The following is a 135736-nucleotide window of genomic DNA, read 5'->3' as shown; positions in this document are numbered from 1 at the left end:
ACTAAAGGCAGGGGGGGTGGTCCAGACTTATTAAAAACATGGCTAATGAGTCATGATTAAACAACAGCTTTAATGAGGAGGAGGAATCAACTGTGAAAAGCTGTTCTGCATTACACACACGCAGCCTTTCCCAGGACAGCAGGCAGCCATCCACAGGCCAGGGAACTGAAGAAAACAATGCAATTATTTGACTGCTCAGAGCCTGCACAGCAAGGACAAGGTCCTTGCACCTAAAGGAAGCTGTACTGCTTCACAACAGGAATGCTACAAATTTGCAGAGGATACACATCATCCTCTCCAGACAGACCTTAGGAGTCACTTACTTGTTTAGGATCCACAGTGGCTGCTGGGGACTCCAGTTCTATTGTTACAGGACCATCATTCTGGATGTGGACCTGCATGTAGGCACCAAACTTGCCATCTGAAAAGGGAAGAGACAACAAGTGCTCAGAGCCCTTGGGAGGATAACACACATTGAAGTTCTTACCAACTGTGGTACCAAAAAGAAATAAAAATACATAAAAGGGCAGACTATTGAACTGCAGAAAGCTACTAAGAAAAAAACAGTGTATGTGCACCCAGGTATGTAGCTTGACATTCAGAGAGGATAAATACACAGCTAAGTAGAGAAACATGCACAAAACAAACCAAGTCTACAGGTTTGCCCACAGTTCAGGATAGGCAGGATGGCTCTCACTGCAGGAGATGACACTTTAAAAGCTGTAACAGCTCAGCCTAGGGATCCAGGCCAGCTGACCACTTGATGCTTTGAAGAAACTTTATATTTAGGCAAAAGGCAGGAAGACCTGGAGCCTACTCTGAAGCATTTGACAATTGAACCCTGTAGAGCAGGGGACACTGGGGTGCAACTCAGTCCCAATCTGCTGCAGCCATTTCTACATTCCTGCTTGTAACCTAGGCTGGTCTTTGAGAGTTACACAGATGTAACCTACACCCTGTGACCACAAAACCCAGCCAAGACTAAGGCACCTTCCTTTAACAAAACAATAAACAAAGAATAGTATCTTAAACTTTATTAGTGAGAGCACAACTTTTCAAATTGCTCTCTACTCTACTCTGCTCTCCCATCGTCCCATCCCTCTGCTGTACTTCACTTACAAAAAGGGTTGGTCTTTTCCATTTCCCATTCATGTGTATGGACCCAAGAAAAAGTAAACTCCACAAGCCCTTTCTTTCCAGAGGCTGATAAAGTGGTCAAACACCCCCACCTTTACCAGAACACTCCAAGTACTCCCATGTCACAAGTACTTTCTATCTTGTTTTGGCACCAGAACTACTGCCAAGGAACATCCTTCTGTAACAGCTCCCTCCTGTTCTCCTCACACATTTATATTTCTAGTTACTGCTTTTCATCTTTCCCCACTTTAAGACTTCTGGACTGATCAATTCATCTTCTGCAACATCTTCTGCAATAAAATAGGATCCTAGAAGTATTATTGAAGTGACAAGTTCATTCTGCTGGACACCCATCTCTCCAAATTCCTTGTCTCTAAAAGCCCAGCACACATGCCTTCCTCAGATGGAATATCTGCACCTGACATGAGTCAGAGAAGCCACATCTGAGCCATTAAGACTTGGAAAAGAGGCATAATTTACTTCCAGAATATTTTTGTACATATTTCAAGCCTTATGACCTAGAAATTTCACACTGGTTTTATACTTCTAAGCTTGTCTACTTGGAAAGTTATTCTTAATTAACCTCATGTGAATACTGTTGCTCCAGATAAGAGCACTTATTCTGAAGTGACAACACTCACAAAGGGAATTAATCAGGGAGAATAATTGTGCTTTCTACTTGTACCAAACCTTAATCTGAGTTAAACTGTTCCTTGTGGAACAAACCTCTCATATTTACTTAGATATTACTACTAAGAGAGTAGGACATTTCACACTCCTTGCCATGTTAATCTTTACTACCTCAGAAGAATAAATCCACATCCAAGACAGACAGCAAAGGCCCTGAAACGTAAGGAGGAGCCTTGACATTTGGATATCAGCTTGCACAGCCAGAGTGCTCAGGCCTGCAGACACCAGCTCTGCTCCCCAGAGGGGAGTGGGGTGTTTCAGAGCACAAGAAAGCAACTGAAGCACAGCAGGCAAGGACTTCTGCTGCAGCCTTTCCCTTCCTACACGTGGGTGCCCATGTGTGAAACTGTGCTGACCTAGGAACCACGGCTCTGAACCCTCTCCAGGGTTTCATTTGTCAAGTGTCCCACAGCTCTTGGTGTGAAAGAATGGTTTGTGCCTCTGCTTGGGGAACACTTCCCACTCTGAGCTCCTGGCTGGCAAGCTCCAGGCAGACCAGAGAGCAGGGAGGAGCAGCCTGCCCAGCACCTACAACTTCCAACAGCCAGATTCTCTACTGGAACCAGGAACCAGAGAACACAAGGCTCTTAGGAGACAGGACAAAACTTTTATTGATCTGTCTTTGCCTCAACTACACAAATTGCACTTTCAGTGATTAAATTATTCCTCTAAAATGCATTAAGCAATTTGTAGGATCAAAAGGGAAGGGCACCTACAGCAATCCAGAGAATCAAACTCTAATCTCCCAATAACTGCAACTGTTGTGTGTGTGCCTGTGTGTATGAAGGGGCAATGTGAGTACAGATTTTCCAGACAGCAAAGAAGTAAAAAAAAACACTGGCAAAGCAATTGGCACAGCAGAAACTTCAACCTGAGAGAAACTTAACAGACTTGGGTGCAACACACCATAACTAGCACAGCTTAATAAGAAAGCAAAAACATAAACTGACAGGTAGTTCCAGTGCTGCCAGCATATTTAAATTCCTGTGTTATCTGACACAATAGGACTCCTGGGTTTCCAAACCTGTGCTTTTAACATGGAAAGAAAAATGCAGAAGTGAAAACTCATTTTGCAGAAAGCACTGGGAAAAAAAGTGCCAAAATAAGGGCACTTAATATTCATTTCAGATACACAACTGCTATTCACTGAGAGAATGAATTCAAAAAGCTGCTGTCAAAATATAAAGTAATTGAAGGGGTATCAGAAATGCATTCCTTATCAGGAACAAACATTGGAAGAACATATCAAGTTAGAAAAGGTTGAAAAATTAACATTTTTGCACATGTGGACATGTGTGCATTTCACTGTGCCTCCTTGGAAAGCACTAGAATAATGATCCTAACCTAGAGTCAATATGAAAATTAGCTTCTAAATCTTTCCTCAGCTATCAGTTCTCTGTTTTTCTCTTTTTTCCTCATAAGGAAAGTAAAGCCAACCATTATCTATTATAGGCACCATTTTAAAAATGTTCTTTTCCTGAAACTTGTCTTCTGTCAAGTGTAGCAAAAAGTCAAATCTGAATATGAAAATGGAAAGAAAGTAGTCAGAAAACCAAACAGAAAAGATTGAGTGTGGACAGAGCACAAATGAACAGGGAAGCCAGGTATTTTCTGATAAAGAGAAAACTTCTCCACACATGACACAGAGTTGAGGAAACAGAGTCTAAATCAAAAGCTGTTCTCAAGTAGCACATTACACCTCCCACTGTCACAATTCCATCCATTTAAGAGGATGTGGAAGTGACAGATGGAACTGTGCTGTCCGTCACACACTTGGTGGCACCTTAGAGCCTCACTAAATACAATTCTCAGAAAAAATGCTTCTCTTGGGTTAATCTATCCACACAGCACAAAACATTCAGCCTTTGAGGGAGCCTGACCTCAGAGCCTGTTCTCATGGCTGCAGCCTCTCTGGGCTGCTCATATTGTGCAGCCAAAAGGAATACAAGAACATCTACATGTCATCCAGGGGAAGGCCAGGAAATGGCTTGGCTAGAGGCAGACTGCAGCCATCACCCTGAGAGACTCTGGTGAAAATACTGTTAACATCCCTTCAGTACAGAAAATCACAGAATAAAGAAAGCAACAGTCAGGAAAGGACACACACAAGGAGTGCCCACTGGTCACAGCAAGGGCCTCACCAACCTTCTGTCCTTACCTTTAATAAGCTCTGGTTTGTAGGCTTTTCTTAGCTGCTCTAGGAAGTTGTTATAAAAAGACTCCGCCTGCTCCGTGGGCATTGCCATGTGATAGTCAGGCTTGTTTCCCTTCAGGATGCACTGGAGAGTAAACTGGCTCACACACAACACTTCATACTGTTTATCCATCACACTTTTGGACCAGTGCTTCCCACTTTCATCCTCGAAGACTCTCAAGTTCAAGATCTTTCGCACCCTGGGAGGAGGAGAAGATAATTCCTAAATTGTCCCCTGGAGGATCAACAGGTACCATACAGAAGGAGGTAACAGATGCATATTCAGCCTGCCTCCACACAACAAGACATCCCTCTGCACCTCCACTCCCAGCCATGGGAATCTCATCACAGTAGGCAGAGCCTTAAACAAGAGAGCCCTTACACAGCTCCACAACGTCAGCCCATTAATCCACACCATCATTTTACAGTGTGGCACCAGGACAGAGTAACTGCATGTTACACAGTGACATAAAGATGGCACAGGAAGTAAGAAAGGTCACTCTTTACTATCTGCTTTTATGTGTCACAACATTATTTAACGTGTGAACAGCTTTGGGAATTTTAATCCTCCCACCACACCAGGAAATCACACTCAGTAGGAAATGAGATCATGCTAAACTGTGTTCAAAACTGTGGGTTTTTGTTTCCAGTCATGATTCACATATACTCCTCCTGCTTTGTCACTTCCTAGCACTATTTCCAGACCAGGCCCCATAAGCCAGATGATGACAACGCTGTTTCATCAGGATGAGAGGAGGAATCCAAGGAACAGGGCAGAACTGCAGCTGGCAGCAAAGTGGTTTGAATTTCGGGACCATTTTCTAGAGATAGGGGACAGAACTGACTGGCTCAACACAACAAGGGGACTTTCACGAGTGGATCCTGAAAAGCAGCAGGCAGCTGTAACCCAGTCCATGTCAGGACACTGATAACAGGACTGCATTCAAGCCACTCTCCTGTCTTTGGTTTCTTCCTGTGGCTTCTCCACACCTGCAGCATACCAAGGGAGCCTATCAAGTAGAAAGGATCTCAGCTGCAGTCATCAGCCAGGCATTTTGCAGGGCACCAGAGGTGAGGCAGTCAGTGCAAGACAAAGCTGAGACTTTGTTATGGTCTAGCTTCAGGGTTTTGCCATCACTAAGGCACAGTCACAAGAACAGCCTTGCCAATTTGTGCGTGTCAACAGCAAAGAGAATTCACTCCTGAATGAAGTGGATTGTTGAAAGCATCCGCTGGAAGGCCCCAGCAGAAGGCTTAAATCATCATCACTGCTCTGTTTTCTTCACAGAGATGTTCGTTGTTTCATTTACAGGATTACCAGAGTTTCCTTTAATAGGACCTGAAAAGCCTGGTTAAGCTGCTTTCTCTCACTCCTTCCTGCCCCTCCTGTGTCAGCCATCCCAACAACCTGGTGCTCAGAGCACGGTAGCTACAGATCTCCTGCCTGCACAATTCAGAAGCAGCTTCCACATCCACCGGGGCAGGGATGGGAAGCGATGGCAGAGCAGGTGATTCACACTGAGGGAGGCAAACCAATGAGCATGTGAGAATAAAAACCCCTCTTCTTAACATCAGTCAGCTCCGTTACCTGTTTCTTTTCTGCCTTTGCAAGGACTGCGGTCAGTCCTAGAGCAACAACCAGTCCAAAGGAGAGAGAAGAAGCCCCTGCAGGGCTCTCTCTTGCATATGTTTGCTGGCTGAATCCCACTATTCTGGGGCCATGGAGCAGATGGCCAGAGCCAGTGCTCCAGGCTGCCAAAGCTGATTCCTGTTTGCAGACAAGCAACTGACAAGACTGTCCCGCCTTTAGGAAGAACAAAACTCATGTGCAAGTTAAAAGGAGAGTTTGAGGATGCCCATAAATCCTGTCATTGAAGGATGGATTTCTTTTGGACTGAAAAAGGATTTAGAAGAGTCCACTCTTGATAAAAAACACACAGCAGAAAATGGGAACAGATTTTTCTCAGTGGAACATGAAGAGAAAACTCTAAGAAATCTGTATTGAAGGTAAAATCTGAAGAGGAACTAACAGGCAAATCTGAATTTCCCAATAGGAATAGCTGGTTTGTTTGGCTACTGCACAGGTGTCAGCAATGCACAGCTGGAAGAGTACAAGGCAAAAGGAAGGGAGTGACTTACATGTGCTCCAGCTCTCTTTGTGTATCTTCCAAAGAAATGCCCAGCAGCACACAGAGGCCTCGTCCTATTGAACTGATTTGTTCACCACCCACTGGAGAAAGGAGAGAGGGAAAAGAAAAATAAGGCTAAATGCACTGTCTTGTTTTATGGCACAAGTTAGGACTGGTTTCAGCAGTCCAATCACTAAAGAAAACAGCATTCTAAACCCTGTTTCCTCTGTCTTAAGTTTGCAGATTTGACAGATCACATGGAAGCATTCTTTCAAAAGCTTTCCAATGCCACCACTTCTTTATCAGACAGGGTTACTTACTCCAGCATTTAAAAACACTGTATGAAGATTTTCATACTACAATTGCATCAGCTGTCCTAAACAGAAAGGTGGTAAAACTCTCCCCAATCCTTGAAAAATTATCCACCTGGTTGATGCCACTAGGTGCACTCAATTTCTCTACTCCACCATTCCCTTCAACTTTGCCTTTTTTTTTTTTTTTTGAACAGGTGATTTCTGCCTGACAGGAGTCCTCACAGAATTTCTGAAACATGATTTCCAACAACCTGCAAATGAGACCCTCCTGATTGGGAAAACAACCCCTTTAATGACATTTACAATAAAACGCAAACTATCATAGATCTGCAGTGTTTTCATAAGAAAAGTCTTAAACTATCTTAATTTAATTAAATTATCTTAACGTGGTTCACCCTGAGATGACTGCAGTAAGAATAGATGCCAGGTGCCGAGATAAGCACCAGTTACCCAGCTGCTAAAACTGCATCCAGACTCATGACTGGGCCAAAAAGCTCCAAACACCCCACAAAAAGAAAGGAGACGAGGCCTGCAGTGAAAGCTGAGTGTCTGTACACTAGCGGTGGGTCGGGGCATGAGTCCTCCCTGCAGAGATCTGCGCTGCTAAGCGCAGCACTGTGCACCGAACTCCTCACCAGGCAGGAACAAGGGCCGGAATTCTCCCAGAGAAGTGGCACTAAGGCAGCCCGGGTGCTGACAGGGTGTGAGGGCTGTGGCCACGGCCCCGGCTGTGCACAGAAGCTGTGCCCGCGCTGGCACACGGGCAGAAGGCGCTGGGCACTGGAAGGCCGCGCTGCTGCACAGCAGGGACTGCGGCAGCGGGCACCCACTGCCTCGCGGCCGAACCTCCGGGGGCTTTCGAGCACCCCGAGCACAGGAGGTCCAAACCGGGGCAAGACGACAGCTGCCGTGCTGCCGGCAACAGCAAGGGCGCCGGAGGAGGCGATGGCAGCGCGCCTGCCGCGCCAGGCAGGGCCGCACACGGAGCTCCGCGCTCGCACCCGCGGGGCCGGGCACCCGGCGAGCCGCAAGCCAAACCCAAGCGGGGGGCAAGGCGAGGGCAGCGCCCGCACGCACCCGCACCCGCGCGCGTCCCCAGACACGCAGAGAGCCGCCGCGGCTCCGCGGCCGGGCCGCACTGACCTGTGACGCTGGCCTGGGCCACCCGCTGCACGATCGCCTTCATGGCGCGGCCGGCGCCGGGCGGCGACAGCGGCGACAGCGGCGACAGCGGCGGCCGCTCCCGCGCGCAGCGCCCCCCCGCGCTCCGGAGGTGCCGCCGGCCCCGCCGCCCCGCGGACCCGGGCAGGGACGGGAGCGCCCCGGCGCTCGGCCTTCCGCCGGCTGCCCGCAGGGGCTGCCAGGAGGCGATAGGCACGTAGGCAGAGCGTGCAGGAACAGCGGCGGCGGCGCGGCGGGGTGAGCGCTCGGGAAAAGGAGGCGGTGGCTGCGGGGAGCTGAGGAGGCCGTGTTGGAAGGTGGGTCTGTAGGTGCACGGGCCGCGCGGGGCTGGGGCTGTGAAAGCTCCCGCAGAACCAAAGGTGTGCGCTGGAAGGGCGGGGACACTTTGCACGAGGCCAGGTTGCTCAAGGTCTTATCCAAAATCTGGCCTTAAGCACTTCCTTTGGATGCTGGGGCATCCAAACCCTCCGCGGGCAGCCTGTTCCAGTGCCTCACCACTCTCACAGCAAAGAGCTTCTTCCTAATATCTAACCTAAATTTCCACTTTTTATTGGTACCAACGGCCCCTTGTCGTATCACCACAGCTCCTGAGGAAGAGTCCCTCTCCCTGCAGGGCCCCCTTCAGAAATTGGAAGGGTCTGGAAGCTGAGGTGTGTGGGCAGAGGAGATGGACACAGCTTTCCATACAGCAAGTGGGAAACCTTAGAGAGCCGTGTGGGGCAGGGCGAGATGTGTCAAGGGGCTGCCGGAGAGCCCCAGCAGAAACGGGGAAGGTGTCCATGAGGACGAGGGAAAACCCCTCAGAATGAACATCAGTTGTGGCCGCAGAGCTGAGGGACGGTACCCTGCAAGGGGACACAGGATCAGGAAAACCCCTAAAGAGCCAGGAGCAGAACATTAGTAATTATTTGTAGCTTACAGAAACATTTCCACACTCGTAACTCATCTCTCACGAGTTTTTATTTGAAGGACCATGAAGAACTCCGGTAACCAAAACACTGAACCACACCCCTTCCCATTTACGCGTGGCTCCCCAAGTACCCGTTCCAGAGCTGCCGTGCCAGCAATGCACGGGTCACGCTTCCAGCAGCGGCACGGTGTTCTCAGAGCTCCAGCACCACGTCCCGAGCTTCTGAGCAGCTCACTTTTCGGAAGGAGGGTCATCGTTAGGAACAAAGAATGACACCACACGCCGGAACAGCCGAGTGAGAGGAGGCTGCACCTCTCTGTAGGTTATTTCTGTTGTCACTGTCAATCCAAAAGGATATTCCTTAGTGCGTACTTCCTTGCGGCCCCCTTGGTTTGCGTCGGGATCGTTTTCATTCTCTAAGGAACAGAAAGGATAGTAAGGGGGGGAGAGGGGAAGACAAAAAAGAGCACAGCAATAAAAATGTTTTATCCCTTTACAATGGCAGCCACATGGGCATTCAGTATTCTTTTTGCTTTTTCTTCCATTCTGAGGACCAGATAGCAAAGGTCTGTTAACTGAAGCCAGAAAAAGTGATTTACTAGGGTAGATCAGATACCTGCACTGGTACTGGAAACTTATCAGTACTACAGTAGCAGTAACAACAGGTTTCCCAAGCTCTCCACATTAAAGCTAGCCCAAGCAGCCCAGTGCAAACACGTATTAATTCCACTGTCTGACCACCCTCTCAGTAAAGAAATGCTTCCTAATGTCCAGCCTAAGCCTCTCGCAGCACAGCTTTGAGCCATTCCCACAGCGTAAATAAAAGCTACAGGTTGGGAAGAGCCTAGCGTCCGTTCCTGTGACTTGAGATAAAGCACGAGTTTCTCCCATCAACGCGGGATTTATCTCCCTTCAGGACGGACTGCCGGGGCCGGGCCGGGCGGACACCCGTCACTCCGCCGGCCCGAGCGGAGCCTGCGCTGCGGCAGCCGCACAGCCCGAAGTGCCCCAGGGGCGGGCGGGCAACACCCAGCGTTACGTTCCCCGGCCGGGAAGCGGTGGGAGCGGGACCGGGACCGGGACCGGGATTAGGATGCCAGCAGCCGCAGAGCGCAGGAGCCGCCCGCGGCCGCGCTCTCCCTCACGCAAGCCCCGCCCCCGGCAAGCCCCGCCCCGGGCACGGCGCGCGCCGACCGGGCTCTCCCTCAGCGAAACCTCCCCGGCCCCCGGCGCGGGCCGCAGGCCGCGCTGCCGGTACCGGTGCCGGTGCCGGCTTTCTCCAGGCGGCCGTAGTAGATGAGGCCGCCCAGCGTGGTCCAGGCGCCCAGCGAGTAGAGCAGCGCGGCCCTGGCGTTCCACACGGCGGCGCGCGCCGGCTTCATGGCCGCCCGCGCGGACGCGTGGGACGCCCCGCCCCCAACGGGGCACGCGCGGGGGGCGGGGCTGCGCGGGGGCGGGGCCAGAGGAGCCAAGAGCCGCCCGCGGCGCCAGCCCCGGGACCCGGGGCCAAGGCCGAGGAGCAGCGCTCCTACCCGGTTTGCTTGTCATCAACACCGCCCCCGGCTCGATGGGACACCTCTTAAGGGCATCAGAAGTTAGGCTAAGGGCTGAGAAAATCTCCGCTGGCTAAAACGCCTCCCAACTCTCACTGCGATGCGTGGAAAACGCAGGGCGGACAGAATATAGGCAAACAGCAATACAAATAAATTAGAAGGGAGAAGTAAAAAACTCTCCCTGAATGTTTATTTCGTGTAACAGTTAAAATCCCTAGTTTAAAAGAGAGAAAAGGAAATGTAAATCCACTGGTCCACAATCCATGTAAATGGTCTGCTCCTGGTGCTCAGTCTGATCAGTCACGATGCACTTGAAACTGCCAGCTTTTTGAGGTGGTCCATGAATACCTGGAGACTCACATCATCTGTCAGGATTGGAGCCCCAGATTCCTGCAGACAAAACAAAGAAATAATGAGCCTAAAATACTGTTGCTAACGCAGGGGACGAACTGAAGGCAAAGCAAATGTCAGCACTCTGAACTAATTGCCTGCTAAAATTTTGCTTTTTCTCCTGCAAAAGACAGATGCTACTCTTTGGCAACAGCACTGACATTATCCTCTCCTACAATCTGAACTGCTGCAGGGAAGTTTCTTCCTAAAGCACTAGGAATTTTGCTGCCCAAAGGCAAGCAAAGAGGATACAGAAGCCTAGCGTTCTCAGCTAAATTAGATCTGTATGTATCCACATGCCAGTTGCTTTTTCCAGAATACTGAAAATGCAGGACACATCCAGGCTTGAAAACTCCACTCTGATCATCCAGTGCTGCCCATCTTATCAACAGCCACGGTAAGGAACCAAAGACAAATGTAATGCTGTTTGTGGCCACTTGGTGAGACAGGATGGCTACTGCCCACACAGACATGTCCACGTGTATTTTAGGGCATTCCCAAACGTGAGCAGCTCTTCCATTGCTTACCTGGCCCCAGGCATAGAGGTTATTGTGGGTCTGAGAAGGATTCACTTTAGACAGCAGGAACCGGGCCTGTAAAGACAAAAGAGGAGGAGTTTGGTAAAATGAGAGACCTGTCTGCTTCATCTCGCCTTGGATGCATGACCAGCGATGTTCCTCTGCTTTTGCAAGGTCCTAATTTAACTTAAGCAGGTCTCGAGTCCACAAGTCCCTGCTCCACAGACAGCTTGTCTGCCAGGGGCACTGAGTGCTCTGCTACAGGAATCCATGGCACAGGAAACACCAGCACTGTTCTTCTCCCCATGCCACATCTGCTCTTCCAAAAAGGGCTCAGTGCAAGACCAGTGCAACAGGGTCACATCAAAAATCAACACCAGACCTTTGGTTTGGAGCCTCAGTTCCTGCCTCTTCACTGCTACAAACAAGTACAGCACACTGCTCTTTGAGGAAGAGTGAAAATAAGAACAATTTTACCTCCTCATTCAGTGTTTGAGAATGGAGATACAGACGGTCAATCATTCAGCATTACTGTCCTAGCAAGCCAACTATAGACACATAGACAAATCATTTATTTCCCACCCTTTTACTGGGGAATAAAAACATATTTAAGTTGGCTTTTCCATTTTTTTTCCACCCTCACATTTTATAAGCATATCCAGCAAGTGATCAGCTTATTAAAAGACAGAGTTGTAGTAAAAGCTGATATGAAAGTATGCAAGCTCTGTACTTTGAAGAGCTAAACTGTGTTTGACTACCAGAACCATCCTCTCAGAAAAGCAGAATGAGCCATCTGCTCTAGGCAACAACAGAAAGAGTTTCTCCAGAAACTTCCTTACCTGACTGCCCCCATGCTCAGTGTGGATGTAACGTGGCATTGGGAATCTGGTCTGCAGGATTTCCTGGGCATCGTCCAGTGGGGCTTGCAGGAGGTGCTTGAAGTTTTCATATTCTGGCATGTCTTGGTATCCAGCTTTCTGCCACTGTGCAATAGTCTATTGATGGGACAGGGAGGAAACAGACATGAAGCAGAGATGGCTACAAGCCTCCCCTTTTTACCCTGCATGTCTTAAGGCAGCAGGATGCTACATGTGCTTCTGCTTAGGTGGCAAACACCTTCACTTCTCTGGCTACAACATTACTTCCAGTCCCTGAATTTAAGCACAGGCACCCAAAAGCTGCACAGCAATTTGTGCAGTGCCAGAGCAGTTTGTTGAAAATCTTCAATATGCTTCAGCCTGTGCCAACACAGCAGTGAAGCATTTATAGATCACTGACTTTTTGAATCTGACTTGGCCTACAGTATTCTCATGTGCCACATGTCTGCAGCCATTCCTCTACACATACACAGGTCAGACACTCAGCTCTTCCCTTGTCTGAATTTTACCCAGTTGCTGAGTGTCTTGCTCTGCAACAGAAGACAGAAACTCCTTAAGGTAACTCCAGAAGATTTTTAGAAAGGGCCAGTATCTAAGCACTTCCCTCAGTCACGAGGGAAGGAATACAGCAGAAGCTTCCAAAACCATCCAGTATTTAAAAGCAAAAACTGGAAAACTACCTGATTTCTTGAAGAGCCTCAGTACTCAAGTGTGAAAACCCTGCAACCAAAAGTCTGTGACTTCTCTGAAAATACTTGCAACTCTGTTAAAATATGTATAATCTTGTAACTCTGACCTGTTTCACTTCCAGTTTCTCTGGCCTTTTCCAGGCATAGTAAGGGACCACCTTCATGGCCAAGCTAACACAACAGCTGCTACTCACTGCAGAACATACCCTTAGTGGTTCCAGTATTATTTTTACTCTGACAGTGGTGGGAATTGTATTCCAACAGGCAGCATGTATATGACATGCTCATTGTGCTGTGTGGGCTTTGCAAGAAGTTAGCTTGTTAATATTTCATAGCAGCAGCAAAGCTGTCTGCACGCATGGCAGGAGGGAAGGAGCACAAACAGAAGGAGAAGGTGTTTCACCATACCTCACCAAGGTAGATAACTATCTGGAAGAAAGTATCCATCAGTAGGATTCTGTCAGGAAGAATACTGCTGCTGTCCAAAAGCACTGGCTGGGGAAAATAAAGAACAAAGTTAGGCACCCCTAAAGCCCTCAGATCTCAGGATGCCACAGAGCAATTTCTATGTCCATCCAAGTGTAATTTGATATGATCTCGAATAAAAGTATCTTGTCCTTTATTTTTTTACATCTAGAGGGGCCTTTTGGCTGAAATAGTGTTACTTCAACTGAATACTCATTATTTTGGGTTGACTGACCTCTTCCTGGAAAACACAGACTCACCTCAGGAGGCCCATGGAAAGAATAAGCATAAAGGATGGGCTGGATCATAATGAGGGACTGGGTCAGATCCTGCCTGGCAAAGTGGTGCCGGTAATAGGAGGATTCATCTGGACTGTTATTGAACACCTGCAGGAACGGGGAGCGTCGCAGGTGGAAGATGAACTGCGCCAGAAAGAGGAGTGAGACAGGAAATGTCAGCTAAAGTTGCCAAAACATCTGGACCCAATTCCAGTATTTTTGAACAGCAAATTATTTGGGAAAAAGTCTGCGCCTTATTAACTCCTCAGACTTCTTCCCTTATCGGTCTCTTGCAGTGCTGAACTACAGGACCAGTCCATTAAATTTAAAAAAGCACCTGTTCCTCCCCTCCTGAATCTGATAAATAGTGCAAGATGTTTTATCATCATTCCCACTCACCCCTGCACACTCTTCCCACGGCTGTGGGAAGTGACATTCTTACCTGAGGATACAAAGAAAATGATTCTGACAGCCTAAAGGAGTTGGGATCATCTTTGTTGTATTGTCCAAATTTCTGACACTGTTGGAAGCAAAATGGGTACTTTGGTTATCTCTCTCTTTTTTTCTATTTTTTTTTCTTTTTTTTAATAGAATTGACATCTCTTTTTCTACAGGGTGATCTTCTGCTAATTTTTAAACAATCAAGGCATGAACCTGACAAGAACAAGTACTACATTATTTACAGGCTATTTTTTCTTTAAGTCAGTGGTTTCTCTCTTACTGGAACGAGAATGAAGATTTAATCTATTTTTATATATATATTCATAAAGTCTAGATTTGAAATTATCCAAGAATGAAAGAAATGGTGCCTCTACAGCACTATCCTTTTTTTTTCCCATTAATTCAGGGCTAAACTAAAGTGTTCTGTACACTATGGAACACTTCTTGCAGAACAGCAGATCAGTATTTCACCATTTCACTGAAAATAAGTATCAGTGGTTTTAGAAATTAAACTCTAAATGATCCCACAGTCATCACAGCAAACAGTTTGCCCCTGTTTGTGCTTGTGCTCCAATCTCTATTTGACTGGCCCTGTTTCTTTAGGGAATCATGTGCCATATTGTGTTAGTACCAACCCCACATGGGTGTTTGGACAAGACCAGCACTGATTCAGACAATTTGAGCTTGTGAAATTCAAAGCAAGAGACAGTAGGAGGTTGCAGAATTAATTCAGAGGACTGTCCTGAACTTGCCCACATCTGAATGCTGTGTGGAGCTTTGGGCTCTCCAGTGCAAGACAAACATGGATATATACTGGTCTAGCAGAGGCCACCAAGTTAGTCAGGGGCTGGAGCATCTTATGAAGAAAATGAAGCTGAAGAAACTGGGTTTGTTCACCTGGTGAAGAGTGAGATCAGGGAGTCAACTTGCTGTCTACCTGACTGGTAACTGGGGAAATGGAAATTCTGACTGAGATAGAGGCAGGGAAGAGAGAGAAAAAAAAAAAAAAAACCACAACAGTGACTGTGACCAGACATTGGAACAGGCTGTCAAGAGAAGCATTAAGAAACCCCACCTTTGGAGATCTTCAAAACACAACTGAACAAAACTTGGAGCAAGCTGCTCTAACTTCAGAGCTGGTCCTACTTTTAAGCAGGAGGGTTGAATCAGCAACCATCCCACCTGCATTATCCTGTGTTTCACTATCCCTTATTCAATCCCTTTCAGCATGATGGGATGTTCACCTATCCCATCCTGAATTTGCTGGGAGCACTGGGTTCTGAGTTATCCCGCGCTACAGCTGTGTGACCATGATCCGAGCACAAGCAAAGCAAGGCAATCTGTTGTCTCTTCCATTTTCAGTGAACTCAAGAATGGCCCCAAGCTCAGTGTGTTGTTCTTACCAGCCTGATGAGCTGCCTGTCCAGCCAACGCAGAACATCAGGTCCCTCCTCAGACTCAGCCCTGTACACTCCCAGCCGCGCCATCAGCACGGCAGCTGCCTCCTGGTCAAAGGCGGCCTCGATGTGCTGCAGCTGAGTCTGCGCATCCGCCCAGCTGCAGGGAGAGCACAGGGTCAGTGCCACGGGCACCCACGTGTGCCCGTGCAGGCAGCAGACAGCCAGGAATCCCTGCACAGGCTGCAGCTGAAGTTGCTGCCGCCCTGCCAGAGCGCTGGCACAGGGTACTCACTTTCTGGCTATGGTGGTGACACGAATGCGCTTCTGCGTGCTGGAGTGCTGATACTGGGTGACAAACTGCACTGCCCCTCTGCCTCCCTGAGGGATGGGTGCATTGTGCTGCAAATGAAACGAGGCCAGCCTTCAAAACGTGCTGCCTTTTCCATAACTCTGCCCAGAACTGTAACAAGCCCCCACAGCACATAAAAGAAAGAGACACGTGCAAAAAAACTTCTGAAATTATTTCCTCATCACAGAACACTTGGCTGCTTTGCAACCATCCACCTGCAACACAAGGGGTGCCATGGCATTTTCTAGACCTGTAACAGTGTGATGAGTAAAAAAGATGATTTAAAAAAAAAAAAAGAGAAGCCAGGACTGACCTGATTTACCACTTCAAAGTAAATGGCCAGAGTTGTACTGGGATCTAGACTACAGATTTTCCATTGAGATGTCCCTCCAATTCCAAGCTCCTGCACAGAATCAAAAAGAAAGCAGCAGTTTTCCCCAACCAGCAGGAAAGGCAAGCTTATGTTAAATTTTGATCAGAGGTACAAGTAATAGCAGACCTTCTAGACTCCTTATCTTTTGGGTGTGAATGAAGTTACTGAAGGCCATACAGTTAAAAGAAAGCCTTAGGAAGCAAGAACTTAGTCTAAGAAAGGCTGTAATTTCCTAGGGATGCTCCCTGGAATACTCTGACATTCTGGTTCAACTGTAGGTTTAGACAGAAACTTTGCATTGTATATTTACTTATTTATTAAAGATTTTTCCATGTCAGAAACTTACATTTTCAGAGACACATGGTCCTTTAGCATTCAGGGATATACATGGTCCAATGGCTCCTGCAATTTTCAGTTCCCTGGAGGTCTTGAACAAGGTAAAAAAAAAAAGTTTGGTTTTTTTTTCATTAAGTCAGTCAAATAGAATACACACAGTCTAAATTAGTTGCTCAGCTTTAATGAGATGGTATTTTCCCAGACCATGCACTGTGACAATTAGTGAAGGTAAGAGAATCTACAGAGCTACATTTAAATAATGAAGACATGTTTATAGGGATGAAACAGTATGAGATGTTCCTTGTTGAGTGAGGAAAGATTGCTTGAAAATAAAACAGAAACAAACCAACCAAGCAAAACAAAAACCCCAAACAACAACAACAAAATTACTAAGCTTCCAAATAAGAATCCCTCCAGTTCAGTGGAGTTCAGCTCAGCTTCTCCCAAAGAAGCACTACCTCTGGCTCAAACATGTAGACTTTCCTACACCCTAAACATCCCAGAAACTTAAACCGACTTTTTAATCAACAGCACTTGTATTTCCCCATTACTGCAATCAAACTCATCTCTCACCTTCACGTCCAGATTTGCACCAAAAGCCATCCGAAATTCCCCATTGTAGCCTTTGCTAAATACCCTCTGGAAGGTCTGTTTGAAGAGAGAAGTGTTGAAGGAGTCTCCCATCACCATGTGTCCTCTGGGAAAGAAAAAAAACAAGGGAACTGAAGCAATTGGGAACTAGAAGTACAAAGGACACATCCCTGAACCTCTGACACGTGCAAACACATGCAGTTACTGCTCCAGAGCATGCCTTTGCATAGGCAGGGTTCACACCGGGGAGCGCAGATTCATGGGTGCCTCCTACAAAGCCACACGGGTTAGTGCTCCACCTTTGTCAGTTTCCTTTCTCAACTCTGTCTCTTGCTCCTGCTTCAGCTGCCTTCAAAATGTTTGTATTCCAAGCCTGGAAAGCTCTTTGCTCAGCCGGCTTCCCCTGAGCAAGGCTGGAACCACCCACACTACACCACAGGTGGCTGCACCGCTGCAGAGAAGGTGCTGCACCTCCTGAGTGCCCTGGCAAACCAAGCCTGACCAGATGCAGCTCAGTAACACATCCACAGGGTCAAACAGTCTCTCTTCTCCCTGCTGAGCACTGAGGGGTTATTTACAAACCCTTGCACTAAGACATGCCAAGTCCCCAAAAGGCCTGGGTTAGCACACAGCCTTCCTCACAGAGACCATTTCCAGGAGTATGGAACACAGACATTTACCCCTTAAGACATGTCACTTAAAACTGGGCCCAGGGAGGTCAAGAATCCCTGGAGAAAGCATAAGCGAGCTGTTAAGCAGAGAAAATCTGGCCCACACAAGGAAAGCTTCTACCCACCATTGAGTTTTCTAACAGCAGTGCTAATTCACATGCTGCTTTGAGACTCCAGAAATGTGGACTGGCATCAGGTGAGGCTTGCCATGTAATTCCTGGCAAATTCAAACCACAGTTTAGAACAGAACGATAAAAACCCTTCTGCCCTGACAGCACATCCAATTGCTTCCTGAACTATTCTCCCTCTCCAGAAAAACCCCAAAAAGCAGGTGCCAGCTGTGTGCTGCCCCGCTGTGAACATACCCAGTGAGGTTTGCACAGCACTTCATCTCCAGCAGCCCTGTCTGGTCCAGGGCACAGGCGTAGATGTCGATGCAGTGCCCGTTGGCCGCGGAGCGGTTGGCCAGAGTCTCGTAGTGCTGGGAACACACACCCGAGGGTTAGGAGGCTGCAGTGTGCCATTTCTGCTGCTCCCCACCTCAACACAAGGTACAGATGGGGCAACCACCAGTGCTGTGGTAACTAGAGAGATGTTGGCTGCAGCACACTGCTCCCTTCTAGGAGGAGGGATGCATTCGGATGAGCCTGAGTTTGTCTCAAATACAAACAGTGCATAAATGACAAGGCATCATCTAGTCTCTGAGGAGTTGGTGGGAACCCAAAGATATCCAGGTGATAGTTAAAAGAGCAGGTGTCATCCTGCTTTCTCTACGCTGACAGGCACATTTCATATCTGACATTTTTACTGTTTTAATGGTTGTTTTGTATGTCAAGAAGATAAAAGAGGCTTTCTGGAAATAACCAGTTCTTAGGAGATTTCTTCCTCTCCAGAAGGAGATACAACGATGTGGATGAACAAACTCTCCACCCACCATCAGCTAAGAAACAACACTGAAATGCTTTCTTCCCTGAGAAGGCACAAGACTGTGATGGAGAACTAACTAGGAGGAAGCTTTTTTACCCTTCCCGTAACCATCCTCATAATTTAGCGTACACAAAGACTCAGATTATTTCAAGGACAACCATGGAGCCCACATAGTGTTCTGACACAACATTCAGTTTCAGCTTTTAAACACACCCATCAAGCCCTAGTACCTACTTTGGTGGCCTTCTTCATGAACCTTGCATTGTCCTTCTCTATGTCATGCCAGGAACGGATGGGTGTTTTCAGTTCATCTCCCACCACCATGCCTGGCCCTTGTGTTGGTGGCCCGCCTGTGAACAGCATTATTCTGGCCCCTGTGTTTGGAAATGTGCCCTAAAATAGAAACAAAGACTTATATCAGAGAGGGGGAGGAGGGGGGAAAAAAGGGAAACTGATTAAGTAGCAACAATGCTTTCTTTAGAGAAGGGTCTGCACGTGCTTCTGCAATGGCAGTGGGGACCTGTCCCTGCCAGAGGCCACCTCGATAAATCGTGATGCATTTCCTGACAGCCACAGCACTCAGATAAAGTTTAAACTCAACCATGTCAAGCTTCATGTCTTCAAAACAGGAAGCAGGCAGTTTCTGTTCTCTTTACTTACATCTTAGATGATACTTAGATAAATCCAGTGCAGAGTATCACCTCTTGTGTGGCAACATACGGAAGAATCAGAGATTTTAAACACCTGCAAATGTTACCATTTAGATGGAACCTTCCAGCCCACTCTACAGCAGCTGGTGCTAGCACAGCTCAGATGCCAGTACAGACAAATTGCACCTCTGCACCCCACTGCAACCCAGGGGCACTGACACCTGCACCCATCTCAGGGAGCACGGCCATGTGCTTACTTTGGCCTGCTCGTCTCAAACAACAGCATTACAAGTACCTCCAATAAGCCAACTGCAATGGAAAGAGCCACTCCAGTAGAACGCAAGGGTCTCTTTCCCTGGGGCACTGGCCATGGGTCCCTCTGCAGCTCTCCAAGCAGATCTGTTAAATTCATGTCAATCTTATGCACGGGCTGTAGGAACCTGCAAAAATTCAAATACAGTGTCTTCCTACTTCTAAGTTTGGAGAAGACAAAAACTGCCTCTTTGTTCCTGGCACACATAAATTGCACTGAGACAGCAATCAGAAGTAAAGAGACATGCAGCAGGTTGTCTTCTTACATGCAAACTTTCCAAGATAACAAGCCTGTGCAAAATAAAAAATTTCACCAAAGCAAGACATCAGGAACTGACAAGAAGGCAAAGTCACATAAAGAACAAGAAAGAAGTTCAAAGGTGAGTTTGTGAAAGGCATGAGAGCTACCACTGAAAAAGAGAAGCTGGGAAAGAGAAAACTGTTTTCAATGGAGGTAAGTAATTGTGACAAGACAATACCATTTAAATCTTCTTTCCCCTCCCAGGAAACCCAGGGTTAGAAGCATGACCTACAGATATCAAGGGGCATAAAACACGTGCCCTGCTGTGTCCTGCGCTGGTAAAGCTTACCTGCTGGAAATAACAGGCTGCTCTGGAGTTTGAAGAGGTCTTCCCGGTTGCATGGGGACAGCTGGCCTCGAAAGCCCAAGCATATCCTAAGAACAGTAAAGAGGAGGCAGAGATGTACTGTTCAAACACTAAACATATTACTTATATTATTATTTAATATACCCTAAAGCCTGCAATACTGCAGCATTAAATACACTTAAAGCTGTAAAATTATTCATCTTTGCACTGCCATCAGGAATGGATCACGGGTCCGTTACGTGAGATACACAAACTCAATCCTGAACAAGCTTCCAAGACATTTAGAAAGGCAAAAAGACAGGACAGACAGTGGGAGGGCAAAAGGCTCCCAGCTGAGGGCACGAAGCCCTTCTTTCTCCCAGAGAGCCCAAGAGAGCTGCGAGGTACAAGCCCCTGGCCCGAGGGATGGCAGGGCAGCCAGGGCCGCAGAGCACACCTGTATCTGCTTGGCCGACAGGTCCTTGGTGCCCCGGAACACGTAGCTCTTGGAAATCCCTTCACAGCTCAGCTCGTGAACCTGGACCATCCGGCCAAAAGTGATGAGCCCCACCAGGGCGTCGGGAGGCAGCAGGCTCAGGGACATCTGCAGGGACTCCTTCAGGGCCTGCAAATCCTCCTCTTCCAAGCACGTGTCCACAACATACAGGAAGATCAACGGCGTCTGCGGACCTCGCTGATGTGGGAAGAAATGACATTTTATAAAGCCTCCAGCCAAGGAATAAAATGAGCCCCTTCTTAAGCACCTTGCAGACATGGAATTTATTTGCATTATCCTAAGAAAATTTTACACATATATCATTTGTCACAAACAAGACAATTCTGGGAGCTTCAAACTCGTCTGTGGTTCATTTACCTGCACTATGTATTCAATTGTTGAAAACTGAGGCATAAGCTCTGCTGGCTGATTGACTTCAGAAATGCCAGCATATGCTGGGGGAAACTGAAAAAGAGAACAAAAAATTAGGACAAGGAAGTTGCAGGACAAAAATGTACGGCTCTCTAATGCAGCACAGAGCCTGCCCTGCTGATGATGTGGTTATTCAGCTTTTTATTTACTGACACTGCACCAACCTGAGGAATTCATTACAAGAAACCCACAGTGCTTTTCCTAAGTACAGACAGCAAGTGGCCAGCAGGATGGACAGCTGCTCAATCCAGTGTAAATGAAAGGTGAGGCTACAGCAGCAACAATGTAGTAGTTGAAATTCTTTTAGCCATAGTTTCTGATGGCAAAGGTCTACTCAAACCTAATGAATTCCATATTCTGCAGGAATAGTAAATATCAGATGCAAAAAACACACTGGACACATGGAACAAAATTGCATTTTTATCTCCTTACTATGCCCTGCATGCCAGTAAAATCACTGACAAGATGTCAGATAAACCAGACTGTAATCTGGCCTGGGTTCAACAAGAGAAGAAGGCCAAAGGAAAGGATCTAGAGAAGCAGAAATTATTGATGGCCAGGGAAGGCCATCAATAAAGTGTTCACTGAAAAGGTCAAAGTGCTTTTTCCAACTTACCTGGTTTCTCTGAAAACAGAAGTTACAAGCCCAAAGCTTGGCCCGATAGTCAACTTGGCTGCAAGTGAAAGATGAGGCATTGGTGTGACTTCAGGAACAATTTTATAGGAAAGCTTCACAATTAATTCATTAATCCATGCTGGTTCACAGCACTGAGGAAGAAACAGACACTGCAGCTTGAACAGCAAGTGTTTTAGGGACTCAGACTCTGGTTCTGTTACCAGGAAGTTCATTAGCTAATCCAGCCCTGCCATTTCCAGGCCTGTCAGCATGAGGGACCACTGACAGCTCTCTGAAGTCCAGCCCTCGGCAGACACAGACTTGGGTCTAATAATTCTTTCACTACACTTAGGCTCATCTCATTGTCTTATTGTTTGTGCAGCTGTAGCACACAAGCGCTCCAGTCTCAGAGCAGCAGGAGCCACCACCCAGATCTTGTGCAAACACAGAACAAACAGGCTGTTCCCTGTCCCACAGTTTACTCTCCTCAGCCCAGTACAACATCCTGCTAGTGCAGGATGCCTGGCCACCTTCTCATTCCATGGCTTTGATCTCATTTCTGTTCCTCTTACTGGCATTGCCTGCCTTTTCTCAGCCCAACACCATGCTCCCAGTACGCACGATCATCACATGATTTTGGGACCGAGATATTCCTCTAAAATTATTTCATTATGCTCATTATAATTATTTCATTCCTCTCATTATTTCATTATGGAACTGACCTACAAGCAACAGGGTGTGTAGGAAGAAGGAAAACAAGTGAACTTCAGGGTCCAGAGCCCAATATCAGTATAATGGGCATCTTTGTCTATTATGAGTTTCCTCATTCACCATTAATTATCTGGGATGCTGAGAGGACTCTCTGCCTTAACAGCCTCCCCAAAGATCCCCCTGTGTCCTCTGCTCTTGCCAGCTCTAGTAACAGGCCTGTTGATGTATGGATTTTAACAAACCCACCACATCTAAATGAAAGAGGCTGCCAGGCATTGGGCAGAGAAAAAGGGGAATAAGGAAGTAGTGAAGCTCAGATGAAAATTAGGCACTGTGCAGCCCCTTCCCACATCCCCAGCCGAGCGATTCCTACCAGAGTGGGTTGAGCACAGCTTTGCAGGTCGGCCTGCTGCAAAGCACTGGTTCATACTGCACGGGGGGCAGGTCCAGACGCTCCTTCAGCGGGGTCAGGAGGCAGGCCAGGGGCACAACCATCCTTGTGGCCTCCAGCCTGCTGGAGGGCCACACGTTCCAGCTGAAGCGCACGCCGTCACGCTCCTCGTTCTGCTGGATGAACTCCAGGTACGTCGCCATGGCCCCGCAGAAGCTCCTGAAGGACACAAGAAGGCACAGAAGGTTGGGGCAGCAGCCACTTGTGTGGACAACAGGCCCGCAAAGGAGCTCAGCAGATCAGCTACAGGTGATCTGCATCAAGACACTGCAGGACAAAGCCAGCACAGTACAATGAATTAATCCCATTATCAAGTAAACCACGTGACTCCATTAATCTCTTCTGTCCAGTGCTCTCATCAACCTTACAGCCAATTGAAACACCACCAAATCCAGCAAGGAAACAAGGAAAGCTGACGCTCAAAGTCAGAATGTAAGAGTTGGGTTTTTTCTTACGATACACATTTAGCACCTCAAAACCCAATCAGCCTCAAGCTGGCCTCAAGGCAATGCTGCCTGACTGGGTCAGTAAGGGAAAACAGGCCAGATTTGGAACACATCCTGGAGCCTCCAGCTGAAACACTGCAGGGAGAAAAGAAAAGGAGGCCAAGTCTGAGACCAGAACAATCACAAATGTCACCATGCTGCCAGCCTGACCTGCTTACAAAGGGAAGGGAGTACATAACAAAATACCAAGAAAGGTCTTTTGGACACCCACTCTGCATAGCATCATTGTTCCACTGACAGTAAGGAAGGAGCTGAGTCCAGAAGACTTCAGAAAACATCAAGGAGGAATATTCCCAACACAACAGAGGAGTCATTCTCTGTGTTGTCTCACTAAACTCTTCAAAATAAGACACAAACAAGAGCTTCCAGGCCATCACTGCTTTTGATTTCTCTGAGAAAGGCAAGGACAAGCCTACCAAAAAACTTACTTGTCACATCCAGACCACAAACACCACACAGCACTAGCAGCAACTCACAGAGCCGAAAGCAGCAGCTGCACAACCTGCTTCAGACAAGGAAACTCGGAGGTTCAGCTACAGCTGCAAATGCTCCAGGATTACCTTGCTCCTGGTCCTCACTGCAGGTGGGATATTCAGGAGGGCCACTCACATGAGAAATCAGAAGCAACACCTTCCCTCAAAGGAGGAGAAGTTTTGGTGTAACATTTTCCTACAGAACTCCAAACTCACTGACGTTTTCCTCTTCCTTGCTATTAAGGATGTAAATTAAGCTTAGGGAGAATTGCCCCATGTTTCCACCCCCCTCGCTGGATGGACAAACAGAAGGGTGCACAACACATCCCCACCACAAACAGGTCTGTCAAGGTGAAAGTCAGAGCTGAGTCTGCCTGTGAAAGACCCCGCACATCAGAACAGCAATATAAACATTTGACATCTCAGGCGTGCAGCACGGCCACGGGGCAAATTTATTCCCTGTTTCCCCGGCTGTAGCCCAGCATCGCCTCCGCGCCCCGATGGCCGTGCTGGGTCTGCCACGGGTTGCGGCCCTACTTTGGGGTCAGGACAGCGGGAGGACAGGTGTATTCGCTCAGCACGGCTGTAGCGGACACCACAGGTCCGCCGTGCAGCCCCGGCGCCACCTCCGCCCCTCAGAGCACCGGTCCCCGGCACGGCCGGAGGGCAAAGCACCGCTGGCCCTCCACAGGGGACACGCCTGCCGCCAGCGCAGCCCTGGGGGGCACTGCGGGTCCCCAGCCCGGCCAAAGCCAACACCGCCGAGCCCGTGCTGCTCCGCGGGACCCCGCTGACCCCCGTGAAAGCACCGCGCCGGGGGACACCGCTGGCCGTGCCCAGCTCCCCTTCAGGGGACACCGCTGAGCGCCCCCTCCCGCAGGGGATGCACCCTTCCCCGCGACAGGGGCCGCCGCCCACCGCCTGTCCTCAGGGCACACAGACGTCCCCGTTCCCATTCCCGTTCCCATTCCCATTCCCGTTCCCATTCCCGTCCCCGTTTCCCCCGGCCCCGCCGCTCCCACCTGCCCGCGCCGCCGGCGCCGCTCCCTCCCGGCACGCCCCGCAAGGCCAGCTCAGCGCGCGCTGCCCGCAGCCAAGATGGCGGCGGCAGGGCCGCCCCGCCCGCCGAGGCGCGGCCGCCACCTTGGCTGAGGGCAGGCCGCGGCGCCCTCAGAAGCAGGAGAGGCGGCCCTGGCGGGCGCCGACGGGCTCGGCTCGGCTCAAGGCGGCACGTCCCGCCTTGCAACGGCGGCGGACGGGCCGTCCCTGCTAAACGCGGGCTGCGCTGGCGCCGTCCTACGGCGGCGCGGCGTGAGGGAAGCAGCTGCGCCCTCAGGGGGCTCGGCTGCTGGGACAGCGCTGCCGCGTTCGGCAGGGAGCGTAGAACTTCATGGTGTCGAAAACGACGACCGCTTGGTTTTTGCAATTTTAGAAGTTTAATAATAATAAAATGGTTATAAAAATAGTAATACAATTAGAGCAATAAAAATTTAGAGTTAGGACGATTATTACAAGGCAATAAAAAGCAAAGAATTACGGACGTTCGGATGCTCTCAGGCACTTAAGCCACGACAAGCGTGTTTTGTGAACAAAGGAATAACCCTTAAAAACCATACACTGTTGCATATTCATACATACTTCATGGTTATGCATACATTCTATTTAAAACAAGACACTCTCTCTGGAGTATGTCAACTCCTTCTTTTAATCGCCACGGCGTCTTGGAGTCTGAGCAAGGCCTGAAGAAATTAGCTTCTTCTGATAAGAGAACCATAAATTCCTCTTCTCTGGAAGATTTAGGTGTCCTGTGATTGTTCTTTCGAAGCGAGTATCTCATCCTTTTAAAAACCCCCACATACATAGTTTCTATTTTAACTACAAAACTACATTTCCCATACTATTAAAATGTTAATACAGCGCTTCTAATCAATATGACATAATACATACAGTATTCAATTTAATGTTTGCGAAAAGCCAATGATAAAGTAGCCCTCCAGGGCTGGGCTGCTGGGGAGCGCGCTGTCGCCTTCAGCAGGGAGCACAGCGCTTCCTGGGAAGGTTACGAGTAGCGCTCCACTAAAAACACTAAAAGACACGTTTTAAAGGAATGAAGTGGAGCCCCACGCAGCCTCAGCTTGGTCTCGTTCCCGGCTCCTCTCCGGGGCCGAGGGTCCTGTCCCGGGCACCGGGGTCAGCGACACACGCCATCCGTTCCAGCAGCAAGGCGGGGACAGCCCGTCGGATTTTCCTCCAGCTCTGTTCCCTGGCCGAGCTTTACCCCACTGCTCCAGGCCACGGTGGTTTGTTCTGCCAGGAAATCCGTAACCCAGCCTACAGGGGAGAGCCCTGCCGTGCCCAGGCCCTCTGAGAGGAGAGCTCCAGGGATGGACACCATTTTCAGGGAGCCTGAGGTAGAGATTTGGCACACCTGACTTGCCCCAGGAATTTGTCTCTGCTTTGAAATTAGGCAAATATGTTCCCCCTTTCACTGCTTCCCAGACTCTCTTCCAAAGCCAAGACCTTGTCCTAGTGAGCCCAAGACAGGAATCCTCCCCTGCAGCTTTGCATGATGCCGTGCAAGTGGTATTTGTCCTATCTGAATGCATGGATGCAAATCCAGTCCTGAACCCTGCAGGCTTTCACACATATTCGAGGTGCAAAGGCATTGCAGGGAAATGCTTCAATCTGCTTCCAAGAGTTTGGGTGTTTGCCTTACATTCATGCAGTGGTCAGCTTACAAATATCCCCCAGGCTTACATGTGGGCACCACTCTACCTTTGCTTAAAGGAAATTATTGCCCTGTGATCAAGTCTACTCTCCCATGTCCAGCTCTGGGTTTTTTGTTTGTTTGTTTGTTTGTTTTTCCTGTTTTCTTTCTTTTAAATGCAACAGAAATCTGTGTTTGGAATATGCAAAGTACAGTTCCACGTCCAAAACAAAGCAAGATGAAATGCTGTCTGAGGTGAACATTAATTTTTGCCTTCCCAGCTTCCTGACATCCCAAATACAGAGGGAATAAAAAAGTAGAAGCATATTACTGATATGTGTATGCTGAAGTGTGTAAAATTCAAATTACTAATCTTGCTAACATTCTCAGACCCAGGACTGGCTCTCCAAGTAGGAGGCAAAGCAGATCTGCTCTTCTGAAGGTGTCTGTTTGTTTCCATCTTCCTCCCACTGCCACCTCTCAACAGCAGAGAGCCTTACCAGGACCCAGGGCTTCAAGGCCATAGTGCCCCCCTCTGCAAACATTAGATTAACTAAAATATTCAGCAACTATTGTGAACTGCTTTCAACTTTCAGAGTTAATTTCCCTCCCTCTGAGCTGGTTTAGTGCTGCATTTTTTGATTTAGGATTATGAAGATATTGATACACCCTGATAATTTAGTCCTTGCTGAGCAATTCTTATGCTAAGTCAAGGGCTTTTCAGGTTCTTCCTGGCAGCCAGGAAAGCTGGGGGTGCACAATAATTTGGAAGGGGACAAAGGCAGGACAAGTGATCCCAAGTGGCCCAAGGGATATTCCTTATTTTTTATCATATGGTGTCATGCTGAACAAAACATCTGGGGAGAGTCGGCTGCTGGCTTCAGCCCACTGCTCTGGCACTCCTTGGGCAATGGTCAGCAGAGGAGGAGCAACTCTATTGTTCATCACTGGACTTATTTTCCCTTCCTGTTCTGCCCTGTTAAACTGTCCTCATCTGAATCTACAAGCTTTACTTTTTTTTTACAATTGTCTCTCCTATCCCACTGGGGAGGAAGTAAGGGAACACCTGAGGGGTGTTTACCTGTCTGCTGGGTTAAACCAAAGCAGTTTGGAAGAGGAGCACAATCTTAAAGCCCTGTGTCTGTGGAACAAATAACGCGAGTAAAAGCTTTCCCAAAAGCATTTCCCAAAAGAAGCACAAGCTTGCTCCAAAAGTGGGAGAAAGGAAAACACCACAGGCTGCCTACACAAGCCCCAACTTGGTTTGTGTTAAACAGCTGACAGAGAGGAGAACTTTGAGCTCCGGTTCCTGTCCTCCCCATTCCCCAGAAGATTTCCTGAAGAGTGAGCAAAGTGCAATGACCAACTTTCTCGTGGTGGAAATGAACATTTTCAGCAAGAACTCGGACACCACCTGTGGATCTTGTCACGCCACCTTTCAGTCTCCTCCAGGCTGCAAGCTAAGCTGGGCTCGGCGTGGCTGAGGAGGGCCCAGCCATGCATTTCTCACAGGTGAAATGACACAAAGCCCCAGCCAAGCAGAGCAAGAGGAGGGAAAGGTGGTCTGTGTGTGGCACAGGACAGCTCTGTTTGAGGTGTCTGTACCCTGCTTCAAAGCATCAAGTGTTTAGCAGCAACAGGAGACCCAGTTGTCTCCACTCACTAGAGTTTCTTCCCAAAATCTGCTCTGCATGTGGAGGCAAAAAAGAAACCAGCACGGCTTAAGAGCGAGCTTTTCCCTGTTGGAGCCATCCCAGGAAGAGACAGGAGATGGTGCTCTAACAGCACCAGAGGAACAGCAATCACCCGTCACTCCTCCGACGGCTCAGTCCCCATCGAAGTGAAAATACAAAACCCCCAGCCAAACAACCCAACCCAGGAAAAAATCAAACAGCCACTCAGCCACGGGGAAAGTGTTTTCAGTACCAAAGCTTCAAGTTTGCCATTCATCCTCATGTTTTAAACTTTGCAGTGTAAAGGCTACACGTGCCAGGGAATACCTGCCAGCTGTACACTGTCAGTTCACAGTGCAGCCAGCTACCATAGTGAATGTTTCTCTTGGAATTAAAACACGATTTTGCACTCGATTCCGTGTGGCATCTGGGTGTGCCCACCCTCCAACTTGCCTTTGGACAGCTGGCTGCTACTAGAGAGGCAACCACTCCAAAGAGGCTCATGGGGTGACAGCAGGATCGGGGCTCATGAAAACAAGGATGAGCTCTCTCCAGCTCAGGAGGGATCTCCTGGTCCTGCAGCAGAATGCTGACCTCTTGCCTGAGAAAACAAATGAGCAGGTCATGCTTCCTGTTTGTCATCCATGTTTTAAGGGATAATTCAGCTTTCCACACGTAAGTGTTTTCATATTGAGTACTGCAGCTACTATAGTAGCATCCTCAAAACATTACATTTCATACCAGTTTGGAATAGGGACAGCTTCACCAAGGGGAAGATTGACAAAACTTAGGACACCATTTATGCTACCTTTTAGCATTTACTCCCTTTTCAGATAAGAATGTCAGGCTGATAGATCAGCCAAGTTCATGAAGAACCAGAGTGACAGAAAGATCATTTCTCTGATTCATGTAGAAATAGATCAGACAGATTCCTATCTGTTAGAAGCTAAATTGAAATTACTTTTCCCTTATAGGCACTTTTCCCCCAGATATGAAAAGTCTTGTTACAGCTTCAACGCTAAGAAGTTTCAGATACCACTAAGGTCATCTAAGCCAGATAAACACAATGCCAAAATTTAAAGAGCTTAATAAACCATCTATCTACTTCCTAAAGCTGTTCACTGAGGAGAAGCTTTCTCTCCTTTTTCTTATTGCCAGTGAATGTGACTATAGAGCATAAAGTGACATACCTGCATGACAAAGCCCTGTTGTTCCCCTGGAAGTTATCTTCTAGCTGCAGTGGAGCACAAACATTGTGTTATCTCTGCAGCTGCAGGCTCAGGACCCCATTGTGTCAGGTCCCCTTTGAAGACAGGAAGACAAAGACAACCCCAGCCCCACATCTCAATGAAATTACCTTGGCTGGAATAAAGGATGTCTGATCCAAGGCGCCTTCCAGGGAAGAGAGCAGTGGTTAAAGGGGGCAGAGGGAGAATGAAGCTCCAATCACTTCACCCCCCCATCTCTTTCCTAAGAGCCCTTCAGCCTCTGCAGAGATATGCATCCCTTTCACCTGGAGACAACCCTGCAGCAAAAGGAGAGCCCGCTGCGGGTGCCCACCTCCTGGGACAATCAGAGTCCTTCCGTGGCCTTGCCAGCTCATCAGTGCTCATTGTTTGCTCCAGTACACACTCAGCTGCTCCCAGACGAGGAGCCTTTGCCTCTGCATCCATACCCTCCCTGCGTGGGACAGGAGCCATGGAAGGTTTTTTAATTCTTTGTACGGCACCTTCATTAGCTTCTGTCCTCCATCCTCGCTGTTAGAAGGGAAATGGAAATCAAGCAAGATGTGAACACTTTTGTATGTGATCCAGACTGCTTTTAGAAAGTGCAAACTCCTGGACAGTACTGAAAATGCTGATGTAAAGTCTCTTACCCTTATGAGGTAAACTGTTCCAAAATCTACGTTAACCCTCTGCCAGGTTACCCAGGATGCTGCTAACTCAGCCACAGAGGTGCTTTCCCAGCACCCTCCCAACACAGTGTCCAAAGGGCTTGTTTTCAGCCAGGCACACTTGAAAATAGCCAGATGCAACAAGCCCTGTGTTGTGCCTGACCCCCTGATTGTTCCCCAGTGCTGGCAGAGCATTGTGAAGATACTGAGTAATTGTGGAGAGATCAGCCTGGCCAGAGCCAGCTGAAGCCACAGGCAGCAAGTGGCACAGGAGCCAGCCTGTCTGTGCACAGACCCTGTGCACCCCACCCTGCCTCCCAGTGTGCCAGGCCAGCCCTCTGCTACTCTGGATGCTGGAATCTATAAAAATTTTCTCTGTATCATCAGGCCAGAGGAACCCTTTCTCTTGTGGAAGACATATCTTCCCAGAACACCTCTACTCAAAATTGCAGTGGAGACATCCATGTATGTGACACAGCTGCAGAACACACCACCAGAAATGTGATGAAGAAGGAATAAACACAGCAGATGCATCACCAGGCAGAAACACAGGAAATCAAGCACAGGTGTACGTAAGAAAAATCAGGGTTTTAATGATAAATACGCAGGTAAGAAAGATAATAAAGAACCAGTAAGTGTTTGACTTGTTCAGTGTCTGTCTGACATATTCAGAATCTTTCCCACATCAGAATCATATTCTTCAGTTAGATGGAAGCTATCGTGGGAGAAAAGTGTCAGCTTTAGAACTTAAGCATCCATCAGTAGCATTAATCTGAAAGCAAAATTTGGGATCTCATTCTTGGTACCACTTGTTGCAAGTTTTTCTGATCAGCTGTGAGGGACTGATAAATGTTAAGACTAAAATGTCTCAACCTCGTTTGAACTTTATTTTGAACTGTTGCTTAGAAATCTGTTTTGTTAACCACCTTAGTTGCCATCTCCAATTTTGGTTGAAGAATGGATCTACATTTCCACTTCAGCCTTGATCTTCAGCACTGACTCCACTTCCAGTCCACTCCCAGGATAGCTCACACAACTGATCATGGCTGGTTTGTCACTCCATGTCCTGAAGTTGCTTACAAATTTAGAAGTCCGCTTTTAAAAAAAGCAAGCTGCTTTGTCACTTTGGCTGTGAAGGATGAATCCAGTTTTCTTTGACTTTAAAACTCCAACCACTCTGTCATATAAATACAGTTTGATGGAGAAATCTCACCACCTTCATGACAGTCATCAAAAACCTGCAAAAGAAGCCTTGTGTCAGCAGAGTAATTACGTCCAGTTGGACGGTGCTTGCTGTGTGTAACATGCTCCCAGGTTTTCTGCCTCTTTCCCACTAGATCAGCATTAGTCTAACAGAGGCCAAAACCTAGGAGGTCTTATGGCAGCTCTGAGGCAGAAGAGAAAAACAGATCCCACCACAAAGGAACATACTGGGAAGTTTTACCTACAAGCCAGTTCACAGTCCAGGGAGGAGAGACCAAAAGCTAGACAGAAATAATTTAGCTTGATAAAAACACAGGCAAACCTGGGATCAGAAATACAATAACATAATTTGGGAAAGGCTACACTTGACAGCATCCTTTCACATACAGTCCAGTAAAGAGACAGGTTGGAAGTGGGGAACACCTGACAGAGCAGGTGTTCAGACCAAACACAGAGCCTGTGACACCACAGCTAAGGCCTCACGGGCAGCTTTTAAGCACAGCTGGCTTAGCCCCGAGGCTGACTCGTGGGCAGAACCTGCCATGTGCCATCTGGCCACTGCAGGCCTGTGTTCAAGAGCTGCATGCACCACTCACAATACACAGAATTAGTTACTCACAGGGCAGAGTCCACAGGGTGTCCTGACCAACCCAGTGGGCTGGATGAGAGGACTAACGGCTCTGTACAGCCTCATCTGCCCATCCACGCTGCCCACTGTCCCCTCCTTGGCAGCAATAATGGTCATCTCCACTTTGCCATCATAGATCAGAGTATTCAAGATGGTCTCAATGTCTTCCATTGATAACTCTACCTAAGAAACAATTTGTGAAATCGATGTTAGGGAAGACGCATGCCAGTGAGTCCTGCAAGGAGGAAAGGAGCAAACACCACGAGTAAGAAATCCACAGAGTTCTAACCGAGTCCAGAAAAAGACACCAGACTCACTGGGAACTTTATGGAGTTGTGCATATGCAAAAAGAAAAGCAAATACTAATATCTCCTACCTCCTGAGCACTTCTGATTTGCACTAGCCTTGGTCTTACCAAAAAGAACTTCCCTGTGCACCTGAGATGTCTCCATCAGCCTAGCACAATACAGTTCCAGTTTGGCAAGAAAACAATTGTGAAAGAAGAAAAAGACAAGACTGCTAAAGAAATACTTGTTGATGGTAACCAGTAAAGGTGGGGTATTTTTCCCTACCCTCAAATTCCTTGAAGTGCATATGTAAACCTAAGAGAAATTATGAAATCTAAACCAGCTGAGACTGTTAACAAGGATGTGAATGCTAATTCCTTTACACATTTTTGAAAACCCACATGCACAAGCTATCCTGGTATGCCAGGCAGTATCAGTGACCCTCCCCAAGAAGCAGTGAAGCCACAGAGCTCTCCTCCACTACACAAGCTGGGGGTGCTAAGACACTTATGAGACCTTCAGCAAGTTTGCAGCACCCAGCTCCTAGAGCTAATCATGCACTGCCCGTTTGAACAGTAGTGAGATGAATCTGTTCTGACCTTACTGATGCCCAGTTCACAGATGTATTTCCACACCTCGTGGGATGAGGCAAACGAGCTGTTCCTCTGTATCATGGGGTTCTGTTTGCTGTCTCGAGCTGCCTCTGCCTGAGAAAAAGCAAAAGTTACTTCGTCAGCACTCAGTGCCAAGAGCCTCCTTCGTGGGTCAGTTCAGGCAGACTCAAAAACAAAACTTGTTTTCCATTTCTGGCATGTGTTTGGCATTTAAAGCCACGTTCTTAAGACTGGTGTGTGTGAGACAATGCAGTGCACAATCAAATATAATTTTATAATAAATGACATAAAATTTACACTGCAATTCAGATTAATATGAAGAAATACCAGCATTTGGCATTTTGTTGACAAAAAAAAAAAAAGTTTCTGCTGTACCTAGAGCAAATTAAAAATATATTGTAATGGAATGGACACATGCCAGAATCTGCAGACATATTTAATGAACCAGGGACAATTTAGACTAGGGGCAATTGTCTTCTAGGCAGACCTACCTCACTGGCTGCTGCCTTACATCCTCTCAGAAATGAGGTGCTCTGCAGAAACCACAGTGGCTTTCCCTAGATTTTTTGGTCCTCTGGTGTTTGCTGCCTGGTTTGTGTCTTAGTTTATATATATATATATATATATATAATTATACGGGGTGGAGACTCCAAAATTAGATATCTCCCCTTTAGTTTTAACCAATCTCCTTCCACCAATAAGAGACAAAATGGGAGAAGACAGAAAGGGAAAAAAAAATCAAATAAAAGATAACAGCCTCTGCGGTTCCAGAACTTCCACAAACAACAATCAGAGGGGGACAGGGACGAAAGAAAACTTGGACAATTTTATTTATTTAAAACAATTTTTGGCCAAAAGGCTCCAATGCTGCCAAAAACGCTGGAAAAATCTTCCCGGCAGGTGGCAGGTCCGCCCCCTCCTGGACACACACACGGCAGGCGGCTGGAAAATGGTGGAGAGAGGGTCTGACTCCTCCTCGGCAGGAAAAGGTATTGCAGAATTCCCCCTGGAGCAGCTTCTGGGGTATCGACCTGGAGACCCGCCCCAGGCCATCCCCTCGGGCACCCAGGGAGAACAAAAGCCCCCCTGGTTTCCCGTTTCTAAAGGGATCCTGCACCCCTCCCTCCAGGATAAAACACAGGCTCCTCTTTCCCGGGTAGCTGGCCCTTAGGGACAGCAGTACTCTTGGGCAGCTTGGCACACAGAAGATAAGGAACACACAATTTTGGGTCACCTTGGATAGCTGTCATTGGACCTCAGGGACAAAAGGCTTCCCTCCTTGCCCAGGGTGGAAAAATACCCATCATTAAATACACCACCATCACACCACTGTGACAAGAAGAATAGTCCAATAGGTTGGATTTGCCAACCTAGCTGCAACAACAGCCAGCACTTATGGAAAACCTGAGCCTTGCCTCATTTACAAAACAAATGGCAGGTGACTTTGGCACTCACCTTACTCTGCAGAAACTTAAAACACTGTTGGTTTAACACCTCCACAAACTCAGACTCGAAGTCCTGGTCACTGTACCAGGCCCCTCCGGTGACGGAGCGGTCGGGCTGCAGGTTGTACAGCATGTAGACCTTCTTCTTGGATGCCTGTGGGAGGGAGAGGCACAGCTCTCAGCAACAAATTCCTTCCTTCATCAGCAAGGAACAGACAAGCAGACAATCTGCAGAAGAGCTGTATCACTCCTGTACCTAAGGCACAGCAATCCACCTGACTCCAGCTAGCCCTAACCTGTTTGACCCCCAGGCAACGCAGAGACAAAGAGATTTGGATTCCTCATCATTTTATAACAGTGCTGGGAGACGAGATGAAGCCAGCACCTTTGACATGAACACAGAGAAGCTACTGCTTTGCTATGTCCGACTTCTCCAGCCCCACCTGCTTTCCCAGACCCATGAGAACCAGGTGAGTGAAGACAGACAGCACAGAGCTGACCTGTGGAGCCAGTGTCTGCTGCACCTCAGACCTGCGCTCTAAAGCAGAGTCAAACACTGCTGCACAGCCAAAGAGAAAGCTGGAGGCAAAATGAGGCTTCTCTGCCCCTGCTGAAAGCATACAAAGCATGCAGATGTTTGAAATTGTTAAAAAGAAAGTCACAAAATACTCACTGCCACAGATTTAACTGCTTTAATTAGTTTCTTGCTTTCCAAGTTTTTCAGTATCTTGTTGATCTCTGTTAAAGGCAGATTGCTTTTGTACCTAATGTCCCTGCTCCAAATACCTGTTAAAAAACAGAGAAGTGAACAGAAATAAATAGAAGAAACCATTTCTTTCCATATATACCAACCAAAAGTCACATCAGAACACTGCCTGGGCTGCTTGCCTGCCACTCCCAGCAGCAGGGAAGGAATGGAAGGGACTGGGGAAAAACAAGCAGGTATGGGGTACTAGATTTTATATTTGTATTGTCTGGGCAAGCATTTGTGACTCTGGACTGGAATGGTCCCATGAGCAAACAGAGTTAGTACCATGCACAACCATAATTTAAAGTACCTTTGTTGCCTGCATCCTCTATGATTTGGTAAACCAGCTTCTCTTGATTGTCAGAACCTTTCATTTTACTGTAAAACAAGGCAGACACCAGGATTTTTGAAAGGTCCACCATTTGAAAGAAGTTTGATTTGTTTTAAACAAGAATTGTGTTCCAAACTTACTTACCCAGCAGACACAGGCCTACCTTGCATTTTGGGAATCTTTGATTCTGTACAGGAGACCTGCACTGCTCCTCAGAAGGTCCAGCTGCCCCTAGGAGAGATGGGCACAATGCATTTACTTCCCTTCAAACAGCTTGTTTCAGAAGGTGTTCTAGAAAAATATTCTGAAATTCTAAAACAAAAACATTGTTTAATGTCAACTAAATAAAGAAAAATAAAAACTAATGTTTCTAACCACTGGAAACAATAACAGCCTTGAGGATTTTTTTTTTCCCCTGATACATTTCCACTTATCATCAGCTGTCAGAAATAACAAACAGCTCCTGACCCTTCCCACAACATCTACACAGTCCCTGTTATTTCTCCTGACTTTCATATGGTACAAGGCACATCAAGTTCTTGTAAACTTTGCTCTCAGTTTCCACCAAAGCACTCACTTGGAGCCCTGGAACAATTCCAAGCTCCAGTAACAAAGTTCTGCTTTGTACTAAGTGGCCACCACTGGCAAGCTGCCAGCTTTGATGGGCAGTGACTCCTAGAAGCAAATTATTGGCACCTCTCAGCCACACAGAGAGATTGTTGTGCTCTGCGTGCTTGTGGCCAGTGCTTGTTTCCTGTTTTGAAGAGGAAAGCAATTGGGCAAGCACAAGAGTGTATAACAGCAGTGTGAAAAACGCCAACCACTTGGTTTTTAAAATTTTTAAAGTTTAATAATAATAAAATGGTTATTAAAATAGCAATACAATTAGGGTAATAAAAATTTAGAGTTAGGACAATCACAAGACAATAAAAAGCAAAGAGTTATGGATGTCCAGATGCTCTCGGGCACTTAAGCCACGACAAGCATGCCTTGTGAACAAAGGAATCACCTTAAAAGCAACAGCCTGTTGCATATACAAAACACTTCATGATTATGCATATATTTTATTTAAAACAAGAACTTCATCTGGTACTTGTCAGAAACTTTCTGTTAATCCCCAGGCGCCTTTGAGTCTCAGTCAGGCTTGAAGAAGTTCATTTCTGTTGATAAGGAAAGCCATAAATTCCTCTCCTCTGGAAGATTTAGGGGTTTCTGTAATTGTTATCCTTGTGTGAAGAACTACTTGATTATCTCATCTCTTTCTTGAGCTAGTTAAAAAGTATCTTACATAGCATAGTTCCTATTTTAACATTGTGTTATAACCTAAAAATGCATTCAACACACTACTGGAGAGAACTAATACAGCATAACTCTCCAACGTTACACATATAATATTCATTGTAACTATTGCGTAAAGGCAATCACAAAATAGGCATTTTTCACAGCAGGAATCAGCTTTCACCCTCTCACTGCCAGCTGATCCTTGGCTCTGACAGGTTTGGCAGGTTTCACCCGTGTGCCCTCAGAGCGATCCTCGGGATCCTGTGGGGGCTCAGAGAACAGCCCCACACATGAGAGCCTGCTCGTCCCTACAGCCCATTAACTGCGTGCCTAATGGGCTCGAGCTGTGTGCTGAGGAAGAGGAAGGTGGGCTGTGCCTACCATGGAGAGCAGCCTGTTGATGGCCACGGCCCTCTGCTGAGCTTCCATGTGAGGCATGTCGTTCTGGATCACCTGGTCCGTGATGCCGTGGGGGAACTGCTGGCACAGCTCAATGATCCTGCGGGGCAGAGAAGCAGCTTCAGAAGCCGTGCTCTGCTGCATGCAAGCAGTGCCGGAGCCGGGACGGAGGAGAGCGACGAGAGCAGCTCAGGGCACAAGTGTCCACCAGCTGCTTCTTGAGGGGGCTCGGCACCAGCCCCCGTGCACCACCTCCCCTTCCAAGGCCAGAAAGCCTCCGGGACGGCCGGAAGTGACCTGACCCAACCCTCGGTGCCCCCTCGGCACCTCCCAGCACCAAACTCTCCGTGCCCCTAACAACGCCCCGCTTCGGCATCTATTTCCTGGGTAACACTCGGGCGTCGAACCACCCGACGAGGGTGAACGACAAGGCCCCGCCACGCCTGCTGCCCCCAGCCCCACCACCCGTCCCTCGCGGCCTCCACACAGGCACCCAGCCGGCCTGCCGCGGCGCCCGCAGCACCTGCTCTCGATGTCCATGGGGTCGGGCGCCTCCGGCTTCACCTTCACCTCCGCCATGGCGCGGCGGGCTGCGGCGCCGCGAGATGACGTCAGGGACGCGCGACGGCGGGAGCGGGCGGAGCCGGTTGCCACGCAACGGCCAATGGGCGGCGGGAGCGGCGGGCGCGCGGCGTCCCTGGAAACGGGGCGGGGGCGAGCGGGGGCGAGAGGGGGCGAGCGGGACCCAGCGGGGGCGAGAGGGGGCGAGCGGGACCCAGCGGGGGCGAGAGGGGGCGAGAGGGGGCGAGCGGGACCCAGCGGGGGCGAGCGGGACCCAGCGGGGGCGAGCGGGGGCGAGAGGGGGCGAGCGGGACCCAACGGGGGCGAGCGGGACCCAGCGGGGGCGAGAGGGGGCGAGAGGGGGCGAGCGGGACCCAGCGGGGGCGGCGGGAGCGGGGGCGAGCGGGGGCGAGAGGGGGCGAGCGGGACCCAACGGGGGCGAGAGGGGGCGAGCGGGACCCAACGGGGGCGAGCGGGACCCAGCGGGGGCGAGCGGGGGCGAGCGGGACCCAGCGGGGGCGAGCGGGACCCACCGGGGGCGAGAGGGGGCGAGAGGGGGCGAGCGGGGGCGAGCGGGACCCAGCGGGGGGGGCGGGAGCCAACGGGAGCCAACGGGGGCGAGCGGGACCCAACGGGATCCAACGGGCCCGAGCGGGACCCAGCGAGAGCCAACGGGACCCAGCCGGGACCAGCCGGACCCAGCGGGACGGCGGTGAGCGGCCCCGCACGGCGGTGACCGAGCCCGCACGGCGGTGAGCGGCCCCGCACGGCGGGGAATGGCCCCGCACGGCGGTAACCGAGCCCGCACGGCGGTGAGCGGCCCCGCACGGCGGTGAACGGCCCCGCACGGCGGTGACCGAGCCCGCACGGCGGTGAATGGCCCCGCACGGCGGTGACCGAGCCCACACGGCGGTGAGCGGCCCCGCACGGCGGTGAGCGGCCCCGCACGGCGGTGAGCGGCCCCGCACGGCGGCGCTGGGCCCGGGCCGAGCCGCGCGTCCCGCCGGGGATGCGGTCCCGGGAGGCGGGAGCGGAGGCCGCGGGTGCCGCAGCAGGGGCAGCGGGAGGGAAGGGCCGAACGGCGCCGGGCCCGGGGGGAGCCGGTCCGGCCGTGCTCGGTGGGCGTGTGCCGCAGCACGGACCGGGCTCCGCGCCGCCGGGCCCGAAATGGGACAGGGGGCGGCAGGGAGGACACGGGACGCGGTGCGCGGGGAAGGGTCGGCCTCGCCCTGCACAGCTGACTGAGCGCCGGGACACGCTGCCCGCACAGCGCGGCGAGTGCCCTGGCTGCCTGCTGGCATGAGTAGCACCAGAGCTCTTTCTGGAGCACCGGGGCGATGGGGACAAAACCAAATCCCTGTAGCACACACGTGTCTCCTGGCCCTGAGCACCGACTCCCAAGATCTGGAGTCCATCTCTTTGTTTTGTGAGATGTCATTGTACCCAAATGCAGTTTTTCACTCTAGAATTGCATGACACGGTAATGACTGTGCACATCAGGATAAATCAGGCTCGGCACCTGTTCCCAGGATATGTTCTGGATTCACGTGGTGTCTGGCATAGGCTTGAGAAACAGCTGGTTTTCTTTAGTCCCTTCCAGGGCACGCTGCACTTGCCCAGGTGGCCACAGTGGGACGAGGCTGGTTCCACATGTGACACGGTGAGGGTGGAGAGTCCTGTCCTTACTCCTTCCAGTGTCACTGAGGTGAGGTGCTGAAGCTGTTCTAGCTCAAACACACAGAATCACAGTCACAGGATGGTCTAAAGAATCCAGTGTTCTCTCTTTTTAGAGAAACAAAGGAAGACCAGGAGTCATGCTAAAAGACTGTGTTTCTCAGTGCATTCTTCTTTATAGGAAAATGATCCTCTGCCTTTTTACTTTCCTATTTTAAAGATCACTGCTGAGAAAAATGACAGCTGGCTCTGTCTCAGCTCCTCAGATCATCCCACTTCGAATCCCACCTCCAGGGAAAGCTCAACGGGAAATAGACACAAATACTCTCATAGAAATAAAATCAGGTATGAGCAAGAGCTTTAACTCCACCTCAAACCTGTACTTATGTGTCCAGTTGAAATATTTGGCCTTTATACTTTTTTCATATTTAGTCATGACTTTTGGAGTGTGCATTTCATTAAGGAACTTATAAAATTAACTAACAGGTTTGATGGAGCAGGTATGCTTGCATGTAATTTTATTGATCCCAACAATATTACTGACATAAAAGTTATATGTGTTAGCAGTCTTAATTGCTTCCAAGCCAAACTTTTAAGCTGTTGCATTTGGCTTTGACTGCAAAAACAGTTCTTGAAAGAATCATGTGCCAGGCTCACTCCCAGCGTTGTCGTTACAATTTTTGAATTGCCACCTTTTGCTGTGGCAGAAAATATCCTTTCTGTCACTGGAATGGACAAGCTGCTGCAATGTTTGCATGCAAAATCATTTCACAGATACTTTGCTGTCAGAAATATTGCTTATAATGAAATTGCTTTTGTTCAGTAACTGATATTTCATGGGAGAAACACTTTTGATCCCAAATATTTGGTCACTTATGGAACTGCTTTGTTTTCTTTATGTGAGAACAATCAAGAACTGCAGTGAGTAATTTGCTTTTTCCAAGATTGCCTACAGTCTGAGGAATTACTTTTTCTGTTTCTTTCAGATACACCTGGGGCCTGTATTTATTACACTCTAGATGGAAGCAAACCAGAACTCATCAGGAAACCTGGCTATGGGCCATATAACACTTTGGAGTATAAGGGTCCTATCATATTACCCGAGGGGAAAATAGTGCTCAAAGCCCTGGCAGTTACAAAGTGAGTATCCTCTTTTGGTTTATTTTAGTCCTCTTTTGGCAAGGGCCAGGCAGCCCTGTCACAGCTTGTGCTGTTTAAATACTCCATACCTGCAAGTGAGAGATGAGCCTTTCCCCAGGCAGTTTGCAATCTGAGTGATCCTCACGAATAGCACTGAGTTGGCTTTCTCAGGATAATTTTTATCCATCAAGTGTTTCTGTGGTTGGATAACCTCTGGGTGTTATCTCCAGGACTCAGGGTGTCCAGTGATCCTGGAGGCTGTGGGTGAGAAGCTGATGCACTGTCCTGAGAGCCCATCCTTTGGAGTGTGACCATCAGAAACACCAGAGAAACCAGGCTGGTGTTTCTGGGGTCATCCAGTGCTTCAGGGCATTTACAGAAGCTGGTCTAACCAGGAATTTGCTTCGTTTCTCCCAGAGGATCACAGAAAGCTGAACCTCACAGCTTAAGTACAACGTTGGGTGAAGCAAAAATACAATACACAGAAAAAAAACTGGATTTGGCTGCACAGCCACTGACCTTGTCCAAAATAACTTCATGCTTAGAGACAGAGAGAGGACACATCAGTTCTCTCTCTGTAGTGTGTTGCATTGTCTTTTATTTCCAAGGGAGCAGGAGCTCCCACTCCACTTGGAGATTTGTGTTTGCAGCACCTGCAGCCTGTGCTCGTGCCTGCACTGCAGTACAACAACATTATGTAACACTCAAAAGCTAGGCCTGTGTTTATTTTCTTGCTATCACTGCCTAGATTAACACTTGTTTGCAGTCTGTTTATGCTAAGACACTTTCAGAGATTCACTCTAATAATTATAAATCATGGAAGAGTGGTTTGGACGTTTACAGCAATTTCAATCCACTGTTGTAAGTTAATAGGTATTAGAGAGTGACAGTTTTACCAAATAAATATTGCTCAGGACTCGACTGCAGCGATGACTGGCAAGCTTGGAAGGGATGTTCCACCTAATAAGCCACATCCATCAGTGATTTTCTTGTTGCAGCACACGGGTCTGTGGCAGGTTCTTAGCTTTGTGAATATTGATTTTCAGGGACTACAGGGAGAGTTCAATTGTGACAAAGGTGTTTGTGGTAGAGTACCAGCAACCAAACATCCTTTTCCCTGTTGAAGATGATGACAAGAATTTCCTAAAAGATATGGCCACACAGGTAAGTTTTGGAAATTGTAACCCCTTGTGTGAGTATAAAATGTTGTATATTTGATATTATTTAGAGATTTAGCTTTGACTGCCAGTTTTCTTCACATATCTTATTTTCTCTGTTTGCCCATCTTTGTTGCTTTGGTCCTTTAATATTAAAATTAATTTTAATTTTTATTATTAAAAATTTTTTATTTTTAATTTTTAATATTAAAATTAAGCTTTTCATATGCTTGCATTGCAAATAAATACCTTAAACACATACTTTTAAAATTTTAACAATTAACTATAGCAAGAGAGGATGAGAGCAAAAGCAAAAATTTTATTTGGAATTCCATTTTAGAATAAGGAAGGTGGAACATTTGCTACAAAACCTAAGAAGAATCGACTGAATGTGGAAATCAAGCCTGCCTGGGATGAAACATCCCAGGACCTTCAAGGTAAGTATAATTTCATAAAGCTGAGGTAGTCTTCTGTTCTAGCAGAAAGTTGCATAGAGTTTCCCTCTTGCATCGCTTGTAAAATGTGGGTAATTTTAAAACCTTCTCAGAAGACAGAACATCCTCTGGAAATTCCAGTTTTGATTGCTCAAGACTGCACATAGAGAACAAAATTTACTTTGCATACATTTCACATGACTTATCAAAAACATATTAAAATATCATTCATCTCTCAGCAACACAACAAGGCCCTGTCTGTATTTCCCTTTGTGCCAGAAGATGCTGTTAAATTGATGGGATTGCAAATCCTTTGCAGAGTTTTTTTACTGATGTTTGCTTGCAGCAAGATTCCAAAATAAATACACTGAGCAGAAATGAAAACTTCACCCAGATTTTCTCTGTAGATAAAGTCTCTTATTCCTTGGCAACAGCAATGGGACTGTTTTACAGCAGGTAATTGTATTAATGTTTACTCCTTAATTTATTCTTAGGAGCTGGGATTTTTCTTCCTTCATGCAGGAAGGAAGAAAACGGTAAATAAATTAAAACACAATAGTAAGCTCTGTCAGAGAAGTGTGGGGTTTCTTCTAGTTTAATTTCCTGTGATTCTATGCAGCTTATTTGAACCCAAAATGTGCATGCCAAATATGTTTTTAATTATGCTTAGTGAGAGTATGTAACAATCACGTTCAGGTATCTATTAACTGCATGAAGTGGGTGACAGTGGAATAACAGGACTGTAATTTTAATCTTGGAAACAGACAGAAGGCCTTCTCACAGGTCCCCTCAAGGACCTCAGCTCCTTGCCAGTGGTTTGGGAGCCACAGAGCACAGAGAGGAATCCACCTCAGCACAGCCAACGGAGTCATTGCAGGTGAGCAAAGGGGTAGGCCAAAGAAAACTGTGCAAGGCTGTCATCAGGTCTAAAAAAAGGAGGAGGTGAAGACTGGTGATCTCTCTCAGCTATCAATGCCTTTGCCTGCATTCTACAGTGCTGATCTAAATGTATTGGTAATGATGCACGAGAATAGGAATGCCCAAAGCAGGACACAGCTGTCAGTATGGACAAAACCAGGCAAAGGAAATCAACACTGACTGCATTCCTATTAATTCTTTTCTAATACACTCCTGAATCTGCAGTTAGCAAATACTTAGTGCTGGTTGTTGGCAAGGTAATATTTAAAACTCAGTATTCAGCAATGCTGTGGTGGAAGTACATAGCAAGGCATGGGTTTGTTTTTATTAGAAGAAGCCATGTGTCCTTGATGCAGCTAATGGGGGAATGAAGGATAGTAAGTACTCCTCAAGGCAGTGCATTTCAGTGCAGCTTATTTCAAATTACATCTGTAGCTGATTTTTCTATCTTTATATGCATTTTGCAAATATTTCCTTACTAAAGCATAAAGAATTACCTCTGTTTCAGTTTGCAAGTTCCTCTGCAGTAACTAGCCAGAAAAGCTTAGCAAGCACACAGGTGTCAAGGATCCAGAGCGAAACAGATTTCCTTAAGTAAGTGGCTTCTCCTTTTGACACACTTGTCCTTTGGAAAACATCATTTTGCAACCAAGCTGATAATACTGTGGGCTTCTATAAAAATTAGGAAGGCAAAGACAGACACTGGCTCATAGCTGCAGATTTGCAGCTGGCTCATAGCTGCATAATCTAGATAGGACTTTGAAAATTCTGTTCCTTAAATGTAGTTTTCAGCTGTCTGTTATCAGCTGTCTTGTCATCCCTTAAAAAAAACCTCCTAACACCCATAGGATCAGAGGATAAACTGTCTTTTCAAATTACAGTACACCCTCCATGCTCTAGGTGAACATTTCTCACTGTAGTCTCACACAACATTAATGCTTATCAGTATTGAAAAAGCTCTGTGATGCACATCAGTGGCTCCCCATGGTGCAGCAGTGAGGCTGACACAGACTGCCTGTCAGAGACCTGTTCACCTCCCCTGATGAGGAGGAAACTGTGAAACTCCATAGCAGCCAGAGAGCTTTCTACCTCGCAGAGCCATCTGGCATTCAGAACTCTGTCCCATGGATGCTGGGGCATGGTCTGCTGTCCCACCACAGCTGAGAAATCAGTGGCCTAAGTCCTGCCACAGCCAATGCCAGATTATTCATTATCATGCAGCAGTGCAATACTAAACCAAGCTCAGCCAGTTTGCTCTTATTTTCAGATGTGCACATTGTTCTGCCCCTCGCCTGTCTGAGCCCTTGGCTCACTTCTGCCAGAAATGTGGATCTCCTGTCCCCCCTGTGCCAGTCCGGCGCTTCCCAGCCCCCGAAGGAGCACAGGTCAGCAAAGCATCCTGGCAACCCACACACCCTCCTTGGAGAGAGCAGCAGCCTCTGCAAGTTACACAGTCAGTGCTGGCAAACTGTTACTCACACTTTCATTTCACAGCTCTGCTCTAATTGCTCTGTTGTGCCCCATACCTTTAGCACTGCACCCAATGAAATTCTCCAACAGTGGGCGAAATCGACCAGAGATTTCTTCAGGGGCCAGGTATTCTAATAAGAAAAACAAAGGAAAAGTAAATTATTTGCCTATATCAGGAAACAGTACCAGTCCTGAAAATTTAAATGGTGGCATGTGTGGGCATATGCACCAAGTTTTTGGAGTGGTGTGTGTAACTGTTTTCCCTAAGCTCTTCCCAAGAGATCATAACCTGACCTAACAAGTCAGTGGTGTGTTTCCCTTCCTGTATCATCAGAGACTTGTCTGGTCTGGGCAATGCTGCAGTTTTAAGTAATGACCAAGATTCACCACCTCCTTAGATTAGGTTCATAATTAGGAGAATTTCAATTACCTGTATGAAGTGGGTGACAGTGGAATAACAGGATTATACTTTTACTCTTGGAAACAGAAAGAAAGCCTTCTCACAGGTCCCCTCAAGGACCACAGCACCTTGCCAGTCCTGCTATATTTTATAATATCATTTTCATTTTATTGAAAATTACCTTAATACCTTTCTGACATTCTCTTTCCAGATGTCTTAATATTTTCTCAATATGATCCTTTGATCTTTAAGGATCAATATCAGCATCAGTTGCTGTCAATTTCTGTTTCCAGTGACCTTGCTGCTGATGTAGATTCCAGTAGGAAAATACTGAAATCTCATTAATAACCTGAATGATCTCATTGTGGTTCTTAACATAACTGTGATGTGGCTTTTCCTTCAGATGGCACCGTGCCTCGAATGCCGACATCTTGTGCCAATGAATACACCCACCTGCATTATCTGTGAGGCACCAATAGCTCCACAGCTGCAGCCCCAAAACAACATCTGCAGAAAGGTAATTGAGGATAGGTAAAACAAAATAGTGATTTGACTCCTGGCATGCATTTTTCTAACAGATGACTTCATTACAAATATTTTGATCCAACCTCGCTTTGTATAATTACATTATGGACAGCTTTAAGAGGTAGTGGGATAAAAAACAGCTTGAATGGAAAAAGGGATTAAAGGTTCCCCAGTACAAGAAAGACATGGACATACTTCCCTTGAGAAGGAAGGAGCAGCAGAGGCAGTGTGTGATGAGCTGACCTTAACCTCCATTTCCCTGTGCTGCTGAGGAGGACAGGAGACAGAGAATCAGGAGGAAACTTAAGTCCAGGAAGGAGGGAAGAGTGGGGAGAAGGTGTTTTTGACATTTGGTTTCATTCCTCATTTTCCTACTCTGACTTGACTGGTAATAAATTCAGTAACTTTGCCCAAGATGAGTCTGTTTTTCCCCTGACAGTAATCAGTGAGTGATCTCTCCCTGCCCTTAAACTCATGAGCCTGTCATTATATTGTCTCTTCTCTGTCCAGCTGAGGAGGGGAGAATAGAATGGCTTTGGTGGGCACCTGGTCTTCAGCCAGGGTCAACTCACCACCAGAGGTCTTTTAAGGCACACAGAGTACTGTGGTATTATATTATTATTAATAATTGTCCGTGCAGATACTGGACTGTCTGGTTTTTGTGAGTATAGTGACTGAGCAAACTGAAACCAGAGTATACAAAGACCTGGAGACACTGAATCTCCTGAGGAGACTGTACCATAATTTAAAAAAAAATTAGTCCCCATATGTGAGAGGCAACATGGCCTAACTAAAGTGTGAAACAGCCCAGATTTGAAGGATATCCTCTTTCTGCAGGGCTGAATAACCACGGCATTTTGTAAGATCAAGTCTTCTTCTTTGTCTCTTTGTTGACAGTTTTCAAACACTCTGTGAAATGTATTTTCTCTCTGTTGAAAAGGGCAAAGTCATTTGTCAGGTGTGTGGCACAGGAAATCCTCTTCACCATAGACACTGTGCAACTTGTGAGAGCAAGCTGCCCGAAGTACAGATGGTAAGACTTTGATCACACTGGGTGAATCAAACCACAGCAGAACATCCTTTATCTCTGGAAAACCAAGTCATGTCCCCCTGTCTCTGTGCTACCAAAGCAGAGATTCTCTCCCCAGTGTCATATTTAAGCCCAGTCCTCCCAAAGCTCCATCACAAATGTCCAGCTAAACATAAGTGTCTCATGGACCTTCAAGTTTCTGACATGGAAATCAGGATTGTGAATGCCACTGAGAAAGCTCAGAAGGCTCTTAGGAAATGGGACTCCAAGGGAGTCTTGTTTGTGTCCAGATTACTTTCAATTGCAATAGAAAAGTTGAGTGAATACACCAGGAATGTCATTCACACTGATTTCAGTTATTTTCTGAAAACAGAACATGCTTTTGCATTATTTTTCGTATCTCCACTTTTACATTATTTTTCTTATCTCCACTTGCTGCTTCTCCTATATGCATACAGCTAGCATGCTTGTATTTGGCTGTGACTCTGCACAGAGGTGAGAAAAGCACTGAAATGTTACCCCTAAAATTGCTCTGTTTCAACTCCCTGTTTAGCTTGGTTCCTTAGAAGAATTCTATTTTCAGTTCTGAAAAAATCTTGTATGAAAAATGTCTGGCACATTTAACTTCTCCAGGTTGTGGTAAATACAAAAATGATAGAACAATAATGGTTTGCAAGTTAAAATCTTCTGATTATAACAATTAACATCCTGAGTTCTAGAACTGTCCGTAGCTAGAGGCAAAAGTCTCTTGTAGAGCCACATAAGTGTCATTTAAAGTGAATTTCAGTAGGATTCTGTACTTACCTAAGATAAACATATCTATCTTTGGCTGCTTCACTGAATGCAGGTATGTGTGGAGATAATATGTAGCTGCATATGTAGTGAGGCATGTGACTTAATGTGAGACTTGTATTAGCTGAGAAAGTTAAATGATTACTAAGAATTATTAATAGGAATCAGAAAATTTGCTAATAATAGTAATTAATTAGTGATAAACATGGTATTTTTAATAGTAGTAATAATGCTGATATCATTATTAATGGCTATTAAATAATTTATATTTAGAACATACTTAGACTTGTGTTTCTCTAAATTTTATTTTCCAACTGAACCCCCAAATTACATTGTTCAAATTGCAATGCAGGCCACAGATTAAAACAGGGCTATTTTGTGTTTGCTTACTTGCTGTTACAGTGTAATTAAAATAATTTTCCTTGGGTTCTGTCCCCTGTCCATATTCCTGACTTGTAGAGAAAATAAACTGCATAAGCCTTAAGGCAAAACCTAACAAAACATTTTTAAGTCCTATTTGTCCTAACTGCGATCTGTACTTAAGCTCTAGAAGTTTCAGATGAAAAACCTGTTTTGCTTACTCATATAAGTTAATTGTAGAAAAGTTGAGTAATACATAATTTGCACAAGGCAAAAGAGTGCAAAAAAATATTTATGCAGCAAATTCCAAACGGTGAGGAAATTCTGTCTGAACACATTGTCCCTGCTATATTACTAAAAAGAAAGGTACAAGGAAAACTGTGTGTTGGATTTGAAAATGCAAGTTCGTCAGTAGAGAGGCCTCCATCTGAATTTTCATCTGTACTTACACATAGGGCCCTATTAATAAATACTCAGGTTAAAAGCACACCATTGGTAAGGTTTTTATCTTTTAGTGCTAGTTCTGCTAAAAATATTTTCAAATTAATTGATGCTACATTTTCCCGTGGCTTTGTAATGAAAATTATAGGTTAGATCCAAGACACTCTGTGGCTCGTTCTAAGCTGCAATAATTCCTTTAGGCTGAATGTTACTTTGTGCTGCCAGAGCAGCTTGCTTTCCTCTTTCCCCTTATTAGGCTTGTGGAGTTTCCTTCGTGAGGAGCGTTTTCTCCCTAATGCTTGTTTTGTTTAATCAGCCTGTGTTTGGAGGAGGCTCCTGCCCAGCTCTGCAGGGCCAGCAAAGGGCTCAGTGCTCCAAGTGCCACGGCGTGAACCAGAGTGACGCGCGCTTCTGTGCCTGGTGTGGGGCCAAGGTTTGTCTGCTGTCTGTGGGGACTCCCCTGGGGCTGCTTCTCTGCAGCAGCATCACACTGCTCTGTGCACAACTCCTGCCAGTGAACACTGTTGTCATCGAGATACTTGCTTAGAGCACAGAGGATTGTGTATGGAAAAGTGAACTCAGAAAACATCCTGACCCCACATCAGTCAGTGACCCGAGGGTTTGGAGGTGCAAACAAATTATTATGGGTCAACAAGCACCAGATCATTGCATCAGCTGAGATGCAACAGCGCTGTGCTCGGGCAAAGTAACTTAACCATCAAAGGTTAAAGTATAGGCTGAGGCAATGCAAGTTTTCCCATAACAGCTCTGGGCTATAATCACCTATACAGGCAATTACCAGATATGAGATGATGCATGCAAGTGTTTTGACTGAAGGCCTCCTTAACTTCAGTAAGGACAAGTACTTAACTGCTGCTCAGTAGAATTACAATCAATGTAAGCAATTTCCCCTGGTACAGTGCTTCTATCTAAGATCACACTCAAGGAAAACTTATTCTCTGTGAGCTGAATGCACATAAAATTTGAAACACTCCCCTATATGCATAAATAACCATTAGTCCTGTACTGTACTAGGACACTCAGGGTGGTACTTTACTTCCTTTTAATTCATTCCTCTGCTCTTATCATTCCTGAGTCATTCATCCTATGTTTCTCTAGTGACAAATGTTGCATTGAACTTTCCAGCCTGGACCTCCTCCATCCTACTTTTCTTGTTCCAAGTGTGGCACCAGCAACCAGCCCTATGCTCGCTTCTGCGTGTTCTGTGGTGTCTACATAGAGCCTCCGTGCAGACAGAGCTCTCCTGGCAGCCCCACGGCCCCGGGGGACTCCCTGGGAGCCTCTCAGGTAGGACACACAACGGAACAAAGCCAGCTTTGAACTCAGCTGAGAGGCTGCTCCACTGCGGGTAGCATCAGCACAGCTCCATTAATTTCCTGGACAATGCTGTGGGCTGGGAGCACAAGGAGGGCAAAACTGTTTGTTTTGCTTTCTGCTGAAAAGCAGCCTCATCCCAAGGCCTCCATCCAGCCTCTTTGTAAATGGCAGAGTGAGAAACAGTCAGTCTTTCAAAAGTCTTAGCCCTTCAAGCAGTTTTATCTTATTGGCTGTGAATTATTTGTGGTCTGCTGATACAAGGTGTTCTTTCACACAAATGTAGTAGTTGTTTTTAAACTGTTTTAAGAAAGAGCCCAATACTTAGCAAGGCCAGCTTTTGCCCTACAAAAGCATACACATCCCCTGGCAATTGTGAAGAATTTGGATTTTTCTTGAATATTTGTGATAAGTTGCATTGTTGTTACAGACTGGTAATTAAAATTTAAAAATTGTTAATTATTCTTCCTGCTGGCTTTTTCATTCCCTTACAATTTGGTGTTCTGGTTAGTTATGCTTGTAAGCCATTGAATTATATCTATATTACTTACATTTTCCCTTCTCCACCCCCCACAAGGCAAAACTATTACAGGCTCAGGTTGCCTGGCAAACTTGTCCTATTTCCTTGCCCAAATCAAGGGCAGAACTAACAGAAAGAGAAGATAGAGGAACCCAAACCATTGGACTTTTTTACCCATCCAGCAAACTGTTGGAAAAGAAGGAGCTTGAGCTGATTTCCCAAAAGGAAAAAGTGGAAAAGATGAGTGATCATAAGCCTCTCCTGACAGCCATTAGTCCTGGAAAAGGTTAGAAGTTCTAATTTTATTATTTCTAAACAATTTATAACTTTATTTTTTTTCTTGAACATATTATAGTTTATGGGATGTGGCATCAGTAGGACACTGATTTACATCTTTACAAGTCTGTGTTTCCACCAGTCACTTGTAAATGCACTGCCTTAGAATTCAATCACTGATCTCCACCACCAACTAAAATAAAGCCATCAGCAATAGCAAAATTGGGGTTACTGGGCCCTGTGCAGCCTTACTAATTTGGTAGCAATTTGGTTTCTTCAGATCCCACAAGAGTGGAGGCAGGTGTCCTGTATTTGAACTGGAAACCACTGAACAGCTCCCAGTTCCCAGCACCCTCCCCAGCCCCTGCCATGTGAACCTCAGGTAGAGCTGTGATGGCACCTGCAGAGATACTGATAAACAAAACTCTGAGACACGGGGGATCAGAGCTCTTGAAAATATGATGAAGCTTGCCTACGTGAGGAACTTGTTTGGAGTGCTGCTCTGCAATAAATTATAGAAGCTTCAGAAGCAAAGAAAACTGAACTAGAGGAAGGGATTCTTAATAGGATTATGAAAATATCACTCATTGAAGAGTTTTTCCTCTCACAGACTACAGTAGGAGCAGTATCAGTAGTGCAGACAACTTTCTTTCACAGTGAGTTTTGTGGTCACTTTGTTCTTTGTGAAATCCCTTGGCTGTTTGCTGTCATTAATGCTTGCCATTTTTAGAGGTTCTAGTTTTACGATCCTGAGAAATCTTCAGCTTTCTGGATCCCAAACCCTTGAAGACAGTCCATCAGTATTAATTAGGGATCTAATAAATGGCTCAGTGGGCAAAATTGTCTTTAATCTCACAGGGCAGTCCAGCTGGGCAATCTATAGAAAGAGTTAATTTTAAATGATTCCAGCACCAAACCCTGGTTTAGAGGAGCAGTTCCTCTATTGGATCTACTTTCTCATCTAGCTCTCTTCAGCAATCAAGCCCTCAGGCTGTTACCAGAATTAATTTTCTGTTGGGTAGTAGGAATTGCTAATGAATGTTAGAAATATCTCTTTTGACTCTGTGTGTCTGTATTCAGATGGACTCTAATTCTGAAAATTACCACTGGGGAAATCTGGTTTCCTCCTCCCTTCCTCTGAAATGTGACATGTTCTCTTAGGCATCACTGTAGGAAATACAACACTTGACTCAACATGTCAGGGAGCTTAATTTAGTCAGAGATAAGAAAGGATTGGCCCCTAATGGTGCCAAGGAAAAAGGAAAGTCACACTGAATATTTGTGTATCTCTGTCAGAAGTACAGCTCGTGACTTGTGAGTGAGAACTGCTCACTGGGAAACACTGGGCAGGAATTCTGAGCTGCTTTTGAATTCTTTCCATTTTTATCCACTTAGCCAAGGTAACTTTGTTGAAGTTGCACTGTGTAATGTATTCTCCTTTAGATCCTGCCAAGGACTGAGGAGCGTATTTCACCCCATAACTCAATAAATGTCTCTTACAGTCACTTCATGCTGAGTTATATATGTGGCTTGAAGCTTATCTGTATCAACAAGACCATGTACTATCACCAGGAAAATCTTGTTTATATATGCCAAATATGACCATTATTTCTTCAATCAAAATAGGATCAGGCATTTGATATTAAAGTTTTTAAATAAAAGCAATTAAATAAAATGGTGGAGGTTATTATTTCTTGACCATATCAACTATTAACTAACTTTCTTTTCATGTTTGAAGATAAAAAAAAAATATTAAACAGTTAAGAAAGGGGCAAACAACAGCAGTACCAAAACACTAATCCTCTGGTGTATACTGTATTTCTTTTTTTGCTGTACTTTCAGTCTGTTTTGAACGGGAACCAAGACATTTACCAGGAAAACTTTACAAAGAACTTCCCTTTTCTACTGTAACAAAGGTTAAATCAGTGTCATAAAGGTATAATCTGCTATTGGCAGCATGGATCCAGGTATTCCATCAATGCTGCCAAAAATCCTTCGAGATCTAATAGAATATCAGCCATGCAATGCAAGAATATGTTCCTGACCATCTGGATTTTTTCAAATAAAATCTGGGGATCTGGGCTAGTTATGTACTACTTTATTGCAAATAATACTGACTTCTATGGTGAGATCACTCGCCAAGTAGTCTATTTTAGATGTTTTAAATACTGCTTTCAGCTTGTATTAGTTTTTGCATATGAGACCACAGCAGGCAGCAATTTATGTTTCTCTGTGGATCCTTCTTTTTCTATTCATTTAAAGCTGCTTAACAAGTAAGATTTGTTGGTTTAGTTTGTCGTACCATCATTTGTCAACCTTGAGTCTTCCAAGCACAAAACTCCTTGTGCCCTTGCTTTGTCCTGTAAAACCCAGAGCAGCACTTTCCTTCTGGCTTGGTCTCTTTTCAGTTTTAAGCTTCACTTAACATGAAGGAAAGGAAAAGGTCAGAGCAGCTGCATTGTGTAAGTTAAATGAGGTTACCAAGCCTACACAGTTTATTTACAATAAAATGAATCATGCTCTCTATTTACCATGAGGATGCTAAAAAAGAAAATTAGCCAGATCCTGAAAACAATCAGTTAAAAATGAGAAGAAGTCAGTTTGTTTTTTTTCTCTGATGAAAACAAAATGTAGCTCTGGAATTGCCTGGACAGGAGGTGCAAAAGCTCTAAATGGCTTAAGATGAGTTTTTAATCCAGGCACAATCAGCCCCTCATGTTTTGTGCCCTCTATCAGCATAAAGGAATGCTGACTCTCTCCCAGAGATCCTGACAGGCAAAAGAGCAGGAATGCTTAAGCTTTTCATATGCTCTCACATATATAATTGAAAGGAATTTATTTGGAGGATAAGTTACACAGACCAAATGTTGTATATCCTGAGTTTCTGTGTTTGCAGTTTTCAGATTTGGATTATTGTTCCCTGTCAGTTACCCAAAATCAACTAAAAAACAGCTCAATAACACATGATTGCTTAATTGTAATATTCTACTTCTTCTGTTATGATCTAGAATGGTGTGAGATTTTTCCCTTCACACGGAACCAGTTTTGACTCCTAAGGATCATTCCAAGACATGGCTTTGTTGTCAGTAGAGGGCCCTAAGGATGAATTATGGCTATAGATTAAACAGTGTTTCACCTGGCTTTTTAGAGTATAACTTCCTTCTCATTTTCTTGATTAGATGAATTTTCTACAGAATTTTTTTTTAAATCTCAGTGAAACTGTGCTATCTTTTAAATCTCCCATCACTTGACTAGAAGGAATGTTAATCACATTTTAAGGATTTTTCTCCTGCTTAACTCCCTGTGAACAGGTTACTGGAGAAAACAGCTGGATCATGTTTGTGCTCATGTACGAAGCTATGCCCAGAACAACCTTGAATTCAGAACACTGATTGGAGAACCTCAAATGGGAAAGGTAGGAAGGAGCTTGTGAGTAGTATCTTCCTATGGAGGGTCATTAAAAGATTATTGTGGCTGCTACATAAGCACTGGGAAAATAAATCTCCCCCTTTTCTTTAGATGTTGATCTGTCTGTGTGTGTCATTTGTCTCATTTTGTTGTTCCATTTTTTGGTCAGTCTTTTCCTGAAGACTTTTTTCTGCTTTTTTTCCTATGGCAATTCCTGTTCTCTCACCTAAGAGCTGTAAGGGGAGTGAGAAACACTTTGCTCAGCTGCTTTTATATAGTAAGAAGGTGGAAACCTTCTAGGACTCCTTCCTGGGGAGTAGATAGTCCAGTAGATACTGTGCACCTGATTTCTATATTCACTGAGACCTATTGTCCACCAGGATCTTCAGAAGCTGCAGTGCAACCATAAGAGAATATCTGCTTAATAGAACAGAGGTGCAGTCCATTGCAACTTGTTTCCTCTGCTAGAGGATTCAAAAGGATAAGGCCTGAAGAATATAAAATTGCCTAGGGAAGGCTATTCCTGCTGCTTGGTGGCCTTTTGTCACTTTATTGTCTTAAAAGCTGTGCCCCAGAAGTAACAGAAATGGTTCAAAGCAGATGCAGCTATCTGGGTTTAATGCTGCTTTTGCAGTTTTTCATGTGGATTAGAAATATAATCAACCTTACCTCAAAATTCTCAACCAGCTGCAATATAATCTTCATTCCATTTCTTTATAATCCCCTGTGCACTCATTTTTGTATGACTTCCATAGCCTTGTTGCCAGCAGTACTGTCTCAAGGAATTGATGATACACAAAGGTACCAAAGTTTTAATACAGACTGTGCTTCCCCAGACTGGTGTGCCTAAAGCAGCCACCAGTTCTCGTGGATCTGGACTCCCAAGAACAGCACAGCCTTGTATGCAGCTACAAAATCTCAGTGGAGAACGACTGAACTTCCATGAAATGCAGCCTCAGTACAGTTTTGGATTCATTTGGCGTTTCGGTTGTTGTGAAATTTCCAGTTACTGAAAACACACCTGCCTCTTTCTCATTGACATGGGAAGTGTTGGTACAGTATCACAAGGAAGCAAAGGCTACATGTGTGATTTTGTGCATTGGCTGCACAAGAAACACCATCAGCAAGAATTATTCTTTAAAGTACTTCTTTAAAGAGGGTTTTTTTGCTACGATATACTAATGGCTGCTCTTTCCTTCTAGATCAATTATGCCACCATCTCTGAAGATGACTATGAAGTCACTATTACATTGAATTTTGCTGCTGTTAACAAGGTCAGTTCATGAGATGGGGCCTGTTGAGAGGCAGCTGGTCTAAAGCTGTCCCTACAGCAGCATAATGCTGAGATATTTTCAGTTCAGGTCTAAAGAAGTAATACTTTTGTTCAGAGGGTGTTACCTTATCTCTTCAGAGAAAATAATCTTTTTCTTTCTCTGCTGGAGTTGGATGAACAGGTATCCTTATCTGATTAAGCCAGACTTCATGGTTATGTTGCTATCATCTCATGTTTTGTTAGTTTGCTATATTAGTATTAACTTTCTTCTTTCAGCTCATGTTGTCTGATGATTCCAGCACCCCTTAGCTTTTGAGAGAGTTCCTGAGAGATCCTGTTTTTCTTCACCCTGGAAAGTGTGCTCTTAAAAACTAAGCTTAGTAATTTTCAATAGTTTGGAGATAACTTTTGTCAGAGCTCCTGTTAACTCTATTCAAAATCTGGAATGTCTATCTCAGGAAATACCATGTTCCAAAAATCACAACATATACATTTCCAGCTTTTCAAGATGAAAATCTACCATTTCAAAAATCCAAAATTCAGACTGCGTCTCTTGTGTGGAATCTTGGAAAGCTTACCTTGCTGTGTGAGGCCTGAAAAACTGTATCACATCATTTCAGAAGTGAAATTTCTCAAGTGGTAGAAACACTTTCATTTGGAGGAGAATCTTCATTTCATTAATTGAGGTTGTATCACTTTTTTTTCCTAAATCAAAAAAAAATACTTACATAAGGTTTGGAAAAAACTGCTACATAATTTTGCCTCAAAACCCAGTTCAATTACATATGATAATGTCTTGTGGTAGCTTGACACTGATATTCAAAGCCTACGCATCTTCTCATATGCTACAGTGTTGTGCCACTAGGATTATAGCAGCATTGCATGAGAATCTTAATAACTGCCTGCACTTGATGATTCTACAGGATATTCATCCTAACAGAGCAGTGAAGTTCAGCAATGATTACCTGAGTGCTGGAACAGAAGTCACAGATGGGCAGGATGGCAGTCAGACTAATTTTGGTGAGATTTTCTTCCCCCTGTCTTTACAGTAGACCATAAATAGAGCAGTCAGAAATACAGAAGTAGTGCTTGGAAGCTTAGACACCAAGGCAGGCAAACATTCTGTGCCTATTTAAGTTGATCTTTTTTAAGTCTCAAAATATGTCCAAGTTGAGATTTAAGCAATGTACAGACTCTCAAAAACTCCTGGGAACTTCATCCCTGGAGAGCTGAGGAGACCAGTGAACTGCAGCCACAGGACACAGCAGTGTTTTTATTATTACACTAAAACTTTAGCTGTTTCACATACTCTTTTACAATAGGAACCATAAATATCAATATTATCTCTACTTCTGAACTCTGCCAGGCACTGCCAGCTCTGGTGTATTTGGCAGAGATGAGAAATGATGAAATACATTCATTCAGAGATGTTTAACTGCAATCTCCCACTGGTGTCAGTAACAGCTCAGCATTGTGGGCATCTCATATTGGACTTAGGTTTTCATTAAATCAACCAGTTGTAAAGTCAGCATTACAATTCAGGAATTTTTATAGCATCATTTCACATATTAATTCACATGTAAGTTTCATCCACTTTGTGCTTCCAGTCTGAGGCTTGGCAAGAGGCAGTCACTGCAGTGGGAGCTGTGCAAACCTTTTGTTAAAACCAGTTTGAACTGCAACAAGTATTTCATCACTTTCTCATGTGGAAAACTGATAAATACTGCTTTGATTTTGGATAAATTATTTCCAGATCTCTGCTCCAAGTTCTAGTTAGGATACTGACTTTGCTTTGAATTAACACTTGTTTTCCTTTCTGGTAGGCAGAGATGATCATCTTTTCTATTCAAGAGGCAAAATAAAGAGAACCAAGTCAAGAACACTCACGGGACAGGAATATAAGCCCTCTGTAAGTATCTTCTGCAAATACAGGAAAAAAGATTTCTAGAGCAGCACTAACGTGAAGGAGGGCATCCAGGCGTTAAAACAGAAAGGTTTTAACCCTGACTGAGGGCAGGGGATAAAGTCCAACTTAATATAAAACCTCAACATTGGTAACTGACATTTAGTTCAGAATTGAAAATAACTAATTTGTTTTTCTACTAGGAGTTTAATTAGATTTTTTTCTCTCATTTTGAACCCATTCAATTTTGATACTGCATTAGGCCTAAGGACTGTTGCAGCGATTCTCTTAGAGATTTTTTCAGAAGCAACATCGTATGGAGGTATTGTCATCTTCCCTTGACTTGACAACATTTAACTCCATAGAGGCCTAGTTTAATTCAAGAAGCAAGAATTTACTTCCACTGGAAACCAAATTTCCTGAAAGAACTGTCTACTAAAGGGGTTGTCAATAACGACATGGACAATTTCAAAAGGGAAATGTACATTTATCTAAGCTTGGATCAGTCAGCCAGCTCAACAGGTGGGAGCAGATACAGAGCTCTGTGATATGAGTCCAGAAATAAAAATGCTTGGTCAAGTGACTGAGCTTTCAAAACGAGAAAAGGTTGAAAACTGGGAAGAAATAAAAGGAAAAGGTTTTAGGTTGTTGTTTTAGTTGTTTGTTTGTTAAGATTTAGTGAACTAATTTCACTGAGGCAAAACATGCACATTTTTAAAACAAAATACTTCCACAAGTTCTGGAAGCTTCAAACTTTACTCCTAAACGTGTAGGCACGTTTAATTTTACTGTGCTGAGCAGATCTTTGTACAGCCCTGGAGAGCTGCACTGACAAAGTGAATCATTTGCAGACACAGTTGCTGAATGAAGACCTCAGCAGTGAGATATTAGCCAGGGTTACCCAACACTTGCTCAGGTTCAGAAAGACATTCCCAAAGAAGTCAGGGATTAGTAACAAGAGGCTCAGATGCATCAAATTCATGCCACTGTGTGCATTTGCACTTTCATTCCAAGGCAGGATCTGGCCCACTTACTTGTATTTTCCCTGTGTGAAATGTTCCTGGCTGTTGTGTGTCTCCACAGCCAGAGTCCAGACAGCTGCTGGATGAACTGGGTCCAACTGGGAAAGGAAGAATCACCTTCATAGAACAATTGCTCAGTGATGTAAGTAACACTTGCTGAAGTTTCCTTTTTCAACTCTTTGGCTGTTTACTGCATGAATATTAGCCTGGAATGCAACTTCAGCTTGATGAGTAGGAAGCAACAGCCTTGCAATACCAGTCTTCAGATTGAAAGAGCATTTTAGAGAAGATAGGGCCTGTTTTACATTTACAGATGTTCTCCCCAAATTTCTATTTGATCAGTACATAAGCCAGTCTTCTCTGGGTTTGTCACAGCCAAACAAAAAAAAAAGGTATTTGTTTTATAATTTAGGATCAAGTCCTCTGTACAACAAAAGCAAGCATAATCTCTGTTTCTGCTCTGGGAACTGATTTGGTGCTGTTACACACATTTACTCTGGCTTTAAGCTAGGAGATGACAAACATTTTTCAGAAGAAAGCAAAATAACACACTTTGAACCTCTCTCTGTCTCGAGCTTGAAGCCCATTTGCCAGCTTGAGTTGGCATAATACAAAAGCAAGGTTGAAGCTGAAGAATCTGTATGGTTGTAGCAGCCCCCTTTGCTCTGCTCTGTTGCAGGGAGCTGACCCCAGTTCCCTGAGCGAGGAGGAGCGCCCTGCCCTCACAGTTGCTGTCCTGAACAAGCACGCAGGAGCCATCTCCCCTCTGGTGCAGAAAGGGGCAGACATTGACCAGCAGTCAGGGCCGTAAGTGAGCTCTGATCCTTCCAAGTTCTACTGAAAAAAGTCTTACGTGCCCCACCTCTCTTCCACAAATGCAGTCCTTTCAAGGACAGTGTCCACACTCCCTCCTCCAGTTGCCAGCTTTGAAGATTTCTCCTAACTTCTGTTATAAAAGCTGCTGTTCTTTTCACTTCCTTCTCCCACACACTTAATATGATAAATATCACCAGAGCCTATCACACTTCTAGTGTGGTCTGTATCCTCCTATTCATTTTCCCAAGTTTTACTTGCTAAGTTCCTTAGGTAATAAGTGCATTGCTCATTCCTCCTGTGCAGGCACAACAACACAGCTCTCCATGAGGCAGTTCTGCTGGGACTGGAGGGAGAGGAGTGCATCCGAGCCCTGCTACGGTAGGTACTGTGCTGGGCCTCCAGCTCAGCTGCATGAGATTATGAGATGGATCTGTGTAAAAATTTGTAAACTTTAACATAACTTCTTTTTACAAAACTTTAGTTTATAAATTTTATACACAAGATAAAAAAATAGTTAATGTTTATAAGGTTAACTATAATTTTAACACTAGTTTACATTTGTGTGTTTATTTTTGTATTTTTAAAATCACTGCTTATAAATCACTCCCCCCAGCCTGCCAGCACAGACCTGCTGGGCACCACTGAGAGCCTGCCCCACGTCCCTGCAGGAAGGAGCCTCCAGAAATTCCAAAGTTACTCCACATCAACATTCACCTACAAGCCACTTCATCACTAAGTGCAGTCTCTTGCACTGAATTTCAGCAGTTCAAACCAATGTGTTCTGTATTTACAGCTGCAATGCAAGCGTGCAAAAGAGGAATGCAGCAGGGCACTCGGCGCTGGATCTGGCTGTTGCAGCTGGAGATAATAAGGTTATTTCACTCTTCCAAGTAAGTCTGGACAGAGAACACTGAACAAACTTACGTGACACGGGAACATTGTTCTCATCAATGTGTTATCACAACAAACTTTCTCCCCAAATAAAGCTGAAGGTTCTTTGACTTTGGGAGCACCTGCTTATGTGTGTCCAGTTCTGTCTGGAGAATCCACGACCCTGTGTGATCAGCTTGGGCCCTCTAACAGTCAAAGAGTTTCTCCAAGATTGCCCCGTTCCTTTCCAGCAGTTCAGAGCACAAGTCCCCTCTGACTGCACTCTATTCTGCAAATTTTCTTTTCCTTTCCAAGCAAGGGGACAAACCAAACCTTCCCAGGCACCAATAAATTTCAATGTCTCTGAAAAGTCTATAATATCTGATGAACACTGCTTACAAGAGTTTGACACTTGAGCAACAGCACTGCAAGCTGTAACTGATGAGCTTAATTTCCTTTTTGATGTTAAAACTGCAGTCAGTGCAGCCCATTGCAGTAAAGGTCAGAGTCTTGTCCTCCAGAAAATCGAGTAAAACTACTTTGCTCTTCTGCCTTCAACTTTTATTTATAAATGCATCAACACGAGGCAGCAGCCAACTACAAACAGAAGTTTACAAGAATACCAGGCACACCAAGGTGTGGCATAACTCAGTGTTATTAGCCACAATCCTCAATCCCTGAAGTATTTTTAAAACTCCTTCCCCTTTCTATGTCCCAAAGTATCTAGAAGCATCGGTATATTCAGTACAAACATGGAAACACATGTCAACTCCTATGAGAAACACAAGTTTTAGCACCAGAGCTACCAGTATATCTATGAGACAGCAATATCTCTAAACAGGTGGATAAAAAAAAAAAAAAAAAAAAACAAAAAAAAAAAAAAAAAAAAAAAACCCAAGTAAACCCACAAGTAATAATCCTTTAAAAAACAGCAGGAAAATTAGGAGAGTCCCTGCAGAAAAAGATTTTGTATGCAATGCATCAATCCCCAGGTACTTCCCAGACAGACTTGGAGGAGTGAAGCAGAATTGCCTCTGCTTCTCAGGGACAGGCAGTCTGGAAGCAGCCTCAGGAAGCACGGCCATTCAGTCACAGGGGCAGTGCCACAGCACGTGGACAAGACAGATGCCACTGGCAGCTATGAAGCTGCAGCAGTCTAGGCCAGCTTCTTTATATTACAGCGCTGGATCTTGGCTTTATCTTCAACCCTGGTCATCATCTGAGAAACCTCTTTTTTCTGCAAAGAGCAAAAATAACATGACGTTACTGTCTACCACTAAGTGGAGTATCGTTCAGCTTCGAGGAGAAAGCAGGATGCATCCCACATAAAGCACGGCTGAGAGCCAGGAAAGGGCACAGCGGCTGATCCAGCCCGACCTGGATGCACAAAGCACTCTGCTCAAAGCCTCGTGGTAAGGAACGAGGCCAGCCGAACAATTCAAAGACAAGATGCCGAGTACGTACAAGTGCCTTTCTCACTCGCATTTTTTCCAGCTTCAGGAACTCCTGCACCGTCAGGTTAGCAGGTTCTTTCTGAAGAGAAAGAAAACCACAGGCCGCACTGTGTTTTTTGTGTTCCTCCCTGAAAAGAGGCGAAAAGAAAATAAAAGAGAAGGCAGCAGCTCTGCCCTGCCGAGCCCCTCGGCTGCCACCAGCGGTTCCCGCGGGCCGGGGCGGAGGCCGAGGGATGCCCCGGTACTCACAGGGGGTCGTCGTCGGGCTCCCAGCCCTCCAGCTCCTTGAGGCAGTAGAAGCACTGCGCCACGTCGGGGCTGTTCTCGCTGGGTTTGTGCACGAAGCCCGCCGCCGCCATCTGCGGGCACAGGGGAGGCCGTCAGCGCCCGGCCCCGCTCCCGCCGCCCGGCCCCGCCGCCCCGGCCCCGCGCTCACCCGCTCGGGCGTGCAGGCGCAGCCCTCGGTGAAGGGCCAGTTGTGGAAGGTGGCGGCGCGGACGGAGTCGAAGTAGAGCTGCCACACGGCGGGCAGCCCGGCCCGGCCCGCCATGGCCCCGTTCAAACGGCTGCGCGCGGGGCAGGGCGGGAGCGGGGCGGGAGCGGGGCGGGCCCGCCGCCCTCACGGCGCCCTCAGCGAGCCAGCCGAGAGGAGGCCTTTCCCCGTCACAGCGAATCAGAGCTCCGGGAAACGCCGGGGCTTTGCTGCCCTGTGCGGACAGGGCGAGGTTCCGCCTTCACTCTCCGGGAGAGCTGCTCTCTGTCGAGCTGCGCTCGGCTCCTCTCAGTGCTGCGGCCGCTGCCCCGCTGCGGCAGGAGCCGTGCCGCGGAGCAGGGCGGTGCTGGCTCCTCAAGCGCAGCTCGCTGACCCAGCCGGGCTCCCGAGGCACAAGAGGGAAGCAGAGGGCTGGGAACACCGTTTGTCTGCTTGCCTCTCTACCTTAGAAGAATCTCACCCCTTACAGAGCCATGGCTCCCGCCCCGAGGGTCACTTCACTGCCTTTGAGGATCTGGGGCTAAACGAGGGACCGGGATAAAACGAGCTGGCTGCAGCTCAGCAGGTGACACAAGGCTGCTGTAACAGCGTCAGCGCTTGGCCGCCCCTGAGGGACAAAGCCACAGAGCAAGAAGGTCCTCAAAATCTTCATGGTCACCTTTGAGAACACAATGCAGAACTGGTCATCTTCTTCAGAATACTTTATATTTCCTAATTCTGTCTGGAAAGGAGGAGCTTGCTAAGGCCTGTGTGTGCCTTCTCTGGGGGTGCCCGTAGAGAAATGAGTTTTTTGCTTTGGTCAGCTGCCCACACACATCCTCGCAGGGCCATACTGGAGTTTGCTAGATTCCAATGAAATAAGATGATGGAGAGACATATTAACAAACAGTATTACTACAGACAGGCTTTTCCAAAGGAAGGGCTTTAATTCCATTCATAAAGACATATATTTCTTTTCTTTCAAAGTCCAGCTAACTCATAACATTAAGAACATTGAGAATTTTCACAGTCATGAAACAGGCAGAAATGTGCACGGATGTTCAGACACACAACCCTTGGCTGGGCTGGTTTTCCTTTCCAATACCACTGGTTTTGTGTTGGTGATGAAGGACACTGGCTACACAAAAACATATTTTTTTTGTCCCTTTCTCTTCTGTTACCAAAATGAAGACTCCACTAAGGCAATTACTGCTACAGTCAGGTAGCCAACAGGTACACACAATGGATTAAGGACAAAAGTCACATTTGGTGTGTAGCTCTCTGTGGGCTTGATGTAAAAGGACCATCCCAATGGATGTGATCCGTAGTTAAAACGCACAGCCTGACCTTTGGTCGGTGCAGCTTTTTGTTCATCTGCACTGAAAAGCAGGCAGAGAGAGAAGCTGCTACATTGTGGAAAAGGACAAGAGCCACTACCAGAGAAAGTGTTCGGGGTTGTACTTTTTAATTCTTGGGTATTTCTATTTATTCTTTGCTAGGTGAGCCTAGGTGCTTCCAAGAACTATCTCTGGGCCTCCTCTGCCCTGTCCTCCCTCCAAGCTGCTTCTACAAACCAGAGCCCGCATTTCAAAGATCCCCGCTGCCTTCTGCTCTGGGTTTCCTCCAGCCAGAGCGCCTGTAGCAGGAGAAGGGGGGTGCTGGAGCCTGCGAGGCTGCTCTGTGGCTAGAGCTGTGCCCAAAGGGCTGATGTGCAGAACAACAACCGGCAGGGAGCTGGAAAGATTCCCAAGAGCTGACTTGGCAGCTGTGGTGCCCTACCTCGCCTAGAACAAACCCACCTGACACCGTTCCTGAACACAAAACACTGCGCGCTACGAGAACTTCACACTGAGCAAGGAGGGGAAGGGAAGGCAGCAAGGAAGGAGCAAAACAAAGGTGTCTCCTCTGAGCCTTGTGCTCAGGATAACAGGAATCCACACGTTCTTCAGCAGTCCTGAAACACGGTTCCAGAACCACGGTTCTGGCATGTGCAGGACTTTTCTAACGTTAACATCCAGATACAGGCACCAATACCTTATTTCCCTTCACAGAGTCAAGACAGTTCCTAACAAAGCAATCAAACCACAGAAACACTGAATGGTTTAAGTTTAGGTGTTCATTTTTGCTCATAAACAAAAACAAGAGACAAAAAACCTGCAATATTTTTTGGATAGGTTTCAAAACCTGAAATCTATGGAGCCCCTCTGAAGTGAGAAACACTTTTTTGTTTGATATTTTTGTTTCCAAATGAGGCTCTCCAAATTAACAGTGGCAGGAAAATTTCCCATAAGGAATTTCCATTTTCCAGTGGTTTCAGTGTACCCTAGTTGGCATTTCCAGGCCTCTCCCCTTGGAGCACAGGAATCAATCCTCTTGGATTGCATTTTCCACACACAACATCTCACTGCTGACATCCAAAGTCCTAAGTATGAACACACCAGCGTGCTCCAGCTCTCCTGTGGCAGCCAACATCCTCCACCAAAAGCTGGGGGGGTTTTTTGGATGGATTGGGCTTTTCCCCAGACCCCTCCCACAGCTCAGCGCCGCAGCCTGAGGAAGAAGGCGTGCTTGCACTCCTTGCTGTCCAAGGGGTAATACTTGTCATAAAAATCCAAAATGTACTCCTCGGTCTTAAATCCAAACTTCTGGTAGAGCAGCATAGCAGGGTTGCTTGCAGAGACGTGAAGGGTGACGTCCTTGCCCATGCAGGTCTGCCAAGGGAGGGGGAGAGGGGAAAAAAAGGAGATATCACTGCAAGAGAACGAGACAGCCTCTGGGGGAATGCGGAGGTGAGGAGATTCATCAGCTCAGGGAACCAAGGTACTGAGGAAATACGAGAAAAGTCACAGGAGTTACCACACATAGCAACAGCAAACGGAGCGCTGCTGCTGCTCCTCCAAGCCTTTGTTTCTGGGAAACGTGGATTGTCTGACAATGAAAGGTTTGGGATTATAATTTGTCATCTGCCCATTGTAAATTACTAAAGTAATTGTTAATTAAAAATAATCTTGGTGTACAGCCCTGATCTCAAATACAATGGCCTGAAGAAAAGACAAAACATGCCAGAGGATCAGGCTCTGCACTCCTCCCTGTCAGCAAACAGAGCTGAGCTCTCTGGGACTGCCTGAGCACCTCTGTGCTGTCACACTGGAATTCCTGCCTATCCCACCCAGCTCCTCTCCCATCCTTCAGGGCACAGCACTCGCCTCCCGAGAAGGCAGGAAATTCAGTTCAGACAGCAAATAACAGCATGGCTGAAGTTACCTTGAAGATCCCAAATTATTCCAACCAGCAACACTCTGATTAAGAATGTGAAATAATTTATTTTCTGCTTTCATCAAGTGATTTAATAGCATTCCATGTATATTGAGTGTATTGTAATTCTAAAGTGGGAACAGTAATACCCTCTAGGAAATCTCCAAGATAATACATTCAAGGGGAAAACTCTCAGGAATTTAAGGAGGGAAGGAAAAAAAATAAATAATTGGAAGCTGTTTTGGGGAAAAGAAAATTTGAATGAGATCATTAAGAAAATGCAGTTTATTCCTCTGGTATAGATGATGAGAGGATAAATTCTGACAGCAAAACCAGCCACCACTATTTGCATCAAACCATTTTCCTGTTAAGTTATACTGTTCCCAAGAATTCAGCCCCAAACTCAGCACACTGATCCCAAAGTCAGCAACCTACTCTGAATCAAAGCAGAGCATCAGTGTGTCTCAAGCTACAGAGAAGAGGCTGCAAAGCAGCACCTACAACCTGGAGACTGACAAACAGAAGGTCACAACCACCATTATTGCACAGGACTAAACCCCTTCTACCACAGTCAGCAAGTCAGCAATGGCAAAACAAACCTCACGTGAGCCAAACACACAGTGCTGATCTCTCACTGCTAGCGTGCCTAATCAGACTCAAATCTCTCAGATCTGCTCGGCTTTCCTCAACAAGGAATTTCAGGCAAGCAGGATTAGGTTAATTGATGTGATACATCCTACAAGAAGGTGTGAGGATTTTCTGTGGCTGACTCCAGCACCCCAGCTCTGCTGGAGAGGGAAGTCTCTGAGAGTCCACCTGCTGGATCCCCGCAAACCTTGGCGCCTGTTCCCACTGGGTGTTGACATCTCACATCAACACACTGAGCTGAGAGCAATTTCCTTCAACACCTGACACAGAGCTGCCTGGGAGATGCCAGGGGTGAGTTTACAGGATATTGATTAGAGGCCTGTGTCAGCACTGCAGAGAGCTGTGCAGGTAGCAGTCACCCTCAGGCGGCCCAGGAGCAAAGTGCTTTTCCAAAGTAGGGATCACTTTCCCCAGGGCTCTGCCAGCACTCCCTACCCTGCTTTAGCCAAATAAGGAGGAGGATAAAACAGTTTCAATGGTGAGTGTTTGTTAGTGAAGCTCATCTTGATTACAAGGTTTCCCATTGGCAGCTCTGCCAAGAGAATTCAGGGAGTGGTAAAACTGTGGAGTTGGGCTCTGTAAAGGACATGTATCTGCATCCTTAGTCACAATTAAGCTGCCTTTCCTGCAATTTAATTCAAGAAAGTCAGTGGAATTAAGGCCACTTGAATAACAGTATTCATTTAGAGATTTAATGAAGTTTAACTCCTCTAACATCACCCATTCAGATAGCTGAGATTAATTTTCTCAAATATTGCTGTGGAACAAGGCACAGTACAAGCCAGTTTAAACAATGAGGTTGCAAACGCTTCATCATTAACTCGGCTGTATTTGAAACCAGAGTACAAAAGCAAAAGTGAGTGATTGAGATCAGTAAGTGATTTAATGCATGGAATAAACCTCCAGGTGTAGTCAAGAAAGCTGCAATAATTCTAACTGACCCTGCCCACTCTTACTTCATTTTCTGCTTAAACCCCCCGTTTACAGTATCCCTTGTACATAAACTACTGACCACTGAAGAACGCAGAGTTAACGCCGAGACAGCTGAAGTGTGCAGCATCCCTCTAATTCTGAGGACATGACCAGGATGGTTGTTTTCCTAAACACATTTTGACTTCCAAAGCAGGAGCTATTTCCTCCCATAAACATTCACACAAAGGGTTCCTACTCTCTAATATCTGCATGTGTGCACACAAGGAAGAAGTGAGAGCTGGATCTTTGGCAGATTCACGGGATGATTTCATTTCATTACCTGGATAAGATGGTAAATCATGAAGGTTGCAATCCCAGCTCTTCTCCACTCAGGGTGCACCAACAGGAAAGAGATGTAAGCTTCGTTGTACTTCACATCTGGCACCATAAAGCCAAAGGCAATGATAACTTTCTTGTAAAGGACAACAACACTGAAGTCTGGATACTGCAGGCACTCTGATAAATCGATTCCTAGGGAGAAAGGGAGAAACAGCAGTTGGAAGGACTGCAAACCAAAAGTGTTGTTCAATTCCAGGGGTTTCAGGCTGTTTAGAAACACTTGATCCCATCTTTTCACCTTTATTTCGAATTTGTAATAGCAAGAGATCACAGCATCATAGAATAGTCCAGGGCCCCTGCTAGAGCAGTCCTCTGTTACTACAAATTATGCAGCCAATTTCCTGCATTTTGGGAAATCCCAGGGGTCAGGACACCCAGAGTGCAGGGGATGAACCCTGCCTTGGGAAAACCAGGTGCCTGATCCTGGTGCCTCCCTTGTCAGGTAAGGGAAAAGATGATACAACAAAACAGACAAAACAGGATCTGCTTAGCAGGGAAGCTTGCGTGGAAACACTAATAAAGCTGATATCCGTTCAAATGACTCAAGGATGAAACTGAAACTTAACTCTCTTTAGAAGCAGCACACATGAAACTGGGCTTTAGCTTTGGTAGCACTGCCTGCTATGGTTCCTTGTCTTTTTCCTCCATCTTGCCTGGAGCTCTTACTGCTGCCTCTTGTGCAGACTCAGCTGGTTGTGGAGCTGTACTGTGAGCCCGACCACAGCTTCCAACGCTATCTAAACACTTGCTTTTAGCATGCAAATTCTCTAATCTGGGGGATGAAGTAGCCTCTCAGGCAGTGGTGCTTCTGTGAGTCAGAGGCTGGACACAAGCGAGAGACTGGGAGTTTGTGACCTTGCCCAGTCACCCTGCTGCTGCAGTCCCAGAGCATCCACACAGCCTGTCAGCTCCAGGCACTGAGACTGACCGCTGGGTAATTTGTGTGGACAGACCCTAAATGAGATGCAAGACACAGAGGAGATGGGCCAGAAACGTTTGCTTCAGCCTGAAGCTGGCAATTGCAATGTATTCGGAACACAAGGTAACAAAATAACAGAGTTTGTTTTCCAGTAATCACTCTTGATGAGATGCAAGACTTCATAAGGCACCAGGCACCAAGAAGTGGGTGAGTTATTTTCTTGCTGGAGAGTAAGCTGGGTGGAGCAAGACGTGGGAGGGATCGATTGGCAATAGAGAGCTGTGTTAATTAAGGCAAGGCTGCCGCTGCCTGTGGAGTGCCTTGCAGCGTGTCTGGACAGAACACTCATTGCCCCAGGCGCTGGTGTCTCTGCAGTGGTGCAGTTTTTCCTGTAGGAAGATGCTTAGCTCAGGATGGTTCACCACTGGAGACACTCCCTGCTAGGGAGAGGTTTCCCGTTAGGGCAGCACGGCACTGTGGGAAACGACACTGGGGAATCTCTCCACCTGGAAACCTAGCTCTGCCTTGGGAGAGGCAAGAACAGCTCTGAAAGGAAGGATTTGGAGGGATACAAGAACTAAGTGCTGGTTTAATGATGCTCACCCAGTTGCATATCCCTGCCTCCCACCCCCAAGCTGTATCAACTAAACCCTATGCAGCCGGGCTTTACGTCCTGCATCAATTCCTCACTTCCCTCTCCTGCTAAACAGAACCACGGTGCAACAATCATATCCCAGGATCAGAATTTTTTCACCACGGAAAAAAACTGGGATTCCTGTTTGGAGACTGATGGGGGTGTCAGCTTTCTGATTTAGTGATGAACAGTTCACAGTTGGGTGGAACACACCCATGCTCCCTATGTTAAATAAAACAGGCTGAGTCCTGAAGAACTTAATGAAGGTGCAACCCAAATTGGCCAGAACTTCAAATGCATTATCAGGAGAGGAGAGACTATGACAAAGTGGTTCAGCCTCTGCTGGGATTGCAAGTGTCTCTCACAAGCTCTCAAACAGCTTGTGAAAGGAAAGGCGTGCCGGGTTATTTCCCCCACACTGTGCAATTTGCATAATGAGCAGCAAAAAGAGCTCCCATCCTGACTGCGGCATACGGGCACTGCTGAACTACAGCCCTGCTGAATCACCATCGGCAAATCAAAACACACAGCAAACAGTTACCTGGAATAAGGTGTGTACTGTTTGTACTGGCCTTCTCTAAATTAGTCTGCTGCGTTGTTTGCTGATCAGAAGCTGATGCGTGCAGCAGATGAACATCCCTGTTATTATTTCAGAAGAACTAAACACTGCAGCCCCATAACCGCCCCCAGAAAGGGCAGCCATTGTCCCCAAAGAACCTGCAGGTCCAGAAATAACACAGAAAAATACAAACCTAATCTTTCCCATACCTTGTAAATACCGAGGCTTGAAGAAAAAAAGAACATTACAGCAGAGCCTACAGTTGTAAAAGCAATTCACTGAATCACAGAATAAGCTGAGCTGGAAGGGACCCTCAAGGATCACGGCCAACTCCTGGCCCTGCACAGGACAACCGCAAGAATCACACCATGTGCCTGAGAGCGTTGTCCAAACTCCTCTGGGGCATGCTTGGAGCTGTGACCACTGCCCTGAGAAGCCTGTTCCAATGCCCAACCACCCTCTGGGTGAAGAACCTTTTCCTAATCCCCAACCTAAACCTCCCCTAGCACAGCTTCAGGGCTGTTCTATCGAGTCCTGTCATCACAGAGAACAGGTCGGTGCCTGCCCCTCTGCTTCCCCTCCCGAGGAAGCTGCAGCCCATGATGAGGTCTCCCCTCAGTCTCCCCCTCTCCAGGCTGAACAGAGCCAGTGAGCCACTCCTCCATAGGCTTCCCAACTTTCACTCTGACATATCCAGCTTAGGGCTGCTAGGAAGAAACCTTCTCACAAAGGTAATGAACAGTGATCTCCGGTATAAATCTGTTTATTTCAACCCCTGATTCTGCAAAATATTTCACTGGATGCTTAAGTTTAGTTAACTACTAAACTACCTGACTACTCCTATTAGCACCTAGTTTTGTAAGTGCTGTGCTAATTAGGGCCTAATTGCCCAGCTCTATGCGATCTCAAGAGACAAAGACACCAAACCCAGCCTCCGCCTCAAATACATTCCTGTAACATCAGATAATGGGTTTCTAAGAACCAGCCAGACTGAAGTAAAATTTGGCCCAAGAACATTTTTTTTTCTGAACATATCACTTCTTTCTTGGAAACCCAAGCACTGGAGGAATCTTACCAGGCCAGAAGAATTCGTGGCACATGGAGTTTATAGTGGGGATGTGATTAGGGCGAACGTAGCAGTAATCAATGGGTGCTTCTGGCTCAGCCTTCCAGTTGAGATCATTCCTGTGTGGATTCGCCCGGATTTCTGCCAGCAGCCTGAGTTTTGGAGGCTTTGTCTCATAATCACGTCTGCCAGGAACGTGAAAAGGAAATACAAAAAGCAAGTGAGCAACAAGAACTGCCACTGCAGCTAAATGGGCACTGCCCATGAAATATCTTCTGACATGCTCAACTTTAGGAAAATAAAGAATGCAATCCGTTTCACTACTCAGCTAAATCAAACACTCTCCCTTCAGGGTTACCATGGTGCACTGGGTTGTACTTTGAGGAGGAGTGAGGAGCACTGCCCAAGAAAGGTGTCCTCTCCGTGGGCTGGCGGTGCACAAGCCAAGAGCAAGCTCAGACGCTCTGTACCTGATGTAGGGTTTAAGGACACGGGAGGTGTAAGGGCTGACAATACTGTGGTCTGTCACGTCTTCCGAGCCTACCAGGCGGTACAGAAACTTGGTTGTCTGCTGGCGGTATCCCTTCGCAGCGGGCAGCATCGTCTGCATGCACAAAGAAATGCACAACAATTGCAGGAAGGTCAGTCAGTACTTTAACAAGGGACCTGCATGGAGGGAGAGTAAGGGCCTCTCAGCGTGACAGGGTGGACTGGACCATAGTGGTCCCACCTCTGGACTCTGCTGGGCACTCCCAAATTTGGTGCTCAAGCCTAAAAGTGCTGCAAGTCATCTCCCTCCTACACACATGAAAGAGCACCCAGCTGTCTGGGTACTTCCAGGCCTCCACCACCAGCATTTTGGCAGGGCTGGAGTACAAATACAGCAACATTTGTGGTGCTGACAGACAGATAGCTGAACCAGCATGTCCCAAGAAGAAAGGGACTCAGGAGAGCATTGGTGGGGACACAGCCCCAAGCCAAAATGAGTCTTGTTCCTTTTCACTTTAGGAGACAGATAACCTTAATGTGACACTGCTGATTGCAGCAAAAGCTTTAAAATAACCAGTGCCAAAAGCTAACCTAGATTTGGGAACACCCACCTGGTATCTGTCCAAGATCCTGAAGTCCTGGCTAGTAGTTCTGTATGTTGCTTGCCCTGCTGGGGACCTGGAGACACCACCTTCTTTGGCTCCATAAATCCCATCAACCAGGAGCAATGCAGCATTCACAACCTGGTCCAAGTCAAAGAGTGGGAGTCCTCTCTCCCTCTTGGCCTGCCTGACCAGCAGCTTGCGCCTCAGCCTCCGGGCCTCTGGGGTCATGCTCAAAGCATTGGGACAGGCTTCCAGTCTCTTCAGCAGCAGCTTTTCCTCATAGATGCTAACTGAGGTGTGCTTGGGAACTCTGGGTTTAGCATCCTTCTCCAGCTGTGACTTCCCCTTGTCTCGTCCTCTCACCTGCAAGGGTGTGTTTGACTCTTCAGGATCTTCACTGTCACCTTCCATCCGTTCTGTTTTTTCTTCTTCACTCTCCACCTCCTGCTTGATCTGCTCAGCTGTCTTCACTTTTTTCCTGCTTGCTATCATGGTGCCAGCACCAGCTGTCCCACTGGGAGGGGGCACATACTCTATTCCTGGGTCTATGACTCCATCTCCTTCCATCTCATCATCATCTGTGGAATAGATCAAAATAGTCCAGGGGAAAGAAAAAATAATTTAAACATCAAAACATCAAAAATGGCTGCCACAGCATTTTCCTGCTAAGGAACAATAATGTGGGTTTATCCAACACACTTCATTTTCTATGTACTGCCAGATCTCCTGATTTTGGATGGGAGATGCTGAAAAGAGTACAATTCAGGACACAGAATCAATCCTGTCTTGTAATTTGGCATCTGGAAATAGTGTCCCTCCTGAGCTGCAAGCACATGTTCTTTGAGGAACGTTAAGCTGCTGAAAATTCCCAAAGACTGGAGAATCAAAAAGTCAAGCTGGTGAGCTGTACCTTCAGCTAGCATACCCTCACTATTCTGTCACCCAGAAGACTGGCTCCTTAAGGAACTAAGAGAATTCAGCCTGCATCACTGCTTTGTAATCTCACTGAAATGCAGCATCTGCTAATCAGCACAATCAAACCTATAAAATACTGGGGTATTACCGTGGGAATAAAATTTCTCCCATGAAAAACATTTGAGACAAAACTAGACCTGCTACATAACACTGTTATCTGTGTTGCAGTGAAATGCTAATGCTGAGTGGTCCAGCAGTTGCTGTGTGAAGTCTACCCACTGTTTATTCAGCATCTCTCAGAAAACGACAATGGGGGTTTCTTCTGGCCTTAGAAGCTGGTGATAAAAGTATGGAAAACCAGTCAATTCTCACACTCAATTAAGACAACAGAATATTGCCAGTTACTTTCCATCTCACCCTGAAAGGATCCTGCAGCTCACTGGGAGCTTCTTTTTAAAAATATATTCCTAGAAAACCGCAGAGGGTTCATCTCTACAGGAAAGCCCTTACCATGGAAGAGCGCCTGCGGCGGCATGACATCCGGGATGAGATCCGCTTCCGAGAGCAGGCTGGGAGTGGCCGAGTGCGAGGCCGGCGTGCCGGGAGCAGAGAAGTCCAGGGACGGGGACGGAGAGGGGCTGGTCAGCGGCGTGCGGTCGGACGAGCTCAGCGAGGAGAAGTCGATGACCTCTCCTTTCTCCAGGACGATGTCGGGCCGGCGGCAGCGGCTGCTGAACTTGACGGGAGTGGAGGAAGTGCTGCGGTCCAGGAACCCGGCCGCCTCCTTCTGCGCTCTCCGAATGTCCTTGGCTTCCTGGGTGCGGGACCTCTTCTCCTTCAGCTCCATGGCGGACTCGACCGGATTGCGGCTCACCCGCTTCCGAAGGCCCTCCACGGTAATGATGGGATCCAGCGGGGGCTTGGAAGCTGCTAGAGAAGGGGTTCGCTTATTCTGAGCTCCTGCAGCCACTGGGTTCTCACTGTGCAGTCAAAACCACACTGACTACAGAGCTTAAAAGATGGGCTTTTCAATGTGACCAGTAAGTTCACTCTGGGACACGTAGCATTAAGCCAGTGTATGAATAAAGCCTCGTTAAAGCCCAAATTTTGTTCCTCCACACAGAGGAGAATTTACATCTAGTGACAAAAGATAAAACACGTTCCCCAGGGTACAGAGAAGTGGGAAAATTGTGGATTTCAGCTAAAAAAAAAACCCAACCAAAACCACTCTGCACAAGCCTCAAAACCCTGTAAGTCAGCACAATGGGGAAAGGTAATAAAATATAACAGGCTTCTCACACTACAGCATAAGCACCATAGTTCTCTTCAGCCAACCATTACAGCAGAACAAAACAGAGGAACTGTCCATGCACACAAACTGGTTTTAACTGAACTTTTCTCATGTCTCTCAGCTCTGGACCAGTGAGGAATCTACACACTACTGGGGACAGAGGTACCTTTTGCCTTCAGTGCAGATGCTGACAGCTTCTCTCCTTCAGGTTTCAGTGTTGGGGGCTTGTTATGAACCAGCTTCCACCATCCCGGTTCTCCAAATTCCTGTGCCCCCGAGCGGAAGAACAAAGGGCTCCCCACAGAGAGACAGCCAGCAACAGTGCTCCACCATGTTGAGGTCTTTTTCCTGTGGTGGGAGAGAGGAAAACAAGGGTTAGGTCCCCATGCACCAGCTGTGTTTCCATCCTGGACAGAGTGTTTCTGCCAGGGGCACTGACACACAATCACTGAACTACTCCTGAAGCCCGTTTTCGGCCCCCTGCAGGCAGGGACCTGCATTTAAGCCTTTCCCTCTGCTGGGCCGTGCACTCCTAATGGGCATCTGAGCATTTTTTGTTCCTTTAGGAACTGGTGACAGGGCTAACTAAGATGACACTTAGGGAAGAGGTGAGAAGAAATACTGAAGAATTGCCCTTGTAGCCAATAACTGAGGGACTCCCTTGGACTCTGGAGAGTCAGGTTCATGGAACAGAGTTTAACCTCAGTTGCCCAGAATCTCAGGATTTCTTCTTGCCTTTGCACACCTCCACATGCAGAAACTTCTGTACCCGCCAAGGCTTGGCTGAGCTGGTGTTCACTGCTGCCCAGGTGCTGCCCTTACACACCTTGAGGTACTGAACCTCAAAGGTGGGGGATCAAACCCAGCTGCTGCAGCTCAAAGTCTGGAGTGTTACAGTAAATCTGGGTAAGCTGCACTTCAATATGCTAAGGAAGATCTTTGCACGGTTTGTACTGCTACACACACAATTCAGCTGTCTCTGTTCCTTCAGTGGCTTGTCCAGGCAAGTGGGAAGGCTGTGTCTGAGGCCAGGAATCACTCTCTGAATTTTAATCAGAGCAAGGAGTGCCCAGTTCCCAAGGCAAGTCTCAAAAGGCAGCAGCAAACCCCAGGAGGCATTGGCTCCCTGAATGAGGGACAATGGGCCACCAGCTGCCCTCCTGTCAGGGTCCCTGTGGCTTCCAGAGAGGATAAATGCTAACATTTCTGAGAACAGAGCAAGGAGGCACAAACAAGCACTGGAAGCAAAGCCAAAGACCAGATCTAGTTAGGAAGAAAGGCCAGATCTTACAACAAAGAAATCCCTGGGGAAGAAAAGAAACTGTGAAGTCAATCAAATCTACAACTTCCAAGGATTGCTCCGTTCCTTTCCTGCCTCACAGCACACACATTAACAGTGAGGCTTGGGTTTGACAGCTTCAGCACGCTCAGAAGAAATGTGCTGTTCACCTGGAAAATGAAGGCTGCCCTCTATGAGAGGGGCTCCTACTCTGACAGTGTGAAAAATGTTTCAGTTGTTTAACACCTACTATGTAAGAGCCATTTCATTAAGATCTGACGCAATCTAAAAGGTGAGGCTCAGTTCTTCTTCAAGAACTCGGTCCTTGCAAGCTTTATAGCCAAGGAATTTTGCTGGATCACTTTTTTGTCCCTAAAGTTTGGCAATACCATGATCAGCCTATCCATTGTGACTGTTCAGAAAAACTCAATTCTCTGCAGGTTCATAAAGGAAGATAAGAAATAATCCAATACACATGCATTTGTATTGCTTTTGTGTGACATTCCTGGGGTTGTTTTTCCCCAGTAAGAAATGCTGATTCTTTCTCAAGTGTACCCCTCAAGCCTGCATTCAGATTCTCAATATTTTTATCACTTGTAAGGCTCAACAGAGATGTCACCAAATTAACCAGGATTCTTGTCCATCTGTATGACAGGCTTTAATTCCTTTGGCTCACCAACCAGACCCTCAGGGAAATATCATGTCTTTACCTGTTCCCTAATAAGAAAGTCCAGTGTTTCTCAATAAAAGCACAAATGTCTTCTTTCCATCTGAAGTACCCCTGGCGGCCCGTTCCTTCCAGAGACAAGTTGTACATTGCCAACATGACAACCTGGAACAGAAAGTGTTGGACACAAGTGAATCCCTTCTGCTTTTTCTGCTGAACAGACCCCCACGGCTGCCACACACACACAGATCTTTGTTCCCTCATAAATATCTTATTTTTGCAACATCTCATAGGCAGCTTCTGCAATCCGTCTTCTTCCTGGTTTTATGCTGCCTGTTCTTGTCTTTCTATTGTTAGATGCACATTCTTCCAGAGATTTCTCCATCCCAGGGGACTAACAAGCTGCCTAGTTATGCAGGTTTGTGCTGAGACACAAGAATTGTGCAGCTGCTGTATAAATGAATTACAATACAGCTGGAGTCTGAATGTGATGTGGAGGTAGGGAAACAGTCTTTCAGATAAATAAAAAAAAAAGGTCACAAGTAATCCTGCTATCCAATATATCAGGAACACTGTGACAGTGGTCTTTCACACACTTCACAACCAAATTCACTCTGACCTGTTACACACCCAAACTAAAGGGCAGGTTTGGAAAATACTTCACCTCCTTCAAGTAAATCCTAGGGGACCAACTGTTAATTACGCTTACTTAATTAATTTCAATTAATTTATTAGAACAAAGCTAAACTCAGCTAGGCTGGGATCATCTTTCAACAATCACCCAGCCTCAGTTTGGTACTACTTCAAATAATGACTTGCATTTCACCCTCAGAGAAGTTTGAAATCTGCTTTTCTCAGGGAGATGGGTCACCTCACAGTGGACCTTGGCTTTCTGGGATGCCAATCTTTGTCAAAGATGTCAAAATGAGGAAATATGGACAGCTTTAATGTCCCCTTCACCCTATTTTTACCTCACAACCCCTCTCAGTTTGATAACTAGGATTTTGTGGGTTTTAAAGTCATGTGGGACAGTTCCTCAGAATGTCAAAAATAATTCTCTTTTCAACTGGCTAAAGATACAGACCTGTTGAGGCCACATACTCTGAAAAAAATCCAGAAATCACTGTCCCCATTCTTCCTGCTTCAGGTAAGTTAGTTTGACCATTTCTCTCAATTCCACTTACCCAGAAGCAGCAGCAGCTCTGGCTGCTGGAAGCCCAGGGAGGTGGCCACAGCTTTCTTCCTCACCCATTTTCATTCTGTCTGCCCCTTCCCCATGGCACTCTGAAGAGACCTGGGCAACACCAGCAGCCTTTGCTTTCCCAGTCTGGAACTTGGTGAAACTCTGCCAGTCTGCCAGCACAGCCCCTACCTACACCAACCTTTTTCCCTGCACTGGCCACCATGAGAAGGCAGTGCAGGAGTTACAATCAGCGTTCCCAACTATCTTACATGATGCCAAAGCTGAGTGCCTATGGCTAAGAATCGAGGAAAAGCCAAGAATGGTATTGGCTGGTGTTTTCAACAATCTGGCAGCTTTCCTCAGGACAAGTGGCCTCCTGAGCTGGTAGATGGGGACCAGGAGCAGAATTAATAACCCTGTTATTCAGGAGGAAGCAGGTGGTGACCTGCTGAGTCTCTTAGATGCTCTCAAGTCTATGGGACCAGATGGGATCCACCCTAGGGTGCCAAGGGAGCTGGCAGAAGAGCTCATCAGGCTGCTCTCCATCATTTATCACCAGTCCTGGCTCACCAGGGGGTACCTGGTGGCTGAAGGCTGGCCAGTGTGACAGCCATCCATGAGAAGGGCTGGAAGGAGGATCCAGGGAGCTCCAGGCCTGTCAGCCTGACCTCAGTGCCTGGCAAGGTTATGGAACAGATCATCTTGAGTGCCACCACTTGGCACCTACAGCATGGATTCAGGAGGGGCAGCTCCTACCTGACCTCCGTTTATGACCAGGTGACCTGCCTGGTAGATCCAGGGAAAGCTGTGGATTTTGTCTACCTGGACTTCAAAGCCTCCCACACCATCTAGAGGGGCCTGGACAGGCTGGATCCATGGGCCAAATCCAACAACAGGAGGTTTAACAGGAGCAGCTGCTGAGTCCTGCACTTTGGCCACAACAACCCCCTGCAGCACTATGGCCTGGGGACAGAGCAGCTGGAGAGAGGCAGAAAGGGACCTGGGGGTACTGGCTGCTGGCAGCCTGAACACCAGCCAGCAGCGTGCCCAGGTGGCCAAGGAGGCCAATGGCATCCTGGCTTGGATCAGGACTAGTGGCCAGCAGGACCAGGGCACTGATTCTTCCCCTGTACTTGGCACTGGTGAGGCCGCACCTCCAGCCTTGTGTCCAGTTCTGGGCCTTTCCATTTAGGAAGGATGTTGAGGTGCTGAGGCACATCCAAGAAGGGCAACGAGGCTGGGGAAGGATCTGGAGTACAGATCCTATGAGGAACAGCTGAGGGAGCTGGGGGTGTTTAGGCTGGAGAGGAGGAGGCTCAGAGGACACCTTATCAATCTCTAGCACTGCCTGAGAGAAGGGTGCAGCCAGGTGGGGGCTCAGCCTCTTCCCCCAGGCAACCAGTGACAGGATGAGAGGACACACCTTAGCTGCACCAGGGTAGGTTTAGGCTGGACATTAGGAAGCAATTGTTCACAGAAGGAGTGACTGGGCATGGGAATGGGCTGCCCAGGGAGCTGGTGGAGTCACCATCCCCAGAGGTGTTTAAGGAAAGCCTGAATGCTGCACTCAGTGCCATGGTCTGGTTGACCATGTGCTGTTAGGCCATAGGTTGGATTTGATGATCTCAAAGGTCTTTTCCATCCTAGCTGATCCTGTGATATTCTATGAGACAACACACTATTATGGGCCCAGAGGATGCAATCAGATATTCTGATTGCTCAGGTGTGCAAATGACTGGATCTCATAGAATATCCTGTGATATTCTATGAGACAACACACTGTTATGGGCCCAGAGGATGCAAACAGATATTCTGATTGCTCAGGTGTGCAAATGACTGGAACAGTGACTTCCAGCAAGGACTGATGCTAGTGTACAAGCAGCCAGGTTGGAGCTTTGTACCCACGGAGCTGGCAAGCTTTCTGTTTCTATGTTGCCACCTCCCCAGTTTTACATCTCCTTAGACACAAAAAACTGTTCGTGCCTAGAAGCCAAATTGTATTTATTTTGCTTTTCCAAACCTGCTTGAAGCCATGAATTCATAAGCAACATAAGGGGAAGGAAAAAAAAAAGAAAGAAAAGGAATGTGGTTTATATGATTATCTTTCAATTTCCCTGCCAAATGCTGAAGTTCTCATGTGCAGGCAATCCTCAGCTAATTAATTTCTGAAGTTTATGCAAATGCTCCTTTGTTACCAATACCTGATCCTCCTTTTCCAGGTAGCATATACACAACAACCAACAATTTCAGAAAGTCCCACGGCTGTTCTGCTGACACAAACATTTCACTTACTTGTTGCCATGTTAATCTCAGACGTTCAAATTGCTCCTTCCCATCTTCTGAGCAATCAGAACAAGTAAATCTGAAAAAGTTATCTCCTTTGAGGTAGCTGAGCTGTTCTCTCAGTTGACCTAAAATGAAAAGGTAAAAATCAATCTTTTGGCCCTTTTATAGGAATAAGTGCTGCAAAGTAAATTTGGATTTCTTCCAAGATCAGGTTTGTCTGAACAAAAATGACAGAACCACCTGTACACCCCCATGCACCCAAAGTTACTGGCTCTAATTCCATGTTTCTACGGCACAGGAAAAAAAGATCATATGAATCAGGGCTTCTAAACTCACCAGGAGTTAGTTTACACAGACATGAACAATTGAAAAATGAAAAATCGGAGGACAGGGAAAACAATGTTAAGACTAGAGTGTTTCTGGGAAGTCACACTCAAAAGATGTTTCTCTACAAGGATGTCATCTCTTTTACTGTATAATTTTTAACATATGGATACCCTGGTTCCATACTGAATTGCAGAATTCAAGTTGCAACTGCATCGGATGGAGGGAAAACTCCCAACACTTGGTAGATTAAGAGAATTTCTAAATGGCAATTCAAATTTAAAAAGTGATTATTTGCCTGAGCACATTGGCCATTTTCACACGAGACAACAGAACACCCTAGAACTGAATGATTAGGAAAAAGCACAGTATCTCCCTCTGACAGCTCGTTTACTCTGCACATTTGTAAACGTGGCTACCACTGTGGCTACCATTGCTTTGCAACTGGCCTTTTCTGCTCCTTGCATTTGTTCCACAGCAACTGCAGAGAGGAACATATTTCTAAAATAAAACAAATTGAGTGTTGAAAATCAAGTGCTCCAGCACTTGCTCATGCTAGTAGCTCATGCTACCTTTAACTCTGCTTCATTTTTTTATTAATACATTTCAAGTTAATATTTCCTTCTGCTGCATAGTAATTTAATAGTCTGGTGCTGGTTTCATTAAATTAACACCTGAACATTTACTAATACGCCTTGAGAGCAGATTTTTGCACTATAAATTTTGGCAAATTCTAAGAAGGCAAAAAGGGCAGCTCTGACATATCTGCAAGGCAGGTGCCACCTAAACAGTTCATTATTTCTAACCACAAAAAAAAAAAAAAAAACAAAAAAACCCCAAAAAAACCCCACAAACCCCCCAAATCAAAACAAACAAAAAAAAAACCCACCAAAACCAAAGCCAACTGCTGTTTAGCAATATCTGGCTCTTGGATGTAATAACAGATCAGATAATCCAGAACTCAGAATGTGAAGTTGTCTATTACACTGCTAACAGCGTATATCTTATGTCAAGTGCCAGAGGAGAGGTATCAAATTCTGCAGCTTGCTCCTAACACCCCCCAGAACTGGCTGCTGAAGGCTGGGCATCTTTCTAAGCTAACTTAAATTCACATTATTGGGAAAACATTAAGGTTGAGATTCAGCCGTAAGCTCCACAGATGTGACAAACCAACGGGGAGGGGAAAAAAGTAACACACAAAGTCCTTTTCCTCCCCAGAGCTTTACAGCAAGGGTCATTATCTGAGTGAGCAGAGGTCAGCTCGCTTGGCCCAAGCCCCTAAACAGCTGCAGGCATTGTAAGGGTGGGCATGTTTCTGAACGTTGATGTTCTCTACTCACTGAAGAAGACAGTTTGACTTGCTCAGAGAGAGCACCAGCTCTGGCACACACAGCCCCTGCCAGCAGGCATCACCCACCAAGGCAGGACAGGGAACAGCCCAACAAGCCGTGGAACAGGGCAGCACAAACACCTTGCAAACGCCCACTTTTTGTTAAGAAAATGCACAGACACGTATGTCAGCCAATGATCAAAACTCTCCAGAAATTAATCTAATAAAACCAGTTCCTTCCCACCAGCTTCCACCAACTGAACTCAGGCTACAAATTACTGTAATTACTGATTACTAGGAATCAGTAATTTGAAACTGAACACAAAGTTCATAAACTCTTTATTACATTACTATTAGTTAATAGCAATAAAGATGTGGGGAGATGCAAGGTAATCCTTCACAAAACCCTGCCATCTTTCAGATGGTCGATGTATTTGAAAATGCACACTTTGCAAAAGACACCTTTAGAATTTGAGTGTCACAAGTGACAAAGACCTATGACAAAGTTCATCTCCTCATCTTCCTCAGTTCTTGGAAGTTAGCCCTGCTTGTCTTCTGCAGGCATGAAAAGCATGTGCAAGCTCAAATCACTCTGGGCCTGGCACATCAATTTACAAAAGTCAAACGTTTATTAATCTGCATAAAGATAAACTTGAAATAATCTCTACACCGGGAGTGTAAAACATCCACATTATTTCTTTCCATTATGTTATCTAAATAACTGGATCTGTTGAACATGAAGCCACTACTGCTTGACTTGGCCATGAAGAATTATAAAAAGAACACAAGGGACAGCCTTACTTGCTGGGATCCACTTCTGGCACTTCTCACAGTAGTAGGACATCTCCTCCATCCAGGAAGCTTCACCCTCGTCGCTGTTCAGGGAGTCCCCGCTCTGGTCGTGCGATAAATCCACGGAAGCCTGGTCCTCGGACTCCACGATCAGGAGAGTCTCCCCTTCCACCTCGCCCTCCTCCAGGCCCTCGGAGGTGGAGGTCCTGGTGGCTTCATCGTCGTGGCGGCTGAGCAGCCCACTCATGTGAACGTTGTTGGCCATCCTCGAGGGAGCCTGCCCAGCAAGGAGCTGTTCCTCCCCAGCCTCAGAGGTGGGCCAAGCCTCCAGTGTGCAAGTACCAATCACACACGAAATGGGTTTTTGTCCGCTCTAAAGCTGCAGAGGCTGCATTAGAACTTAAACAAAACAACCGGTCTTTCACAGATTACCTCTGTTTGTTAAAACACCGGCGAGAAGTGAGATGCAAATGACCTTCAAACGTCTTTAATCAAACCTCTAAGGAGCCGGGCCTGTGCCTAGGACTGCTGGGAAGGTTTCTCCATTAGCGCCTTGTCTCTCTCTTCAAGGAGCTGCTTTGTCAGGGCAATCTGCTCTTCTAACAGGCGAACGTTCTCCTTTTTCTGATTCTGACGCTCAAGATCTCTGAGGACGCCACTTCGCAGCCTCTGGAAACACAAAGGACAGGGTTTATCACAGGGCTTATCGCAGCCCGGGGGACGCTGACCGGGACCAAGCCCACCCAGGCTGCGCCCCTCCGGCAGGGCTGCTCCCTCCGCTGCCTCGGCAGGCTCTGGAATCCTCGGGAGCCAGTATCCACCATCACCGCACCGAGTGCTTTATTTGCGCTCGCTCCAGATGCCTGGGTTTACTAAGCGACAAAGCTTAGTAAATAAAAGCAAATAAAAGCTAGGAGCCTGTCATTCCCGTGCCATGCAGCGTGGATGTGATCCAAAAAATCCTGTCATCTCTGAGCTAAATCTTTACCAAATCAGAATAAGCTCCTCAAAACTTCCCTGCTTAGAGGCAATTTTGTGACAAATTGGAAACTACTTCAAGAAAAACTGGCATGTGGCTTCTTTCTGCTCATGTCTTAATCTTAAAAAAATACCCACAGCCTGCTTATGCCAAACTCTTGAAAAAGCAAGGCACTTGCTTCACAAATATCCCCTTTACCTAAAATGTTCGTTATATACCATGTAAATATATAACACATATATAAATAAATGCATAACGTGCAACACAACACCAGCAGCTTTCAACCCCTCAATGGGTGTAAAAAGCCCTAAGAAAATCCCAGCTGCTTCCTCTATATGCTTCTCTCTCTCTTACCTAGACAATTTTACTCACATTGATACTTGGATAATTAGGTGAAAGATCAATAATTTATTTGACCCATTTGAATGATGCCAAAATGCTCCTGCAAATAATTCATTTGAAAGCTGACCCTGAAGTCACTTGAGAGGATGCTTATGACTATTATTTGTCAAGTCATTACAGGGTTTTATTCCTCACCTAGCATGCCAATGACTGCACACTTCAAATGCAATAATTTCTCCTGTCAAGATCGAAACAGAAATGTTTAAAGAAATAATTTTATCTTGTTAAGAAAATGCACAGACACATATGTCACCCAATAATCAAAACTCTTTTTTTTAATTATTAATCTAATAAAACCAGTTCCTTCCCACCAGCTTCCACCAACTGAACTCAGGCTACGAATTACTGTAATTACTGATTACTAGGAATCAGTAATTTGAAACTGAACACAAAGTTCATAAACTCTTTATTACATTACTATTAGTTAATAGCAATAAAGATGTGGGGAGATGCAAGGTAATCCTTCACAAAACCCTGCCATCTTTCAGATGGTCGATGTGTTTGAAAATGCACACTTTGCAAAAGACACCTTTAGAATTTGAGTGTCACAAGTGACAAAGACCTATGACAAATTCATCTCCTCATCTTCCTCAGTTCTTGGAAGTTAGCCCTGCTTGTCTTCTGCAGGCATGAAAAGCATGTGCAAGCTCAAATCACTCTGGGCCTGGCACATCAATTTACAAAAGTCAAACGTTTATTAATCTGCATAAAGATAAACTTGAAATAATCTCGATGCCAGGAGTGTAAAACATCCACATTATTTATTTCCATTATGTTATCTAAATAACTGGACCTGTTGAACATGAAGCCAAACAACTACTGCTTGACTTGGCCATGAAGAATTATAAAAATAAAATCTCCAATTTAATTTACAAAACATAAGCTTTGAGCCTTGGCCCTTCTGAATAGGTATTAGCCAAGGATTTGGGTCAAAAAGATCCATGAAGTTTAGGTGTCCCACTGAAGCACCCAAGGGTGATGTTTACTCTGCAGCACCTGTTCAAAGTGCAGCTGCCATTAATTGCAGCTGTAGTTTACTTTAGGAGCCTTTAGCAGCTCCTCCTGCCAGATCCTCAGTGCCTCAAGGCAGGCACACTGAATTAGAGAGCAGCCAGCTACAAAAATGTGATGTGATCTACCTAAAATATGTTAGGTGATCTACCCAGAGCATCCATCAGCTCTGGCAAGTGCTGAACCATTGCTGGTGGCCACTCCAGATCCCAACTATCCTCTCCTTGCCTGTGCCATCCAGTGTTCTCCAACTCCTGCTCACACAAACCTGCCTCTTTCCTTACCCACACCAGTCTCATCCTCCAAATTCCATCCCTCTCAAGCCCTGACAGAGACAATCTCTTGAGGGGAAGAAAATATAATCCTCTAATTACAGAATGTATCATAAAGCCCCAGCAAGAGCCAGCTGAGCTGGGCTAGGGATGGGGAAGTTGAACCCTGGTGTTCTGTAACTCCTGACTGCCTCAGTGCCATTTAACACAGGCTGTTTCTGCGTGCATTTTCCAGATTTTTTTTTTTTTTTGCATGTAAGTGGAGAAGGATCAGATGTGTGCCCTCACAGAACCCCGGGCTCATCAGCAGGGTCCAAACCAGCACACCCACTGCCCACACAGCACAGCTTTACACAACCACACAGCTTTTAGTCCCAGGCAGGACTGCTCTGCTTTAGGACTCACCATGGTCATACCTGACACCTTTTGGCTGTGGGCTCTCTGGCACACAGGCTGCCTGCCAGGAATTCCCTGATTTTTGTAAATATAGCACAGAGAACCGCCCTGCTCAATTACCACGCGGTGCTTCTGACAGCTTGCGCTGCGCCTGCCCTGGCAGAACAAGAGGGGAGCAGGGGCGCTATAGATAAAATACACCTAACAGGGGCACGGCACAGCACAGCTCGGGGCTGCCTGTCCTCCAGCAGGCTGCGCTTGTGGGGCTGAGGAAAAACAGGGCACGCCAGTGGGACAGCACAGCCGGACAGGGGAGAGCCCTGGGAACACTGCCAGGGGAACGGCCTTGGCAGGAGGCTGCAGGATCACATCCCCCCTGCCCTGCACGCCGGCTGCTGCAGAGGGAGGCAGCGCCTCCAGCGAGCCTCACCTGAGCTCCTCGCTGCTGTGTGCCCCCGAGGGGAAACGCACAGGACAGCACTGCGGAGCTGGCAGAGCTAGCAGAGCTAACAGCACAGGCACCGAGGCAGCAAAACGCGGGGAAGGGCTGGCCTGTGGAGACAGCGCCAGCGGGGCAGCGCTGGGCAGGGGCAGTGCCAGCGGGACAGCAGAGCCGGGGCAGTGCCAGCGGGACAGCGCTGGGCAGGGGCAGTGCCAGCGGGACAGCACAGCCGGGGCAGTGCCAGCAGGACAGTGCTGGGCAGGGGCAGTGCCAGCGGGACAGCGCTGGGCAGGGGCAGTGCCAGCAGGACAGTGCTGGGCAGGGGCAGTGCCAGCGGGACAGCGCTGGGCAGGGGCAGTGCCAGCGGGACAGCGCTGGGCAGGGGCAGTGCCAGCAGGACAGCACAGCCGGGACAGCAGAGCCGGGGCAGTGCCAGCGGGACAGCGCTGGGCAGGGGCAGTGCCAGCGGGACAGCACAGCCGGGACAGCAGAGCCGGGGCAGTGCCAGCGGGACAGCACAGCCGGGACAGCACAGCCGGGGCAGTGCCAACAGGACAGCACAGCCGGGGCAGCGCCGGCCTCGGGAGCCGGGCTGGGCACACACAGTGCCTACAGAGCTGGGGCACGGCTTAGGCAACAAGGAGCTGAGGGGAGGGATGGAGGGATGGATGGGGGGTGGATGGATGGATGGGGAATGGATGATGGATGGATCCATGGATCCATGGATGGATGATAGATGGATGGATGATGGATGGATGGATGGATGGATGGATGGATGGATGGATCCATGGATGGATCCATGGATGGATGATGGAGGGAGGGATGGATGGATGATGGATGGATGGGTGGATGGATGGATGGGTGGATGGATGGATGGATGGAGGGAGGGATGGATGGATGATGGATGGGGAATGGAGGGAGGGATGGATGGAGGGATGGAGGGATGGAGGGACAGAGCAGGGACACGTGTGCTCGGGGCGGGGCCTGGCGGTGGGCGGGGCTCCGCGCTGAGCCCGCAGGTGGGGGCGGGGCCTGCCGGGCCGCCAGGTGAGGGGGCGGGGCCTGCGCGCTGGGGGCGGGGCCGCAGCGAAGGCCGGGGCAGGGCCCCGCTGGCCGGCTCCCCCCCGCGGCCCGCGGCGCGCACTCACCTCCAGCTCCCGGCGCTGCTGGACGTGCACGGCCGCCACGATGGCGGCGGAGAGCAGCGCGGACACGGCCAGCGCCAGGCGGGAGCCCCGCGACATGGCCGGCGGGGGAAGCGCCGGGCGGGCGCGGCACGGCGTGAGGCGGCGCGCCCCGCCCCCCAACGAGCGCCGAGCGCAGCGAGCCAGGCCCGGGCAGCCGAGCGCCGATGCGGGGCGGGGCGCAGCGCCGGGAGGCGGGAGCGGGAAACGGCTCCGGGAATGGGAATCCCTGGGGATGGAGATGGAGATCCCTGGGGACGGAGATCCCTGGGGATGGAGATCCCCGGGGATGGAGATCCCTGGGGATCCCTGGGGATGGAGATCCCTGGGGATGGAGATCCCTGGAGATGGAAATCCCTGGGGATGGAGATCCCTGGAGATCCCTGGGGATGGAGATGGAAATCCCTGGGGATGGAGATCCCTGGGGATCCCTGGGGATGGAGATCCCTGGGGATGGAGATGGAGATCCCTGGGGACGGAGATCCCTGGGGATGGAAATCCCTGGGGATGGAGATCCCTGGGGATCCCTGGGGATGGAGATCCCTGGGGATGGAGATCCCTGGAGATGGAAATCCCTGGGGATGGAGATCCCTGGGGATGGAGATCCCTGGGGATCCCTGGCGATGGAGATCCCTGGAGATCCCTGGGGATGGAGATGGAAATCCCTGGGGATGGAGATCCCTGGAGATCCCTGGGGATGGAGATGGAAATCCCTGGGGATGGAGTTCCCTGGGGATGGAGATGGAGATCCCTGGGGATGGAAGTTCCCGGGGATGGAGGTGGAAATCCCAAGGGATGGAGATGGAGATCCCTGGGGATGGAGATGGACATCCCTGGGGATGGAGATGGAGATCCCTGGAGATCTCCATTCCTTGGAGATGCCGCTCCCTGGGGATGGAGATCCCCGGGGTTGGAGATCTCTGGGGATGCCGCTCCCTGGGGATGGAGATGCCGCTCCCTGGGTTTTTGGGATGCCGCTCCCTGGGTGTGGGGATGCTGCTCCCTGGGGATGATGCCGCTCCCTGGGTGTGGGGATGCCGCTCGGGGCCGGGCACTCGCGCCCTGCTGGCCAGGAGCTCTGCCATGGGCTGTTAAAAACCTAGAAGCGGGCCTGCGTTGGGCCTGTGTTCCCTCGGCGGCGCTGGGATTGGGTGCCCAGCTGTGCCGGCTCTCCCGGGGCTGTTCCCTGGAGGGGATGCTCGCTGGAGCTTCCTGCCGGCCAACGCCAACCAGGGGAGGTTTCTTGTGCGTGCAAGAAACATTTCTGGTTTTGTCGAGTGAAGACCTCGCCCAGAAATCCCCAATTGCGTGAGAGAAGCAGCTGCAGAAAGCTGCTCTTCAATTGTGTGGTTTCTTCTCATTGTTCAGTGTGTGGCCTCATGTTTGCCGGTTTTTCGTGCTCTGAAGACAGAATTACTCCATCCCCAGCCCTGTCTGCAGTGGAACTGGGAAACCAAGCGCACGTCAGGCTGATCCCTCCTCATTATAATCTTCTCCATCTCTCTGCTGGACGAACGTGATTAAAATAAACGGTGAAATTAGCGGGAATGACAACGTTTCAGTGGAGCCCAGTGGCTGTGCTCCGCTGGCGTGCTCACTGCCTTTAGGCTCTGTGCCTGAGTGCCTGGAAGGGGTCCAAGGCCCCCGGCGTGCCGAGAGCGGGGTGGAGCCCAGGCCGGGTGGGTGGGAGCCAGCACAGAGCCCCTGGCCCTGGGGAAGGGGGCAGCTCGCCCAGGGCCTCCAGCCGAGGCTGTCACTAGTCCCTGGAGGGGCTGAAAGCCCCGGGCAGCAGGCGGCGTTCGGGCTGGCTTTCAGCATCTCGGTTTCTGCCCGGTGGCCCAGGTGTTCCTGCCCTCCTCCCTTTCTCCCGAGGGCTGGGGCTGGCCAAGGGGCTCGGCTCCCTGCTGTGGCCCTGCTCCTCTGCTCTGCCCCCTCCCCGTGCTCTGCCGTGAGAGGGGGCCTCCTCCAAGCCCACATTGGCGGCTGGTCTGGTTTCAAAGCTCGCAGCGGCCGCGATGTGGAAAAGCCCTTTTGGAAAAGCCCATTTTCCTTTCTGGGAGCCCGGCTGCAAGGCAGGGAAGTGGTGTGATGTGTGATGGAGGTGGGAGGGCAGGAGTGCCCAGAGGGGATGTGCACGAATGGAGGATGTTTTCCTGCTGGGGAAAACCTTCCCAGCTGCTGGTGGGCAGAAGGACACGAGAGATTTCAGATTTACAGCCTGGTGGCTGTGTCCATGAGACTCCCAAACAGAGAGGCAGAGGATGGGCTTCAGCTGAGGGCGAGGTGGACCAGGAGGGTTTCTCTGCTGGTGAAACCTGTGCTCTGCCCAGAGCTTTGGTCCCTCTTTCCTGCCCGGTTCCTCCTTTGCTCACGGCGGTGGGGCCGAGCGCCAGGGGGAAAGGGTTGGGTCACTCCTGAACCAGACCGGGAAGCTCAAGGCCATTTTTCCCCTGGGCAAACAGCTCAGATCAGGATCATGATCTCGGATAACATCTGCGGTCCATCCTTAGGGGGCATTTTTATCCTGGATTTCAAAGAAAATTCAGCTTGTGCCACCCCTGAGTGCCTCATCCAGCCTCCACGCTCTTTCACGGGCATTTGGCACCCTCTTTGATAAGGCTGCACTGCAGGCCCTGCCTCAGTAAGACTTCCACGTTAATTTCCCTGTTCCAGCTGTTCTGATGGATGAGGAGGAGCTCTGGCTGGGCTTTGGGTCATGGGTTGTCACTTTAGGTGGCATCCTGTGAAGAGAAGGGGTGGCAGTGTCAGCTCGAGCCTGTATTAGCCACCAGAGAATCCAGGAAACTGGATCCAGGCTGCTCGCCTGTAGCTTGCCTTAGTGGCAAAAGAAAAAGGACTGAAGCCTAAGGAAACCCTGCAAGATATGGAAGGGGAGGGAGAAAAGTTCGAGCACAGCCCATTTCCAGCTTTGGTCCTGAATCACAGCCCCCTCCTGCTCCGTTCGTCCTGCGCAGTGTGAGGAACCGACCTCTCTTATCAAACTGCAACCTAACAAAAAATAATAACGCCCATTTCCAAAACCACCCTGGAGGTGTGTTTTCGGAAAGCTTTCTCGGTTTCCCCCCGGCGTTCTGGTGAGCTGCTGCCTGTCCTTCCCTCTTTGCAGAGGCAGCTCAGTGTGTGTGTCAGTGTGAGTGTGAGTGTGTGAGTGTGAGTGTGTGTGAGTGTGAGTGTGAGTGTGTGTGAGTGTGAGTGTGAGTGTGAGTGTGTCAGTGTGAGTGTGAGTGTGTCAGTGTGAGTGTGTCAGTGTGAGTGTGAGTGTGTGAGTGTGAGTGTGTGTGAGTGTGAGTGTGAGTGTGTCAGTGTGAGTGTGTCAGTGTGAGTGTGAGTGTGTGTGAGTGTGTCAGTGTGAGTGTGTGTCAGTGTGAGTGTGAGTGTGAGTGTGAGTGTGTCAGTGTGAGTGTGTCAGTGTGAGTGTGAGTGTGTGTGAGTGTGTGTCAGTGTGAGTGTGTGTCAGTGTGAGTGTGTCAGTGTGAGTGTGTGTCAGTGTGAGTGTGTGTCAGTGTGAGTGTGTCAGTGTGTGAGTGTGAGTGTGTCAGTGTGAGTGTGTCAGTGTGAGTGTGTCAGTGTGAGTGTGAGTGTGTCAGTGTGAGTGTGTGTCAGTGTGAGTGTGTCAGTGTGAGTGTGAGTGTGTGAGTGTGAGTGTGTCAGTGTGAGTGTGTGTCAGTGTGAGTGTGTCAATGTGAGTGTGTGTCAGTGTGAGTGTGTGTCAGTGTGAGTGTGTCAGTGTGTGAGTGTGTGTGCCCAGCCCAGCCCAGCCTGAGCCCATCCTGAGCCCAGCCCAAGCCCAAGCCCAGCCCAGCCCAGCCCAGCCCATCCTGAGCCCAGCCCAGCCCAGCCCGAGCCCATCCTGAGCCCAGCCCAGCCCATCCTGAGCCCAGCCCAGCCCAGCCCAGCCCATCCTGAGCCCAGCCCAGCCCATCCTGAGCCCAGCCCAGCCCAGCCCAGCCCAGCCCATCCTGAGCCCAGCCCAGCCCAGCCCAGCCCAGCCCATCCTGAGCCCAGCCCAGCCCGAGCCCAGCCCAGCCCAGCCCAGCCCAGCCCGAGCCCAGCCCAGCCCAGCCCAGCCCAGCCCAGCCCAGCCTCCGTTTGCCCGTGCAGCCCAGCGTGGCTGCCTTGGGTGCCTTGGGTGCCTCACGGCTTTGCCAGGGTCCCGGGGCAGGGGCAGAGCTGAGGAGGGGAGCAGGCTGTGCCTGCTGCTCTTAGCATTGATTTTCTCCTTATGGCAGCGCTAATTATAGCAGCGAAAAGAGCTAATTGCTGTGTTGCAGGCACTTTTATCTCGCCGTGATGCCTTTTCCCTTCCAAGGAACGGAATCGTTCCCGTCCCTCCGCAAGAGGGACGGGGCTGCCTGTGGCGCTGTAGGCGCTGCTGGTGCAGGGGCAGCCGCCCTGGCCCTGCTGGAAATGTTTCCGTAGGATTCGCTGGCAGGGTCGTCTTGTTGGTGCTCAGAAGTGCATTATGCACAGGAAAAAATTGTAACGTGTAACCTTTTGTGTCCCTCCTCTGTAATTCAGAGGGGTGACTGAAGGCTTCTCTGTGCACAGAAACTCCAAAAATAGTTTTAATTCATTAAGTGTATGTATTAAAAATGCTTTATTTTGACCAGGCCAGCCTCCTTTCCAGGCAGGTGGAGGTGTGCCTGGCTTGGGTGAGTTTTATTTTTTGATGGGCATGAATGAAGTGAAAGCCCCTGGAACTCATCCTCTCAGCACTTGTGCAGAAAAAGCTCCCTGAACCTGTCCTCACCAGCAATTTGGATGAGTTTTGTTGCTCCTCCCATTCAGACAAGCCCCAGGGCCCTCTGATAGTTCTTCCCAGGGAGCTGGAGGGAAGCAAATCTGATTGTCCTGAGATTTGAATGATGGAGTAAAGATAAACTGGAGGGGAAGATGACAGGATTCAGAGCAAGGAGCACTGAAACTTTCCTTCCATTTGCAGGGCAGCCTGTGAAACAGTTACTTTGGATTTTAAATTCCCCGTGCACTTCCTCCTTCCAGCCGAGAAGGCAGGAGCTCCGGGCGGCCGCTACTGGAGCCTTGCTGGTTTTATAGCCGGGCTTGTGTGATCGCACGTTGGGCAGCCAGCCCCGGGGGCACCGGCGGCTCACCTCCAGGCGAATCAGCTGAGGCGTGGGGCTGCCACAGGCACCAACACCTCAGACTGGCCCGGCCAGGGGGGCAGAGGGGCCCCAGACACCCCACGCTCCTTCCCTGGCGTCACCAGCACAGGGGAGGGAGGAGAGGGTCTGGATGCTGGCACCCCACCATATCCCTGCTTTCCGCAGGGCTGGTCCCTGCCCCTCGCCCGGGGAGTGCAGAGGGTACCCAGACAGGGAGTGCAGAGGGTACCTGACCCGGGAGTGCAGAGGGTACCCAGACAGGGAGTGCAGAGGGTACCCAGACAGGGAGTGCAGAGGGTACCCAGACAGGGAGTGCAGAGGGTACCCAGCCCAGGGAGTGCAGAGGGTACCCAGACAGGGAGTGCAGAGGGTACCCAGCCCAGGGAGTGCAGAGGGTACCCAGCCCAGGGAGTGCAGAGGGTACCCAGACAGGGAGTGCAGAGGGTACCCAGACAGGGAGTGCAGAGGGTACCCAGCCCAGGGAGTGCAGAGGGTACCCAGACAGGGAGTGCAGAGGGTACCCAGACAGGGAGTGCAGAGGGTACCCAGCCCAGGGAGTGCAGCCTGGCTCCCTCCTGCCGCTGCCTCCCCGGAGAGGGGCACGAATTGCAGGCAGAGGCCAAAGTCTGCTTGCTGTGCAGCACGGAGAGGGTGTAATCCCAGCACGTAGTAATTATATTGGTGGCAATTGCACAGACCCTTGCCCGCGGCCGAGAACTGAGGGCAGGGGTGCTTGCCGGCTTAGGGCTGGGCTCTTCCTCTCCTGGAAATCATTGTAAAAGGCGCTGGGAGATCAAAACCCTTGTGCACGGAGCCCCAAAGTGTTGACAGGGTGATTCTGCAGTCACGCTGCAGCAAGACAGGGAGGTGTGGGGGGGTCCTGGCCCCCAAAGCAGGGTGAGCTGCGCCCCCAGCTCACACCCTCCCGGGGCTCTCCCGTGGGCAGGGGCGATTCCTGGGCCGCAGCCATGAAGGCAGCAGGGAGAGGAGGGCACATCTGTGTGTGTGTGGAGGGGCCAGAGGCACCCGTGGGTGCTGCAGCCAGCCCTGAGCCCCCTCAGCAGTTGAACCAGAGCTGTAAGGAAGCGGGCAGAGCACCCGTGTGCTCCCGAGGCCATCCCACGGGCACTGGGTGTGTGTGTGCCGGCGTTTCGCTCGGCGTTTCGCTGGTCCTGGGCGTGTTGGAGCACATGCTGTGCTGTAGCACGGGCGGCACAGGCAGGGACTCTCCAGCAGCAGCGCTGGTCCCCGCTGGAAGCAGCCCTGCCCTGCACGCGTGGCGCCAGGACGAGGAGCAGCAAAGGTGCATCTCTGACAAGGCGGTGCCTGACACGGGGCTCGGGACATCCTGTCCTGTGCCCTGGCCCTGCCTGGAACCGTTCTGTGCCCAGGCTGGCATCACCAATGCCCGTGGCCAAGGCTCTCCTGGTGGCCTTCCTTGTCAGGGAGGAGCTGAGAGGAGTGCAGCAGAACCATCTCCTCTTTCTCCTGCTGCCAAAACCCCAGGGAGCTGCTCGGGCAGGGGTGCAGCAATGGGACTGTCCCAGAGCACCCAGCTGGGGGCAGTTATTCCTTCCTCCAGCTGACCCTCTCTGCCCTTATCACTTCTCTCTCACTGTAATAATCCTGCAAAAGGAGAGCAGTGGCACGGACAGCACTCTAGCCCCTCCTGGAGATTTCTGAAATGGTAAAGAAATGCTTGAACTCCCTACGCATACAATGGGATTTATGGCAGCCGTCACCCGGCAGGAATGAGGAAGCCTTGGGGGGCCCCAGAGGTGCCATTTGTCCCTGGGGAGGGGACAGGGGATTTTCTACCACCGAGGTTTGAGCTTGGCCGGGGTTGGCAGAGATGGCAGGGCTTGTGGGAGGGGGGAAGCACAGCTTATCATGCCGTGCCAGCTGCGGGAAGCACGGGGTTCAAAGGCACACTCATTATTTTCAGGAGCCTGGAAAGAGACTGACTGAGTCAGCCTCCAGTTGTGGCTCATCCAGCCTTTTTTCACCAGCTTTTCATGGAGAGCTTTCCCCCTGTCTTCCCAAACCCCTACAAATGCTTGTCATCCCAGTCAGCTAATGGGCTTCGCCTTCCTGTCTTGAGCTCCCAGCCTCCAGGAGCACATCCCAGTGCACAGAGCATCCCAAGAGCAGTGCATCCTGGTGGCAGTGCCTCCCGATGTGCTGGGCATCCCAGTGACAGGGAAAACGTGTCTTTTCCAGGGCAATACCTCCCATCTGCATGGGAAGCAGGCTCAGGCTGGGCAGCAAAATGGGAACAGGGAGGTGTGCTGATGGTGCATAATGCAAGGAGGGAAAATGCCCAAGGATAAAGCCGGGCAGTGGGGTGTCAGCAGACCACCCGTGGTATCCTTTCCACTGCATTCCAGCAGCCCCCTCCAGAGACTGAACTGGGAAGCTGCTCAAGTGGCCAAACCCACCTGGCTGAAGCTTCCTGTGACCTGCCAGAGAGAATCCAAAATCCAAGCAACTGGGCAAGAAGGGTGAGAGGCTGCTGCCACATCTCTTCACTGTTCACACAGCTGTTGGGTTTGGTCACACCAGACAAACACAGGGCATTGAGGGCCACCTCCAGCAGTGACTGGTTACTGGAAGAGGCTGGAGGGGCCCTGACTTGCGATGAAGTTTTTGGAAGTTAGAGCCCATGTGGATTTGCTGGTGTCTGAAAAGGGTGATGTATTTTGAAGCACAGCGGAAACATTCAGAGGGAGTAGCTTTTTGTCCACTATTTAGCTACTGACTTGCAGGATACTCGTGGGATTTCACTGCCTTTGGAACCTTTGCTGCTGGATCAGGCTGGTAGGAACACATGGAAGTTCCCAGAGAGGAAACACTGGGCAGTAGGATTGCAGGAAACCAAGCAACAAAAAAAAAAAAAACCCAAGCTAGACAATGCAGGCAAAACTGGCAAGGGGCTTCAGAGATCTCCAGAGAGAGATGCTCATCACCTTTCCATGTCAGCCTGAGAGCTCAGGGCTCTGCTGACCACCTTCAGAGAGTGGACATCTCTCCAAGAGGGTCACTGTCATCCCAGACTGGTGCTGGGCAATGTGTAGGGGGTGTGAGGCACACAGGATCCTGCAGCAGCCTCTTGCCCCAAGCACAGGGCCATGGATACCACTGGGGAGGGTGCTCAGGTCCAACACTCACCACAGACCTCACAGTGGGGCCGTTTCCACAGGGAGTGGGAGCCCGTGGGGATGCTGGGTGCCCCGAGGAAGCAGAGCCACAGTGAATGGGTGGCCTGAGAGACAGCGCTGAGCCGCTGGGAGAGTGGGAAGGAAGTGGAGCTCCAGGTGGAGAAAGACAGGGAGACGCCGGGAGTGGCAGGGGCCGTGGGAGGCAGGAGACAGGAGCCCGGTGAGTCAGCCTGGTGGGGTGCTTTGAAACGCGGCAGGGAAGCACAGGCAGGGCAGGTTCTGCCGCAGCCTGGGGAGGCATCTCCCCCCAGCTGGCACCTTCTCCATCCCTCCCTGCTCAGTCGAGGGAAGCAGATCGCCCTCCAAACTGGGGCAGCCTGCAGAGCCGCTGCTCCCTCCTTCCAAGATAACGCTGGCACGGAGCCGCTCTGGCTCCTGCCGCTGCGGTGAAGTGTTTCCTCATCTAAGCAGGAGAGCTGCCAAAACCTGGCTTGGAACAGGGCTTTCCAGTGGCCGGGCCCCAGAGCCGGCAGCACAGAGGGTGACCGGGGCAGGAGCTTCGCTCCGGCAGCCGTGCCGCCCCAGCAGCGCTCACATCCCGCTGCCCTCGGAGCCGGGAGCGGCCCCGCGGCCGGTGTTCAGCCACACGCCGTGCTTTGGGTGGGAAGCTGCCCTCGGAGCCGGGAGCGGCCCCGCTGCCGCGGGCGTGCGGGGCAGCGCGGGCAGCAGCGGAGCGTCCCCGGCAGCGCCTCGGCTCCTCACAGACATGCTGAGCTGCGGCACGGACACAGCCAGGCGGAAGGAAAGCCGGGGCTGGAAGCAGCGTGTGTCCGAGGAGAGGGTTTCTTCCAGAGTAGGGGGACACGGTGCTTTTCTGTGAGCTTTCGAGACACAGTCCTCACAGTCCTGCCTGAAAGACCCCGTGGCACGCTGGACCTCCACCGGGTAATCCAAGAAGGCAGGAGGTTGGAAAAGGCTGCACAGGAGAAACTCTCCCTGGCTCTAATCGTGCCTCGGTTGAATGAGAGCATTTTCCTTCTGTGACGGGGCTGGGATGTGACCCCGGGGCTCGTGGTGGCCTGGCAGTGCCCACTCCTGGGTGCTGCACTGGGCTTTGTGCTCACCATCCCACCTCGGATGGGGACACGCGGAGCGTTTCAGGGAATGGGTGTCACACCAGGGTGTGTCCTGCAGAGGTCTGGGCAGTGTTTTGACACCCAGACTCCTCCCTGTCTCTCCCAAAATGCATCTTGAGAGCAGTGTGGGGGCTCACCAGCCAAGGGGGTGTCAGATGGGGTTTTGGGAGACTTGCAGCAGCCCAGGTGTCCCAGCCCTGGTGTGTCAAGAACACTACAGACCCTGAAGATGAAGGTCCATTTTCCCAAGGGTATGAAACTGTGGCCTCTCCTGGTCAGTAAACTTATATACATCTCCTCACCAGAGTTCTTCTGGGAGCTGGAAACCAAAGGTTGCCTGGCCAAGCTGCTGTACCAGCCAGGCTCTCATCTCTGTCTGGCCTGGTTGGACTCAAAATCATGAGGAATGGCCAGAAAAGGGGTCCTGGGCCACTGCTCTCAGCCTTGTGGGCAGAGCACCCCCAGCCCCTGCAGGTGGACCTGCTGGACCACCTCCATTCCCGTGCCAGACGAGTGATGGCTGGGGACAAGATGCCACTGGGGGCTGAGCAGGAAGGTCCTTTGCTGGATTCCGTGCTGAAGGCGTTGCCCTGGCACTGCTGAGGGACTGTGCCTTTCAACAATGCTCAGCTCTGACGGGCTGTGCAATCAAACCCTCATCCCTGCCCAGGCCACGTCCCTTTGCAGCCTCATCGTGCTGATCATGGGGAAAAGAAGAATGGGCAGGGTTCCCTGGGATCACAGCTGAAACATTCCCTGCTCACAGATCGAACTGAGCTGTTGTCCCCTGAGCAGTGCCTTCCTTACACCTCCTTTCCCGAGTGTCTCTCCCTCTGCTCTTCTCAAGCCCAGCTCCTCCCCTTGCTCCCCACACCCAGGTCCTTGTCCCCAGGCACGCTGTCCCCACTCCCTCCTGGCTGCCACATCAACAGGTGATGCTGGCAGTGACATCCTGCAGAACGAGGGGGATGAGTCCCCTGCCCCTCGGACGTGGCCACCAATCCAGCCCCACACAGGGTTCCTTTGGGAAGGGGTGGGATGTGACTTGGACAGCGACACAGGGCTGGTTCTTTCTTTGATCCCATCTCTCCCTCCTCACTCCCAAATGATCTGAGTGAAATGAAAGACATTTTAGTAGTCAAATCCATAAGGGTGGGTCCCACTGTGCTTTGACCCTACGGGGCATTTTGTACATTTAATTTGATTTACACTTGAAATATTAATTTAACATGCTAGATTTTCTCCCACACCCAAGTAATGCTGAAAATTACACAAGATCCTACAGAAATGTTTGTGCCATTACCTCGTTAGTATCATTATTTATCGAGTTTAATTGCAGTGCTGAAGCAGTACATGCAGCGTTGCTCCAGTGGGAGCATGGAGAAGGACATGGCCATGCAGTGACATGTCTGTGGGCTGCCTTGCCGAAGACAAGGATCCCCAAAGATCCCATTTCATGGAGCTGCATGTGCCTCCCTGCAATGGTGTCATGCCGTAAGCACGCTCCTCAGGCTCCTCCAGGTTAGAAAACACCAAGGAATGGTATTTGTAGGAAAGGCAGTATGGCTTTCCTGTGGCCAGGCAACACCAGCCATCAACAGTCTGCATTTCCACCTGGTGGCTCAGCGAGTAGGCAGCCCACTACCCCGGAATGCTCTCCTTAGGGAGCTGGTGCCTCTCCACCCAGCTCCTCTCGCCTTGCCAGAGGCTGCAGGAATTTCTCTCCACTCTGTGTCTCCTGTGGTGCTGGGCACAGCTCAGCCCTGACCACTCAGCAAGGCTCCAGAGCTGCTGCTGATATTATTATTATTATTATTATTATTATTATTATTATTATTATTATTATTATTATTATTACTGTTATTATTCCTGATTCAGCCATGCTTGTAACTGCACGTCTGACTTAGAGCACCCAGTGGAAGTGAAGTGTGTGCTCCAGGACCTCGTTAAATAAGAACCTCAAAGCAGGATTTGAGAAAGCCCAGATGACAGTGAAGTCGTCTCAGCAAGCTCCTGGCTTGGGAGTGCTCTGATTAATGTCATTTGCTACCTCTTTTGGCTTAAACGACAAGGAGATGTTAAAATAAAAGAAACCTCAAGTTGAAAGCACTGAAAAAAAAAAAAAATCAGCTAAGCCCCACATAGCTGTATTTTGTCCTGGAGCAAAATCTCAGACATAACAGAGAAATTACATAGCCTGAAAGAGAAAGAAAGGGAAGGTTTTAAGTGCGGTCTCGCTGAGGTATTGCCTGAAGCCATGCTGAGGTGGCTTCCCAGCTGGTACCTGCAGAAAGTGTAAACTCCCCGCAGGAGCAGGGGCAGCAAATAGGTGCTGGGCTACCCTGGTGGAAATCCAGACTGCTGGAGGAGCCCTCTGACAGCACATCGCCTGATGTGGGGCCGAGCTTTACCCCTGGGGCTCCAGAAGACTAACGGGGACACGGGCATCCAGCAGAGCTCTTTCATCCGGCCCTGATATTTGAAGGCTCCTTTCAGAAGCTCCAGGTCCAGCCCCTGAAGTGAAGTCTTGGTCACAGTGAAACCGACGATGAAACTGCCACCAATTCCCCCGGTGTGTGCTCTGCCCTGTGGGAGGAAAGCTCCGCCGGGGAGGAGTGACTCCGTTTGAAAGGCCTCTTCCTTGGGGTGGGGAAACAGCTCCTGGTGCTCATTCCCGCAACTGCCCCAGCGCGGTGCCGCCCCTGCCGCAGGATGAGCGTGGGGAGGGAGGCACCGAGTGCGTCTCCACTGCTTTTAATAAAAAAGCAGATTGAACAGGGGACGGGAGAAGGGATCCCTGAATGTTGTTAAACACCCAAGGCCACGCCAGGCGCGGGCTCTGCTCTGCTCGCAGACTTCTTGTGGGTTTTCTTCTGTTTCTTTTGCTTCCTTCCCCAATACCCTAGCCTCTTGTCTTTGTTTCATTTCCACTTTGGGAAGAGGGGGAAGACGACAAGAGGCAAATAAAAGAAAAAAAAAAAAAGGAGTGGGGAGAGAAAAGGCTATGACACGTTTTGAATTTTAAATCAATGACTGAAAAAGAATAATTTTTTTTCTCTTTTTTTTTTTTTTTTTTTTTTCTTTCTGAACAGAAGAAAGGCTAGTCATTAAGAAAAGTAATAAGAACTTTCTCTTCCTGCTGCTGCCCCGAGGACAGCTCGGCCTCTTTCCCGGCGCCTCGGCAAGTCTTCCCCTCGACAGGCAGTCCCGGGGGGGCCTCTGCTCAGCCCCCCGTGGGCCGCGGGACCCGCACTCGCGAACGGGCAGCAACCCCGGCCCCCTTTCCCGGCAGGGCATCCCGGTGCGGCGGCGGAGAGAGGCTCGGGGCAGCGGGGCCGGCGCGGCGGGGGCTCGGCCGGCGGGCCGGGGCAGGCGGCAGCGGCGGGGCTCCCTCCTCGGCTGGGTTTCTGGTTTGGTTTGGGTTTTGTTGGGTTTTTTGGTTTTGTTTTTTTTTTTTTTTTTAATTTTCAGACGTTAAATTCTTTTGCAAACATTCATGCCTTAGGAAGGGCTGGAACAAAGCTCAGCTGCTCCAACCGGTCGGACAGGTAAGCAGACTTGTTGACACCGTTATGTTTGCAGCACGCATGCTCCTTCCCAAGTTTCCTGGTGCATTTTTCTATTCCACCTTATGAAACTTTCCTCCCCCCCCCACCCTCTCCCCTCTCCTCCCCTCCCCTTCCCCTCCCCGCGCCTCAGCGGCTCTGCCCGGTGCGTGCGGTCCCGCTCCCCCGGACGGCAGCGCAGCGCCCGCGCCCCGTCGGGCTGCGGGCGGGCGGCGGGGCTGAAGCGGCTCCGCTCCGTGCCCAGCCGTGCCCCCTGCCCTCGCCATGCCCAGAGCCTTCCTGGTGAAGCGCCGGAGCCCGCAGCCGGCGGTGCGCAGCTGGGATGGGCTGCCCGACGAGGAGAGAGCCGACACCTACATCCCAGGTACGGCGCCGGCCGCCGCCGGGAGGGACGGAGGGAGCGGGGTCCCCGCGGTCCGCGGAGGGGGCGACTTGGGGAGGGGGCTCTGCCGGGCCGGGGGAGCCCCGAGGGGGCGGGCGGCGGCTTAGAGAGAGCTGTGCGGAACGCGGTGGAGGGTACACGGACAACGCTCGGGGGAAAAGTCCCCGGGCGGCGGCAGGGGTGCCAGCCCCGCCGGGCCGTGCGCCCCCGTGCCTGGCAGCGGCTCCCACCCCGGGGAGCCCCCGGGATGGCGGGGCGGGGAGCGGATCAGGGGGGAATGAGTGTGTGTGTGTGTGTGTGTGTGTGTGTGTGTGTGTGTGTGTCTCCAGGAAGGTGGGAAACCTCGTTTGCATGAGAAAGGTGGCTGGGGGAGGAGAAGGAAGGACCCAGGGCGTGGGGGGGGGGGGGGGTGATGTACTTCTGGCCTCCCCCTCTCCTCCTCCTCCCGCTCCTCCTGCCCTTGCCCGGGGTATAACGGGAAGGCGGCGGAGCTGGCTTGTTTGAACTTTGGGACCGTTCGTGTATGAGTTTCCGATTGCAGCGTGAGCCGGGGATCCTCCCCCGCCGCCAGCGGCCCGCCCGCAGGTTAAACACCGGGGCCCGCCGGCTCCCGCCCGCCGCCTCCCTGCCCTGCCCTGCCCGCGGCTCCGGGGTCCCCCCGCTTTATCGCATCCCCACCCCGTTGCAGGCGGGATCGGCTGCGTGCTGCTGGGCTATGAAGACAGCTGCAGCCTGGAGAGCAGCGGCAGCAGCGGGACCCGGGACGCCGAGCCCAGCGACCCCCCGACGCCCCAACCTGCCCCCGGCGAGCTGGGCACGGGCGGGGGGATGCTGCTGGACCTGGCCGTCAAGCGCCCCATGGTCAGGTCAAAAATCAAGGTAACCGCCCACACCCCGACCATCTCTTCTCTGGCAATGGGGTGACCCCTGTTCAAGGTCAAGGCCTGGCTGCTGCCTGGGGATACCAGGTGACAACAGTCCCTTGGGCTCTCTTTGCTAGCGGCGACAGCACCTGCCCCGCACGCCGAGGTGGAGGCCTGCGAGAGCAGCCGGCTGTAGGATGGCAGCGGCAGGGAAAGCCTCGTAAGCGATGTGCCATAATCTTCCAGTGCCCTTTGCCTTCTCTTATCCTTGCCTGGGATGTGCTGCCCCTGACCTGCTTGGCTCGGGGCCCGCAGGAGCTCTGAACCCAGCCAGGAAGGACCAGCCCTGGCAGCGAGGAGTCATGCCCCATGGTGCGTGGGTGGATCTTGTTCCTTAGCGTGGGGCCTCCTTAAAAGCTGCCTTCTAGGTTGTACTCAAGCCTTCACCAAGAGGGGCTGGGGTGACTCTTCAGGCTGCCCCCCTCCCGCCACGAGCTGTCAAGAAAGCAGCTAAAGCTTCTCCTCCATAGCTGTGAAGGACCATTGCCACCTTGAGGTCGACCTGCGGGCTTGGGTGAAATGAAGCAATCATCTGTCCGCTGAGGGTGCTGAGGAGCCTCTCTGCTGCAGGGGCAGGAGCTCCGGCTGCTCCCCGGGCAGAGCCCGCAGAGCAGCGCAGTGATTTCCCTCCCAAAGGCTGAGAAGGCAGATTGCTCACGGTGCCCCAGGTCCTCGTGGTACCTGAGAATTCAACACCGAGCGAGCTCCCGAGCAGCGCCGCGTCTCTCTCAGAGCATCCGGGGTGCGCTGAGCAGAGGCAGAGGCAGAGCCAGGCCACCCCAGCGCTAGGCAGGAGATGTGTTTACCGCTGCTAGTTAACACCTCGTTAAACCCTGGCTGCTGCTTTGCTGGATGGAGCAGTAAAAATTACCATTGTCTGTTCCGGGCTGACAGCTTTTCAGTCACCGTGTTCTGAAGTCTCATGATTAAATTTCACCCCGGTTATATGCAGCTGCTTGAGGTGGAGTCATAGCCCTGTTGCCCAACAGATTCTTCCCAGATGGCTCCCCCTCCAGTTTCACACCTCGTGGTTTCACAGCTGCCGATTTTTAAAAAATCTTTCTTTACAATTTCGAGTAGCGTTGCTTCAGTAGTAAGCAGAGGAGGAGAACCGGGAAAAATAACTGGCTCTTCAGGAAAAAGAAACCCCAGACGTATTCCTGTCTTTGTGAAAAGCCCGCCCTGCTGCTGTTTGACTTTAACCTACTTTGTATAATTTAACCTGGGCTATTTGTGACTGTCACAGCAAAACCTCGATTCAGCAGAGCTGGGCTTTTCAGCCGATGGATGTGTGCACGTGGTCCTGTCTGCTCGCTGGCTTTCCCTCATCCCTGGCGTCTAACAGGGGGCATGTCCGTGTGTTCCACCAGGAATAATTAAACCAGCAGCGCAGTATTTACATTTTCCAGACATTAAGCCTTCTCTCTGAGGAATGATCTTCCCAGGAGCTGAATGAATCATCAGTGCCTTCTTTAGTCGAGTTATGTCATGGTGTTGGCACAATGCTTTTGGTGCTAGGAGTGGGAATGAGATTACCCCTAATGTGACTTTGCTGTTAATTAAGGAGCCGGGGACGCCAACGGGGCAAGATTAGGGCCATTGTTTCGGTCTCTGTTGAGTCAGCACAACGTGCCTTGAGTTTATCTCTCCAAAACCACCTTTTTTATCACTGCTGGCTAGTTTTTGAGGGATCCAGAGCAGTTGGAGGCGTGACTGGTGAAGGCAGCACATAAAACAACTCCCTGGCACCAGAGAGGCTTCCCTTCTCCTTCCAGGATATCAGCTGAGTGCAGGAGCAAGCACACGAGTGGTCCCACAGAAAGGTGCTCATAGCCTGAGCCCTCGTGTTCACGGATGTAGCCGGATAAGGGCTGCTACCCCTGGAAGGAAACCACTACACAGAATTTGTTTTAACCCCTCAATCCAAGCTGGCCAGTGATACCTCAGTCCCAAACTGTGCACATGAAGTCCCCCGCTTGATTGCAAGGAGAGTGTGAAGGTTTCACCCAGCAGGAAAATCTTGAATGCTTCCACTTTTCATTTTTAATATATCCCCCCGCCTTTTTTTTTTTTTTTTTTCAATTTTTAATGCCACAATAAGCCTTGCTTGTTTTGCTTTATTTTTTCTGTTAGATCATCCCAATGCTCACAAAGTCCTCTCTCACTCCTCAGTTCACCACTGGCACCTGCAACGATGCTGCCCTGCATAGCTGCGAGCTGTGTGGCAAAGGCTTTCGCCTGCAGAGGATGCTCAACCGTCACATCAAGTGCCACAGCCAGGTGAAGAGACACTTGTGCACCTTCTGTGGAAAAGGCTTCAATGACACCTTTGATCTGAAAAGGCATGTCCGGACCCATACTGGTGAGAATGCCTTCCCTGGGGACCCGCGGGAGGCTCGGGGAGAAGGGGTGGGGTGGAGCAAGGACAAAGACAGGGTGGGGGTAACCTGGCAAGATCATAACACGAAGCCCTGGTTAACAACATTTGCCAAAAACAGTGGGGAAGCAGAGAAAAGGGGAAGACGTGCCTGTGGACAGAGAAAAGTCCTGGGAACGATGAAAAAACCGAGGAGAGCTATTGCAACCCGTGAGAAGCAGTGAGGGTGCAGGACCTGCCATCCACAGCTCGGGTAGCCACAGCCCCGTGCTGCCGTGCCCGGGGCAGCGAGGCTGGGATAACGCCCAGGATGGGCTGCCTGGGAGAACCACCCCGGGACAGCCAATCCCTGCAGTTTTCCGCGTGCAGCGGGGAGTGCAGGCAGCAGCTCCATGAAAACGCTTTGCCCTCTAGAGGCAACGAGCAGCAGTTTCCTGGGATTTTGCTGCTGGGAGCCTTCCCAGCTGATTGCTGTGCAGGATGGGATTCTGGCTTGATTTTGGAAATGTCTGGAGGAGGCAGAGTGTGGTTCATGCTGTGCCTCCCCCAGGCTGGAGGATTGCTGTCTGTGGCCTCTCTGCTCTGGGGCCAGCTCCTGAGTCCGTCCCAAATCGCAGTGGTTGTGTTTCTGTGGCCTCCAATCCAGCTCACTTTTCCCAGAACTTCTTACCCCAGCCTGGAGCAGGGAGAAGGCTGCCAGTTTGATTGGCTTTGTTTTTTTTTTTTTTTTCCCCTTGGTGGAAGCAATGGCTTAAATAAACATTAACCCCATCCTCTCCAAGGACAATGCTTCCTGGTGGGCCATTTTGACTCTGCACTGTTGGGCACCCAGAAGGTGCATCCTCCACATCTCCCAGGCACATCCCATCTTTCCAGATGTGTGCAGATGCTCTGCAGAGCCCCATTAACCAGGTGAACACAAGGATGTTGGTAGGCAGGAGCTGTTTCTTAGTAGTAGAGCCCCCACAACCAATGACACCTGTTTGGATGGGAAAGCATTTTTGCCTGGAGCCAATGTCTTGGGCTGTTTGGGTTTGTTTGCAAAGCTTTCATGTGGGAAAGAGAGCTGCCACTGGGGTATGGCTGGAGTGTGGAGTCAGTGCTTCCAAAGGAAGTGATTTTTCAAGCTGTCCCCTCATCAGAGCATCAGAAAATAAATCCAAGAGGGTCTCCAGTCAGAATAATTTCAAATGATTCCCAAATGATTTTAAATTATTCCTAAGTGATGAAGAGGTTCCCACTGCCCTAATGGGCTGTGCCATCCTGGCACTGCCCTTTCTGTGCTTGAGTTCCTGCCTGTGGAGTGTTGGAGCAGACACCAAGGATGGTGCAGGTTTAAATTGCCTTCAAATGAGCACGAAACTGCTTTGGTGTGTGAATTCTGATGAAGGTTTGGGCTTTCTCTCCAACTCCAGTTTAATGGAAATGAAGCAATTTCACAGCAGCAGGCATTAGGAAACTTCTTTCTTGGTAGTTTGTCGGAACCCAAGGTGTCCCTCAGACACTCTTGGATGTTCTGGGCCCAGGGCAGAAGCCTCTGAGACCCTGGCAGGCGGCCAGGGACCCCTGTGGTCTTGAGTTTGACCCATGGAACAATTTACCAACCTTGCAGGAAGAACAAGAAATCACAAAAGTTTAGATATTATAATAGAAGTAGTCACAAAGTGAAAGGTAGGATTTTTGAGTGCTGTACAGGGGGGTTTTAGGCCTTGTACAGGGGGGTCTGAGTTTTGTACACGGGGGTCAGAGGTTCTAAGATGGAGGGATTTGGGCGTGCCCCGTCCTCCTTCTTTCTCCTTCCTATTCTCCATGTTCTTGGTGGTGTTGGCACTCACAGATTGGTTTAGAGTAGAAAGTCACTGTTCAACATAGGTAGTAGGCATTGGGAAAAAACTATAAACACCTAATACGTAATGTGTGATATAAAAGATGGCACCAGCCCCTCGGGGAGGGGAGACGGGGACAGCCAGAGACGGGGACAGACAGAGTCAGGGACAATGTCAGGGAGTCTGTGTGCCTTGAGATAACATGCAATAAACTACCTTGAGACCGGACGACTGAAGACTGCTGAGTCTTTCTTTGAAGGCACGGGTTGGAGGAGAGACTTTACCACCATCCGGAGTCACCCCAATCCGGGGAAGGCTCCGGCAGTAGTTTAATCTGGTGCACTGGGATAACCTCTTTTAACTAAACAAAAATGCGGTTGAGATGCTGCTTATTGGAACTTATAATTAGCTTGGATTTCTGGTAGATAGATCAGGTCCTGACTAGTAACTTAATGCAAGCACAAAATTACAACTGCCTGAACAGACCAATCTGGTTTACCCATTTCTGCCTGGCTCACCATAGGTCTGATCTTCCAGATTCCACCTTCCCTGGGGAAAAGAGGGGGTTAGGTGACTCCTTATATCAGTTTTAAGGGTGGTCTTTGCTTGGAAACTTACTGATCTAGTCTAGTAAGCAGAATTCCTGCTGGTTTAAGTTCTTTCAAGTGTTGCTAAACCCTCAGCTCTTTAAGCACTTGTTAAATCAGTGTTGATTGGTGGTAAAATTGATTTCTGTGGTGCTGGTTGTCTGGGCTTTCAAATCACAAGCCAGTTTCTTCTCCTTCTTCTGGAAACACACAGAGTTATTTCTTTCATCTTCCTGCACTTCTCTAGAATTTGTAATCTCAGTCATCAAAACTGTATTGTACGAAAGCGCTCTCGCTCCTTTGAAGCACTTGGGATCGCTGGACATTCACTGCTGTTCACTGAAGCCTCATTAAACCAAAAGATAAAAATGAAAATCTTACCAAGACAGAAGTTTTCATTCATTATAAAAGCTGAAACTGATAGCTTTACCTAATCACAAGATTTCAAATAGTCAGGGGTCTAAAATAAGTTTTGCAGGAGTTGATAATGGCTGCCTTAGGACCAAACCACTGACCTTAGCAGATGATGAGGATAACATTCCTAGGTTTTCTGTGCTTAAATATATCAACCCATTCCTGAGAACCCATAGCCTGAAAGGAGGATGTTTTATTTAGAGAGGCAGCTCCTTGGGCTGCTGGATACCATCTCAGCAGCTGACGTGCCAGAGCCTTGGCTGGCTGTAGGAAACAAGACGCAGGTGACACAATGGGTGACACAACAGGTGACACAACAAGTGACACAACAGGTGACACAACGGGTGACACAACGGGTGACACAACAGGTGACACAACAGGTGACACAACAGGTGACACAACGGGTGACACAACAAGTGACACAACGGGTGACACAACGGGTGACACAACAGGTGACAGTTGTCTTTCCCCGCCGCAGGCATTCGTCCTTACAAGTGCGAGGTTTGCAACAAGGCCTTCACGCAGCGCTGCTCGCTGGAGTCGCACCTGAAGAAGATCCACGGCGTGCAGCAGCAGTACGCCTACAAGCAGAGGAGGGACAAGCTGTACGTGTGCGAGGACTGCGGCTACACGGGCCCCACGCAGGAGGACCTGTACCTGCACGTCAGCGGCGTCCACCCCGGCAGCGCCTTCCTGAAGAAAACCTCCAAAAAACTCGCGGCTGTTCTGCAAACCAAACTCAGCCCCGTCCTGCAGAGGAACTCCAAAGAGGACGGCAAGGACGAGTGATACGGGGGCTCACGGCGCTCGGCAGGAATGAAGTTTACATGTAGGACTACGTATATTATCTTTTTAAGAACAGTTTTGAAAGAAACGCCTGAAATTAAAGGGATGCTTTTGTTAACGGGACTCTCTTGATGCTGGTAAAACCTCAGCTTGACAGAAATATTCCCATTTGTGATGGAAACATCAGACTTTTTTTTTTATCTGGCCAATAAAAACGGAATGCTTGCAAAGGCTGTCACCTCTCGGATGGAGTATTTACTGAACTGACATTTGGGCAACCTGTTTTCTGTTTCAGCTCTGCCACAGGTCTGAACACCCCTGACAAATGAGTTCACCTTTCCCCAGTGTATTTGTATTTTGTAAAGTTAATAACTGCTACCTCCCATGCAAATTACTTATGAGAGGTTTGGGTGAAAAGTGTTGGGTAAGAGCGCTACTGGTGCACGGTTCTATGCAACGTTAATGGAAGTGCCTAAAGAACAGGAGTGCATTGTATCAGCAAATGAGTTACAAAGTGCAAATACCCTCAGCTCTGCCCCCTGTGCAGTCTGCTAACAATTTATGGAAGCGTGTTCCAAGGTGAGTTGAAACTCTTCCCAAAGGATGCAGAACGTTTTCTTCCCAAAGTTTCTCTACTAGCAAATGACATTATTCTGGGGCAGAGCTTTGGTTGTGTCTTAAGTACTTGAAGCCATGAACTTACGTTTATCATGTTGATATACAAGTGAAATCTTAGCTCTGATGTTCCTGGACTTGCTGTGCTCACTTTGAGGATTATTACCACATCCTTTTAACATACACCTGTAGCAACCCAGAAACCCAAAGAAAGCACTGTAATGACTTGAAAACAAGTATTTTCTGTCATGATGGAATGCAATTTTGTGCATATTTTATGGTGTGTGTGTGTGTGTGTGGGGTGTTTCTCTTTTACATTCAAGTGCTGTTCATGAGTACAGCAATGCAGTGGAAAGGGGACTGAGCCTGTGCCTGCTTCAGGAGATCAGTGTAAAACTGCAGGCACCAACCTGGCTGCTCCTCTGTGACCACTCTGAGAGTAGAAGGCTCCTCCCACCTAAAATACCAAGTCAGGCTTAGCCAGGACTTCCACAGTCATCGCTGCTAAAATGAGACATTTTGAGCAACTTTACAAGAATTGTAAGAAAGTCTTTTCAACTTGCTTCAGTTTTGTACAGGCACCTGCTTGGGTTTTTGTGGGGAAAGGATTCTAGGGGTCTTAAAGCATTCTTAAGGATAATAATGCTTTACTGAGCACAACTGCTGGTGCTTGAGACCTTGAAAATGAGGATAATAAAGTGATGCTACTGTGTTAAGAGCAAACTTATCCTATATAGCAGGAAAGTTTGTAATATACTTTGATAAATGGGAAGTTGCTGGGCAAAAAAAGCATCTGAGGTAAATTAGAAGATCCTGACTTTGCAGAAAGCTAAAGCTCGTACACAGACCCCCAGGTCTTATAACTGAGCAGTGTAAAGAGAAGGTTGCTCACTGCAATGGGATTAACGTTCACCTGACTGCACGGGATTTGCATGCTCAGCTCTGCTGAAACCTCAGCCCTTCCCCAGGCACAGCAGAGCTGGGGCTGAAACCCTTCCTCTCCAGCCAGAGACATGTCTTGTGGGTACACCTGTGTGCATGGGTTGGTTTTTTATCACTCCTGCACCACGTGTTGCTTTTGCCCTCCCTCCAGTGTCACTGCCACAGCACATCCCTGCTGACAGAACCACAGGCACAGTGAGGTGGCCACAGAAAGGATTCGCAACAAAGGAGAAAGGGAGCAGGCCACAGGGAAAAAGCCATCCTGGATGGAGAGCAAAGCCCTGGGAAGCTGGATGTCAGAGCTGAAGTAACTGCCCTGGCTGCCCAGCCAGTTTTTCTGCAGAGGACAGACAGTGCCTGTAGCAGTGCCCTGGGTGTAGCAGTGCCACTTTTAACAGTCTGGCAACTTAATTGAAACTGGTCACAAAGAGTGTTTGGGTTTGTGTGACACTGGTGACAGCCACCCGCCAGTCCTGTTACAGGACAAACCAGCTCGTGCTGCTCCAGAAATGCTCCACAGCTCAGCCAGGGATGCCCAAGGCAGCAGCCAGGCTTCCAGCAGTGCCAGACACGAGTGACTCCCACCACTGCTGCCTTTTCAAGGCTGTCTGCCTCCTCCTGGCTCTCCGAGGTACAGACTCAGCTGGGACTGAGGTTTACAAAGTGGCTTTGCTGGCAGCCTTCCTCAGGCACGGCGTTCTGGCCGATTGTCTTGAAGCTTAGGGGTTGGTCATAATTTTATTTGTAAGCTGCAGTGCTACTTTGAAAACTCATACATACAATTCACAGAACACAAACAGAATGAGGAAAAAGGTTTTCCAGAGTAATACTGCCTGACATGATCAAGGCTTATTCTCTGCTTTACAGACTTGATTTTACATGCTTCAAAAGTAAAAGTTCTGTTTCAAAACATTTATTCACAACCTTATTTGGAAAAAAAAACCCAAAAACCAAAGAGAAACCCATAAAAAACAGCCCCCAAAATCCAACCAGCAGCTCTTCACCCCTCAGAAGGCCCTGCTTCACAGCCACAGGCCTGCTTTGATATAGAAACTCACTCACGTGGCACTGGGGATCGTTCTTGGGGTGGGCTCCTTGTTGGCTCAGACCCACAGCAGAGTCAGGAGAGCTCAAGGCAGTGGCAGCACAGAGCTCCCAAGCCAAGGCACACACACCATCTCACAGTGCTTTTCTGTGGGCTGGGTGTTAAAACACCTGCAGGAGGAGCCACTAGCAGCAGCCAACATTCCCACCTCTCAGAACACGCGCTGGAAATTTCTGGGAGTGTTGGCTCCAATTCTGCTCCTCTCTTGCTGAGCCACTTCTGCCAAGTGGCCACTTTGCTGTACTATTCTAAATAAGAACTAATGAGGACTTTAATTATAACTCTTAGCACAGGTTTTCCAGTTGTAGCTGTAAGAAAAACCACAAATAATAACAAGCCTGATGACGGCATGAGCAAGAACTTACTGAAACCCAGTCTACTATATCCATTTCTTTATCATTTGCATTTCTCTCAGCTCATACATCACAGATGTTGTTTTGCTTTAGTTCACCAACTTCATTTTTAAAGACTTAGTTCTGCAACATTTTCTTTTTTCCTCAAAAATCACAAATGAAAGATGATTTGATCAAACAGTTTTACTTGATAGTAGAAACTTTTCTATCAACCCCAGGCTGTATAAACTGTGTGGGATAAAAAAGAGAGGCCAAATAAGTTGGGGTTTTTCTGCCTGGACCACTGAGGTCACCTACAGTATGAGGAAACAGATATACCCCATTTGATAGTTACTTGCCTTTTTGGGAGGGGGGAGAGGGGAGCTAGTAAGAAATTGGCCAAAGTTACCCAAAAAAGAACATGAAAGTGGTACATTTAAACAAAAGGTTCTTCCTTTGTCTCTGTGCTCAGGCCACTTGCTTGTGCTTAGTGTGGGTCAGTTTTGGTCCATGTACTCCTCGAGGCGCAAGAGCCACTTATTCCAGTAGTGGGAGCACAGGTCAGGATCCATGAAATGCGGGTGTGCCGGAGAGCCGTCCTTGTAGGCGACCACAATGAGCCCACAGCGAACCTGCGGCACAAACGGGGCTGTCACAAACCCGACACTTGTGTGCAACCCCAAGAGCTAAACCTCACAAAAACATCTTCCTAACGTACACATCTCACGTATGGATAAAAAGGGAAAATAGCTTACCGTAAAACACTTGGAGACTTAACATTCAAATGCTCCAAAAACCCTGAGCCCAAAGCTCTGAGTAACTCCAGTGAAAACCAGGGGACGTGAACTCTGAGCATGAGTGATATTTAAACCCTGCAGGTGCCAGGAAAATTGCCAGAGACTGAGAAGTTTTTGCCTGGGGCCATACAACCAGACTGATGCCACCCTCCAACTTCAGTCTGGACAGAAATGGTTACTTAGGGTATGTTCTGACATCTTTCATAGCTGACAAATCCCAAACAGCCACTGGCAGTGGGGGACAGGAAGCTACCAGCAGAATTCCAGCCCATATTTCACTCTGTAAGGATCATGTCTGTGGACTGCTTGTGGTCACTGACCTCTACAGTATCCTAGAAAGTCATTTGCACAATATACATATTAACCTGCTCTCTTTTGCTTCTTATTTTCCCCCTTCAATACCTGTACTGAGGAAAAAATACTTCAGGCCAAGCAGGCAGGATAGAATTGTTTTTGGAGTCTTTAAAAACAGTATTCCACAGTTTTCTGATGAAGTGACTCCCAACACACTGCTTTTTCCTGAGGAAACTCAGTACAGCTTCCAGACACCAAGTGCATCACTTAGTCCCTCATTTGCTAGTGGGACACAGCAAGGCAGGATGCAGGCAAGACCCTCCCATACCATTTTCTTGTCTGCAGGTTCTTATGCTTTATTTCCTCTCCTGCCCCTTCCTACTCTTGACACAAGCCAAAACCACACAGGACAGAGCACAGGGGATTGCCCAGATGCCAAGTCCCTGGGAGTTCATCTGAGCATCTCTCAGTCCCACTGAGCACTTCCTTAACACCACTGAAAATTCACTACTGGCAGCCAAGGGCAGCGGGATTAGCTGGAGTAATGGAATTATTTCACAGTATGACATCTTAACCTGATCTCAGACTGGGCTCTTTTGTTACAAATCCTACCAACACTTCCACAATGGGCAGCAGGTTCTAAAGGCAGGAAGAAATGAAGATCACATAAGCATTGCTGCTTGTCTTGGCATGCAGCAGGCCTACTGACCTGGAAGTCATAATTGGCATCATGATTTATGGCTCCAATATATGCTGCAACCTGTAATGGGTTGTCATAAGTATTCTCCAGAAATGGCTTTGGCTTCTCGGAAGTTTTCCAGTCGATCACACACAGTCGGCCCCTGCACAAGGGAACAAGACAGGACAGTGGTTTATACTTAAGTTTAGTCACAAGTAAGAAATAAGGGAGACAGCACATAAAGACTTTTCACACTCAGCCTGTTTCCCCCTGATTGCTCATTATTGTGACTAAACAAGTCTCTTTCACACAGGCAGTTTAGATCCTAAAAACCAAACTAAAACTAACTCCAACCTGCCGCAGTTCCTGGAAAGTGCTGACAACTGCTTAAACCTGTCCCTTCTCCCCACCAGCAAAAACAGCACTTCTGCCATGAGGATCATCCAGGGGAGTTCCTCCAGCCTGCCAGTCCTAGAGACCCGTCCAGCTTCCCCCAGCCACTCGCCCCCACGGCATCACAGGACAGGAGTTTTAGGGAAGGGCACCTCACCGATACTTGGCCACGCAGTCCACCAGGCCCAGGTACTGCAGGGTCTCGTGGTGAACTCCACTTTCCAGAGCCTTCACCTCGCTGATGTCTTCCAAGACACGTTCCACACTGGATAAGTAGCCAGCCACAACATCATTTTCACCCTGGTCCCTAGCTGCTGTCTCTTCAGACAGGAATATCGATTCCAAAGCTGAATGGAAGAGCTCTCCTTGGAGAAAAAGACCTAAGAAAAATGGGAAAAACCCCTCACATTTTAGACACTACTTTAGATTTGCATCCTCCATATTCCACAATGTAGCTCTTAAACCAGTCCTGGTTTTTGTACTGAAAGTTTGAGGGTGTGGGGAGAAGGGAAAGAAACAGAAAATAAATTGTCAATAGTGAAATTGGTATCTCTTATATTAATGCTTCCTTTACTTTTTTAGTCTCACTGCTTACTCATACATACACTGGATAAACCAAACAGTCACTGAAAAACCTCACCATAAACAGCAAGACACATTGGCTTTTAAACGCTCAGGACTGCACGAGTTCAAAATGCCTATTTCCATCTTGTTACAAAGTAGCTTGTAACTGCAAAGAGGCTCAATAACATCATCTGAAAAATATCTATTTCTAAATAGATACTGGCAAATCAAGAACTAGAGGAAAGTCAGACAGGACTGAGCAAAGTATGCCTACAGTCTGACTGTCATTTTCCACAAATTTATAAATCCATTTTAGTGGTCCCAGAACAAAGACCAGAGCTTAGGCTCATTGGCAACAGGTACACTCACAACATGCTCTCATGAAATGGAAACAACTTCATGGATTTCCAAACCACTTGGCCCATTGTACCTGCCAGCAATCCAAACTACTGCTTCTACTCTACACTCACACTGTGGCTAGACTTACTTTTGGTGTACTCTTCAAATCCCTCTTTTCCAAGCTCCTCTATCATTTTCTGCTTCCATCTTTCCAGATAGAAGACTTGCTGTGGAGAGAGGGTTTGTTGAAGGATGCGGGTAACACTGGGCATCTTCGTTCTTTGTAACCCGATTTTCATGGGGACGTTTGAATCACTGCTGACAGGAAGAATTCTCTTGCTGGGGTTTATTAAAGGAACCCAATTCTTGGGAGTTTTTGTCCCAGCTTTAACTGGAGGTGTGTGTTTAGCTGGTGGCCCATATAAGAAATTGTCTTCCTCAAGTATTGTCTCTGGCGTTTGGGCACTGGTTTTGTAAGATGTAACAGAGTGGACCAAGTTCTTGTATTTTTCTTGGTCAACTTGTTCATAACTGTTTCCTTTTTTCTTTTTGCTATAAACACATGCAGAGGTAGACAGACACGTGTATGGGAATTGCTTTTGGCAAAATGGTATTTGAAAAAGCCCTTCCAGGCCCCCCAGTTTCCTGGACAGGATCTGTAGGAATTGCATCCTGACAAGAAGTGTTTGTGAGCAGTTAGTGTTTTCTTCCTTCTGTCAGCAACAGTCTGTGGGTTACCATATTTTTTTTCCTCCTGTGGAAAAAGAAATTTGTGATTTACATAGTCATAAAACTCTGACACCCTCCTATTCTTGCCCTTTGCCAAACAAAGAATTGCTATGACCAAAGTGTCTTCATTTACCTTTTATCACCTTTATTCTTCAGATAAGTAAGATAAAAAACCAATGAGTGAGGAAAAGAGGAAATGCTCCTGAAAGGAACAGCTGCAGGCCTGCCAAATCTGAAATCTGAAACACTTGAAGATTTGTTGCAAGCAGCTAAAGTTGCATCACAGGACATCCTTACAGCAACAGTATCAGAACTGCCATGGAAATAGGCACAAAAACCAGCTCTGCCATGAACAACCCCCAAAAGAGGGAGGGGGAAATAAAAGCTACACAGAGGACATTGAAGCAAATCCATTGCTGTGAGGTATTAAAACTCTTAAGTTTATAGAGAATGACCAACTTAAGGGGATTGTGGGGACAAGGTACCTTATAGCACCTTGTATCCCTAAACAGACAGCAGCAGTAAATACAGTTGTGAGACTTGAAGCTAAAAAAGGCAAAGAGAAACCAGATGCACTGCAAATATTTTGAGGTTCAAAGAATTTTTTTTAAAGTTCAGAATAAAATATAAATATATTTTTCCAAAGCAGGTTTCAAACATAGTTGTGCTCAAAGACACAAAATTTAAAAGCAAGAGCAGCGTACGAGCAATACCACTCTCAGCACGCCTTCCAGAGCCGCACTGGAAGCCCCAGGAAGTTTTTGGCACACGGATAAAATGTAACACTTCCACAGTGGCATTTCCCACGCAGAATTGAGGCCCTAGTGGAGTAACCTGTTTACCGTTCCAAAGCTCCCCCGACCCACTGCAAAGCCAGAACCGCTGCTCGCTGCCAGCCAACAGCAGCACTGTGTTCCACGCTGCTCTCCTGCTTCCCCACGCCCCTCACACAGCACTTCCCACGCTGCCCGAGCCCTGGGCACCTCGGGAAGCAAAAGCACGGGGAGTTACTCTGCGTGGGCACATCCCACAGCTGCAGCGGCCCCAGCGTGGGGTGAGCACCTGCCACACACACCGGTTTCCAGAACTGGGGCAGCTGATTAGAACAAGGCATCTCGCAGCAGCACGCGGACACCCTGGACTTGGGATCCATAGGTATCGTCCTTCATCAGTGCAGAAAAATTAGTCCCTTCTCTCTGGGGGCTTACCTCTAACTAGAGGTGCCAGAGCTGGGATTTAAAATAAAAGAGGAAAAATATATTCTTATTCCTGTGTGACACTACCCAAGCTTGTGGATTCCCAGGCTGCTGTTTGATGATTATTAACAGGCTCATTAATGGTCACTCTGGACACGCACTACTCAGAAGAGAGCAAATGTTGGGCCACTCGCTGTGGCTTTGTTCCATAAAGCCACAGCAGAAAAGAAAAAGTTTATTCTGGCTTTGTGCCTCTGGAGGAAGCAAGAGGATGCCTGATTCAGCATAAATTCACTTGTAGTAAGCTGCTCCCTCAACACTTTCCAAGGAATAAATTTATACCAGATCAGTGTTTTGAATCATGGAGCTATTGAGATATGGAGTATTACGAGCTCCAGAGTTAAATTTAGTGCAACACAGTGCTTCAGTGACTAGCAGGAGTTTTGATTCAACAGCCTTTGTTGTGCTGGGGAATACACCTGTGGAAATGTTTGTGCAGTGTATGAACCAAACCACCAGGGAAGGGAGAGTTTGCCAGCTGCTGTCCTGTTTTTTGTTTTACAAAAAGAAAGAGGTTCTAGGATTGCTAAGGAATAAGAAACCCTTGTGCCCTGCTGAATAAAGAACCATGTGTTTTTCAATAAATCACTAGAGTGGCATTTCTGTGCAGATAACTTACAAGAAAGAAATGGAGTGGTCGGGATCTACTCTTGTACATAAAGAACAGAATTTAATGAGATTTCCCTCTGGGGAAGTGTCTCCCTTCTCTCTGAAAGCATTTGTGGTTGAAGACTGGCAGAATTGCTTCAAGTGTTGCGTGATGAGCCACAATGGAGAACTGAAAAAAAATTAAAATAACTTGGAGCTAAAAAAAAAAAACCCAACACAACTTTACTTTCCCAAGCAAGTTGACTTTGCAGCTCCAACAATAACTGAGCTAACACAACTGAGGAATTTTTTTTTCCAGTATAGGAATGAGTGGCTTGACTGAAGGAAATAGAAAGGATTACTTAAGGAAAAGTTCACGTCTCTAAAAACCTACCTCCAGCTGTGTTTTTGCACAATAACCAGTATGGCTTTTCCTCTACAGAAACCTACCCAGCTAAAAAAAAAAAAACAAAAAAACACTGGCTTATTTCAGAGATAACAAAAAAGAGCACTCCTAAACACACCTACAGACCTGTTGCCTCTTGTCCCTAATCTGAGCAGAACAAATCCACTGATGAAGGTATAACTATGAGTTCCCTGCCGTTTTCAAAATACATTATCGAACCTATCCAGGTTAAAGATACACCTCTCTCTTTTGGATGTTTACAGCATAAAGAGAGACAACTCAGCAACCCCGTTTAAAGCACAAGCCCACAGTTGCGAGCTTTAGTTCAGGGTAAACAGGCTTCAGTTCCCAGTTCAAGCTTCACTCCCAGATCAGCACTGGGAATGGAATTAGTGGGGAACAGGGCTGTAACACGAACTCAGCGCTTTTTGCGATCTGTGAAAGAGCTGGGCCAACACCAGTGATCACCAAGTGCCCTCAGGAAAATAAACCTTCTGCATGTGCCTGAAAATTCCAGTGGCGGACAGCCCGCCCTTGTGCAGAGGGGGATAAACCACCCTGGACAAGAAGCCCCGCCGGACGCGGGCATGCCCAGCCACGGCAGCCCGGCCATGCGGCCCGCTCGCTAATGGACCCGGGGGCAGTGCGGGCCAGGGGAGCACCAGCCCCTTCCCCTTCCCCTTCCCCTTCCCCTTCCCTCCCTTGGCCTTCCCTCGCTCCGGCCCTCACGACCCGCGGCCCCGCGTTACCTCAGCCGCGCTTCCCGCCACCGCCACGGGCGCCAGCGCGCAGGCGCGCCCCGCCCGCCGCCTCTGCCGCGCTCAGCGCGCACGCGCCCCCCCGCTGCCTCATGGGACTTGTAGTTTCCCCGCACTGTTAGCCGCAGCCCTTTCCCCTCTGCTGGAGCGCCCCGAAAGGTGGCGAGAGGAACGCGTCTGCTCCATTTCGCGCTCTTTTGGTATTCTTTGAAAGGCTGTAAGGAAAACAACCCAAATCTTTAAATGCAAGCCGAAAAATAAAGCGTTGGGGTGCCATCACGGGTGGAAGCAAGCAGCGCCCTGCCCTCGCCAAAGATGGCGAGTGCCCCTCAGGGGGTGTGGCGGCGGCGGCTCCGCCCGGGTTATATGAGGAGGAGGTGGCGGGGAGGAGGAGAAAGGGAAAGGTGCAGGGTGGCCGTCCGCGCCCGGAGATATGGCTCTGCTCCGTGGGGACGCGCAGGACAAGGTGAGGGTGGCGGCCCGGCTCCGGCTGGGGCGGGCGGTGAGGGCACAGCCGGGCTGGCCCTGCGGCGTGAGAGGGAGCTCCCTGCTCCCTCTGCCCTCGGCAGCGCTGGGACAGTGAGAGGGTTTTAGTTTTTGCTCCGCTTAGGACTTTTTAAAAGACTAAAAGTCGCCTTAGTCCTCGTGCCTTTGGCGCGCCGAGGTCCCCTGAGGGCAGGGGGTCAGAGCGCCCGGGGTGAGCGTGGGGAGCAGCCCCTGAGGGGAGAGGTGCCCGGGTGGCAGGATTGCAGCGGAGCGGCAAGGAGGAAGAGGTGGCAAGGGCAGGGCCGTGCAGCTGCCGTGAGCCGGGGCGGGCTGCGCTCTGTGCCGAGGCGGAGCAGGTGATGGCCCCGGCCCTGGAGCTGCGGGAGCTGGGCCTGGCAGGTGAGGGACGCAGGAGCCGGACCTGGCCCCGGGCGCTGCGGGCGAAGTGCTGCAGGGGGTTAAACTTGCTCTTCCCCGGCGGGCCAGCTGCCCTGCTGTGCCTGTGACCTGGCTGTGTGCTCTGCGTTAATTAGGCTGTCAGCTGTCACTTCACCTGCGGTGAAGGCGCTTTGCCTTGGTTGTCTCATCAGCAGCTCGCTTGGTTTTCCTTTCTCCGGAGAAGTGTTGAAGCTGTAAGTGCCAAGGAGCTTCATATCTCCCCTTTAAAGTAGCACAGGGGATTTCCTAATGTTGAGACTCTCAACTTCTCAGAGGAAATGCAAGTGAAATGCTGAAACAGGAACTTTGTGAATTAATGTTTATGTAGTGTAGACAGTGATTGGAATTCTCTGTTCTACTAGACGAGCTGCTTGGGTCAACCTACCCAAACTCCCTGGTTTAATAACTACCCTCAACACACCTTGAAAAGAAGGCAAAGCAGCCCTGTAAGAGTCAGCAAGCTGCCTATTTGCCTTTCATATTATCACATGTGCATATGGTTTTGCATTGTGACTAAGCTTCACTGGCAGGAAGATGACTTTGCTTTAAGCTGTTAGGTGTGCTGAAAGTCTCTTCAGTCTGTGGTTTCTCCAGCTTTTTGGAGCATGTATATTAACTAACTTGGAGGCTAGAAATGCACCAGTCTTTATTGACTTCTGGACAATTTCCTTTTCTCTGCTTCTTTTCCGTATGAATCTTGTTTTGAAACAATCCTGAATCAGTAAGACAGACAAGCGTTTGTAGAAGAAGCATTTTCTACTAGCTTGCTTTGAGCTGTGAGCTGGCCAGTGCTTTCTTTTCTGCTGCCTGTGAAACTCTTTGTATTAAAGTGTCTGCCCCTGGAGAGTACTGGAGGGGAAGGTCAAATATCAACTCTCTTGCAACATTCGGTAACTTTTGAGTGTTTATGTGCCCTTCTAACTCAGAAATATTGGGAGGAGGGGAAAATGTTCTAGTGGTGGGGGCTGGAATAGCTTTAAACTCTGATGCTCAATGGACAAAGATTAGCTTGTTTTAGGTTGTAGGGGTGTCTTTGGATTCCAGCAGCACGGGGGAGGATAAAAGTGCTCCTATCTTTTCTGTTCCTGTTTAGGCAAAGAAACAGCAACATGGAACTGGTGTGTGACCAGTAGATAAAACTCATGCCTGTAAAGGAAACTTCATAAGGTATTAACTTAAATAGGAGCCACTGTTAAGTATAAACTAAAAACTGACCCCGAGGTGGCAAAGCAGGAGAGGATCAGGATATGTAGGAAGAGGAAGGGATGGTAGGATAAAGGTGATTTGATTGAAAGTGCAGTGGAAAATAAGGTGTAATGTGTCATGGGGGAGGAAAAGGCACTTCAGAATTTGAAGTGAGTGGTGAGACTTCCAAGCTAAGCTTGAGTAAATACCTTGGTATTTCTTAATGTCAGTGGCTTCACGATATTTGAAGGTTTCAGTCTGCAGTTGAAATGTTCTAGAACAAAATACTAGGAGCATGTATTGGAGCCCCTCTTTGTCAAACCCATCAGTGGAAGACAAAATGTTGTGTCACGACCTGGGACTTGCTCTTATCACTCACAAACAGTGACTCCGCTGGACAAATTCTGCTGCACATTCTGAAAGGAATGAGACCATACTGGATCTTGTGCTTAGCAAAAAAACCTGCTTCTGCATGCTGCTGAGCCTGAAATCAAGTGGGGAGGTGAGCTGCTAGCAGGGTGCCAGCTCCTGGACAGGGATAATGAACTCTCAAGGACACGCAGCCTCCACGGAGCACTTTGGGCCAGTGGAAGGTGAAGCCAGCACGGTGAGGCTGCCCTGCTCCTGCCACTCCCTGCCACCAGCTCTGGCCTCACTGCAGGAGGTCAGCAAGGCATTCTCGGGGATGCTGACTGTGGGGCTTGCTGCTGTTGCACTATTTCCCTTTGAGCTGGGCCAGGAGGGCTCAGCCCCAGGCTGTGCTCTGCAGGCACACGGGAGGCTTGCCCTGCATGGCCAAAGCTGTGCTTGGCCCCTCCAGCAGAGGAAGCCGTGGCTTGGGTGGAGGCGTCCTGCGTGCTGCTGGTGGAACAGGGTGAGCCAGCAAGGCTTTTGCTCAGAATGTGGCATCCTTGAATGTTTGTAGAGTCCTTCCCTCTGTCAGGAGGCGTGTGACCTGCAAGTTCCTGCAGAGAGTGATGCAGAGATCCCTCTGGCAGGAGAGGGCCAGTTTATTGCTCAGCCCGAGGCAACAGGTGCTCTGGGCCTTCTGCTTCCTTGGCAAGCCCTGCACTTGCTGAGGAATGCCATTTCAGTGTGACTAGATTCAGCTGTTATTCCCTCTTTATCGGTGTTTTAAGCAAAATAATTAAACCTTTGCATCACTGGAGTTCTTCAGTTTGAAGTCACAAATTTGGGGAAGCATTTTCCATGGCATAAGTAAGCAGTGTTTTAGTTTTCATGGCTGTGTGTAACTAGAGCACTTCAGGACTGTTCAGCTCAGTGTCAGAGTGGTGACAGCAAACTGCCACAAAGGCTGCAAGATCCAAGCTTCACATGTGCTCCATAGTGCTCCATGCTTGCAGTGCACTTTCAGATGTCCTTTTAGTATCCTGATTAAAAGGAAACTTAAGCTGCTTGTGCTGAATATGACTAAAATGTAGTTCCAGCAGCTAATGCTACTGATATCTGCTGGCCAGATCATCTGGTGGCTAATTCCTGGGTTTCAAAACAAGGCCCTCTGGAACTGAGGGTTCTGTATAAACTGCCAGAAAACACCATGATCTTTTAGTGCTCTCTGGAGAGCACCTAAACAATTTTAATTAGAAAGCCTGCTCTCTAAAAAGTAAAGGATTTTAGGTAGTGGCAGATGTAATTACTTCTGAAGTCTTGTTTGTGGGCTATTGCTTGAATGACAGCAGGGAGGTGATCAGTAAGGGGAGAAGGTTTTTAAAAGGTAGCTGACAATAAGCAGAAAACTCTGACATGTGAGCCCTTGTGGAAGGGCTCCTTGCTCCTTCCAAGAGCCTGGCTATGTGGAAAACCCCTGGATTAATCTGTCTTTGAGAACAAATACATATTTCACTAGCAGTCAGAAGTTGTACACAGCTGCTTGCACTGGCAGATTCTTTTGTTAGAATGCAGAAGTGACACTGAAATCATCTGGAGCTGATGCTAAAACTGCAAAGGGTGGAACTGTAAAAGCAGCAGCTCAGGCCTCTCACCAGAATTGAGAGACTCCAGTGGCTGAGGACATTTCCTCCCACTGGGTGTCTGCAAGCATCAAGATGTGTTTGCATCTGGGTGAGGCCTGATCAGAAATGCAGTGTCTGTCAGGCAGAAGTCTGGGTAGCTGATGGTCATCACTGCCTTGTATTCCAACTTTCTTTTTTTTTTCCCCTAGCATCTCTAACAAATAGAAAAAAAGCAAATGTTCTAAAATTCTACCTGGATTGGGCACAGTAATTAATGATCTCTGCTGTTTCCTGGGCTTCTAGATCAGGTGTTTATCATGGTGTCCTCATTAGTAGCATAATATCTATTTATAGTCTTTTGATTCTGAAACCTAGAAATGTTAACCAGTATGAAGTCTATGTTATTGTGAAGGGCTCTGCTTTGTTCTGATTTACCAGTTGGATGGGTGGGCAGTATCCGTACTGAACAGGGAGTAGTTTTGCTTGAATCCTCAAGAAACCCTAGGAATCCTGAAACAAGTCTCTGACAAGTCCTGAGTTTAGAAGTGGGAGGTGTCAGAGAAGCTGTAACAGTTTCTGGAGTCATTGCAAACCAGAAGCTGCTTCTGGGGAAGAGAAATGAGAGCTGAGAGTACTGTGCTGTGCTGAGTGTTTCAGTTTGCAGCCCAACTCAGCTGTTTCCATTCTGTGTGTCCTCTGTACCTATTTGGGCATCTGCTACAAATGAAGAATAATCCCTTCCCAGCTGCTGAGCTTGGATTTTATGCCTTGAGGGTAAGGAGTGACAGACTGGTTTCTGGTAACTGGATGGGGAACCTTCAGTTCTCTTGCTCCACTGCTTGGAGTCCAGGGAGGAAGCAGTGATGTCCTAGCAGAGAAATGCCTCTGGATATGAAGGAGCTGCCAGAGAGTGAAGGTGGAGGGGTGACCTGGGAAAGCCTTGGGTTGGATGCCTGCTGTGGTAAAAGGACAAGCCTGGGGCCTGGAGATGGATATTTAATTCCTTTGCTCTGCACAGCCTTCATGTGCCCATGAGGAGGCTGGTCCCCATTCCTGCTTGTAGGATGGGTGCAGGAGAGATGGTGGCATGAAAAGTCCTGCATGCAGAGCTGTTGGTGCTGCAGAGCAGGTGCTTGGGTGGGGCAGGGGCTGGTGTGAGACCTCTGCCCTGGGTGCTCCCTGAGTTAGTGCTTTACAGAGCTGTGCTGACAGGAGTGGGGCTTTCTGCTTCCCCCCATTCAGGGGACAAATGCTGCTCCAGCACTTTTTGTCGGGGAAACAAAGCACACTCTCCTCCTGAAGTCAGACAGTGTGAATGTTCCCTTTGTAGTCTGAGCCATGATTCTGTAATCCTAAAGGTCTCTGGCCTGGAGTTAGGAGCCCACAGTGACCTTCATGGGACTAGAGCTGACCAGGGTCTTACAATCCTTGGTTTCATATAGCTCCAGGACCCCTTTGCAGTTTGTGCAGGGTGCCAGGAGACACATGCTTGTGACATGTTAACTGCTTTAATCTGACCAAGCAGGACCACCTAATGTTTGTGCTCATCTGTCTCCTGTGTAAGAAACTACTAGGCATGGAGGGGCCTAGACAGCATCTAATCACAGGTTACTTTCTCCACAAGAAAGCAAGCAAGCAAGCAAGCTCACAAATTCAGGACTGTCTGATCTGTGTAATCCTTTCCTTAGTTTAGCTGAGAGGAAATGGTTTCCTTTGGCTTATCATACTTTCCAGACTCAGCAGTTCATATTGTTAGCACTGCTGATCCTGTTTGGACAGCAAATAGAAGTAAGCAGGATGTAAAACACTGGGGTCTGCATCTTGCTGCTCTGGCCAGTGGTGTTATCTGGCTGGGAAATGGGAAACACCAACCAGCTTGCCTTTCATTTGGCAACAGACAGTGAGCTGTGCTCCCAGTGAAACTAATGCCTGACTGGTGGCTTTCCACCTGTCCTTCCTGCAGTGCCTGGGGCGGGCAGCTTCTGCCCAAGCCCGTGTCAGTGACCTCTGAACCATGCAGCTCTGTTTGGCTTGTGCCTTCCTAGCAGGGACCAGAACTGACTGCCTGTATGGGAACATAATAGTCTGTCCTAAGTGGGACTGGAGGGAAGTGATTACAGTTGGAGTCCCTGAAGAGTTTGGAGTCCCACCATGTCCTGAGGGATGTGAACAGGGCCTGGGACTGCTAGGAACTGTGCTCCAGGGCATACTCTGTAAGTGTGCTCGCTGCCAAGGCAATGCCCAGGATGGGCTAAAAGTCTTCTGTCCTTCCCATCTTCTGGTAAGCTTAATGTGCTGCATGCAAGGTCATTCCATAGTTGTAAGGCTTCAAGAGTTTTATCTATTACTTATCTCCTTTTAATTCCAGCTAACAGTGAGGATACAGCAGATAGAAGAGTTCTTAGCATGGCTGGAGGGTGCAGTGACTGGGGAATCCCTCACTTAATGCACAGCAGTCTGATCATAGGGGAGAGCAGTGGCAGGGGCAAATGCTCCCTGTCCTGGCAGCTGTGTCCTCTGCAGACAGCCAGAGAGACTTGTCACATAACAGATCTGGACTGCAGATGGCCAGCCTAGGGGGAGGGAGCTTCCAGAGCCTTTTGGAAGCAGAGCTTCACCTTATAACATGCAGCCTATCAACAGTTCTTAGGCAGCTTTACAGAGGCTTGAGGCAGCATTTAGCCATCTGTGATATGGTAGGATTGCTCAGATCCTGGCACCATTTGCCTGTGGGCTTGCTGAAGCTCACACTGCAGAGGCAGGAGCAGGCTCCTGGCTGGTGTGGTCTGTGCTGCAGAGTGGTGAAATAGCAGTCCTGCTGCAGTTCTCTAGCTTGCTTTTCTGAGAAGGCCTTCAGAATTATCTCCAAAGGATAACTTCAGCATTCCTCCTGGCTCTGACGGTCGCTCTTCAGCAAACTTCCTGTGTTGTGACCTTGATCTCTGGTGGTTTCTCCCTTCTGCAGAAAACAGCAAGGATTTGTCAGGCTGCAGCAAGGGAGGGCCTCTTAGAAGATAGTCTTCATGTGTAAGCTGGAGGATCTTCTACTGAGAAAGCTATTCCACTGCTCTTTAAAAGTTTGAGTAGGCTTGAAATGATGTTCTGGTTCATTCTGTTGGAATGAAAGAAGGAATAAGCCCCCAAAGGAAGATGCTTGCTCAGTTTATGGCTCTTTGAAGCACTGGGAAAGGAATTCTGGTCATAAGTCTGTTCCTGAAGGCAGGTGTGTAGTGCAGTGTGGTTCTTGTTCATGGCTGATGATCAGTCAGCTTCACTAAACCTACTTGATGCTTGATTAAGGATTATTCTGTGAATTCTCTTGCAGCTGAGGTCTGTTTCTGTAGACCTGAACGTTGATCCTTCTCTCCAAATTGATATCCCCGATGCCCTAAGTGAAAAGGACAGAGTGAAGTTCACTGTGCACACTAAGGTAAGGTCATGGGCAAAAAGAGGCTTTGCAAGTAACAGATGTATTTGCAGTACACATACCTGCAAAGATGGGCTTGGCAATGAAGTAAATCTAATTAGATGGAGATTTTCCACTTAAAGGTGGCCTGAGGATGTGTATATATATGCAGAAACTTCAGATTTCCTAGGATCTGAACTCTCTAAACAGAGGCAAGTAGTTGATGGTTAGGTTGGTTTTGCTAAGGAATCCTAGCTAGACACCAGAAGGCTGGGGGGTAGGAAGGGAGCTACTGTGAAATGTCACAAAAGAAACTGCATTAATGCTGTTCTACACCAGTACTTTTTTTTTTGTAACAGTCTCCTTAGTGGTGCTGTTGAAGAAGTGCCAGCTCAGCTAAAAGGGAGTGGGCAAGGCTCTTAGTAAGCAGAATAGCTTCCTTTGGAAATGGGCAGAACTGTTTCTAAAAGCACTGATTTACAAAACAGTAGGGCTTCTATATATTCTCTTCCAGACTACACTGCCAGCTTTTCAAAGCCCTGAGTTTTCAGTTACAAGGCAGCACGAAGACTTTGTGTGGTTACATGATACACTCACTGAAACTGAAGAGTATGCAGGACTCATTGTAAGTACTTCCTAAAGAATGTGATTCTAAGTGAAAACCTGTAGCAATCTAAAGTGCCTACTAATAAGGGCATGAAGTATATTTTACCAGTGTTACTGGTGTTCAGTGACTTGGGTGTTCCCTATGCTTCCTGTTTCCTTAATTCCTAAACAACTTGAGTGGTATGGCATTTGTGTTAACTTTCCATATAGCTTGGAGCAGCAAAAGGTGCTGTGAGAGTCCTTGACTATCTGGTGGTATTAATATCTGCCTGAAGATGGCACACTGAAATAATCTATTAATTGTGGGTTTTCCTTCCTATCATGATTCTTTAAGAGATGGCTGGCAATGGGGTGGATTACAGAAGCTGTTTCCCTCCTGGGGAGGGATAACACAAACCAGGGACCTAGAATTCCTGGATCATGCACTCTTTACCACACTTTCCTATGACCAGGCAAAAGAGAAGTAATCTTGGAAAACTTAATTTGCTGATATCCATGACTAACCAATTCCCTGCTTAGATACCTCCAGCACCTTCAAAGCCTGACTTTGATGGTCCCAGAGAGAAGATGCAGAAGCTGGGGGAAGGAGAAGTGTCCATGACAAAAGAAGAGTTTGCCAAAATGAAGCAAGAGCTGGAAGCGTAAGTAAAATGAATCTACTGCCAAAAGCTGCGTTTAGAGAAACCTCCTGGGAGAGCAACTCATTTGGTGATAACTGATCTTGAGTGTCTCTGTTTTGAAGGGTGTCTTGAAAATCATGGAGCTGGGGAGTAGCCCAGGTTTTCCAGCTTTCAAGCTGGAAAACTTCCTAGCTAAAGAGATTGAAAGTAGCTTCACTATCACAAGCTGGCTATTTCAGAAGTCTGCAGTTGATATTTTCATGGGCTAAATTTAAGGCAATTCTTTGTGTACTGAAGAGGGTAGTACAAAGAGGATCTCAGTCTGTTGTTTCCTTGCAGTGAATACCTCGCTGTCTTCAAGAAGACTGTTTCATCACATGAGATCTTCCTGCAGCGGATTGCTTCTCATCCTGTGCTCAGCAAAGATCGCAATTTCCATGTTTTCCTGGAGTATGACCAAGATGTGAGACATTTTTCCTTGTTTCCCTTTCCAAGCGAGGCAAACTGTTAGGAGTGCTGTTGTTTTTGCTGGGCACAGTCAGAATGTTCTGTGGATCTGTGTGCAGCATCAGCAAGTAGATATTGCAAGTATTTCTGTGAGATGACTCAAGGATGAAAGCCTGACCTTTAGACCTTACTCTGTTATAAATCTCACCATGTTTCTAAATCCTTGTCAAGTTGGTTAGGAAGCCACCTTTGCATGTCTTTATCTTGGGAACATGTATGGTTCTGGTGTACCTGTGCTGTGTTGCATGGTCCTGAAGTGGAGGGATGGAGGTGTATTAAAGTCACTCCTGCATATGTTTTGTCACACCTAATTATGAGTGATAGATGCTGAGCCAAGATATGCAAGGAGAAACAGAGCTGTTTATTGCAATTGGAAAAATCTGTGGTGCTGAACAGTTGAACTACTTGTAGCCAAGCCACGTGTTACATGTTGCATTTTTATATGGGCATTATGGAGGGCTTGGAAATCAACCTGCTCTGACATATGCTAAGTGTAAAGCATGTTACTAACATTGCAAGTATCAAAACAGTCACTTTTACCCTTCCCCTGGTATAACTTTAAAGCTGCTTTGGCCTCTCTATTACAGTTGAGTGTTCGGAGGAAAAACACTAAAGAGATGTTTGGTGGCTTTTTAAAAAGTGTAGTAAAGAGTGCTGATGAGGTTCTCTTCTCTGGAGTCAAGGTAAGGTTGTTGCTTTGTCTCTTATCCTAATCTTGAGTGTTTCTTGCTTCTTGCCCCAGGGAAGTTACTCCTGTCTGCTTCAGGCTTGCTGTGCATGAGGCTCAGCTAGTGACATTAACTTGCCTTGTTACTGCTGTCCCAGTTGAGGGGAGTAGCCTGTATTAATTCTGATTTCTATGAAAATTAGACATTGTCACTTTACGCTGTTCAATTTCAGTGTATAATTAAAGTTTCTGGATGCAGAAAACCTACCTTAATACCTGATACTGGAAAGGAAGGAATTATACCTTCAGGAAATGTGCTTGTGGCCTTTGTCTACTTTGGAGCTCTGAACAGACATGATTTATGGATTTCTGCTTATCCTAAACAAGATCAAATACCAAAGACCCCTGTAACTGGTCTTCCTCCAGCTTTTGTGTTGTGTGCCACGGCAGCACTTCCCGATAAGCTCGTTGTCCTATGAGCGGTGCCATGAAACATTACAATATGTATCATGCCTGGTGTGGATGAGAAACAAGCTTGTAAACTGCTTAGTACTTAGCTACAGTGTTGCAGCAGGCCTAGGAAATAAAATTCCACAGTTGGGAGTCCCGAGGGCTGTCCCATAACTTACTGGCTGCTTCAGAAAACCTGCATCAGTACTTGAGTGTCAACTTCATCTTCACTGCATAATGAGGAAGTAGTTTGCCAGTCAACCCTTGGCTCACATCTTGTCTTGAACAGTTTTTCCACAGGGATTGATGAGCCTCAAGCTCATGCCCAGGCTGTGGTTGTTTCTTTGGCCCTTCCTAAAATAGGGAAGAGCTTGTATTCTGCAGTTACTGACTTAACAGGTCATATTCTTTTTCAGGAAGTAGAAGATTTTTTTGAGCAAGAGAAGACTTTCCTTGTGAACTACTACAACAGAATCAAGGATGCATGTGCAAAAGCAGATAAGATGACAAGATCTCATAAAAGTGAATCTTTTCAAAGCCCTTTCGAGAGATCATGCAGTTTTGATAATTTCAGCCTGAAAACCTTGTCTTGTTCTTGCAGATGTTGCAGATGACTATATTTATACTTCAGCTTGTTTGAACAGCCTGGCATTAGAAGAGCCTACAGTTATCAAAAAGTAAGCAATTCCAACTGTTCATAAACATATCCTGAGTCTGGGAATACCAAATTTCTTCTGTAAAATCCAGAGGATTGAATCATAGGTGGTTTAAGGTTCTTGAATTGTATGCAAGTGGCATTAAAACTTTCCTTCTTCTGGCACTCCTGCTGTGGCAGACCTAATGTTATCAATTGCACCTAACTCTGAACTAGTTGGCCAGTTGCCAGTTGTGGCCTAGAGGTTACTTGTGCTGCTCATCAAACTCCTTCTGAACAGAAATCTCCTTGATTACCTTCATGTCATAAACTGCTGGAGACCCCTGAAGAAAGGGGTTTTGTGTGTGCGTTCTAATGTGCTGTTAAATATACCTGCACTAGGTCAGCTTACACTAGGTCTGTACTATTTTCTGGACCTTTGCACTTCCAGAATAGTAGGGGATTTTTAAGCTGGGGGAACCCAGTTGCCTTTTTGAGGTGACTTCTTCCACCTTTTGACTTTGCTATCAATTTACCAAGACCTTGTTAAAACAGAGTGTATAGCTGGATAAACAAGTCAGCTCATCCCTCTTGCATAGCAGCAGGGAAATTCTCCACAAGACCTTTATGCTCTGGAGATCAGCATCGTTACATTAAATGGTGTTGAGCTGCTCAGCTGTACTACTCTGGTGAGCTGGAATCCAGCACATCGAACCTTTTCTCCAAGGTTCGATGCCGAAATGAGTGTTTGCCTAAATGAGTGTTTTACCAAGCCCTTGTTTGGATCTGTATACAGGAGTAAACTCCAGCCTTCAGCTTTCTGGTTTCCTGCCAGTTGATCCTGGTATTTATCAGACTAAGAAGTATCTCAAACTTATTTATGCTTTTTTTTTCTTCCCTTCACTAGATACTTGTTGAAAGTTGCAGAACTCTTTGAGAAACTCAGGGTAAGAAGCTTTGCTGGTGGCAGGTGTGGGGGAGAAGAATTTCTGACTCTGGATCTTGCTGTTCTGTTACACACCAACTAACTGATTTTTTTTTTTCCCTTCTGTAGAAGGTAGAGAGTAGAGTTTCATCTGATGAAGACTTAAAGCTCTCTGAACTGTTGAGATACTACATGCTCAATATAGAAGCTGCTAAGGTGAGAACAGTTTTCTTTTTGAAGCTTAGTTTTGTTATGGGCAACATGACTCACTCATGGTATTCTTTGTGCTTTAAGAAGACAGGAAAGTGGACCCTTGTTTTGCCTAAGAAACCTGAGACTCTTAAACCACAGCAGAATATAGAAGCTGTATATTAGCTAGCTGGAGCCCAGCCACTTACAGAAGACCTTGGACCAATTTTTCTTTGGCATGTAAAGTGGAAGAACTCTTTAAATTTCTGTAAGTTAGAGCAAACTGAATTTAAGTTTGCAGCAGTTTCTTTCCTGTTCCCTGCCTGAGTACTCAGGGACTTGTCAATAAAATCAGTGATGACTAATTAGTAGTTGTGATTGACTTCAGGATTTTTAGAGTACCTTAGCACAAATACATGGTAACTTGTGAAGGCTCTTGGAGTCTGAGCTTCCAAGAGGGCTTTGGTAGATTGATGTGACTGCAAAAGCATTGCTGGCAACTCTTTTCTAATCAAAACTTGATTTGACAGGGAAGACTATGCTGCAAAAAGGTATCTAGGTACAACCTACTGGTCCTCTTCATCTGGTGTCTTTCCTGTAATGTCAGGTACCTCAGAACATCCACTACCGCCTCCCTCCCTGGGGTGTACTGTTATTTAGACATCACAACTATACTCCTGCTGTGTTAGGAAGGGATTGGCTCAGAGACCTGTACTACTTCTCCTGTCTAGGTTAGTGCAGTGCTTCAGTCAAACTGTCAGATCTCCAACAAATTAAATGTCTGCTGGAAGTAGACTGAGAGTTCAGAAAGTGCTTTTTGCTCCTAGTGGAGACATCCACCTTACAGCAGGAGAAACCTTTAAGGGAAGAAACAATGCCTATAGTAGCCCTTAGACTTCCTTCACTAGGGCATAACTGGCTGTCCTGAAAAGGTAGTTCTGCACTGTGAAAGGCTGCCAAAAGCAGGCTGTTTGAAAAAGCAGAATCTGGTGCTGAAAGAAGTGTAACCTCCTGCTGCTAAGGTGGTTGTAACCTCAGTTTGGGAAGTAGTCCTGCTAAGGCTCTGGTGTGCTATTTCTGTCTATTCAGGATCTCCTGTACAGACGAACCAGGGCTCTAGTTGACTATGAGAACTCGAACAAAGCTCTAGACAAAGCCAGACTAAAGAGCAAGGACGTCAGGCTGGCTGAGGCACATCAACAGGATTGCTGTCAGAAGTTTGAAAAGATTTCAGAATCTGCTAAACAAGGTAAGACAGGCTTTGCTGAACTTATGCTTAAAGGAGAGCTTAATGCAGCCGAGGTCTCCATCTGACCTTCAGCTGCTGAAGGCTCCTGAACAAACAGTCTGGACATCCCAAGGACAGTAGAGATAGATGCTGTAAAACTAATGCAGCTAAACATTTTTTAAAGTAATTCTCTGTAGCAGAGCTGTGTCGGTACTACACCAACCTTATTTATAAGCCCCTGGTATTTGCTTTTTGGACTGAACTCCATGTGAATGTATCTACTAGAGGGTAACAAATTATCTCAGTCAGAACTGTGCAAACAGGCTCTTGCTCTGTCCCAGTACAGCTGAGTGCCTTCTACAGAGTTTCAAACACTGGTTCTCAGCAGAAGAGTACATGTGTGTATATATATTTATATATTTGGACAATATAAAGCAGAGGAAATATGCTTTCATGGTATACATGCTGCTCCTTTAGTGTATCTGGCTTTTAAATGATTCAGGTTCTCACAGAGCCTGTGTGGCTTATTTTTGGTTTGTTCCAGCTGTCTTCCTACAAAGCTTTTCTGTCTTAAGCTGTCTGTGTATCATGTGATGACTGCATCTCTGTCTAAAAACAGCATGACTGACTCTAACCTTTTTTTGATCAAATACTGTAATCTGAGCTGCACAACAGAACTCCTGAAACATAAGGGACATTACTTGTCACACTTTGTATATCTCTTACCTTTGTTTTTTCCTTCTCTACAGAACTGATGAGCTTCAAACAGAAAAGAATAGCAGCATTTCGTAAAAACTTAATTGAAATGGCAGAACTGGAAATAAAACATGCAAAGGTGTGTTCTCTTTGGAATTTAACAGGCATGGGTTGAGAGAAATGAGTAGTGTGTAACTGGGAGGATTTGCTGGGTCATCTGACTTCCCATCAGGCAGCCTCATCTGTGGGGTTTGACCCCTACTGCTAGAGGCAGCTGCTGCTTCCAGTGCTCCTGAGTGCTGGGACAGGAGCACATCCTGCAGCTTGTGATCAGGCTGTCAATCCTTGTCACTTGGCTTGTCAGTGGAGGGGATGTTGGCTTTATAGCAGCCTCTGCCAAGCTTTGCTAGGCAGGCTTGAAGGGTCTGTTAACTTAGTGTAGAGAACAAAGCAGTAGCTGTGCATCCTCAGCTTCCTTTGAAGAAGGAAATTCTAATGGCCCACTCCCTGAGAGTACTGGACTTTACCACAGGCAGCTACTTCAGTGCTGAACTGGAATGTGACACAAAGCCTTGACAGCACTGCTCAGTTTGGCCCACTTTAAAAGTTTCCTGTTGGCTCTTGCCCCTCTCCTTACCACAAACTGATGTATGGTTGCAGGCCTGCAGGAAGAGGCAGATTGCAGAATGTGTGATCTGGTTTTGATTCTTTACTGCTTGAATGCTTGTCTTTGCAGTAGGAGATCTTTAGCATTGGTACAGGCTACAAAATCCTGTGACCGACCCACTGTTTGGGAAGCTACTTCATTGTGAACGGCAGGATTTGAATTATCAGTCATCCTCATCTGAAACTAATTCTCTTCCTTTGCAGAACAATGTGTCTCTCCTGCAGAGCTGTATTGACTTGTTCAAGAACTGAGAATTCTCACTCTGCAAATGTGACAAAAGCATCAATTGCACTCAATAGCCAGGGGCAACTTATTGGCTTGACTTCATTAGCTTAAAATAATATTGTCACTGAGATTGTTTCACTAATGCTTAGGTATGTTGATAGTGATACATTGACTTTATTGGTATAAATGGGAGCTGAATTGTGTATGAATTGTCTGGATGTAGCTAACATCCTGTTGGCTGATAACTCAAAATGAGTCAAATGTAAGAAATTAATTTGCTGTTGACTGACTTTATCTAGCAGAAAAAGTTTACTGAGAACTCCTTTTTTGCAGGATCATAATCTGTCTCTTCATGGCCCTGATATATTTAAAACTTGCCAAGTGAGAGTGACTTAAGGGTAATAATTTTATAAAGTGAATATCTTAGCATTCCACTTCCCAGACAGATTTCTACTATAATATATTTTGAATTTCTATAACTACATTCACTATTTGTACACTTGGGCAACACAGCAAATAAAGATGTCTGACACAACAAGCTGTTGTATGGCAAGAATTTGTGTGGGACGTAAAGTGACAAAAAGGCTTCAGACACAGAACTATCACGAATTACTCATCACCTGGAGCTCTTCAGATTACTGGAGAGAAATATTTGACTCGAGAGGATTGTTCTTGGAATGGGTGTTGAAATGAAATGTGTGGACTTCAAGTCACATTGCTGTTTGAGTGGCTGGCTGCAACTTTTACTTCCCCTGTGCTGCCCGTACAGCATTGTAAAGTAATTTTATACCTCCTACTAGCAGCAAGAGGCTGTTTAAACCTTCAGGGCTTCTGGAAGCATAGGCTTCAAGGTATAAACCTCTTGAAACAGCTGGGCTCACATTGCCATAGCTGAGGTGGCCCAGCCCATAAACCCCAGGGCCATTGCTGGACAGTTTACTATCAGTTGGCATCCATGGATAGAGGCCAGTGAGTCAGACCCTCCCAAAGGCAGCTTTTGGGTGAGATGAGTGTCTCAGCCTTGCTTAATTTCATGTGACTAAACTTCTCATCCTGTTCAAAGTGGGCTCTGTGGCTGTGCTCTGGGCAGACTGCCTGAAGCAGCTTCAACCAGAGGAGCTCTGAGAATGGGCAGCTCTGTGGCTGTTTCTAAGGGTTTACTTTCCTGTGACCTACTGCTTTTTCTTCTTGATACTCCATGAGAACTGAGCAGCTTGTGCCAGCCACACCATCCTGCAGCAGAGTAGCTGAAGAATGTGTGAACTGCTTTTTCCTTTGTTTGGCAGGAATAGTTTCAACCTGGGGCTGTTTGCCATAAGCACATTGTGCATATGTGGCCTCTATATAGCTGATAGGTGACAGTGATGCTTCCTATGACAGATGTCAAATAAGCTCCCTGCACTTGTCCTGGGGCCATCAGTGGTCCCAAACTGGATGGTTCATGCTGCAAAGCTGGTTTTTCCTAAAAAAGCATACTGTTTATCCTAAACTAGTTCAACCTGTCTCAAAGGCTCTTCTCATTTTCTCCAGAGAAAGGGAGCAGTTGTTTTTGCCATGGCAAGCAACACTTTATGTCCCAACCCCAGAAGTGATCCATACTATGGTGGGTTTCATGCACTGCCAGTAGAAGTGTTGGAAGCTAAGTGAGAGACCCTTTTTCTGTTTCAAATACCCTTTTGGAGCTTTTCCACAAGATGTTTGTTCTTGTGTGGTTGGCACTCTAAGTTCTTGACATACCTTAATCCAAGTCAAGATATTAATGTGAACAGATTAAAAGTATGTTAAGCACTACAAATGGCTGTAATTATGACTTTATACTGATGTTGCAGTTGTTGCAGTTAATTTACAGTAACTGCAAGAAAGCTGTAAAGATGTCTCTGCTAATGCCACTGTTGCTCTGGAGGAAGCTGCTGCCTGTCAGCTGCTGCCAGCAGAGTGCATTGCAGTCAGCTTCAGCGTGGTGACTTGGAAAATAAGCCCCAGCACAGCTCGCACCTCGGGAGGCCAGCGGGTGGCAGGCTGCAACAGCCACTGCTTACCTGCTCCCACCTTTCCCCTCAGGCTGAGTTGAGGTGAAGTCCTGAAAAGGCTGCTGCATCCCCCAGGTTCTTACCTGTCCAGGTAGCTGGACAGATGTTGATACATAAGAGAAATTAGCTGTGTATGAAGGCAGCCTGCTCATAAGGAAGGATAGAAATAGTCCTTTAAGGCATATAATATCACTGGACTTGCCTTTTCTTATAGCAGGGCTTTGAATAAAGCCTTAGTAAAATGAAGATCAGCTTGGGCAAATCAGTGTGATAAGGCAGGTTATCATCAGTATGAAAATAAGTTTTTAGAAATACTGCTGAGACTTAATTTAAAAGTCTGGTTGGGGTGGATGAGAGCAGAGTCTCATAGATGTCCCAAACAAAAAAAGATTGACTAATGTATATTTACTGATCCCATCTGTAAAGCAGGTTAACTTTAACTTTACAAGCTTGTTCCTCTAGTTTATGAGTTAAAAATTGGCTTTTGAGAGCAGGCACAGGCCTTATCACTGTGATGGTAACTGCTGGGAAAAGCCACATGCTGCAGATGTCAGTTCTTCACCCCCTATTTGAACGAGGGCAGAGGAAAATCTACTATTTGGTCAAACACCAAGATGTGTTAAGCATTCAGCTGTAGAAAAACCGCAGATGGGAACCAAGCTGGTCCCGTAAGAGAGGCTCAAAAACGTGTCCTCTTGCACAAGGCTGTGATTCCAGGTGCTGCAATAAAATGGGTTTGTAGGCAGAGAAAAGGCATGATTAAGGATCAAATGTACTTCAGGAAGGAAGTGGTTTGCCCTGACATATCCAAGTAGTCATGATTCTAGGAAGACACATCACTGAGGCTGGTTAACAAAATAGAGAACATTTTGTGTGCTTTTGTGATACATAAAGCCTGGAAGAGCCATGGGCATGTACTCTTTGTGCTCTTTATCCCAATTCATTCTGCTTTTCTCTATTCCACCCTCTTTCTTCTGGATTGCACACTCTGTAGAGGAGCTCTGATCTGAGGCCCTTGTGCTGCGCTTCTGATAGCAAATGTTAATTTCTCAAAACATGGACTTGGGAAGGTTTTCTCAGCAGGTATTAAGTTTCTGACTTGGCGTCTCTTTCAACAGATTGGGAGAAGCTGCTTGTTTGTGCTGTGAAGCAGAGAGCTCTGCAGAGTTCCTGTTCTTAGATGGAGTTTTCAGTTCTTCCCTGCTCTCCCAGCACTTGCTGCCATGGTTGAGAGCACAGTTAAGAGCGACTTCAGTTTGTCCTCCTGAGCACCTGCGTCACTGCTTGGTGACACTGGAATGTCTGAAATGGGTTTGAAGTCGGTCCATTGGCAGATCACTGCTCACCAGTGAACGAGTGCAGCCACAGGTGATCCACGTAATCCCTCACTTTGTTGGCTGGCTGCAGCTTTGGATCTGCAGCTCACTGCTTACCAAGTTGTGTTTCATCTGCTATCAAAATGCTGCCTGGTGGCTGAGCTCTGGTGTGGGCTCAGCTTTGCTTTTTGTTTACTTTTAATATTACAAAGCCAATGAGAAGGCCCAGCTGAGATCAGAGTCCAGCTCAGCTGGGCTGTCATGCTTGCATGCTAAAAATAATCCCTGCTAGGAGTGCTTCATGACTTAAACAGAGCAGCAGGAACGGTGCCTGTTTTACAGGACAGGGAATTCAGGTGGTGTGCAGAAAAGGTTCCATGGGGAGTTTTTGTCAGATCCAGGAAATTAACTTGAATCTGAAATTCCATTCCAGGGCTCCTGCTGTCTTGATCAGCTGCTCTTGGAAGCAGTCAAATGAGTGCTGGTGGTTTTGAGTTTGGCTGTCCCTTGGCTGTGGTTTGCTGCTCTTCTGTGCAGATGTGGCAGCTGCCAACGTCACTGTTTTACCTCCACTCCAGTGCAGTGAAGCATTTCAGTCAGTTTAAGTGACTTTTAGTGCTCTCTTCTGTGGGTCTGTTTTACTTGGCAGTAGAATTGCAAGGTCACTTTCTGCAAGAGAGGCTGCTGGGGTCCAGGGCAGGTAGAAATGTGTTGTGAGAGCTCCTGTGCTTCATGTCAGCACTCAAAGCTAGAGAGCAGTGGACTTTGTGCATTTACTGCTTGTAGCACCTTAACCTCTCTTAGGCAAGACTGCAGAAGTCTTCCCTATCAGTTCAGATATTCTCATTCCCTTTCTGTTCCTTGTGTTTAATGTTGTTTTGCTGTTACTAAAAAACTTTCCTGTTTCATTTGAGGAAAAGGCTCCTGAGAGTCTGACTCACTGACATAAAACAGGAGTGAAAAAGAACTTTAAGGTTCCTGTTTAATGCTAGTCTACTGCCTACTTTGAAAAATATGTCCTGCTTTATTATGTCTGGTTTAGTTAGAATCAAGTTTGTTCTGCTCCCTTGCCAAGGGATTTTAAAAGAAAAAAGTAGAAAGAAGAGAGCTCAACTCTGAAACAGCAGAGGGAGTTTAGATTGCACCTGTGACTCAGCCCAAAAGTATACCTCGGATTTAGTACAACTTAGTCAGGAGCTTCTAGCTCTTTCTTGAACTGCTCCTCCTTGAAGGCCTTGCTAAACAAAACCTCTTTAAGTGTAAGGGGTTAATAAGAGATGTTCTAGTACAGTAGAACTTGGGACAGCAATGGATGTAGTTTCATCATGAACTCACTGTCACTGAAAGGAGATGGCCTCACTTCCCCTCCTATTTTGTTCTTATTGCATGCCTTGGGCTGGTCCTGATGTTCGTGTGGCCTCAGGCCAAGCTGATGTAACTCGCTAAAATGGTGTGAGATGGGCCAAAACAAAACAAAGGCTTTTTGCCAAGTCACTGCACTGAATCTGTGTCACTGGAGCCGAGAAGCACACAGACCTAAGCAAGGGCAGCTCAGAGGGGGTAGAGAAGGACACCTTGCTGGGGCGGCTTAGTTTGGCTCAGCTGTTTTTTGGAACTGTTGGACCAGCACTGGTCCACTGAGTGCTTCCCTTCAAGGAAAGATTACTTCTAAACCTGTAACAGGAAGACTTGGGCCATCAAAGTCCAGGGCTGTCTTCATGACAGGGACTGTCTTCAAACTGGGAACTGTGCCTTGCTGGAAAATGCAAAAACCTTGTCATTTGGAAGCTGCACAGACAACTCTTGCTGGGAGGTGCTGGTGGTTGGTGCCTTCTTTAGAGAGACTTGTGTCACCAGTGCTTGAGAAACTCCCTCTGCATGGGCAATGCAGCACTGGAGTTTTACCCCAATTTGCAACACTCTTAAGGAGGGCAGAAGAATGGACTGGAACCACGTGTGTGGAAAACATCAGCGAGTTAAAGCCAGGAGCTAAGAGGCAGTGCCACTTTAAAAATTTTCATTCTGCTCTGGAGATTATTGGCA

At 48.0% G+C, this 135736-nt stretch overlaps 12 protein-coding genes, 2 long non-coding RNA genes and 1 other non-coding gene across 29 annotated transcripts in view; 4 read left to right on the top strand and 11 right to left on the bottom strand.

The window, feature by feature from the left end:
• Nucleotides 1–7712, bottom strand: part of DTD1 (D-aminoacyl-tRNA deacylase 1) — an 11895-nt gene extending 4183 nt beyond the window's left edge. The window contains exons 1-4 of one of the 2 annotated variants that reach the window (XM_053937374.1): nt 7608–7712; nt 6161–6251; nt 3986–4221; nt 324–421 (exon numbers count right to left, since the gene is read on the bottom strand). In XM_053937374.1, the coding sequence (XP_053793349.1) occupies nt 324–421; nt 3986–4221; nt 6161–6251; nt 7608–7650 (468 nt within the window). In that variant the 5' untranslated portion in view covers nt 7651–7712. The remainder of the gene's footprint in view (nt 1–323; nt 422–3985; nt 4222–6160; nt 6252–7607) is intronic. The other variant, XM_053937373.1, reaches the window with a different exon arrangement.
• An 876-nt stretch (nt 7713–8588) lies between these two features.
• On the bottom strand, nt 8589–9985 carry SMIM26 (small integral membrane protein 26). Its single transcript, XM_053937375.1, has 2 exons — nt 9815–9985; nt 8589–8972 (listed from the first exon to the last, which is right to left on the bottom strand). Exons 1-2 carry the CDS (start codon nt 9936–9938, stop codon nt 8788–8790), a joined length of 309 nt encoding a protein of 102 aa, XP_053793350.1. The 5' UTR covers nt 9939–9985; the 3' UTR covers nt 8589–8787.
• A 274-nt stretch (nt 9986–10259) lies between these two features.
• On the bottom strand, nt 10260–24925 carry SEC23B (SEC23 homolog B, COPII coat complex component). Its single transcript, XM_053937372.1, has 20 exons — nt 24672–24925; nt 22593–22829; nt 21509–21566; nt 20839–20925; nt 20422–20658; nt 19968–20053; nt 19361–19505; nt 18650–18808; nt 17854–17969; nt 16800–16923; nt 16237–16317; nt 15831–15920; nt 15461–15567; nt 15172–15325; nt 13770–13847; nt 13310–13471; nt 12993–13079; nt 11857–12012; nt 11027–11092; nt 10260–10499 (listed from the first exon to the last, which is right to left on the bottom strand). Exons 2-20 carry the CDS (start codon nt 22811–22813, stop codon nt 10410–10412), a joined length of 2304 nt encoding a protein of 767 aa, XP_053793347.1. The 5' UTR covers nt 22814–22829; nt 24672–24925; the 3' UTR covers nt 10260–10409.
• Nucleotides 24926–30492: 5567 nt separating this feature from the next.
• POLR3F (RNA polymerase III subunit F) lies at nt 30493–37630 on the bottom strand. The gene is made up of 9 exons (XM_053939485.1): nt 37383–37630; nt 36842–36959; nt 35343–35410; nt 35159–35226; nt 34774–34886; nt 34111–34254; nt 32641–32748; nt 31746–31937; nt 30493–31161 (listed from the first exon to the last, which is right to left on the bottom strand). The coding sequence occupies exons 1-9, from the start codon at nt 37436–37438 to the stop codon at nt 31084–31086; spliced, it is 945 nt and encodes a 314-aa protein (XP_053795460.1). The 5' UTR covers nt 37439–37630; the 3' UTR covers nt 30493–31083.
• LOC128786416 (collagen alpha-1(I) chain-like) lies at nt 37437–38156 on the top strand. The gene has a single exon (XM_053939662.1). The coding sequence runs from the start codon at nt 37437–37439 to the stop codon at nt 38154–38156; it is 720 nt and encodes a 239-aa protein (XP_053795637.1).
• Nucleotides 38020–59315, top strand: DZANK1 (double zinc ribbon and ankyrin repeat domains 1). 10 transcript variants are annotated; one of them, XM_053938399.1, is made up of 22 exons: nt 38020–38132; nt 39011–39125; nt 39315–39439; nt 40081–40234; nt 41281–41398; nt 41732–41828; nt 42590–42702; nt 43252–43337; nt 44011–44128; nt 45017–45130; nt 46079–46171; nt 48078–48194; nt 48908–49069; nt 49674–49902; nt 53204–53307; nt 54503–54574; nt 55497–55593; nt 56397–56482; nt 57560–57640; nt 58178–58305; nt 58618–58692; nt 59108–59315. In XM_053938399.1, the coding sequence occupies exons 3-22, from the start codon at nt 39331–39333 to the stop codon at nt 59226–59228; spliced, it is 2274 nt and encodes a 757-aa protein (XP_053794374.1). In that variant the 5' UTR covers nt 38020–38132; nt 39011–39125; nt 39315–39330; the 3' UTR covers nt 59229–59315. The 10 variants fall into 10 exon arrangements, with proteins under 10 accessions (XP_053794374.1, XP_053794373.1, XP_053794377.1 ...); XM_053938400.1 differs by lacking the exon at nt 38020–38132 and adding an exon at nt 38615–38900; XM_053938398.1 differs by lacking the exon at nt 39011–39125.
• LOC128785652 (uncharacterized) lies at nt 43339–55239 on the bottom strand. Its single transcript, XR_008429961.1, has 3 exons — nt 55152–55239; nt 44270–44344; nt 43339–43415 (listed from the first exon to the last, which is right to left on the bottom strand). It is a non-coding gene; the product is annotated as an uncharacterized LOC128785652 (long non-coding RNA).
• On the bottom strand, nt 55535–57599 carry LOC128785653 (uncharacterized). Its single transcript, XR_008429962.1, has 2 exons — nt 57511–57599; nt 55535–55614 (listed from the first exon to the last, which is right to left on the bottom strand). It is a non-coding gene; the product is annotated as an uncharacterized LOC128785653 (long non-coding RNA).
• A 408-nt stretch (nt 59316–59723) lies between the features above and the next one.
• On the bottom strand, nt 59724–61659 carry BIRC5 (baculoviral IAP repeat containing 5). The gene is made up of 4 exons (XM_053938407.1): nt 61075–61659; nt 60888–60997; nt 60649–60766; nt 59724–60421 (listed from the first exon to the last, which is right to left on the bottom strand). The coding sequence occupies exons 1-4, from the start codon at nt 61186–61188 to the stop codon at nt 60341–60343; spliced, it is 423 nt and encodes a 140-aa protein (XP_053794382.1). The 5' UTR covers nt 61189–61659; the 3' UTR covers nt 59724–60340.
• Nucleotides 61660–62034: 375 nt separating this feature from the next.
• On the bottom strand, nt 62035–81179 carry KAT14 (lysine acetyltransferase 14). Of its 2 annotated transcripts, none has more exons than XM_053938753.1 (10): nt 80673–81179; nt 78224–78342; nt 74792–74913; nt 72969–73150; nt 72022–72441; nt 70603–71174; nt 69973–70106; nt 69512–69687; nt 66266–66456; nt 62035–63821 (listed from the first exon to the last, which is right to left on the bottom strand). In XM_053938753.1, exons 1-10 carry the CDS (start codon nt 80926–80928, stop codon nt 63648–63650), a joined length of 2346 nt encoding a protein of 781 aa, XP_053794728.1. In that variant the 5' UTR covers nt 80929–81179; the 3' UTR covers nt 62035–63647. The 2 variants fall into 2 exon arrangements, with proteins under 2 accessions (XP_053794728.1, XP_053794729.1); XM_053938754.1 differs by having other exon boundaries at nt 72022–72438.
• On the bottom strand, nt 66612–66774 carry LOC128786532 (U1 spliceosomal RNA). The gene has a single exon (XR_008430323.1). It is a non-coding gene; the product is annotated as a U1 spliceosomal RNA (small nuclear RNA).
• A 3-nt stretch (nt 81180–81182) lies between the features above and the next one.
• On the bottom strand, nt 81183–85453 carry LOC128785898 (protein PET117 homolog, mitochondrial). Its single transcript, XM_053938755.1, has 2 exons — nt 85314–85453; nt 81183–81332 (listed from the first exon to the last, which is right to left on the bottom strand). The coding sequence occupies exons 1-2, from the start codon at nt 85407–85409 to the stop codon at nt 81183–81185; spliced, it is 246 nt and encodes an 81-aa protein (XP_053794730.1). The 5' UTR covers nt 85410–85453.
• A 13127-nt stretch (nt 85454–98580) lies between these two features.
• On the top strand, nt 98581–105881 carry OVOL2 (ovo like zinc finger 2). Its single transcript, XM_053939372.1, has 4 exons — nt 98581–98717; nt 99424–99614; nt 101831–102020; nt 105341–105881. The coding sequence occupies exons 1-4, from the start codon at nt 98618–98620 to the stop codon at nt 105649–105651; spliced, it is 792 nt and encodes a 263-aa protein (XP_053795347.1). The 5' UTR covers nt 98581–98617; the 3' UTR covers nt 105652–105881.
• A 2048-nt stretch (nt 105882–107929) lies between these two features.
• MGME1 (mitochondrial genome maintenance exonuclease 1) lies at nt 107930–115484 on the bottom strand. Of its 3 annotated transcripts, none has more exons than XM_053939370.1 (6): nt 115437–115457; nt 114313–114471; nt 111857–112462; nt 110963–111185; nt 110443–110575; nt 107930–109274 (listed from the first exon to the last, which is right to left on the bottom strand). In XM_053939370.1, the coding sequence occupies exons 3-6, from the start codon at nt 112377–112379 to the stop codon at nt 109140–109142; spliced, it is 1014 nt and encodes a 337-aa protein (XP_053795345.1). In that variant the 5' UTR covers nt 112380–112462; nt 114313–114471; nt 115437–115457; the 3' UTR covers nt 107930–109139. The 3 variants fall into 3 exon arrangements, with proteins under 3 accessions (XP_053795345.1, XP_053795344.1, XP_053795346.1); XM_053939369.1 differs by lacking the exon at nt 115437–115457 and adding an exon at nt 114676–114735; XM_053939371.1 differs by lacking the exon at nt 114313–114471 and having other exon boundaries at nt 115437–115484.
• A 354-nt stretch (nt 115485–115838) lies between these two features.
• On the top strand, nt 115839–130885 carry SNX5 (sorting nexin 5). Of its 2 annotated transcripts, XM_053939196.1 has the most exons (13): nt 115839–115911; nt 122853–122957; nt 123448–123558; nt 124059–124180; nt 124499–124622; nt 125254–125349; nt 126200–126305; nt 126385–126460; nt 127325–127364; nt 127472–127558; nt 128621–128780; nt 129509–129594; nt 130326–130885. In XM_053939196.1, the coding sequence occupies exons 1-13, from the start codon at nt 115879–115881 to the stop codon at nt 130371–130373; spliced, it is 1194 nt and encodes a 397-aa protein (XP_053795171.1). In that variant the 5' UTR covers nt 115839–115878; the 3' UTR covers nt 130374–130885. The 2 variants fall into 2 exon arrangements, with proteins under 2 accessions (XP_053795171.1, XP_053795172.1); XM_053939197.1 differs by lacking the exons at nt 128621–128780; nt 129509–129594; nt 130326–130885 and adding an exon at nt 127640–127794.
• The last annotated feature ends 4851 nt before the right edge of the window (nt 130886–135736 follow it).

The sequence above is a fragment of the Vidua chalybeata genome, chromosome 3 (assembly GCF_026979565.1).
Source record: "Vidua chalybeata isolate OUT-0048 chromosome 3, bVidCha1 merged haplotype, whole genome shotgun sequence".
NCBI classification, from domain to species: Eukaryota; Metazoa; Chordata; class Aves; order Passeriformes; family Viduidae; genus Vidua; species Vidua chalybeata.
The sequence above is the reverse complement of the archived record's forward strand: the minus strand, read 5'-3'. Positions and strand labels throughout refer to the sequence as shown.

What these genes read in the sequence shown, in the direction of transcription:
- SEC23B (XM_053937372.1), bottom strand. Translation starts at nt 22,813, where the DNA reads ATGGCGACGTACCTGGAGTTCATCCAGCAGAACGAGGAGCGTGACGGC. An exon ending in CAATTGAATACATAGTGCAG is followed by an intron (nt 20,659 to 20,838) that starts GTAAATGAACCA and finishes TTCCCACATCAG; the next exon opens with CGAGGTCCGCAGACGCCGTT. An exon ending in TCATGAAGAAGGCCACCAAA is followed by an intron (nt 17,970 to 18,649) that starts GTAGGTACTAGG and finishes GTGTGTTCCCAG; the next exon opens with CACTACGAGACTCTGGCCAA.
- LOC128785898 (XM_053938755.1), bottom strand. Translation starts at nt 85,409, where the DNA reads ATGTCGCGGGGCTCCCGCCTGGCGCTGGCCGTGTCCGCGCTGCTCTCC. An exon ending in AGCAGCGCCGGGAGCTGGAG is followed by an intron (nt 81,333 to 85,313) that starts GTGAGTGCGCGC and finishes TTGTGTTTCCAG; the next exon opens with AGGCTGCGAAGTGGCGTCCT.
- DZANK1 (XM_053938396.1), top strand. Translation starts at nt 38,297, where the DNA reads ATGGCCCCGCACGGCGGTGACCGAGCCCACACGGCGGTGAGCGGCCCC. An exon ending in ATTTTGCTGCTGTTAACAAG is followed by an intron (nt 54,575 to 55,496) that starts GTCAGTTCATGA and finishes ATGATTCTACAG; the next exon opens with GATATTCATCCTAACAGAGC. An exon ending in ATTGACCAGCAGTCAGGGCC is followed by an intron (nt 58,306 to 58,617) that starts GTAAGTGAGCTC and finishes CCTCCTGTGCAG; the next exon opens with GCACAACAACACAGCTCTCC.
- SMIM26 (XM_053937375.1), bottom strand. Translation starts at nt 9,938, where the DNA reads ATGAAGCCGGCGCGCGCCGCCGTGTGGAACGCCAGGGCCGCGCTGCTC. An exon ending in GAAAGCCGGCACCGGCACCG is followed by an intron (nt 8,973 to 9,814) that starts GTACCGGCAGCG and finishes TCTGTTCCTTAG; the next exon opens with AGAATGAAAACGATCCCGAC.
- POLR3F (XM_053939485.1), bottom strand. Translation starts at nt 37,438, where the DNA reads ATGGCGGAGGTGAAGGTGAAGCCGGAGGCGCCCGACCCCATGGACATC. An exon ending in AAAGATTCCCAAAATGCAAG is followed by an intron (nt 35,227 to 35,342) that starts GTAGGCCTGTGT and finishes CTTGTTTTACAG; the next exon opens with TAAAATGAAAGGTTCTGACA. An exon ending in CACCCTGTGGACTCTGCCCT is followed by an intron (nt 31,162 to 31,745) that starts GTGAGTAACTAA and finishes CTTCTTTTGCAG; the next exon opens with GTTTTTGATGACTGTCATGA.
- OVOL2 (XM_053939372.1), top strand. Translation starts at nt 98,618, where the DNA reads ATGCCCAGAGCCTTCCTGGTGAAGCGCCGGAGCCCGCAGCCGGCGGTG. An exon ending in AGCCGACACCTACATCCCAG is followed by an intron (nt 98,718 to 99,423) that starts GTACGGCGCCGG and finishes ACCCCGTTGCAG; the next exon opens with GCGGGATCGGCTGCGTGCTG. An exon ending in GCATGTCCGGACCCATACTG is followed by an intron (nt 102,021 to 105,340) that starts GTGAGAATGCCT and finishes TCCCCGCCGCAG; the next exon opens with GCATTCGTCCTTACAAGTGC.
- MGME1 (XM_053939371.1), bottom strand. Translation starts at nt 112,379, where the DNA reads ATGCAATTCCTACAGATCCTGTCCAGGAAACTGGGGGGCCTGGAAGGG. An exon ending in ATTTGAAGAGTACACCAAAA is followed by an intron (nt 111,186 to 111,856) that starts GTAAGTCTAGCC and finishes CATTTTTCTTAG; the next exon opens with GTCTTTTTCTCCAAGGAGAG. An exon ending in ATGCCAATTATGACTTCCAG is followed by an intron (nt 109,275 to 110,442) that starts GTCAGTAGGCCT and finishes TTTGTGCCGCAG; the next exon opens with GTTCGCTGTGGGCTCATTGT.
- BIRC5 (XM_053938407.1), bottom strand. Translation starts at nt 61,188, where the DNA reads ATGGCGGGCCGGGCCGGGCTGCCCGCCGTGTGGCAGCTCTACTTCGAC. An exon ending in GAGCCCGACGACGACCCCCT is followed by an intron (nt 60,767 to 60,887) that starts GTGAGTACCGGG and finishes GCCTCTTTTCAG; the next exon opens with GGAGGAACACAAAAAACACA. An exon ending in TGCGAGTGAGAAAGGCACTT is followed by an intron (nt 60,422 to 60,648) that starts GTACGTACTCGG and finishes TGCTCTTTGCAG; the next exon opens with AAAAAAGAGGTTTCTCAGAT.
- LOC128786416 (XM_053939662.1), top strand. Translation starts at nt 37,437, where the DNA reads ATGGCGCGGCGGGCTGCGGCGCCGCGAGATGACGTCAGGGACGCGCGA.
- SNX5 (XM_053939196.1), top strand. Translation starts at nt 115,879, where the DNA reads ATGGCTCTGCTCCGTGGGGACGCGCAGGACAAG. An exon ending in GTGGGGACGCGCAGGACAAG is followed by an intron (nt 115,912 to 122,852) that starts GTGAGGGTGGCG and finishes ATTCTCTTGCAG; the next exon opens with CTGAGGTCTGTTTCTGTAGA. An exon ending in AGTTCACTGTGCACACTAAG is followed by an intron (nt 122,958 to 123,447) that starts GTAAGGTCATGG and finishes ATTCTCTTCCAG; the next exon opens with ACTACACTGCCAGCTTTTCA.
- KAT14 (XM_053938753.1), bottom strand. Translation starts at nt 80,928, where the DNA reads ATGGCCAACAACGTTCACATGAGTGGGCTGCTCAGCCGCCACGACGAT. An exon ending in TGAGATTAACATGGCAACAA is followed by an intron (nt 74,914 to 78,223) that starts GTAAGTGAAATG and finishes TTTCTGTTCCAG; the next exon opens with GTTGTCATGTTGGCAATGTA. An exon ending in ATCTGCACTGAAGGCAAAAG is followed by an intron (nt 72,442 to 72,968) that starts GTACCTCTGTCC and finishes CCCCTTCTCTAG; the next exon opens with CAGCTTCCAAGCCCCCGCTG.